General features: G+C 33.7%; 7 protein-coding genes across 11 annotated transcripts; 5 read left to right on the top strand and 2 right to left on the bottom strand.

Annotated features, from left to right (window-relative positions):
- Positions 1–9,631: 9,631 nt before the first annotated feature.
- On the top strand, positions 9,632–40,703 carry LOC132270636 (vacuolar protein sorting-associated protein 52 A). 2 transcript variants are annotated; one of them, XM_059771813.1, is made up of 22 exons: positions 9,632–9,760; positions 9,862–9,952; positions 10,091–10,222; positions 10,355–10,449; positions 12,839–12,896; positions 17,654–17,749; positions 18,519–18,620; positions 19,793–19,876; positions 23,678–23,758; positions 26,289–26,432; positions 27,836–27,927; positions 30,672–30,753; positions 33,314–33,496; positions 34,082–34,197; positions 34,329–34,387; positions 34,807–34,907; positions 37,303–37,353; positions 38,316–38,495; positions 38,589–38,723; positions 38,973–39,047; positions 40,034–40,091; positions 40,174–40,703. In XM_059771813.1, the coding sequence occupies exons 3-22, from the start codon at positions 10,196–10,198 to the stop codon at positions 40,476–40,478; spliced, it is 2,124 nt and encodes a 707-aa protein (XP_059627796.1). In that variant the 5' UTR covers positions 9,632–9,760; positions 9,862–9,952; positions 10,091–10,195; the 3' UTR covers positions 40,479–40,703. The 2 variants fall into 2 exon arrangements, with proteins under 2 accessions (XP_059627796.1, XP_059627797.1); XM_059771814.1 differs by lacking the exons at positions 9,632–9,760; positions 9,862–9,952; positions 10,091–10,222; ... (1 more) ...; positions 12,839–12,896; positions 17,654–17,749 and adding an exon at positions 17,778–17,827.
- A 25,386-nt stretch (positions 40,704–66,089) lies between these two features.
- LOC132270638 (BEL1-like homeodomain protein 1) lies at positions 66,090–70,252 on the top strand. 3 transcript variants are annotated; one of them, XM_059771815.1, is made up of 5 exons: positions 66,090–66,525; positions 66,747–67,775; positions 68,212–68,585; positions 68,836–68,896; positions 69,012–70,252. In XM_059771815.1, the coding sequence occupies exons 2-5, from the start codon at positions 66,855–66,857 to the stop codon at positions 69,867–69,869; spliced, it is 2,214 nt and encodes a 737-aa protein (XP_059627798.1). In that variant the 5' UTR covers positions 66,090–66,525; positions 66,747–66,854; the 3' UTR covers positions 69,870–70,252. The 3 variants fall into 3 exon arrangements, with proteins under 3 accessions (XP_059627798.1, XP_059627800.1, XP_059627799.1); XM_059771817.1 differs by having other exon boundaries at positions 66,090–66,402; XM_059771816.1 differs by having other exon boundaries at positions 66,090–66,311.
- Positions 70,253–72,588: 2,336 nt separating this feature from the next.
- LOC132270639 (uncharacterized protein At3g06530) lies at positions 72,589–107,427 on the bottom strand. Its single transcript, XM_059771819.1, has 39 exons — positions 107,005–107,427; positions 106,663–106,876; positions 106,412–106,507; positions 106,167–106,284; positions 105,914–106,087; positions 104,099–104,269; positions 102,325–102,380; positions 102,135–102,224; positions 101,881–102,044; positions 101,643–101,725; positions 101,378–101,506; positions 101,115–101,195; positions 97,965–98,133; positions 96,321–96,460; positions 96,099–96,191; positions 93,345–93,525; positions 91,674–91,774; positions 91,396–91,548; positions 91,095–91,251; positions 90,159–90,292; positions 89,886–89,967; positions 89,629–89,791; positions 88,041–88,116; positions 87,699–87,872; positions 87,523–87,591; positions 87,332–87,436; positions 85,472–85,561; positions 82,163–82,374; positions 81,785–81,992; positions 81,498–81,680; positions 81,142–81,237; positions 80,982–81,049; positions 80,558–80,909; positions 79,438–79,653; positions 78,276–78,959; positions 77,771–78,180; positions 75,472–75,730; positions 74,855–75,025; positions 72,589–73,439 (listed from the first exon to the last, which is right to left on the bottom strand). The coding sequence occupies exons 1-39, from the start codon at positions 107,162–107,164 to the stop codon at positions 73,209–73,211; spliced, it is 6,513 nt and encodes a 2,170-aa protein (XP_059627802.1). The 5' UTR covers positions 107,165–107,427; the 3' UTR covers positions 72,589–73,208.
- A 2,993-nt stretch (positions 107,428–110,420) lies between these two features.
- On the top strand, positions 110,421–116,604 carry LOC132270640 (uncharacterized). Its single transcript, XM_059771820.1, has 6 exons — positions 110,421–110,800; positions 111,958–112,446; positions 113,149–113,370; positions 113,457–113,529; positions 115,442–115,552; positions 116,073–116,604. The coding sequence occupies exons 1-6, from the start codon at positions 110,684–110,686 to the stop codon at positions 116,438–116,440; spliced, it is 1,380 nt and encodes a 459-aa protein (XP_059627803.1). The 5' UTR covers positions 110,421–110,683; the 3' UTR covers positions 116,441–116,604.
- A 5,947-nt stretch (positions 116,605–122,551) lies between these two features.
- Positions 122,552–130,836, top strand: LOC132270641 (lipid droplet phospholipase 1-like). 2 transcript variants are annotated; one of them, XM_059771821.1, is made up of 10 exons: positions 122,552–122,936; positions 123,918–123,985; positions 124,853–124,923; positions 125,060–125,302; positions 126,209–126,372; positions 126,471–126,526; positions 126,770–126,822; positions 126,906–127,026; positions 128,241–128,338; positions 130,366–130,836. In XM_059771821.1, the coding sequence occupies exons 1-10, from the start codon at positions 122,779–122,781 to the stop codon at positions 130,435–130,437; spliced, it is 1,104 nt and encodes a 367-aa protein (XP_059627804.1). In that variant the 5' UTR covers positions 122,552–122,778; the 3' UTR covers positions 130,438–130,836. The 2 variants fall into 2 exon arrangements, with proteins under 2 accessions (XP_059627804.1, XP_059627805.1); XM_059771822.1 differs by lacking the exon at positions 123,918–123,985 and having other exon boundaries at positions 122,786–122,936.
- Positions 130,837–132,093: 1,257 nt separating this feature from the next.
- LOC132270642 (ethylene-responsive transcription factor ERF107-like) lies at positions 132,094–133,243 on the bottom strand. Its single transcript, XM_059771823.1, has one exon. The coding sequence runs from the start codon at positions 133,103–133,105 to the stop codon at positions 132,407–132,409; it is 699 nt and encodes a 232-aa protein (XP_059627806.1). The 5' UTR covers positions 133,106–133,243; the 3' UTR covers positions 132,094–132,406.
- A 7,329-nt stretch (positions 133,244–140,572) lies between these two features.
- Positions 140,573–141,571, top strand: LOC132270643 (ethylene-responsive transcription factor 2-like). Its single transcript, XM_059771824.1, has one exon. The coding sequence runs from the start codon at positions 140,684–140,686 to the stop codon at positions 141,413–141,415; it is 732 nt and encodes a 243-aa protein (XP_059627807.1). The 5' UTR covers positions 140,573–140,683; the 3' UTR covers positions 141,416–141,571.
- Positions 141,572–144,179: the final 2,608 nt, after the last annotated feature.

Genomic DNA, 144,179 nt, shown 5'->3' on the forward strand with positions numbered 1-144,179 from the left:
AATTAATTAGCTTAATTAATTTTATTTTAAGTGCTTTAATCACTCAAATGGATATTTGATGTAATATATGTAAAGACCATGCTATGTCATTTAACATATATTAATTTGAAGTTATTTGGAATTGATTTGAAATCTAAGGAGTTTAATTATGTTGTTTGATTAAATCCTATTTACTTGTTTCATGGACTTAACTATGCCTTAGAAGTTGTTTCTATGTTTAAACCATGGTAATTGGACTTAGCATGATATAGGGTATCATTGTTTTGTAAAGCTTGTTTAAATATATCCTGCCTTGTTTAGAATATTACAATTGCTTACCTTGAAATCTTGTTACTAAATTGTAGCTCATTTAGTATTTGTGGCTTAGGATGGTAATTTGGTTCAATTGTTGTAAAATATTCTTGTTTTGTGTATAAACTGCATATTGATGACTTGACATGTCATATGTCATTTAGACTTGAATTCTAGGACATGGTTTGTGTGGTTTCACCCTACTTATGCTTGGTATATAGTTTCATGCATTGTGATTATATAAATGTCATGGACTTGATGATTTTTGGAGGCTTGTAAGGATATGAGATTTTTAATGGCTAGGGTTTGGCTCTAGTACGGAGAAAAAAGTCGTCTAAGTCATAAGTGCGCACTAGGTAGTTCCTTGTGGGTAGTAATTACCAGGAAAAACTTGTAAGGTCTTCGTGGCCGCATATCATAGTCTTTTTACTATTTGATTTCGTATTTAATTTCAAGTTGTTAATCATGGATTGGTAGGTCGGCCAAAATAGTAAAGGATGGCCCACAAAGATTTAATTTGCCAAAAGTCTTGAGCTTCATGTGGATTTGGTCTTGGTCTGATGAAGTGAGATTTTGTAAAGAAAAAGGACAATTGTGACGATGTTCTGCAAGTCCCACCAGGGAGTTGTTTGGCCAAATCTTTTGTACTTTTGATTTCTTCACGTGGGCTTGGTCTGATGGTGTTGGATGAGCTTGTATTTGTTTAATATAGAAAGTAAAGAAAGAGAAAAATAAGAAATGATAAAGATGGGGTGGCGGGGTCCATTGTGATGATTTATTTGACTTTTGCAATTTGATTTGATAATGGTATGGTGTGCTGTGTAAATTGTGTCGGTGTAATTTGCCTATTTATTGAGTGTTGTGTTTGCCTTAAAGTTAGAGAAATACAGAGAATTTTGAGGATAGGAAGAGAGACAGAGAGGGCCGAGTTTAAGGACAGAAAGAGAGAGAGAGCCGAGAGTTGCAGAAGAGGCTAGAGCTTGAGGCTTTGGTAATTCAGTGAGGAAATAATTCTTTTTCAATATAGGATTCTCTACACCTTGAATAGCATGAGGTGGTTTTGCTTCAATGGTTTTTATTAAATATTTTAGTTAAATGTATATGTATTTTGTTTATATACTCACATAAATATGTATCTTTTATGAAGCTGTTTTATTAAACCTCTATGAAATTCTTATTATGGTTTTTTCTACTAGGACTTTCTGTCTCAGCACCCTCCTGTTTCAGGTACCGAAGATGAACGGTGATTGCTAGATTCGGGCTTAGGTGGAAGAGTCTGCGTTGCATGATTTATTTTATTTTTATTTGGAGAATTTTTGTGTATATTTGAGGAAATTGATTTTGTATAAAAGAGGGCTTTTTATTTATTTATTTTTTTTGTTCCTAAGTATATTTTGATGTATTTGGATTTGTATAAAATGAGAATTTTGTGACAAAATGGTATCAGAGCATTTTGTTAGGATTTTCGGGTTGTGGCAAAATGGTATTAGAGCATTTTGTCAAGATTTTCGGGGTGTGACAAAATGGTATTAGAGCATTTTGTTAGGATTTTCGGGGCGTGACAGTTTCCTTTTTCTTGATTGTTTCCTTTTTGAACTTAGCTTCCTTCCAAGTCCTATGCACGAAATTTTCTATATTTTCAGAGGGATTAGGACATTTGAAACTTTATATAAACCTTGATAGTCATTTAGGTTTATTCATGACTTTAAGAAATATCAATTCTATATTTTGAGAAAACCTTTAAAGAGATATTTTTATACACGGCTTTTGCATAGAAAATTCAGATCCAATTGAGAGCCATCTTTAAGAGATATTTTTATTCAAAAAATCAATCTAATTTTTCTAATTTTATTTTTAAGAGCACACACATAAATATAAGAGTGATTTAGTAGTGTTGTTCTCTATTTCATCGAAATTAAAGCATAATTAAAGATTTAGAAATTCCGGAAAAGCAGAATTCATTCATTCTTCGTCAAATTCAAAACTATAAAAAAAGGGGTGAAGCGATCACACTTTGAAGAGGTCAGAGCATTCGCAGAGTGTTGTCTGATCTACCTGTAACTCTTCTACAGATATCGAGAGTAAGTATGAGGTCGAGAGCTGTTGGACAGGAGAGTCGCAAAACCAGTATTGTCAGCAATTGGTTTTTGGTAAAACGATAAGGTGTGAGACTGAGTCAAAGTTTGGTATACTTTGCTTCAAACATAGTGGATCGTTTATCTCAGGACTACAAAGTCCAACGAGGTTTTTCCTGTTACAATTGGTCTATTATACCAATTAGGGTTTCCTCGCTAAAAATTCTGGTGTCATCTCTCAAACTCTATTTACTTTAATTGCACTTTATTTTTGCTTTGTGATTTGATTTTAGTTTTATTTTAGTAAAATTAAAATAAGTAAAAATTGGATAAAAAAACAAGTTGAATCTATTCGCTATCCTCTCCAGATTATCTATCTATATTATTCCATAACCATTCCGCTACACACAAACTTTCAAAAAGTGGTATCAGAGTCATCCTCTGTACATTAAGTTGATCTTTGTATAAGTTTTTTTTTGAAAAATAAAATTATTTTTGTTTTCAAAAATTCATGATGGAAAATCGTATGAATAAGGGTGAATTGGATCTTCTTTTTGATAGTTTAAGTTCCGATCTTGTTTTTGATGGTTTAAGTTCTGATAAGAAACTTTCTCGTTTATTTAAATTATATGAAAGACTCCTTAAAAATAGAAAGAATAAAAATTTTAGTAAAAGAGATCCTTCTAAATTCAAAGATAAGAAAAATAAGAAAGATACTTCTAGTGTTTTTATTGCTCATGTTGATAATGATACTGCTAATAATTCTTTTTTTTTTTTTTGTGCCAGGAGATTATAACAAATTTAGGACATTGAGCAAGGCTAGTTCTTATAATTCGGATGATCTGAAAATTGATGGAAAACCAAGTGAAAGTAATACATTGAAAATCTTTGAGGCAATGTTAAAGGCTAGTCAGAAACAATCTGAGGAATTAGAGTTGATGAAAACAAATAATGATACCTTGAAGAAGGAGAATAAGCAAAAATAGAAATTGCTTGAGGAGAACAAAGTTGAAATTCAGAATCTTCAAGGTAAAGTAAAAATTCTCGAGAACGAGGTAAGTCAAGTTAATTCCACAAAAGAATCTCTTGTTTCTAAATTGGAATTTATTGAAATTGAATTGAAAAAGTCACAAGAGAAATTAATTAGATTTACTTCTAGGCAAATTAAACTTAATGAGATGCTTAATGTTGGTAAGAATGTGAATGACAAAACTGGCTTAGGTTTTAATGAGGCTTCATCTAGTAGTAAGGGTAAAACTATTTTTGTAAAACCTAATAACTTAAATATGCCTAAAAATAAATCTAAGATTGTCGATTCATCACATGCTAATATGTTTCTAAGATTGTTGATTCATCACATGCTAATATGTTTTATGTGCCTACTATTTTGCATTGCACTTATTGTGGTAGGAATGGATATAGCCAATATTATTGCTTTAGGAAGAGAAGATAATCTTTTTATGAATTTCATGCTTTTGGTTCTTATACTAAGAATAGGGTTCATGCTAGGAAACAAAATTTTGTGAATTAACCCAAAAATTCTCATATTAAATATTACTCAAACAAGAAAAAGGTTGAAATTGAAAAGTCTTTTCAAAAGTTAAATGTAAAGACTGTGTGGATAAAAAAAGAAGACTTGGTTAATTATGTGCCTATTGATACTATGTGACTTGTTCCTATTAGGTCTATTAGTGTATACCCCCCAACTACTTCCTAAAGAATTTTATTGTCAAGAACTATGCTTTGATGAATATCTTGTTTCCATTGGACCATATCTTATAGTTTAGGATTTAGGTTGTTTGTTTTCATGAGAAAGTGATAATTATATTTTTCTTGTCAATGCATGAGTGATAATTATTTCTCTTGAATTAACTATTTTGAATGCAAATTGGGGACACATGATTATTTGATGAAAAGATTATTTATGTGTAATCTATATGTTGAAAGACAATTTGGTTTGTTTATTTCTTTTTAGAGATGAGTCTCTTAAGTTTATATTTTTCATGTGCACTAGTTCAACTTTGAGAAATTTAATTGGAAATCATTGTGAAGTTAACTAGGTCATATTGTTCATAAAAGTTATAAAGGTTATTGTTTTTTTTTAAAAAAAAAAAAAAAAAAAATAGAGCATGTGTTTGAGAAAAAAATGAAAAATTTCAGTTTGAAAAGAAAAGAAAAAATCAAAAGAATGCTGAAAATCTTTACTAAGGAAAAAACTACCTATTGAGACTAGTTCGAAACCTCCTACTAAACTTTGAAGAGGACCTATTTGAGTACAAAGACATGAGGAGATGAGTCGAAATAGAGAATTGTTGTCTACTCTTTAGAGTGAAAACCGCCTTACTTAGAAAAATTTACTCAAAACAATATTTTCTTGATGCTTTTTGATCAATATGATTTAGATAGTTGGTGTTAGGCGCTGAATGTTATACATTTTAGCCCCTCTATTCGCATGTTTTATTCTCTTAATAATAGTTTATTTGAGATTTTACATTGTTTTATTATTTTTATTTATTTCAGGACTTTAATTGTAAAATTAGTCAAGACTAATAATTCTGAGCTTTAAAAGATGACTTTTCGTGGGACCAAGCAATGTTGAAGATTCAAGTCTAATTATACTTAGAAAATAGTCCAAAAGAAGTTACAAGTTGATGAGAATGGAAAGAAGAAGAAAAGGAAAAATCCTTCTTCAAAAAGGAAACTTTCGCCAAAGTTGGTAATTTGAACCCGTTTTGGTAATCTGGCTGTATCTCTCTCCTCGAGTGTCAAAACGGCTAAATTCTCACAAAAGTTGAAAGGAAATTCGAAGAGTTACAATTTTGTATTTCACGAGGATTCCCTAAAACAGTTGTTTACCTTGTCAAAATTGGCCTAGAAGTCCGTACGAATTTTGGAGTCCTTATTTGCCAGAATTTCTATGTCTTCCATATGAAAAAGGGAACTTTAGGGCTGATATTTTATTATTTAAAGGGGGTTCTCTACAACATGAATCATCATACAGAAGAGCTTGAGGCTGAGATCATAGAGGAGCAGTCAGAAGAAAGAAGAGATCAATCCATGGCGGTGAAGATGTCTTCCTCAACCATGAATAATTCCACTATAGTCATGCTTGGCTAAACGCTTTGCTAGGGTTGTGATGTAGCCCTAGCTTAACACACTAGTTTGATTGTATTTAATTATTAGAGAACAATTTTTATCATGCATGATTGTGGAATCTATAGGATTTTTAATCGACTTTTCAATAAGAATCGGTTTTAGAGTTTTAATTTAATTACAAATATTTTCTATCTTGTCTTAGATATTTTAATCTTGTGATTGAACGCAACTCATTCACTTCTTATAGTTGTGAATGAGATGATTACACAATGATTTTTATCTGAATATAATGTTAGAGATTTGATAGATTATGCCTAGAAAAGATAGACCATGCTACACCCTAGAGTAAAGTAGTTAGGTAGATGGTTTATACCAGTCGAAGATAGTCCATACTTAGCTTTAAATTATATTATTCTCTAGCTGAATTAATATGTACTTGTAGCCATGATTAATTCCATGTGCATGCTATATCATATATCTCCAATAAATTAATGCAATTAACTGATGGTGCGACTTTAGTGGTGAAATCATACCCCTAGTCTTCTATCTCTATTTTCTACATCACATTTAATCATTATTCTTTAGTTTATTTTATTTTCTATTTAGTTAATTTATAATTAATCATCACAATTCGATTATCCTACTTTCAAGTTAATTTTGGAATTTAAGAAATCTGTTGACAAGCTTATTTTACACAAGTCCCTTAGGTACGACACCCTTACAAGTAAACCCTATCTGCAAAGATTCGTGCATTTACGAGTGGTACATATAAATCTCACAACAGTTGGTCAACGAGATTTGATTGAAATTTGATGAGGTTGGATTGCACACACACACATATGAACTTGTTAGGCAAATTTATAAATCTTCATAAAAATTGCAAATTGAATTTCATGTTGTGATTGCATGCTTGAGAATTGGTTTGATTGAATAATTTGTGGTGTCTAAAAATTGTGTTTTAAAATTCTCTTAAATTCTTCAGAAATTTTTGGATCTCAAGTATGCTTGAAATTCATGGAAATTGTTATCTCATATTTTTTTGTTCAAATATCAAAAAAATGAAAAAAATTGAAAAATAAAAAAAAATCCAAAAAGATTTTCCTTTTAGTTTTTATTATGTTTGTTTTCGTTTGGATGGAGATATCATCTGTATGATTTTGAGCATAATTGATCTTATTTATCTTATGGATTGAACATTTGTTATATTGGATATTGTTCTTTGGTTTTATTGTAACTATATATCATCATGTTTTTTGTGCTTAATGACATTTCTTATGCATGAATGATAGTTTTGATCTTTCTTCTTGTTAATTCTCCCACATTATTTATTTTCCTTCTTTATTGAACTTTATTTGTCAATTTGTAACAAAAATGGGGAAAAGTGTGCATATTTGAGGGAGAGATATATATATTGATATTCACATATTGATATATGTTTATTGTTTATTTTTCTTGATTAAGTTTCACGAGTAGTTTTATTAAGCTAAATTGAAGATTACAGGTTGCTACAAGTGTTGAAGTTTTATGTGGTTCGAGAAGAGTTCCGTTTTATTTCTTTGACAATTATTGTAATTTGTTTTTTCTGCTTGAGTAGATTACATGTTGTTTTTAGGGTTTTGTCACAAAATTGTCAAAGGGGGAGATTGTGAAATATATATTTTTGGGAGATTGTGAAAAATATATATATTGTATATTGGCTAATTTCGTTGTCAAAATAAGTCCGATCGAGTTGTAATTTTTCGATTCACAATTTCATGCTTGAAGATTGGATGAGGATTTGAAGAAGATCAAGTGTTCATGGTTTACTACACTTCGAGATGATGAAAACAATGTTCTAGGAAGTTTTGAGAGATAGTGAGAACATTTAGGAAGGGTTTTGGAAGTTGGAAGTTTTTAAAGAAGATTTTACGTTCTGTCCATCTTAAACTGATTCAACGGGGCTGAACTGGTTCAACTTCAGTAGAATTCAAGATTGGTCATCTTGAACCGGTTCAAAAAGTCCTGGCAGCATCATAATTTCAGTTTCCTTTTTCCTGATTGTTTCCTTTTTGAACCCAACTTCCTTTCAAGTCCTATGCACAAATTTTTCTATATTTTCAAAGGGATTAGGACATTCTAAACTCTATATAAACTTGACAGTCATCTAAGTTTATTCATGGCTTTAAGGAACATCAATTATATATTTTGATAAAGCCTTTAGAGAGATATTTTTATACACGGCTTTTGCATAGAAAATTTAGATTCAATTGAGAGCCATCTTTGAGAGATATTTTTATTCTAGAAAATCAATCTGATTTTTCTGATTTTATTTTTTAGAGCACACACATAAATACAAGAGTGAATTAGTAGTGTTGTTCTTTATCTCATCGGAATTGAAGCATAATTGAAGATTCAGAAATTCCGGAAAAGCTGAATTCATTCGTTCTTCATCAAATTCAGATTAGAAGAAAAGGGGTGAAGCGATCACACTTTGAATGGGTCAGAGCATTCGTAGAGTGTTGTCTGATCTACCTGCAACTCTTGTACAGAGATCGAGAGTAAGCCTGAGGTTGAGACCTGTTGGACGGGGGAGTCGTAAAGTCATAGATTGTCAGCAATTGGTTTTTTGTAGAACGATAAAGTGTGAGACTTAGTCAAAGTTCGGTATACTTTGCTTCAAACATAGTGGATCATTTATCTCAGGACTGCAAAGTCCAACAAGGTTTTTCTGTTACAATTGGTCTATTCTATCAATTGGAGTTTCCTCGCTAAAAATTTGGTGTCATCTCTCAAATTTTATTTACTTTACTTGCACTTTATTTTTGCTCTGTGATTTGATTTTAGTTTTATTTCAGTAAAATTAAAATAAGTAAAAATTAAATAAAAGAGCAAGTTGAATCTATTCGCTATCCTCTCCAGATTATCTATCCATATTATTTTACAACCATTCCGCTGCGCACAAACTTTCAACATGCTCTCCTGTTAATATAACATCATGCATGATTAATATGCATATATGTATATATTGAAATCAAATGACAAGGCAATTGAACCTCTCAAAAAAAGAAAAAGAAAAAAAGAGAGAGATAAGCCGATTGAAAACAAATGTTATATATATATATGTAAAAGAAATAATTAGTTTTAGTGTGACAAGGTGTCAAAAATGTTCACTTACTCCCTATATGCACGAAATTGTATGTTCTAGTATTAATAGTAAAATTTGATTGAATCCTTAAAAAGGTAGTTTTTTTTTTTTTTTATTCAAATGTGAGAATTTAATGTTAAATAAAATTTTTTCACACTGTCTTATCCGTAACTAAACTAGTGATGGAGTAGAGTCCAGACACAATATTTTTCGAGTTGTGCTTAGACTTATTTATTTTCACTTTATAGAAAAATATTAATTAGATAGTTTAACAACACAACAATATTAATTTTACCTACCACTAAACAATATCTCCTCCATCCCATATCCACCTCTTAGAAAGGATAGCGAGATTTCATGTTTCTTACATACCCCACCAAAAAAAAAAAAAAAAATTTAATAAAAATGCTGAGCTTTGAAAACAATTTAATTTTTTTTCAAAATTTTAATAAAAATTATTCTGTTCAGTTTTCATGTACCCATCAAAATAAAAATTGGTGATAAAACTTTAAACATAACTTACCCCTAGAATTAAAACTTAATTCATTATTTTCATTAGTAAATTAATAATAAAAAGTTTATTTGGTACCATTTTGATAGTAAATTTAATAAAATATCTTATTTCATTAGTGATCCTATCTCTTTTAATCACTCTATTCATTCATTTTTAACATTTTTATTTGTGGTAGATGAAAAATGTTAAAGTGAATAATAAATTAAAAAAATTGATACTAAATTAACTTAACATCCTCATTAATAAACAAAAATATATCATCTTATAGTATAATTTTGCAAAAAAAAAAAAAAAAATTATTATTATTATTTTTTTTGGAAATGTAAAAAAAAATAGTGCTTGAATTTCTTGCCGCAATAGAAAAGAAAAAAATAAAAACTTACACTGACAAATCTCCCGTTAGGAATTTACCCAAAAAAAAAAAAAAGTGAAAAAAAAAAAAAAACCGTTGGAAGACGTGCAATCACAGTGACAGCGATGAATGGATGGTCTTAATGGGTAAGATATAGTCCGGGTGAGGATTAGGGTTAGGGTTTGGGTTTGGGTTATCACCGGGTTGGCGTCTTTCTGTGCCATATAGATCTTTCTTGTCGTAAAGAGCGCAGATCACGATCTCTTCTGGTCTTCTTCCTTCTCATAGATCCGACTCATCTCTCTCCGGTAAGTACTTTCTCTCTCTATATACATTACACACCGTCTCTTTTCCCCCACTTTCTCTGGTAACCAAAGATTAAAATCATTTCATGTTGAATTGCCCATAGAAAACCCAGCATTTTCTCTCTCAACCCCTAGAACCCAACTCCGATGTTGGCGACTGTTCCTTAGGTCTCGGAGCAGCCTCTCTCTTTCTCCGTAAGTGTTCTCTCTCATGTATACATATATAGCATCGATTCTTGCATAATTTAGAATCGAAAGTACTTTCACTGCTATTAAACAAAAGCGGTACCTTATAAAGAAATGTAACAGTTTTTTCCTTTAGCTTTCTTCAAGTGCGATTGGAGTATGGATCTTCTTCTTTTATTGAGTCACATATTCTAAATCCTAAAATATACAGCACAATTTTAGACTTGTTGATCACTGGATTGGTTGAACGAGATGGCTGAGGTCGCAACTAGCAAAGTGGTATGGATTCAACTTCTTTACTTCTTTACACACAACACCGTAGATGTTGAGACGGCTTTTGTTGTCTTAGTCTACTATATGTGCTCTCTCCCTATTCTATATAGATTCACACCGGTCTGTGTTTGTGTGCAGGGTCAATCTTATGATGAAACACTAGAGTCCCAGAAATCTATATTTGATATGGGAGCCTTCGTTGGGGATTTAACTGTTGAGGAGGATGCAACCAGGTATGGCTATTTTATTGACGCATTTATAAAATTCAAGGGTTGTTCTCCTTTCATCACCATAAGAACCAATTGAGGCTAGAACTAATTGGGCGCGCGTGTGTGAAGCAGCTATCGTGAGAGCTCTCGGGCGAGTTCAGGTCCTTAACTGTTGGATTGTGAGTGGCGATCCAATGGTTGATCGCGGGCTTATAGTGAGAATACTCATATATGTGTGTGTTTGTTAGTGTGTTTACTTATATTGTGGAAATCAATTACGCGAATAGTATGTCACATCCTAGTTAAGACTAAACGAAAACATGGATGTAACAAATCAAAGAATGTATATTGAATGAAGGCTGAGTAATCTGCACTGTGATATAGTGAGTACAACTTTGGCACATTGTATATTTTATGGTTTTTTTTTTTTTTAAAAATTTTTAATGGAAAGGGAAGTCGAATTCCGAAATATTTTAGGCACTAGATTGGCTCTTTTTTGTATTTACTACATGTTATTCTAGTGGGTTTACCATGAGATGAAGCAAGGTACATGCAGATATGGTTCTTCTTGTATCCCTTTAAGTAAATATATTCATTCAGAAAGTGCAGATTACCCACATCTTCCTACATTACCGATTTGTTGGAGAAAAAGGGTATTGCTTTGGTTGGTTGGCGCTCCCATTTTACCAGCGTGATTGCTGAATTATTTTTTTCTAGATCTTTTAGATCTCTATAGCCAATCAAGTGGCTTTGTTATTAAGAGGGATGATTTTTTGTAGGATCCTCTCTTTTGTCCTTTCTCAGGGCTTGTAGGAAGAGTGGATTAGCAGCTACATCCCATGCTTGTAGGAAGTATTTGCCATGTGTTTTAGATTAAGAAATTTAATTTTTAAATTGTTGATATGCTCAAGATGTGTCCGATGAGTGTTCAACATGGGCACAATGCCACAATGCTCAATTCTAAAAGTTCGTTTTTTTCGAAAACTGCCAATTCAAGTACCAGTGCTTAGTTTTTGTGTAAGCAGTTACCCACCTCTCCGACACTGCATTTTTGAGTTGCTGGTATACCCACCTCACAGGTTTTAATTTCATATGCTTTGCCCTTGTTCAACGTTTGTCTTATTGATAAATTATAAAAAAATATTATTGTGATATCCGATTAACTTGATAATTTTTTTAGAGAAATGTGAATAAATGGATAGGGCGCTTTCTCTTATCTGATTTATTTGATATCTGGCATGCATGACAATGATGATTATTAAAGCATCTAGAACATTAGTGGGCTTGGTGAAATATGACTTCTATGATGTAAGTTGATACTTACTCTTGGTTTTATTATAAAAGTGATTTTCAAATTTAAAAAAAAAGTAATACTTCTATGCGCACAAATGTCATTTTGTAACAACTCTTATTATATTAATTTATCAGATTGTATTAACAAAATTAGGGGCCTTTGCTTGGTGCACTAGTAATTTTTTGGGCTGTCAAGCAAGAAAATGCTTGTTTGAATCGAGTAGCCACTTTGTGGGACTTTCAATTAATGGGGACCACACTGGATAGTGACCCTTTTACTGAATCAACAGAGTTATTCATTCTCATTAGTTGACTATATCAGTCTGTGCTGTAAATCATCCTTTGTTGTGTTGGATTATCTTAAAATAAGGTGTATGAATCTAAACAATCTTTGGTAAGCACCATAATTCCCATGTCTTTTAAATGTGAGACGTAATAAATTTACGGGGCTCTTTGAACAGTTGATGTACCCTTAATCATGCAGTTGAACATTTTGGGAAATCAAGGAACATGTTTTGCGTGTATCTTGTATGTAGGTTTCAATGTATAAGGTACAGATTATGGTATGTCCTTTGAAAGATAGATTTTGTAACCATTTCCAAATTACGGAGTTCTCATAGCCACTTTGTACAGTATTTTTTGACTGTATTCACCTCATTCTAGAACGTTAGTTATGAAATTTGTTTCAAATAAAATGATTTCCCAAGAATATTACATAGCTTATTAAAAATCATTGAATCAAGTAATATTCTGTATGGAAGGAATTGAAGTTCTGCAATGTTGAAAGTATTGAAATTTATTAAATACCATTATTATCAGAAACTCTAAGGTTCCAGGGTTTGAAATTAGCAAATGATTAAACACATGCTGTTATATTTACTTGCTTTTATTTATTGATTGGTATAAAACATGTTCCTGTGCTTGAGTTTGCTTCTCATTTCATGAATATATGTTACTTGAGCAGTATAGCACGTTTTCTGTGCATTCTGTTCTTGTCACAGATAGATTTCTACTAGCATACCTAAATACTGTTTTGAACAACATATTGTGTCAAATTTGTAATTTTCTAATACCACGATGGCAGCCTGAGATGATATTTGTTGGTTGACTTTTTTTGTAGTGATGACATATCATTCGAAGGACTACAACAAGAGTTGGAAGAATGTAAAAGTGATGATGTGAGATTATTATTATTTTTGTTTGGATCTTCATGTGTTTGATGTATGTTTGTGTCAATAATACTTCTTCAAGTTGCACTGATCGTTTACTGTATGTTCCTTTGTTTTCCCCATTTATACTGCTCAGAATTTTTGTTGCTTATAGAAAATAAAAGTTATTTTTGCTAAACTGAAGCTCATGTATTTCAGTTGTAACAAGTTGCAGGACATCTATTCTTACATTTAAATCCCTTTGACAGTCAATGCTAGTGAAAATCTATATTATCTGGACTCATTTTCTTTACCCAAGGTATCTAAAACAACTGTACAAAATGGATGGGTGTGGGTCACACCTGTGACATGTCTGTTGTGCCCCCTGTCGGAAATGGGAGGAGGATAAGAAGAGAGGAAGTAATAAGAAAATATCAACATTTTTGTGAGATTCTTCATTTTTTTGAGATTTTTGTGGCAAACATTGTTAACCTTTTCCGTCTATTGCTTTAGTTTGGCTGTGGGAATCTATTTGTTTGGAAGTGTTGAAGATTTTTTTCCCTGTTGTGTTCATAAGCCTCCTAGATTTCTATAGTTCCAGAGGTCGAGATTTTGTTTTTAAACTCTATTTTGTGATATCCTAAATTTATCTGGATATTTAAGATTTCCATTTGTAGTTCCTCATGAACTGTAGAATTTTAGCACATCCTCCTCTCCTCTGTAATTATATTTTTGAACGAAATCACGAGTACCTAGTTCAGGACACTCAGAAACTATAGCAGAGTCCCTGTAACCTAATTTTAAATAATCAGAAGAATTTGATTCTTAGAAATGAACCCACATTCCACATGCATAATTGAGTCCATAAACATCAATGTGAAGCTTATTAAGTTTGCCATGATGGAAGTTATATCAGTCCTGGGATGGTATGATGGACAGCCTCTAGTTTGCTAGGTTTCTAGTTGGTGAAGCGGTAAAAAGTTCTCCTATAAATGGGAGTACATGTATTCGATTGTCAAGTTAGTCACTTTTTGCAAATAATGTCAAAAATAAAAAGAAAATGATTAGGTCAGCATCCCTTTGAATATTCTTGATTAATCAAAATTGCTCGCAATGAGTAATGACCTTTTGTAACCTTTACAATTTTTAATATGAGAATCCTTACATAGGGAAATCCAAGCTTCCTTGACTGAATTTAATTCAGCCCCAGTTCCAAAGTAAAGCTTACTTCCTTTTTACTCTCTGCTAGTTTCTTAGAGCCTCGGTAAATCTGCCTTTGACAACTGGTTGAATTGCCATTAAAGTACAATGAAATATAACATATACATCCATTATGACCAGCATGTAGTAATATATGTATATGCATGCCATAAATTTCATCCCCAAAAGCAATATATCAATATTTAGATACCTAATTAATCATATATACATAAACCTATATATATGTATACACGGACCCATGATACCAACACGCGCGCTCGCACACACACAACATACTTGTACATCTCGCAGTAATTCCAATCTGAACATATTAGAGTTTATACATAGATCAATGCACATATTCATACATGTTATACATAAACAAGAATTTCAACGAGTATAATTGATACCTTTATAAATATTGTTTACCTTTACCCGATGTTTCTATATCCATAAATTCACGTCGTATTCCTATATATGTTTAGTCTATATATGTTCTCAAACATGGTTTTTCCATAGTTCTATATATGCATACTTGTAATTTAAGGGCACAATAACCATGATAATCACAGCTAGTAAATTTTTTCAACGTACAAATATATATAGAAATAAGGTAAGATTTTATTTGCCTCTTTTTCAACTTCAGAGTTGCATAATTAGTCTTCTCACATTCTCCGTCCTTCAGCCGTCTCTTTCTCTTCCATATTATACTAAGTGTTGGAACTTAGTTTACTCTAGGAAGGTCATATATATTAGGTTATGGGTAGAGTCCTAGTTGAGTAATGATTTCAATTTGATAAGACATCTTATCAACATCAGCATCATCCTTGCCTTAAACACACACGAGTGGGGGTCATTCTCATGAATTCTCTGTCTCCACTCTTTTCTATTAAGTGCCATATCGATTACTATATTTAACTTTTTGAGGTCATTTTTAATAATCTCATCCCATGTTATTTTTGGTCAACCCCTCCTCTTACCTTCTACGATAACTAGCCTTCCTCGTTTGACTGGCGCGTCACTTGATATCCAATGTGTTTGTCCAAATCATATAAGTCTACTCTCCCTAGTCTTACATGATTAATTAATTTAGATATCAAAATTTAAAATTTTAAGATCATCTTATTACTTGCGTGAAAGGAATTGGTGAGATGGCTTTTAAGAATATCATTGGTGGAAGATATGATTATATATAGGTTGGCATCTGCATTAGACTTGCCTGGTCAATCCTAATGAATTTGGGAGGCATTGAGGATGATTGTTATTCTCCCTTTCTGTAGATCACAACTTCAAACTTTCCAGCACTAATCAAAATTTCCAGCACTTGTCGTTGACCCATTGCCAATTTTCCATTATGGTTGGATGGAAGCCCTGCCCAGATAATGAGCTGCTGCGTCTTATATTTGAAAAGAGCCACCAGTACTCATTTTTTCTTGAAAATTAGGGAGGTCGCTGATTCTTATATGCTATAGATGCATGGGTTATGTTCTTAGGTTTGGTTGTAAAGATAAAGGTTACATGTAGGATAATAAAAAACCTAAGACATTGTGTAGGGTGAAAACTGAGGCAACCTTAGGATAGTGGGAGTGTGGCATTGATGGAGTCTGGAGAATCCCTAGATCACAGTGCTCCTTCCCCTTTGATGTTGGTACAAAAGTTCATCCAAGTTGAAAATGATATTGGGTCATTCCTTGTATAAAGGAGTACAGGTGTGTAGAGGACAGATGGCGATAACCAATGTACATGTCGGATTGACCTGGCTAAATGTAGTGTTAGCTAGTCTTCGGTGAAATGGAATGCAAGATATTTGTCTGAAAGGACGACATTTGGCTCTCTCTTTCTAAGGCTCTTTAACTACAATACCTTGGCTATTGGTTGGTTTTATGTCAAACCACAAACCCTTAAAATCTTGGTGAGGACTGCTGCACAATCCTGAAATCACACCATGGTTGTGCATTGAGCTCGAGGAGCTCCTTGGCCATATGTTGACCCATATAGGTATAAAGATGTGTTAGGATGCATGCTTACTGGGGCAAATTTGTTAGGGTTGGCAATTCGTGTTGGCGTGTCGTGTTCGTGTCGACACGGACACGATTAGGGTTGACACGAACACGACACGATTATTAATCGTGTCTAAGACCCTTGACACGAACACGACACGATTATTATACGTGTAACACAATACTTCACGCATAACTTGTTTAATAAATGAGTCAAGACTTGACACGACACGAAAAGACGCATTTAAGTCATTTTTGATATGAATACGACATATTTATTCTACATGTTTTGCTAAATGGGTCATTTTTGACACGAACACGACACGTTTATTTGATACGTTTAGTTAATCGGGTTAATTGTGTTTACAGGGTCAAACACGAACACGACACGTTTAGTTAGCGGGTCAATCCGTGTCGACACGATTATGACACGAACACAATTAGCCCAAACCCAAACCCGCTTATCTCGTGTTGTGTTTGTGTCGTGTCAAATATTGCCACCCCTAAAATTTGTGGGTGCACCCACATGCCGGCTCAATAGATGGAGAACCAAGTCATCTAGAGGGGTGGTACATTGCAAGGTGATATATTGGTTGTCTTGACGATCCCGATTTTCTCGTTGATTGCACGAGCCTCTCGATGCCCAGTTGAGGAGATCTGGGAGAGATTTGAAGTGGGCTTCACATTCATTACTACGAGAGTCAGATAGTTCATCGACAAACCTACGAGTTCTCCCGGGGATATGTGCCTGGAAGAGGTGGCGCCAAAGCTGGATGTGGAAAGGTGGAGTGTGCCATGACAATGACTTTCTGGGGAATACATGGCAAGGTCACAAATTACATGGGAATACTAGTTCCTTTTGAATCTTCATAGATATTTTATCTCCTTCGGGAAGTCAATCATGTGAATTCCCTCCAAAATCTTATTACTTTGTTTATTTTTTTTCTACCATGCTTTTATTTCTTGATATCAAGTCATAGTCCTCCGTATCGGCTGATTCTCAGTGACTCGGCAAGTCATAATGGAGTTGACCGAGTTCGACCCTGATACTCTTTGATATATCATTGGGAATCGGAATTGCGCAAGATCCGGGTGAGTCCCTAGGGAGTCGACTGAGTCAGCACATCTGATGGTGTTGCAAGGTTGAGAAAATTTCATGACTACAGAAACTGATTCCATTATATTTGGCCTGATTTGTTTCCGAGTTCATTACACCGCATCCGTGTCTGTGTCCCTGGTTGCATCTGCTTCTTCAAACCACATATCAAATTCAGTTGATATGATAAAGATTATAATTCTATAACAGGGTATTTTTGTGAGGGAGTAGGAGGGAAGTACTATATTTGGTTCCAATCTTTTTAAGCATGATGTTCTGAGTTCTACACATATTAATATGCTGCTCTCAAACATCTATAATTTTTAGAGAAAGTAATTGGCACGTTGCTTTTACTAGTCACAATATTTTCTAATATTGACACAGTTTTTGTTTGTTTATTATTTTGTTCTGATTTCATTTGCTATTAACCTTCCTGCTGGTCAACACCTTAAACGGACTTTGGTTGCCTCCTTTATCTGTTCGTGTAACAGGTAGTTGCAAACATACTGTCAAAGGGTACAAAATTACGGGAGTACACAAAAGGTGTTGAAAACAATTTGCGGCAAGTTGAATTGGATTCGATTCAGGTTGGTGATTAGATCCTGCAATATTTTCTTGCAGAGATTCAAGCTCCAAAGGGAGTTCTTGACCAGTTGGAAAAAAATGTTAGCTTTCCATACTTTCTACGATTTATATTCTGAATTCTTTTTACTTCTAAACATTCTCGTAGGCTCCATTTAAACTGAAGAAAACTTTCAACTGAATCCAAGGAATGTGTCTCCTCCCTCTTTCCTTATGGTAGATAATTCACACTACCATGTTATTTACAGTACAATACAGATGATAATTTATTGACAACAAATTCTATAATCCTGATTGAATGTGGATACCTATTTCCGTCGTAAAATTCGGTTTCCGAATATAAGTTTCTTATCTGCCTTTTCTATTCATCATCTACGGTAATATTTCAATTACATAATGTGCAAACATTTATGAATATAATGAACCCTTCTATCAACAATATCAAGGACTCACCTTCTCAGGATGATCTTTTCTGCTAAAAGATTGAAACCTTAATTTTTGGAAATGTTTATCATCTCAATTTTATTTTGGCTTTTTGGTATGTTTGTCATCCTTTCTCATATGAAGCATCTTGTTGTTCAATATACATAAAATTTATTATTTTGTATTTATGCGGAGTTCTTTTTTTGGATAAGTATTTTTGTGGAGATTTCATTTTGACAGTCTCTTGAACGCAAATGTATGGGGTAGAATCTCTTCAATATCTTTTCCTTGTTTTTACTTTTAAAAACTATATTTTTACACCTTAGTATCACTCTTTTGTTCTAACAACAGGATTACATAAAAGAAAGTGATAATCTAGTCTCGCTTCATGATCAAATTCGCGATTGTGACAGCATCCTGTCACAAATGGAAACCCTACTCAGTGGATTTCAGGTATCTTATATATCTTATAGTTCTACAGTAGCTGCTTTTCTTCTTGTTCGTACTACTGGTTGAACTGCATATATTCAAAGAAAAATTAACATGATTCCTCTTTATTGCCAATATGTTGTGGATAAGTTCTAGTGGTCCAAAATTTTTTTTCCTCTCAGCGAGGCTTTGATGCTTTTTATTAAATTAGAGCGGAACTTATTTTCTGATTCATCTCTATTGTTTTCTTTCCTCCTCACCTGGTCCCCTTAGGCACATCCGTGATTATTAAGTCTTTGGAATCATTTATCATTTATCAGTCTTATATAAACTGTGTACATTTCAATGTCTCCTGGCAAGTCTAAACAATATCTGTAATGTTGCTTTGCTAGAAAACCTTGATGTGAATTGTCCTTATTGCATTTGTAGTTCATGAATATGAATTCTTTTTGACAGATAAGTAAGGCTCTTATCCTGTACTTAACTGTTTAAAATTATTGAAAATTTATGAAAATTTATCTTGCAACAAATGTCACTAATTGCTTATTCACTCTTCGAGCTGCAAATTTGCAACATTTTAATACTTTGTTTCTGCCAGCAGAGCAAAGCCGCCCATTCTGTCACAGAATTCATCTTGATAACCTTTCCCTCATAAGATTTTAATTACCATCATGCAAAGTAACAAAATTCTCCAAAATTTTAAAATCTCTGAACTTGCCCTTGATTATCACACCTACAGAATCTGAATAATGTTCAACTGCTCCATTATTGCTAACTCTTTTTATACAAAGGAAATAAAATACCAAGAAGAAACAAGCTGTTGGAAATATCAAATGATTTGTTTATATGCTCAGTGTCCTGTATCATCAGGGACCAATTATACCTGCATGAGCTGGAATTTTAATATCTAGCGGATGGAGTAGCATTGTATTTTCATTTTGTGGTTTGAAGTCCTAAATCTAGATATATGTCATATGATATTGTGTTTCTTTGTTTAATCGGCTGGGCATACTTGATTAATTCTTACAGAATGAGAATGGCTTATTCTTCGGTTTTTCTGTAGCTGTCTCTCTCTCTCTCTCTCTCTCTCTCTCTCTCTCTCTATCTATCTATCTCCTCTTCTGCTCATGTTTAGTCTTTCATCTATAAGTCTCGTGTCATCAAAGTTATTAATATTCCAGAATCATTTTTGCTAGGCTGAGATTGGCTCCATAAGTTCGGACATAAAAATTCTTCAGGAGAAATCTATGGATATGGGCCTGAAGCTGAAAAATCGCAAGGTACCATTGTTAGTGATGCTCTTATATTGTTCTGGTTGTATTTTCCCCTTATATATATAATTTATTTTTGTAAAAAATAACGTTAAACAACAATATAATTTGTGCTTCGTGAAGGGCTGCTATCTTCAAGAATTGGCAACGGTTTGCCTTCTCATGTATCCTGGTGGTAGGGTCTTGTCCTTTTTTTTTGGTAGGGTCTTGTCCTACTGTTTATTGATTTGCCTTTCATAATAGAATTGTAATTTCCTATCATAAAAGAAGTAGCAGTAGTTTGTGGCTTCAGGTGATGAAGCGTGCTGAGTATTCAACAACTGGTTACTCTCGGATTGCATATGAGATATTATGTCATTGATTTAGGGTTTTGATGCTAATTAGTAGGAAATTTAGTGCAAGCATGAAATATTACAATTTGTTGATTCCATACAAGGAAATTCTAAATTTTAATTGATTTATTTATTTCGAGTCAAAACTGTCTGATTTTTCAGTCAATCCAAAGGGCGGAGTGCTTGTGTTTGTTGGGAAGTCTCTGGATAGTGTGTGCTTCTGCGCGTGTGTTAGATTATTGAGATATTCCCATCTTTTACAGGCTAGATAGGTTTCTGATCTCAAAGAATTGGGAGAATATATTACCAGATGTTCCTAAATCTTCGGCCTTGGTTAAAATGTTCTCTGATCATATTCGAGGGCTTAGAAAGGGGAAGGGGCCTTTTGGATGTGAGAATATGTGGCTCAAGGAAGAGGGGATTGGAGAGCGTGCCAGATGCTGGTGGGAGGAGTATAGGGTGATGGGATCCCTGAGTCATATTTTAGCTCGTAAGTTGAAGTGTTGTAACTTGTAAGGAATATTTGAAGATATGGAATAAGGAAAAAATTAGCAATATGTGTAAGGAACATTTGAAGATATGGACTAAGGATAGTACTCATGTAAATGATTAGTTGGATGCAGAAGTCCTGGGCACTCTTGTTGAAGGAGGAGGGTAAGAACATCAAATTCTTCCACTGTTTGGCTAATCTGGGTCAATGTGTTAACTTTATGGAGAGGATTGTGGTTGATGGGGTAGAGTTGAGTATAAAGGAGGATATTAAAAATGGCTTTGTTAAGTTCAATGAGCTGCTGTATTCATAGAATTATCGGTGGCAGTCAAGGCTTGATGTATTGACTTTTAACACATTTGAGGAGGGGGATAGGGAGTGGTTTAAGAGACCATTTACTGAATAGATGTTGGGAGCTTTGAAGAGCTGCAATAGGGATAAGAATCTTTGTCCTGATGGAATGATATTGGCTTCATTTCTGGAGTGAATTGGATGATATGGCTACTATTTAATCATTTTCATGAGCATAAGGAGTTTGAGAGGAGCCTAAACGCCTTGTTCTTGCATCGATCCTTAAGAAGTGAGGTGTTAAGGACTTGAAAGACTATTGGCAAATTAGCTTGATTGGTGGCTTGTATAAGCTTATATAAAAAATTTAGGCTCTAGAATTTAAAATGGTGAAAGGACGGTTATCTTGAAGTCTTAAAAGACTCTTATGTGGTCCTATAATTCTTGATGAAGCTAGTGGTGAATGAGTGATTGGATTTGAGATTGAAGAGTAGTGAGTTGCGGGTAGTTTTCAATCTCGAAATAAAATTGGTCTATATGTATTTCTATTGGGGCTTTCTTTTGCATATGGTAAAGAGGATAAATTTTGGACACAGGTGGTGACAGTGGATTTAGTTTTTGCATTTCTACAGTTAAGTTGTCCATTCTTACTAATGATGCTCCAGCAGTAGAGCTTAACAGTTCAAGGGAACTTAGTTTAGGGGATTCTCTTTTCCCTTTTTATGTCGGTGAGTTCATGATGAAATCTTCAATCGTATGCTGGGTAGGACAGTGAAGGAAGGTTTTTGCTAAGGAGTCTTAACTATCTAAGATAGGGGCAGCAAGGGGAAAAAATTTGGTAGCTTTGAATCTTGTATTTGCGGATGACACGATTTTCTTCAGCTGGTGGAGGAAGATCAACCGAAGAACCTAAAAATGTGGTGTTCTGTTCTTTCAGGCATTGTCTGAATTGAAAGTGAATTTGGATAGGGGGAGTTGATCCCTACAGGAAAGTGGACAATGTAGACAGTTTGCACCTATATTGGGTTTAGGCCATGAACTTCTCTGGCCACCTACCTGGGCCTACCATTGGAAGTGCCCCATGGTACCATGTGTATTTGGGACGAGGTGGTGGAGTGGGCTGATAAGAAGATGACCAAGAGGTTAATGGGGTGGAAGCGACAATACTTGTCAAAAGATGGAAGACTTGCCCTTTTAATAACAATTATTCTAGTATGCCCACAAATTATGTCCTTATTCTCCATTCCAGCCTTTGTTTTGAATGAAATTTTGGAAAATAGTCTCCATCTGTATTATTTTGAGAAAAAACATGTATTTAGCCATTAAAACTTTTTAGGACATTGTGTGAAGCTGGTCTAATATTTTTTAAAACAATTTTGATCAATTTTAGTCCAACTAAGCTTAGGGGTGTGATAGATTTTTAGTTGACCATCATTTTGAAACTCAATGCCATAACCATCCGATCTTCTTGATCCTGAACCAGTCTAAAGCCGCAACATTCATGATATCAAATCAGATGATAAATCAAGACCACTGACCGACCCAGTCAGAATTAAATTAATCAATAAAAAAATTAATCAATTAAGACCCGTGTTTTGTTGATGAAAATTACCAATCAACTACTCATTTTTTGCCCCTTTACCGCTACAAAATCAATAATGTATCTCCCTAATTGTTTCCTGTTATCATTTGATTCAAGTAAAAAAAAACATTTGTTTTCATTGTGCAAATATATATGATATCTGATTTTTATTTATTTTTATTTAAGTATAAATCTATTTAGGGCAGCTGAATCGGATTTATTTTGGGCCGATTCCTCTAAAACAAGAATCATTTATTGGGGAACACCTGTTGCAACCTTAAACCAATCTTTTGTAGTTCAATAGAGGACAGTTAATATATTAATATATATATGCTTGGAGCCCATTCCTTGAAAACTTGTTGGCTCTTTCATGTGTTATTACTGAATATTATTGTTTGCACTATTACAAAATTTTTATTATCGTCCAGTTTGATTTTGTACATAGCAAATATATATATATATATATATATATATTGGTTCGTTTACAGTCAATAACGAAGTGAAGTGGATCTTATCTTTAACAATCTTATAAAGCTGCAAAGCTATTTCTTGTGTGCCTTATTTATGCAGAATATAATCAGATTTTGGGTATGTGAAAACGGAGGAGTTTTTTGTTTTTTTTCCCAGTCATATTTTCTCTTTCGATTGTAAATTGACTCATCATAAAAAATATATATAATTTTCCTTTCTAAATTTTTTATAAGAATCAGTTTTTTACTGCTTATTCCTTTTTTGCTCGTGGGGAAAGATTGTTGGGAGACATTGCTAAATGATTGGAGTTACTGAAATTCAGTTGCTAGGAACTGGTCAAACAACTACTGCACTAAAGCAATTTTTTTTTCTTTACCTTGGGGTGATTAATGGGATGTAAATCTAAATTGTTATTATTTACTTGTCCTCTAATATGGGGTTTAAGTTCATTTGCTTACTCTTAGAAGAAATGGGACATACAATACACATTTCAAACGATGAACATAATGCTTCAACCAAGCAATAAATTGTCATATCTGCTAATCAATAACCTTCTTTTCACTGCTTTATTGTTTAATTTCCTTTTTTCCTTATTTAATAGCTTTTTATGCCATAATTTGTAAGAGTTGGTTTATGTTCTTTTACAGGTAGCAGAATCAAAATTGGCAAAGTTTGTTGAAGATATTATTGTCCCTCCAAGGATGATTGACATAATTGTTGATGGAGAGGTATTGTTGTTTTTTTGGTATTCATTTAATTTTTTCTTTAAAGCACGAACTTCAACCTGCTCACGTCTACTCTCTTTTGCACTTCTTGGCATCCATCTCCTCTGTTTTCTTTGTTTTGAAAATGACATACTTGTTTGACTAACAACTTAAACATGGTTAGTAGTTAATTTACTTTCGTTCCTAATGCATTTGAACTGAGGGATGGAAACCCCAAGATCCCTATTTTTGTGCTTTGTTCATTTTCTTGTGAACTTAACTCATTGAAAAGCTTTACAGATTTTTTAAAGAGGTTCCAAGATTTTGCAAATCCTTTTTACCTCAAAATAGACATCCATTATCATAATGTTCACTTCAATCCGTAATCTTAAACTCCAAGTTTCAAATGCCCCTCTAGGATACATGTTTACGAGCAGTGATTAAGAATTCTTAGAAAAAGGGTTATTATTGTCAACTGTGGGCCTCCTTGACTAAGGGTGCGGGGAGGGACGGACTGGTTACAGACAAAACTTTTGGTATAATGGATGCAAAGTAGCCATTCTCACAATTCAAACCCATGTTCTCACGCTTGACAGCCTAAGCATTTTGCTGGTGCACTAGGCAATGGCCTTTTTTGAATAATAGGACTTAAGAATGTAAAGCACAGTAATTCAGCCTTTTACCTATTTGTACCAAGCAATGGCTTTTTTAGACTAATTTTTACTGCCTGAGTATTATTGTGCTTAATTCATAATGTTCTATATCTATTCAGACTAAGAGGACATAAAATATAAGCCACGGATGCCCTCTCCAACAAATTATTCATGTTCAGTCGCGGAATAAAATAACAGTGTCTTTAGTGGTTGCTCATTTTGGAAGCTGGGCCGGTTGAGAACTGGAGGCATTTTTAGAGACTCAATAGGGAGCATGATTCTTGAGGTCTTCAGGTCGTTCAGCATTTATTCGCCATAATATGGACTATGGAGATTCTAACTCTCTTGCAAGGTCTTAGGATGGCTTTTCATGTGGGGTTTCATCATTGTTTGTGGATGGATATTATGTTGTGGTTAGATGGATTAGAGGGCGGGCCCATGGAATGTTGGCACTATAACTATTTGATGAGAGAGATCATTGATCTATTCACGAATTTAGAAAGGTGATGATCAGTGTTATTAAAGGCCCAAGGCGCTAGAGGTCCTTTGGAGCCAAGGCGTGAGGCGCACGGCGAGGCGCGCGCCTGAGTGAAGTGAGGCGCATAATTGAAAATTTAAGCTACCATAATAGCATTCATATCTCATAAGTCATATCAATATTCTAAAAATTAATATCAAATATAAAAAAGTAAATCCATCAACTATACAAGCATCCAACCATAAAACAGAGCACAAATATGTTTTCTTGAAAGGCAAAGCAAAATGTGTTTTTGATTGGCAAAACAAAGCACAAAAAGAAATAAATATGTAAACCAAAAAAAAAAAAAAAGACACTGAGAGAAGAGAACTAGACGTAGAGAGAGATGTAAACAAAGATAAGAAGAGGGGAGATCTAGAGGAGAAGAGAGAAAGAAGAAGAAGAAGAAAGAAATAATTGACGTGGTTTCGTCGTTCATCTCTGCAACTAGGGTTTCGTCTTCGTCTCACAATCTCATTTTATCGTTGTTCGGTTAACACTTTGACTCTTGGGCTTTCTTATTTTTTTATTCTTTTGTACAAAATTCCTTCTATCGTATGCTTGGGCTTTCTTTTTGTTTATTAAGTTGCCAAAAGTATCCTTTTTGGCTTAAGAAATAGAACAATTGTATTTTTTTAAACAAATATCAGTGAGGCGCGCCTCACAAACAGGACGAGGCACGCGCCTAGTAAATATCAGTGAGCCTGGGATGACAACAGGCGCTAAACTTGAGCCTCGAGCCTAGGTGCGAGCCTGGGCGCGCCTTTAACAACACTGAGGTGATCATATATATTCCAATTTTTGCAAATAGCTAAGATGATGATACATTGGATAAGTACGGATTTCCTGGATGGCGTCAAGTGGGGTTCATTCTTGATCCCTTATTGATGTTTTGTGGGTTGGAGTGGATGTTGGCATCTGTTTGTGTTTCTTCAGGTGCCTTGTGTTGGGCTTTTGTTTCTCAAGCTAGAAGGTTTGTTAACCTTCCCATGTACTCTTTTTCCAGTCTTTAATTAATTCTGTTTCGCCTTCCTCATCAATGATGATGACGATGATTGATGAATATTAAAGTTTTATTCGCAAAATTTGTTTCTCATTAATATTTAAACCATAGGGTGTCAAAGTAATTGTAATGTATTTCTTTGTTGAGTATATTTATGTAACAGTATAGTTCATTTAATTTAGGCAAAAAAAAAGTATATTTGCATTGTTTCCATTCATGGAACCTATGTTCTTGCACATATCACTTATTATATTGGATTTGATACACCTTGCATAAAAAAATCATTTTGAGAATCATTCAAGCATCACTTGTGTACTATTCTGTTCACTTCTGCTATTGTTTTGTTGTTGCTAACCTACTTATAGTAGAGTTTATCTTCAGGTTAATGATGAATATATGAGAACTCTTGAGATTCTGAGTAAGAAGCTGAAGTTTGTTGAAGTGGATCCTATGGTTAAAACTTCAAAAGCTCTAAAAGATGTTCAGCCTGAGCTAGAAAGACTTCGTCAGAAAGCTGTCTCAAAGGTAAGGTTTGTTTTATATTTTTCTCACTTTTTTTTTTTTGGGCTAATATATGGTCTCTCTTTCTGATCTGTTTTAGTGGACCTTAATACCCTTCTTAAAATTGTTTGCATGGTGTTCCTGTTGATTGTATTGCCACTTTATAATTTGGACTGAATGTGTCCTATCTATGAAGGATCCTCACCTTTCTTTTTGTGTTTACTCGCTCTGGTAAATTTTGTTGTAGAAAAAAAAAGAAAAAGTAAGTTGCAGGCAATGAAGCAGGGGATCTTATTAACAGTATGTATATGTCTCTCATCATGTTGGACATGCCTAGAATTGTGTCAGACATAGCAGATACATATCTGACTTTTTAAAAGAAAAATTTAGCATTGCCATGTCAAGCATTCAATAGACAACTTTTAATGTAGAAAAACATTGGTATTGTAAAAGAAGATACAATAAGGGAGTGTGCACCTACAATTTTTAATTGTTCTCAAATTATAGAGTAGTCTCTATAATTAAGCTTAAATTTATTATTCTAGGTACCTTTTTCATTATGGCCTATTCATAAAATTGTGTGCACCTTGTGTTGTGTGTGGGTCCTTCTTTATTTACTTTTTAATAAAGCTTCGTTACTTTTTGAGTGGTATAAAAAAGGAAGTACAGTGTGAAGTATGGAATGCTAGCCAAGTGTCCAACTCATCGACCTAGTGGCTCCATAACAACAATTTTCTCTATCGGGATTATGTAATACGATTCAGATATATATGAAGTATGTAACAAGTTGACATGTGTCATCAAAATGCTTCTCAGCCTGCTAGTTGTTAGGGCTTAAGCTAAGGCCACACTTGCAGTGTGGGCCACAGTAAAGTGCTTTATTTATCTCGTAATATTGCTAATAGTACACTGATGATCAACTTTATTTGAGGAATTTCTTCAATGTGGTCTGTATCTTACATTCTGATACCAACTATCATGTTTGAGATTCATTTCATGAGCAGACTCAGGGTCTGCTTGGTTTAGTTTTCTAAGAATAGTTTATTGTTTTCAATGGAAAAATAGGAAGCACTTCGAATTGATTGTCTGTCTTATAAAAACTGTTTGAAATCTTTTGTTGAATAAAAGTCCAATTTTAGGTAGTTCCCTGGGGTTCTTGAGTATCCTCCGAGAACTGAAACAAATAATCCTATGATTGTCTTGGTTATTATTTTAGAAACTGAATTTGCGATTGGTGATGTTCTCAATATTATATTAGTCTTGGATAATCTTCTATGATTAATCTTATAATGATAATCTGTTGTTAATTCCTTAAACTCCAGTTTTATTGGAGATGTTGTCGATTGACAAGTACGGAGTAATTCTTTATAATTCTGTCGTCTTCTTATTTTTTTTTATTTTTTTCTCTTTTTTTCTTCTTCCTTTAGGTGTTTGAGTTCATTGTTCAGAAGCTCTATGCACTTAGAAAACCCAAAACAAATATCCAGATCCTTCAACAGAGTGTTCTTCTAAAATACAAGTGAGTTGGTGTCTATTTGATTTTTTTTTATGGTACTTATATTATTATGTGGTCTGGTATTTAATTTTCTACAACTAAATCTATTTCTTTTTGTTATAATTGGCCTCATTATGATAGCTAGTTTTTTTGGTTGATTGAATTGCTTCTGTTTAATTATTAGTTTACTTATGTTCCAAAACATCATTTATATCTGATCTCAGCATGTTGTTGTTTAGGATATGAAACATTTTTGTTAAGAGTTGTTGAATTAATTATAAGTCAATAATTCAGTTGTTTACGTGAATTACGTTAACTACCTTTTTTTCTGTAGTTTTTGTTGTTTGCTTCTTTTAACCTGTTGAGGATTGAAGATAACCTAATTTATGTTTTTTTCAATTTATTGTTTCTAGTTCACAGTAGGTAATCAATTCTGAAATAATATTCAAATTCTTCTCATCTTGGGAAGATTATTATGTTCTTTCTTATTTCCTGTACAAAAAAATTTTATACTTTCATGAAAAAATGATAATTTTTATTTTTTATTTTTTATAGTTAATAGGCATGTGTATTACGATCTACTACTCAGGTGTCTCTGATACATTCTGCTGGTTCATTATTTTGTGCTAACCTAATGTCATTTAGCTTGTATGGTTTCTTTGAAATCGTGCTCTTGATAGGAGTTTCTTTGAAGTTTGATAGGAGTTCCTTAAAGGGGAGAAAATCTTTTAGAAATATGTTGTTTGACAAGTAAGATTGTATTATAAAGCGTTCAAACGAGGAACACAACCCACAAAAGCTATACAAGGGCCAAATGGGGCCCCTAAACACTTAATATAATCCAAGAAATCCACTATCTCCCTCATTGATTTGAACTTCCTCCCAATGACCCAACAAAAAAGAGAATAAATAGAGATTTTCAACGCCCCAATAGCAGTCTCCTCGCCATCAAAAGATCTCCCATTCCGTTCCTTCCTCAACAACCACCAAATACATGGGGGCGCCACCTCCAAATGTGATGGGCTTGGGTAACCCACTGAACAACCTCTCCAAGCACCCAACAAAAAAGAGAATAAATAGAGAATTTCAACGACCCAATAGGAGTCTCCTCGCCATCAAAAGATCTCCCATTCCGTTCCTTCCTCTACAACCACCAAATACAAAGGGGCGCCACCCTCCAAATGTCATAGGCTTGGGTAACCCACTGTACAACCTCTCCAAGCCTCTATCATGCCTCTAGAGGACCGAGGCATAACCCATTGGACCCCAAACAACCTCAAAATCATACCACAACTATCCCGGGCCATTGAACAATGCAGTGTCAGAACCCTTTCCAGGACAGCTGTCCAAACAAAAAAGGCCTCCTTAAGGGGGGCCTTAGTGTGCCAAACAGCCTTCCACGGGGAAGCAGGCCCCTCAGCATCCGACAAGCTCCTATAGAAAGAGCGAACATCAAACCTCCCCTGAGAGGAGGGCACCCACGCTAAATAGTCAGCCGTGCCAATATCCACCTCCTGGCGATAAAGCAGCTCCAAAAAACCAACGGCATCCTCCATCTTCCAATCCTAAAAATGTCTCGAAAAACGCATATCCCAATTCATCCTTCCGCTATCAAGTGGATAACAGTCAGCGATTAAAGCATGTCTATCCAGAGCAATCTAGAAGAGCGAGGGGAAAGTGCACGCCAACGAACGGTCACTGTACTACCAACATGTGAAGATTTTAAGGATGGGGCTGTGTCCACTTAAATGGTCTCCTTTATTTTATTATTGACGTTGTTATGAATATTGTTTTTTTTGTTTTTATTTTATATTGTATTTTGAATTGAAGTGTAGAACTGAGTCAATGGTAATAGGATAGGTTAGGGACAAGGTGGCCCCAATGTGATACTACCAAGTACAGATTGATCTTGTGTCCAACAGGCTTGGATTTTTTATTCCCATCCCAAGCCGGCCCTGCACCTTGTCATACACATTCCCAGTTCTAATAATTTTGAGTGCTCACAGTCACATTTAGTTATATATATATATATATATATATAGAAATTTATTACACACTTGAATAAAAATCTTAGCTTATGCAATTTGTTAAACCCAAACCTGCCTCGGATAAAGGGCCAAGTGATTTATTTTGATAGGAAGTGAGCTTCCTTCTCAGTTCTCACAATGAAGATGATGATGTTAGTGATTGACAATAAAAACCTAATTGTGGGTCCAAAGTTTGAGGCAGCAACCTAGCACCATTAATCTCTCTCTCTCTCTCTCCCTCACACACACACACACACACACACACAAAATGACCTGGTCTTCAGGTTCGGCATCAGGTTCATGAAGTCCAAAGACTAGCTTGTTTATTTTATAATTATCTTGTTCATAGTAAAGCAGATACAAGATTGAAGTTTTTGACATATTCAATTTTCATTTAAATAAATAATAATAATTATTTTTTTGCTAGTTTTTTTTTCCCACAACAAATCCTAGGTGGCTGGGTGTTAATTAATGGCCCTATATCCACTACTATCATGGATTTCTATGAATGGAGCTACTAATTCGTGTTAGATATATTGATGGGATATCAGCAAAATTAATAAAATTTTGTTAAACAAAAAATCTTTCTAATTTTGTCACTGAAGAAGGTATAATTTTATGCTCTAAAAAATATACCTCAAAATTTTTCATTGTTCACTCTTCCTTAAAATAATATAGTTTACCCTCGTTATATTTGGACCAATCACGTTTCAAGTGCATAGATATTTTTTGAACATGCAGGTACATTATATCCTTTCTGAAGGAACATGGAAAGGAGATATATACTGAGGTTCGTGCAGCATACATTGACACAATGAACAAGGTAATGCTTTAGAATTTCTCAAAGATATGAACTAAGATTTCAACATACTTAAATATTCAACTATGATATTTATATCTGTGCTGCTTCTTCCTGTTAAATTAAATAACGAGTGATATAATCTGTAATGGTTGCATCTTTGGGCCTTATGGCTTTTTAGTCTCTCTTCTCATGGATGAATCTGCTTTGCTTATACTATTTAGATCCTTGTCGAAGTTTACATATCTGCAGAACCTTATTTTTTATTTTCCTTCCCCCTCCTCTTCCTCTCTCTGAATAAGCAACCAGATCCTTTTGTCCAACAATTAGCAAACTGCAGAAGCTGGAATAAGCTCTTAACTTTTTTCCTTGTGAAAAGGTAAAGACCGAGGTATACTTGTTTAACTTTTTTCCTTGTGAAAAGGTAAAGACCCAGGTATACTTGTTTAAAGTGGGCTGAAAGCTTTGTTCTTGCCTTAATATCAAGCTGATGGTGTGCAAAAAAGTGAAATACTATATCTTGATTGCTTTTGAACCGTGCACTGATCAGCAAATGATCTGCTGTTTTCCTGGATTTTCACTATAAAAGTAGTCTCAAGACTTTTTTGAAAGGTTGTTCTCTTTGTTAAGGTTCTCAAGCATATACGCAAAATTATATTTTTGCCTTTGATGATAGTGGTGTCTACCCATGTAGGTTTGCTATCTTTTGCATTTGTGTCAAAAATTCCTGAAAAACCATTGCATTTTTATTATAAATTTGATGTTGTAGTTTGATAACACGATAGATGTACAACTAGGAAGACAACCAAGAAAATAAACTGTTGTCCTCCCAGTTTAATAACCTGAGACAACACAACCAACAAGTACAATCAAAAGTGTCCGGTCAATTTCAACCAACAATTAAAAAGTTCTAGAATAGATTAAAATTCATGCATGCATTTGGCACAAAAAGAGGGATCTTTTTAGAAAAAAGTTGATGTAATGGCTTCCATGAACCTCCTGAAACATAGATATCATCACTGGGACTGAAGATTTAAGGAATACTCCACCAAAGCACCTGTGAATATCACAAAGAATTGTGCTAAAGCAGTAGTGTGAGTTCTTTGCATGGATAGGGTGGCAAATTTCTATGTTCGAATTCCTCCTCTCGCACCAAGAGGTGGCCCCAACCCATCCCTACATGAATGCGACTCTTTACTCTTGTGGAAAAGAAATGACATTTATTTATTTATTATTTCTGTTTTCTTTTATTTGTTTATTTATTATTTTCCGTATACTCCTTTATCGAAGTTGAAGAATTGGGGGAGCTAAGAAGTAAGATGCTGGCCTCCCAACACAAGGAGGAAGTTCTTTTTGTTAATGTTGGATAGCCTAGAATAAACTTTCTGTATTTCGAATAGCTTCTGCCTAAACTATCCATATTTATTGGAATGAATGCTGAATTCACTTCTCATAATTCATCATGAAACCTGCATCTAACTTTCTAAATTTCTGAAATGGACTTCACTTAGAACTTTCTATATATCCTTGAGTAACCTTCTTCCAACTTTCCATATTTCAGAAATGACATCTTTTTTTATTCTTTCGTAAATATTTGAGAATTTTATAAGACGCAGGAATTTTTATGATTATTACAGGCCCACTAAATGGAAGAATACCTAATGTAATAAAGTATTGTTAACAACCATCTACTCCAAAAGCTTAAGCTGTTAGAGAGGGTGTAACTTAAATATATAAATCCTTCAACATGCCCCCTCACGTGTGGCCTTCTTTTGGTCCAACACGTGTTTTTCAATTTTTTGATTAGGGTGACGGTGAGGTTTGAGCTTGAGACCTTTGGCCTGATACCATGTTAAGATTGAGGATGTACTTGTAGGAAACATAGGAAGAGAAGTTATGTAAAAGGTAGAGAGCATGTGTTAGTGTTTTCCATACCTCTCACCCTATTTATATATTAGGAAGGCTGAAAAAAGGAATTTAAGGATTGTATTTACATCAAACCTTTTCTTCTAGATTTTGAACATTTATAAGCAGAGTAATTTGAGGTGAAGGTAGACCTTGTGACAGTATATAATTGTTTTCATAATCTAAACTTTATTATATATTAAAATTATATAAGTTTAAAAAATTGTCTTTTCTTATCCCCCTAACCCCCCAAATCCAAAACCTTAAAAAAGGCATGAGAACCCCTCCCCACCCCAAAACATAGAAGAAAAAAAATAACCTAAGGGAAATTTTATGGATCTGGCATTGACAACATATACTGCAATTGTGTGTATCTTGACCTAGTGAACTGATTGCCAGCTTGGTTGGCTGAGAGTGCGGAAGTATTTGGCTTTTAAGTGTTGAAAACTTTTGATGCTTTATGCATAAGCATTACAGGTAATCTTTTCGCCTTGCGTTATGCATATGACTCTATGAGTGACCTAGGTGTTTATTTGCATTAGTTTTCTGAAAAATGCTTGTACAATTAAGAGCTAATATGGTTTAACATTTCATTTGGTTGGATCTTTGTCATAAAAAACTATATGGCAAGGAGTTTAGTCTTTTATAAGTATTAAAATTCTACTTTTTTAACATGCAGGTTCTAAGTGCACATTTCCGTGCTTATATTCAAGCGTTGGAGAAATTGCAATTGGATATAGCAACATCTAATGATTTGATTGGTGTTGAGACCAGAAGCACTAGTCTTTTCTCAAGAGGAAGAGAACCTTTGAAGAACCGGTCTGCTGTTTTTGCTCTGGGAGAGAGAAATAAAATTCTAAAGGTATTATGTTTACTATGTAATGTATCGGACATTAACCTGTCCTGATTTTCCTTTTGTTTTCTCTCCGGACATTCTATTCATACAGTTTACAACATGTCAAGTCCTTTTATCTTGTAGGATTGCTATATACTTATAAAATCTGGTATGTACACACACAGACACACACACACACACACGCACACACACACACACACACATATGAATATGTAAATGCGTGCATGTGTAAAACTAACGACATATACCTCACAATATCTTACATGAATTTGATAAGAGGTGTATTGCTATTGGTTGTCATGTGATTCTTGTACTCTTATAACACTTTGGAGTTATGTTTTTAATCCTTATAGATTAGTCTTTGTAGAGTTACCATTTACCATCTTTGAATTGTGCTTTGATATGGTATTATGAAAGAACTGCTGAGCACATTGTTTATGCATAACAGAAAATAAAGAGTTTCTCCCATATTATGCTTTGTGCAACTACATTTGTACCCGGAAAACTTTTATTTTTTTATTTTTTATTATCTCATGATCTTATATTCTTTCTTAGTAAATTGTTTCATGATTTGAATTTTTCTTGTTTCAGGAAATTGAGGAGCCTGCATTGATTCCACATATAGCAGAAGCTAGCTCCCGCAAATATCCTTATGAAGTCCTATTCAGGAGCTTGCACAAACTGCTTATGGATACTGCTGCTTCCGAGTACCCTATTCTTTTCTCTCTCCCTCAATATTGTATTTAAATGCCTATGAATTTTGAATCCACACTACAAGAATGCTCTCTAATATTCTAAAAAACTGCATAATGACATTCTGTTTTCTCATCATATATAGGTATCTTTTCTGCGACAATTTCTTTGGGGAAGAATCTATATTTTATGAAATATTTGCAGGTATTCATGATGCGTATGTCTGGTAGTTAAGTATAAAATAATCCTTAAGAATGCAATAGTTTAAAATCAAAATTGAAATAACTGTTTCTGTCAAATTTAATATGGCTGGCTTCCGCGAAACAATTCTTAATTGCTTACTGGATCCAGATTGTCACCAGAATTATCTTAAATGCATTCGTTTAAGCAAGCAACCATTGTCAAATACTGAGGTTTTTAACCATCTTTATAGTTTTTGAGGTTTCAAGTCCATTGTTAATGACAATAGTATTGTCTCATGCCTTAGTTGAAACCTGGAAAAATAAATACTACTGGTTCGAGCAAGCATCACATTGGATATTATTTTCATATTCATTGTTCTTAAGAGATATTTGTATCCATGATGATGAGTTAATGTATGCTTTGCACTTTGGTATTATCAGGTCCATTTGTGGTAATCGATGAACATTTCAATTCAATTCTTCCAAATTGTTATGATGCAATAGGAGTAATGCTTATGATCCGCATCATACACCAGCACCAGGTAATATTCCCTGCTTCCTTTGTTGTGGTGTTGTTTTGTTTGAGCTTGCTGAATATGTATATTTTAATCCTTATTGGACCTTGTGTCAAGAGTCCTTGATGTATATGTGCGTGCGTGTGTTTATTTCTGTGCGCGTGCGGTATATATGCATGCGTGTGTTTATTTCTGTGTGCGTACCTGCGCACTCACACACGTGTACTGCTATATTTAATGCACTCCCACAATGCTCACTGTGTATCAGCCATAGAAGATTGACTGGAGAGCTACACACTGTGAAAGAATGACGAGTGGAGAAAATATCAATTCGACATGATGTGAAAAAATGACGTGTGGAGAAAATATCAGTTGACATAATGACTTAATACGTTATGCCAATCATGGCAGTGCATAGATACATAGTAAACATTTTGTTCTTTGCTAGGACTTAGTGTCTTTGAGAGAGCAATTTCCGTAAAAACAAGTGTATATAAAGGTCTAGTCTTTTTGTTTGTCGATGTTTTAGTTAGGTCAAGTTGGTCTGCTGTTTATTGTTGTCTTGATTGAAGATTGTATGACAGGACTAAGTGGTAAATTGGATAAATTGAGTAAATTGGCAATCTTTCACCTAGATTATATATTTGGCTTAGATCTTTCCATAAAACAAGTGTTCTCTATGCTTTTATATCTAAAAGTATTTTTTTGAACCAGGACACTTGTGACTGGTCCCAGAGCTTTTTTAAACCAATCCTAAACAATCTGTTGTAAAAATTCAAGGGATCTCGTAGGTCATGCAACTGGTTGCACTTCTCAAAAAAAATTGAAATCGATTTTGTTTTGTTATAGGACTGATTCTACTTGCACAATTTCAGAAACTAATAAGTTTTCAAGTTTAAAAACACTTCTAAATTGTGATTGAATTGGGTTCAATATTCATGAGATATAGGTTCTTATGCATACTTGCAATCATATTGAGATATTTAGAACTTTTTTACTCAATTTTTTTAATTTGAGAATTGGAAGAGCCCTTGGGTGTGCATTCTTTCATACTTTTTTACACAGTTTTTAACTTGAGCGTTGGGATAGCACTTGGATCTATGTGTGCATTCATTTATCATTTTTAGTATATGATTGAAAATTCTTCTGAAATTTTTTAAAGAATGGTGAGTGGCAATCTACCTTCCCATTGTGGTCTGGAGACTTTGACTTTGAGAAAACTGGTGATGCCTTGCTGCTCTGAAGGTGTTTGTAGAAGTGCAAGGGTCTTCTGACAATCATTTGGAGAAAGGCAGATCTTGTGCAGATGAATTCGTTGACTGGCAGCTACCAATCTCGTAATGAGAAGAATTAGACATAACCGCTTAAGACTGGGTGGGAGATAAGTCAACCTAGGTAATTTTTTGGGGCAAAAGTTTAGAACCTAGAGTTGTATTCTTTATAGTGGATTTGTTAGTGTTGGGACGGTGTCCTTGTGGTTTTTTTCTTGGTTTTTTGGTCGTCTTTATTTGCTTTACTGTGATATTTTGCTTTGATTGATTGTGAATGATTCACTGGTTCATTGAATGAATAAAAAGACTGGTTAATTAGTTAACCACAATAGCGCAAATTTATAACTGATGATAAGAGACTGTTCATCGTCTTCTCTAGGTCTTCTACCATATCAGCTTATCCACTTGGTTTTCCGCGTGCGCAAATCTCATTCTTCAATGCCAGTATGCTCTCTCCAGTCCATTGTCCTAACCACTTCTGCATGCACATTTTGTGATTTAACCTGTAGGTTAATTTTGTTACACGAGAGTAATTTGTAATCTTGAATTTCTCATTAGCCCCTCCTCTCCTCCCGACTCAGACCGGAGGGTGAGGTTTAATTGTCTGATGCATCACATCGTAGTTGTTTGAGCATTCTGGCTACTTCAGTGAACCCTTTCCCTAATACATCACCACCACTCTTTTAGGTGTTTCAGCCCAGTCTACCCCAAAGTTTTTCGCTTTGTTACATTGTCATTAGGCTGCAAGGTGCAGTGGTTATGCTATCACACATGTAGCAGATTGCTGTCATATGTGAGGAAACAAATTCCATTTTTCAGCTGGCCTCTAAAGCCTGCCAAATGGCTGCCTTCGTACAGAAATTTACATTCTCATGCTTTATGCTTGACAACCTGAGCTTTTGTCATTCCTATAAAACGTATTTTTGCTGCTTATTTCTCTGGCTATTTGAAATGGAATGTGGAAATTAATTACGTGTCTGACCCTCTAATTGCTGCGATTTCTTCTGTCAAATGGTGAATAAGTAAAATGCTTTGTCCAGAGGCACATAGATTTTGTCATTATTCTGATACTTTATGCTTGTTTATGGTTATAAATTTAATTAAAATTTACGGTGTACGACATGCTGTGACTGATAACCTTTCCTTCTCAGCTTATTATGTCTCGGCGGCGGATTCCATGCCTGGATTCATATTTAGACAAGGTTTGTATCTTTCTATGTAGGTGCATGTCCTCATGATTCCAGGAGAACAATTTAAAATCAATAAACAATTTCTGCAACTTTTTAATTGTCAAAAAGTATAAAAAATGGAAATAAAAATTAACAGTATCTTTCTGTGTCTAAATTGTTATTTGCGGAAGCATCCTGGCCAATTGACTTGGGATCAGATGGGGTAGGAGTTACAAGAATGGCAACATGCCTAATATTAACTGTAGCTAATAAAACACGAGAAGTTAAATGTCAACTAGGTTCATTTTTTGAATTATTTGTCATTACTTGCCTCTTTAATTTCAACTTTATAGCAATGACAAAATTTTATTTCTTTAGATCCAAGTGCAGAAGTGTTTTCAAATTATACATATCACATATGCAACATACAGTGATAAAGGGCAAAAAAAAGAAAGACGAAACTCACCTAAAAGTTGTTAGATAGAATCGGATTAAGTGAAGTTCCATCTATAACTAGTCATTTGATATTTGTTCTCTACTTAGTCTACATTTTGGGTAAGCACTGAGATCATGTAGACATGGTTGATATTCATAATTAAATAACTTGATCCAGACGAGTTTTAAAGCTCATGCTGATATCATTCTTTGCGTGTGGGCAACATAAGTTTGTTTTAGCAGAAGCGCAAACAATACTTGTGCTTCCATTTACTTTCAACTGCACATGTTGAAAACATGCACATAGGTTCACTAATTGTTATAGCTGACATAATCATATAAATAGTGAAAAATGTACCGTATGAATGTTGGAATTTTGTCAGATGTGTCACTGAGAATAAAAATGTTCTCTGGAATACAGTAATGAAGCTTCTTGTGTAGCACTCCAGATATTTGTGCGTGCACTGATGTACTACCATTTCCCTGTATCTTTCTTTGTCTCAACATTGAAATGATTGCAATGGAGATCAATTTAAATATTCTCTAATGAATCTGAGCAGGTCAACATCTCTCTTTGGCCTCGTTTCAAGATGGTGTTTGACATGCACCTCAATAGCCTGCGCAATGCAAATGTGAAGACGTTGTGGGAAGATGATGTTCATCCACACTATGTCATGAGGCGCTATTCTGAGTTTACAGCATCACTTATTCACCTTAATGTTGAATATGGAGATTGTCAGGTTTGACGTTTGAAGGTTCAAGTTTTTAATTATTCCCTTGTTGAATTGTTATCGAAAAAGTTGCTTAAATATGCCACCTTTTGACTTCTGTAGCTTGAGTTGAACTTGGAAAGACTGAGAATGGCTGTTGACGACTTGCTTGTCAAGCTTGCAAAAACATTCCCGAAACCAAAACTGCAGACTGTGTTTTTAATTAACAACTATGATATGACAATTGCTGTGTTGAAGGTAAGGATAAGTGTCTTAGTTCATTTCTTTGATAAACAAGATCTGCCTTGATCTAAAGGTGGAAATTAACTTTTGATTTGTCCAATACACTAAATGGCTTCACCGCTGCGAAGATAATGTTGAAAAAAGTTTCTGCAGGACAGATATGATTTCATTTTAGACGAAAGTAAACTTATTTACTTCAGATGCTCAGAAATGTTCAACTATCCATAGGAGTTATTATAGCCATTGTTTACATGTGGTTTCCAGGAAGCTGGTCCAGAAGGTGGAAAGATTCAACTACACTTTGAAGAACTGCTGAAGAACAACACAGCAATATTTGTGGTAAGTAACAACCACTAAACCAGTGGTTTTAAAGGCTTTTTTGAATACCAAATACTTACTGCTGAAGTCGTATAATGACAATTGCGGTGATCCAATGGACACGGATCCTCTCCAATATTTTTCATCTCCAAGCCTGAATCTGATGGTTACAAAAACACCACATTTTTGTTTAGGTTTAGTTGTTTATGAAACCAAACATTGTGGGTTGTTACACACAAATGACGATTTGACATGTTATTGATCGTTGGATGGAGGCTTGAAGATACTTGGAGAGAAAAGGATTGGAGTGAAACCAAATCCATCATCCAAATAGGTCAACCAACACCAGTTGGGTGGGGTGTTGGGGAGGGGGGTGGGTTAACGCCATCATTCCACCCCCTCCGACAGCCCCAACCCAAAAAAGGAAGGAAGGAAGGAAAAAAAAAATTCAATAAAATAGTACCAGTAGTAGTAGTAGTAGTAGTAGTATTTACACTAATAGTAACCAATGCTTACCGAAGAATGGTCGAGTTTTGACCTAATATGTTAACTGTCCTTGTATCATGTGTAAGGTTTAACCTTTAAAGCCACTAGTTCCATCTCATATGCAAATGTAATTAACATCACCAATTGTTTCAGTAAATTCTACTACTTGAATAATTGGTACTAAGCGAGAAGTTTTTTGAAATGATAGCAGCAATAACTCAGATATTTTGTATCAATTCTAATGCGGCTCAAAATCACAAAACAGTCAAATGCCTATAGTGAACTAATCTTTTTAAAAAAATAATCCCAAGCCCCTCAGTTGAAAAGAAAAAAAATCTTCATTTCATTTGTATAAAGTAGTGACTCCAGATGCCCACTAAGACAATTTGTGTTGGAGATGTTTTGGCGGTTGAAACTTCTTGTTGGGTGTTTATTGTAAGTTGGAATTATCTGTTCTTGAATTCCAGTTATCATTGACGGTTTGGATATATTATTCCCTAAGTTTGTTCATTTCCTTGCAGGAAGAACTACTGCTTGAACATTTTAGTGATCTCATCAAGTTTGTAAAGACGAGAGCTTGTAAGTATCTTGGCAAACATTTTCACATCTCAATTTTACGTAACTCTTTACTCTCTAGTATTAATTTGTAAGTTGTTATCAGCGGAGGACCCAAGCTCTGGCTCTGAGAGACCAATAACTGTGTCTGAAGTGGAGCCACTTGTAAAGGACTTTGCGAGCAGATGGAAAGCCGCAATAGAGATGATGCACAATGATGTCATTACTTCTTTCAGCAACTTCCTGTGTGGAATGGAGATCTTAAGAGCTGCATTGACTCAACTGCTGCTTTATTATACCAGACTCTCAGATTGCATAAAGAGGATTGTTGGTGGGTCTGCACTAAACAAAGATCTTGTTTCAATATCTTCAATAATGTATGAAATCAGGAAATACTCGAGGACTTTTTAGATCATTGATTTGTGACACTTGTATCTTTGAAGATTACTCACAGTTTGTTTCTTGAAGAAGGTTCTTAATATGGAAAAAGCACAGGAATCAAGTTTTATTTGTTATGCATTCTAAAAGGGGGGGAATTTTGATGAGCGATTATCCGATAAATTTGAGATTTTTTTTGGTGTGTGTGGATGCTTAAATTTGTATGCAATAAAATGGTATCGTAGTCTTGCAGATGCCCTCCGTTGTTTCTTTTTGGTTTATAAGAACTTCATTGCATGGTTACTTGTAATCGACTTGCAAATATGCAATAAAATGTAATTTTGGAATGTTATCATTGCATAAGCTGGCTGAAATTGATTAGGAACTGAGTGAAATGAAAAGTAAATGACTACCAAAGTTCGATTACAAATTTGTCAAAATCTTTTGAATCAGAACAAAATTGGCCAGAAAAGAGAGGATTCAATCATCGTGATACACAAATTAACGCTAAAATCCTTGTACACATCATCTCAATTCATATGGATCATTTCTCCGTAACCATATTATTTCAGATTTTAGATGTCCCGGGCGCTGGCCGCCTCGCCTCGTATGATGTTTTGTAGGTGGGATTGTGTTTCGGCTTTAAAAACAGTGATCAATTTGGATGCTAAAGGATAGATGATAGCCCATTTTCGCTGCATTCTTAAGGCAATTGTAGCTCTTATCTAAGTCACGCGGTGGATGATGATGATGATGATGATGATGATATGGATAATCTCCACGACAAGTCATTCTAAAACCTCCACACTTGTATAGAATTGCATAATATTCTCTAAAGTTGTATAATAAAACTAGCCTTGCAAATATGTTACATATATATTTTTTGGAATATTTTAGATAGACAACATGTGTATAGATACCTATAAATAGGATGAGAACTCATTTTCTGCTCACACCAAACAACCAAATAGAGGGTAAGCAGTCTCTACTTCACTACAACACCCACACAAATGACTTGAATTTAGGGAAAACATTGGTATGATTGAATCAAAACACAGCTCACTAGAATTAGAACGAAATTGGTTGAAGGTCTGTATTTTTTAATGGATTCCTGTTTTGTTCAGTCCCCAGATTTCATGATCGCTTGAAGCTTTCCGATTGAAATGTGTTTCTCCTATTTTATTTTATTTTATTTTTTTTAGAATCGGACCCTGCCAACGTAACATTAATGAACTATTGCAATAATAGATGGATATGAAGAATTATAATGATATTAACCTATACTTGTAGTATATGAATTATGGACTAAGTATAGAGTAGGTAAAGGTTAATTAATTTTTTTAAAAAAAACAAAGGTAAAGGTTAATTAATTTTTTTAAAAAAAACAAAAAACAAATGTTGTACTTCTTAATTTTTTATACTTACATGTGATTTTTTTTGGGATTAAATGTTACATGTTATTTGACTAGAAAGAGGCTAATAGAAAGGATATTATAGGATTTAATCAACATTATCATCCACGATAAGTTATGAACTAAGTATAAAAGCAAAATAATTTATATAAAGATGGAATAAAATTTACTTATTTAATAAGTTGCTAAATAAGAAGGTTTAAGAAGTAGTGGCAAAAGGATGAATATCAAAATTTAAGGAAACATTGGTCTGAATGTTAATAATTTTACAATACGTTTCATAATTTTTTTTTATTGTATGGTTCCTTTTTGGTGTCCATAAAATTATCTTGCTTATCAATAAATAAATAACTACGCAAAAATGGGTGAATTTTGCACACACTGTCCTATTATACACTACTAACTGTAATTAGCTGAAGAATACAATGTTTCAAAAATTAATCTTTATGGTTATTTAAACGTACATATCACTCTTTTTCTTCTATTTCTTTTATTTGTTGCATGCTAGTTTCTTTGCTCAATATACGGGTCTCGAAGTTGGGCCTGGGCCTGTAGAAACAGTCTCAAACATCTTATAATTGGCAAATCTTATTGTTGTTTGCGCCGTAAGAAAAATCTCATCCCAGCATGGTACCAAGTTCCAACACCTCCAACACTTAATTGCTTCCAAATCCAACCAAACTTAGGTATAGTTAGAACTGAATAATAATTTATGCAATAGAATTCAAGGGCCGAGTGTTTTATAACCCTTGGATGAATTGAGGTGGGTTTCACTTCCATGCATCCAAGGGTCGAGAGATACTTCGACCAGAATTAGCTGATACTGACACTTACCTTCTTCCAAATCCAACCAAAACTAGGTGTGATACACGAAAATCGTGTGTGATTAATAAAAATATAAAGCAACCTGCAGTACCTAATCAAAATGATTAACAAAAGTATAAAGAAGACGTAGTCCACCATAGGAACAAAAAAAAAGGGGCATATATTTTAATGCTAAAGTGAATCATTAACTAACTATATGGTTCCCATTCACACAACAATTTATCAATTCATAATGAAAGTTGACATTATAAAAGTGATCCTTGAGGTCTAAGATATAGAGGACTAGACTAACAAAGCCCAATTTCAGTGAGCCACATCAATGGCTTATCATAGATAGTGGGGTTACTTTAATTTACTAAAACTTTAAATTTTTTGATTATTATTTGGGGATTAATATAATTAATCACACACCCATTTCACTTTAGTAAGTGAGAGAGCTTTATGATTATCCTAATCGCACCGATAAGTCACTTTGTCATTGGTGTTGATCTTGATTTGCATCGAAAACCATCCCAAAGCTGCCACTGAGACACGTGACAACTTATTTTTTGCATTTTAAAAATAAAATGCTATGACCTTTTTTTTTTTTTTTTTTGTTAATGTTGCAAGAAGCATAATCAAAGAGAGAGAGAGAGAGAGACATAGATTGATTACATGATCTTGAAAGAGAAAGATTACATCTTTTCCAACTTCACACACACACTTACTTGGTTGGGATTTCTAATCTGTCTATACTTTGTGAAGCATGTTTAACCCCTAACCCTAGGCACCAAGCCTCACTTGAATCTCTTAGTGTAATAATTTAATATGAGAGAGTGGATTATAATATTTTTTTTGTCACAACTTTCATGTTACAAAGGAATTCAATGTCACATCCATTTTTTTTCCATATTGACATGTAGTGGCAACTTCTAGTCTCATTGATATATCTTAACACCTTGTCACTTCGAAGTTTAACATCCTTAATTAAGGGATAATTTTACTTCTCTCCCTTGAGGTTAGGCGTAATTACAGGTAATACTCCTTATATTTCAAAAATTATACTAACCTCTCTCTAAACTGATCAGCATTTTATTCCGGCCATTGACCATGTTAAATGACTAAAACACCCTGTAATATTTTATTAATATATATCACATAAATAATATTTTATAAACATTGTGCAACACCGAAGGCAAATCGTGAGGCAGAGAGAGAGAGACAAGAGATGGAAAAGGAAAGTAACATTACTTTGTTGCAGAGGCTGCGATAATTTCACCAAAGGCAATCAAAGGCTACGATACCCAATCTAGGGTTAGATTGCCGTTTGAAGGCCAAAATATAGGGATCTGAGGCTGATCAAGAGCAGTTGGCGGCGAAGGTGACAAAGGCTTGTCGGCACGAATGTAAGAGGAGGAGGAAGAAGCGGAGGAGAAGAAATCGTCATCTAAAGGGGGCTTCAGAGGTGATGAAGATGAATTGAGAAGAGCATTATCATCAGCAACTATGCACGATATAGCAGCTTTAATTGTGGAATTGGTGTTTGGAGAATCTGATTCATCGCAAATGATTTAGGGTTAGGATTCTTTGCTTTTCTGATTTATTCGTCGTTCTGAAACTCATCGATTTGATGAAGGAAACCGGAGCCAGAACTGAAGCACGCATGAATTGAGGTTAAACCGAGAATAATTGAAACTCACTCACAATTTGGGTTTATAGTTGGGCGCTGAAGATGGGGAAGATTTCCCAAGTAGTCGATGCTGAGGATGGGGAAGGCAGTGAGGCATGCCGGACGGCAGAGAGGAATTCTAAGTAGCCATGAGGGAGCCAACGAAGGGTAGAAGACGTGGTGGGCCCAGAGGATGAAGCCACCGTTGCTAGGGTGGGCGGTGACGATCTTGGCAGTGATCTCGCCAGTGATCATATATATATATATATGTGTGTGTGTGTGTGTACTGATACTACACAGTATTTGTTTTTTTTTTCCCCTGGGTATATAAGTTATTTTAATACAAAAGTAAGGGTTAAAATGTCTTTGCAAATAAAGTAAGGGCAAAAGGGTTAAAATGACTTTGCAAATAAAGTAAGGGCAAATGTGGTATTACAGGGTTAAAAATAGTTGATGGCATCAAAATCATCATTGACCGGCGTTGACTTTCATCGGAGGGGGCTAAGTGTTACGACGGAGCAAACCTTGAAGGAGGACGGTGTAATTTTTGAAGTGTAAGGGGTACCGCCTATAATTACGCCTAACCCCAGGGGAGGTAAGTGAAATTATCCCGCTTAACTAATATATATATATATATATCAAAATCTTATGATCTCATCTTTGTGTTCCTTCTCCATCGAATTTGTCCCGTGAATTGAATAGAATCATTTTTTGAAAATGTTTAGGGTGTGTTTGGTATGGTTGATTTGGAGGGATAAGGAGACAAAAGAAAAGAAAGAATAGTGTGAGCGTGTGTTTGGGTGGGTTAAGTGGAGAGAAAAGAGAGGATAGGGAGAGATAGGGAGGGATAGCTATCCCTCCCTATCCCTTATATGCTTTCTCTCCTAATTTGAGAAGATAGAGAGAGAAAGGATAGTGGAGTAATTTATAAATTATTAATACCAAAAATACCCTCTACAAATCAACATACAGAAAAGTAATTTCATTTATGTCCCAATATGCTTAGTGGAATGCAAGGATGTATGGCAATGCTAAAAGTTATTAAAAATTTTAGGATGGGAAGGGATTGAGTCGAATAGGTATAACATATATAACAATAATAATTTTTTCACATGCTCATAAAAATGGTTGAAGATTGTTGTTACTTTCAACCATGTTGAATGGTTCATCTTAGCCTTATGATACTTTTTCTTTTTTTCTTTTGTTTTTACCCATGGCATTGAACTATAAAAAAGAAACAAGATTTTGGAAATGAGTAATGTATGAAGTGATTATTTAAGGGTAGGACAGTAATTTGGTCACTATCTTTCTTTTCTTTTCTCTCCTCTTTCTTATCCAAACAAGAATAACTATTATTTCATTTCTTTTCTTCCCTATTTATCCAAACACGAATAGAAATTATTACTATCATTTTATTTCATTTCTCTTCTAATTAATACAATCGTTTCATTTCATTTCTCTCCTATTTATCCCCAGGGGAGATAAGTGAAATTATCCCGCTTAACTAATATATATATATATATATATATATATATATATCAAAATCTTATGATCTCATCTTTGTGTTCCTTCTCCATCGAATTTGTCCCCTGAATTGAATAGAATCATTTTTCGATAGTGTTTAATGATGTTAAATGCTTTCAGTGTAGTTTCAGTCCTCTATTTTCGGAGAACTTGTCACCACTTAAAATTTTATCATGGTAAAAGTGTAGTATTATTAATCAAAGAATATAATACGTGTAAGACTCAACATGTCAACTCGCAATAAAAAATAATAATAATAATAATAAATAAATAAATCCAATGAAATTCGATGAACGATTGTAAGTATATTGATTGGCTGAGTGGTAAAATGGGAACCACCAAACTTGTAGGTTTGTACCTTTGATTTACAACCAAAAAAGCAAAGTGGTGCACCTTCACCCAGTTGACGTCCAAATTAAGAGGCTGTACGGGTTCATGCATTTCTTGGTATTCCATTACATTATTATTCATTCCTTAAAAGTCAAAAGCCAAAATTGTTGTTACTCTTCATTCTATAAAGAACACAACCTTTTTAATCTCCTTAGTTAATTAATTATTCTGTGATATATGATAAGAACAAATCAAATTAAAAACAAGATGCCATTAGTTCCCTCTATCCATTATTTAATTTTTAATTACGGTTTGGGCAGAATATCCTTATTAAAACGGTATATAGCATACTTGAAAGCCATTCCATGACTCACTAAAAAAAAATTATTTGAAAAATTTGTTGGTGGCAAGAATTTGATGATTCTGGAGTCTGGAATAGATATTATTTTGATCACTTTTTTGATATTTGGCCTGGTGCTAACGACACTTTTATATATTTTTTTTTGACAAGCATATTGACCAAATTTTATTAAATGATAATTTTGTTCCTCCCTTGTATAAAATACAATATAATATATTATTATAAAATAAGAACATTATTGAATTTTCACATTCAAAGTCACTTTTCAACTAAGTCATATAAAGCGGGAGTAAGAGCGAGAGAGAATTCGAGAGCGGGAATGAGAAAGCGGTAAAACTATGTCACAAATAGTGGGAATATGAGTGAAATTGTTTGCAGAGCGAGAGTAAATTCAAGAGCGGAAATGCAAAAACAGCAAAATTAAGTCACTAATAATAGGAATATAAGGGAAAACGCGCGCGGAGCATAAGAGCGGCACTCATTAACAAGGATTGTGTGACTTAATTTTTTGACAATTAGCGAACGAATTTAAAGAAGATCAAAGTAATAAATACTAGTATAATTTGTCTAAACTTCATAAAAGATCTGATAATAGAACTAACTATTCAAATCTTATCCTTATAATTAGTCAGGAATTTATTAATATATATTAGATACCAAGTTACTTTCAAGACAACAACAAAAAAGAAATATGAATAATAATAATGAGATGTTTCACTAAGTTGATGCTAATACATTTTTTGTAGCTCCTACAAGTGCATGTTTGTTTTGCAATTAAATTCACATTCAAAGCATACTCACCACCTTCAAGAAAATTCGAAAAATAGATTGAAATTGAGTAATTTCCATACCAATTGAAAAAAATAAAATAAATTGAAAAGCATAAGAATAACTTTAATAAAGGTAAATGGTAGGACAAGCAGAATGTCCAGATTGTGGTTTGCACAAATAAACAAGGACTGGTGTTCCTTAAATTCAGAAATTGAAAATTGTTTACAGACATAGGTCTTCGATTTATCAGAATTTCAGATTTGATATTTGTGGGGGATAGTTCCAATTTTAAACATTGGAACCATTCTTAGAATTGACTACACGTACTGGAAGTTGGTGATGTAGAGAGTTGTGGAGTGGAACTAAGTAATGCAAATCTTGTAACCATGACAATGTAGTAAAGACATTGTGTTCATGTGTGAGAGAGACTTTACATAATATATATATATATATATATATCAAGGATTCCCTGATTGAAGAATTGCATGTGTTAAAGATTTTATGTACTCCAGTTGGGAGAAAAGGAGGGGAAAACAGGTCTGTCGAGGAAAAAAAAAATGTTGGGGTGTTGTTGAACACGTCATCAAATTTTATAAAGGTCAAAATAATAAACATTGAACAGTATACCTATTGTCCCCTCTTCAAATTCTACTAATTCACCTGCCATTACTTTATCAAGACCATGAATACGAGCAATGCCATTGCCTACTTGAAGTACAGTACCGGAATTTACAATCTTTACTTCTCTATTATATTGCTCAATACGTTCATGGATAATATTACTAATTTCGTCGGCTCAAATGGTTACCATGAGTATTTCTTAATTCTTTTTTGAAAGCAAAAAAAAATAATGCCTATAATAGAAGGTTGTCTAAATCTCAAAAGAAGTCAGTGTAATTTACTTCAAAAAATTGCCTTCAAAAATGACAAAAATAAAATTCATTTTCATATGGGTAGATTCATTTTCTCATCAAGTTCAAATTTTGTTCTTTTTTTTTTGGGTAATTTAAATATTTAAAATTGGTTTAATCTTCTGAGATCAAAGAATTGTTTATTACCCCAGTGTATATATATATATATATATATATATATTTCAGAAACGGAATAGTTTCAACATAGTCCTTTGGTAAACTTGCAATCACCTATAAATCACATATTATTTAAGTCCATATGTTTATTTGAGGGCGCACACAACACTACATTAGCAACTCTCTTCATCCAAAATAAAAAATATCAGACAAATATAATTTTATTAAGCTATTTTGTTGAAGGATTTAAATATTAAAATTAATTATATTCTCTTTAACGGTTTAAACTTTTAGAGTAAATGATTGTTAATATTGTATTAGGATAAGTCCTCTCACAATTGCCCTGGTCTACAATTGAAAAACATGCGCGGTCTACTTTTGGTCCAACACGTGTTTTAATTTTAGATTAGGTGATTGTGATATAGGACTTATCTTGATATAATATTAAAATTAATTATATTCTCTTTAACCGTTTAAACTTTTATAGTAAATGATTGTTAATATTATATTATGATAAGTTCTCTCACAATCGTCTGGTCTAAAATTGAAAAACATGTTCGATCAAGAGAAGACTGTTTAAACTTTTAAAGTAGATAGTTGCAAATATTATATCAGGATAAGTCCTCTCACAATCACCTGATCTAAAATTAAAATACGTGTTGGACCAAAAAAAGATTGCGCATCTATGTAAACATGTTGAATGATTTAAATATTGAACACAAAATAAAAAAATTAAAAAAAAAGAAGAAGAAGAATGATGCACACCGCATGCCACCAAAACCAAACAGATGGGAGAGTGGCACCTTTATATATATATATATATATATATATATATATATATATTTGCATGTGAATTGAGAGATGGGAAAGAAAAAAATTAAGCTCCGTTTGTTTGAACGTAAAATATTTTTTAGAAAATAATTTTTTATTTTTTAGTGTTTGGTTGTCGTAAAATATTTATGAAAAAAAAAATTACTAAAATTTAATAAAAATAACTTATCCATCCATTTTCGACAAATTATTTTACATATCTCGCCCGATGAACTTGACCTCAATTTTGACGTTGACCTTTGCCAAACAACGACAAAATAAAAATAAAAAATTATTTTATCTTAAACAAAAAAAAAAATTTTTTAGAAAGGATGTTTTAATGGAACTGATTTGTCACCTCATTAGTTGCAAATTTAGTGATAAGACCCTTGGCACGTAAATCCCATGATCATATCAGTATGATATATGAGCCACAAACATGACATTAAAACTAGTATATCTTCAACCACTTTTGTTGGATTTCATTTATTTTGTAGTTTATTGAAAGAAATTATTTGAACCGACTTTATTTTTGCCATTCAAGCGTCATTACTGGAAGAAAAATAAGTTTATCTTGAAATAATAATCATTGTAATATAGAATGAATGAAGGACAAATATTCAAAGAAATATGAATTTACAAAGCTATCCTTGAAGCCATGTGAGATATTCTCAAGATATTGGACAAATTTAGTCGGCCATATTATTAGAAGTTTTTTAATCGACTTTTCTCAACTAAGTTCTCTAATTGCTTGCACTGTAAACTTTAGATTTTAGAGTAACAAATTTGGTAGTAGATTATTGAGTGTTTTAAAATATCCGATACCACTATTATCAATATTTGTAAATTGAAATTGTCATGTCAAATATACAAACTTCTACACTGTTCCGTGAAATGATTTTTTTTTGACATAAACACTACATGTCTAATTTGTGGAGTCAATTGAAAAATATACCACCATCATCCACAATATATATATATATATATATATAAATTGGAATTGTCATTTCGAAAATACAAACTTGTACACTATTTTGTGAAATGAAATTTTAGTTCAAACATATGCACAACATGTCTACAGCACTCTCATTTGAGTTGAAATGTTCTTGTATGAAAATATAAGGCTAAAAAACTACATAGGTTAGAGAACTAACAAATGACTAAATTATATTAATCCAGTTCATTTTCAATGTGAGATCACGAGTTAGAGTTCACCAATGACTTATTTGACATATTTTTGTTGTTAGATCGGAGAAAAATAAAAATAAGTTCAGTTTGATTTATAATTTTGAAAACAGTTATCAAGAACTCAGAAAACTCAAAATTATTTTCAAAGTACTATAAAAAGTAGAAACTAAATTTAAGTTTTTACATAGTTTCTGATTTTCAATTATTTGAAAATAAAATTACAAACAAAGCAGACATTATGTTTTCTACGTTTTTGCAATAATGTGTTTACTTCAAAAAATAAAAGTTCTAAATCAAAAAGTGTGAAAAAGAGCTCATGACTCGTGCTTTTTATAACTTTTCATTGCATTACGCTTCTTTTAAAATGATAGTATGAGATATAACTGTTTAGTTGATTTACTGAAAAATTATTAGGCCCCTCACCTTCAAGTTTATTTATTACATAATTTAAAACTATCTAATAATTTCTCCCATTTATTTAATATGAAATTAAAACAGAAATGGATTTAGACATTAATTTTACTCTTCAATTATCTCCAAGCTACACATAATGGGTAATTATATTTCATAATTATAATAGTTGGATAATTGTATTCAGGAAAAAAAAAAAAAAAAAAAAAAAAATCATTTCTTAAAACCATTAGTTAAGGAGAGATTATTAAATTGTCCTAAACTATAAATTATACGTGTTCATATTTCTTTACAACTAGGTCTAAAATCTTCTATTCATTTCTTTCGAAAATAAATGTCTAATTTGAAAACTGTGACTCACAAACTCACAGTTCTCAAAATGAACATCTATTTTTATGAATCACAGTATCTAAAGTAGATATCTATTTTAGGAGGAGGGAGTATTAGGGGTGCACACGGTTCAATTTGAATAAGTTTAAAAAAAATTTGAAACCAAATTACCTAACGGTTCCAAAAAATTTAGAACAAAACCGAACCATTTGATCAAAGGAACTAAACCAAACCAAACGATGAGAAACCGGATTGGTTCAGTTTGGTTCAGTTCCACGGTTCTTTTTTTTTCCTCTCTTTTTTTTTCCCTGCTACAGAAGTATTCATATTTTAAAATTCAAATGTACAAACAAACCAAGTTAGCCAACGTATATTCAGAACTGTTACTATATTCAGGACTTTTAATTCATTCTTCTCTATCACTTTTGGAATTAAAATGAAAAAATTCATAATTGCTAATAACCTAATATATTTAGATTTACTAATTCAACAACAAATAATTATACCCATAATTTAGAAAAGTAACAAAATTCATCTTTCTGTAAATAAGAAAATAAGAATCATCTAATAAATTGATAACACATGAGAGAATTAAGAGTAGATTGTAAAATTAGTAGTTGTTACAAATTTACAAGTGATTTGAATTGTAAAATTATATTATATATATAATTTAATATATATATAACTAAACGATTCAGTTCGATCTAATTCGATTGATCTCAAGCCGCGACCAATTATATCTTTATAGTTTCGCAAATTTAAAACCGTGTCAGAATCAAATTAAACCAAATTATCTTGACCGGTTCATTTGAATATTTGATTTGCTGAATTTTTGTGCACTTCTAGATAGTGTAATAAATTATCTCACTCACATCCATAATTCCATGACGCGTGTGTTCTTTGAAATGGACGCGCTCGAATATATCCAAAAGAGCAAAAAAAAAAAAAGGAAATACGAAAACAAATCTGATTGGCTAAATCTTTGACTTGTCCACGTGTAGGGCCTACACTGCATTGATATACACGCCATAAAGCCAAAAAAGAAGCCCTTGATTGATTAGGGTGGTGGGTCCCATAAGGCTGCCGAGGAGACGGAATCCCATGTGGTGGGCCACAATAAAGAAAATGCGCTTTCAAGTCGACACGTGTTTGGTGGTCCCACAGTACTGTGGACCCCACCTGATCCAGACCAAGTCTCCTTAGGTTGGATGGCACGCGTGGCTCGACACAGTGGTTCGATGAGGCCCACCCATCTCTGCCTAACTCTAAAGAATTGGTGCTCTCTGTTACGTGGCTTTTTCTGCACCTTTTGTCCAACCAATCCAAGATGAGGAGTGAAGAAACTACCACCCACGTGATTACAAAAGTTGACTTTCTATAATGCCATTACAATTAGGAAAAATTACTCCGATTAAATGTATTTAATTTATATATCAAAACATTTGGTGTATATTTCACACAAAAAATACTTATGTAGGTAATATTTGTAAGTCTTACAATATAATAATCTACAGCAAATGCACTGAAGTCTGAATATGAATATAAATTATTTACATATGTTTCAGTTATAAAATAAACTTACAAATTACAATCAGTTAGGCTGCTTCGGATAATCAGAAGCTTTTTTATTTTTTATTTTATTTTTTTTAAGTATAACTAATCCATACATAAACAAATAAAAATATAAAAGAAGAAGAATAAGTTTTTAACTGTGGACCCAAGTATTGATGAAGGATGATGATTGTGTTACGTAGATTGACAATAAAAGTAAATTTTTATGATAATACTGATTATTATTAATGTTGATACATAAAAAATTAAAAAAGAGATTATATTTTTATTGATATATTTTTATTTTGTATTGAAGAACAAGATTATTTGATAAAAGGTATCAAGGTTCTTTCTTACCAACTTAAGATTAAGAAATCAACTTATTTTGCATTTGGTTTACATAAATGGAATGGAATATAATATCCATTTCAACTATTTTTTTTTTTTGCTTGTTATGTAATTTAAGATAGGAATGAGCATTCTATTGAAAAAAAAATACATTCCTGGAAATGAAAATCTATTCCACAACTAAACTCATAGAATAACCAATTTTTTTTTTTTTAATTCAATGGTCATTCCATTCCCAAGCAATTTTTTTTAAAAAAATCAAATTCCAAAAAACTTTCCAAGTCCAAAAACTATTATCTTCCACCATTACCACCATCTTCCACCACAATCACTGCCATCTTTCACCACCACCACCAACTTTGTCATCGCCACCATTGTTGCCATCTTCAACCACCACATCGTTAGCGCCTCTACCAACGGCCATTGCCGCCACCACCACCCCCGACCTCCATTACTGCCACTACCACCGTTACTTTCTACCACTACTACCATCTTCAACGACCATCACCGTCACCACTACCATCTTCGACGACCATCATCGTCACCATTACCGCCATTACTTTCGCTACCACCGCCGCCACCACCACCGCCGCCACCACCACCACCACCACCTATATTACTACTGCCTTCCACCACTACCACCACCGCCACTGTTGATGTCTTCCACTGTCGCCAACTTCCACCACCATTGCTTACATTACTGTCACCTTTCACCACTACCATAGCATTGCCACTGCCTTCACCTTTCACCATCATCACCTACACCATTGACACCTTCCATCACTACTTCCACCACCACCACTGCCACTACCGCTGTCTTCCACCAACATCACTGCCCGCCTTTTGCCACCCCTACCTTTGCTGCCTTCCAAGACCGCCACCTATATCACTATCACTTTCTACCTCCACCACCATCGTCACTATCATCTACCACTGCCGTCATTTCTTTTTAAAAAATTTTATTTTATTAATTTAATTTATTTGTCACTAAGAGAGATATTTTAGAGAATTCAATTTAAAATTAATTCAATTCTAAATTTTAAATTGGTCCAACCAACACTAGAATAGTTATTATCATTACATTCCTAATGTAATCAAATTAATAATAAAATGAGAATGACTATTCTATTCCATTCTTATTCCATTTCTACTTATATTCCATTTCATTACTTTCTTGCCTATCGAAAACATCATTAAAACATTCTTTTCATGCTACTTCCTTAAACTTAGTTTGAAAGAGTCACCAAAATTATTGACAATTTTAAAATAATCATTAATATCAGTCTGAACAAGGATTTTTTATTTCTAAACTAAAATTAATCTCTCATATTGATATTTGTCACGTATTCCATCCGGAGTGATTAGTCTCAGCAAAGGTGAAGACACTCCCTTTTTTGTTTAAAAAGTGTTTAAAAATATATATATATAGAAAGAAAAAAAAAAGTATGGTTTATCATAACTTATACCAATAATAAATTTATTACTTATGTAAGGATATTAGTTTAGTATGCAAGTAAAAGTACATTGCTTATAAAATTTTCTTTTAACTTATTACTTACCAAGGTTTAAGTTCAGTCTTTATTTTTGCCAAATAACCCTTTATGATATCACATTTTTGCACATAACACCCTTACATTAAGGGTGCATTTGCAAGAGGGAGGTTCTTTGCAACAAGAGGGTGGGCAGACACGCTGCTTGAGGCTTTCAACATTGCAAAGGTTCTTTGTTCGGTGAGACTATTTTCTTGTTTTAAATCTATAATCTTTACATCACAATAAAGTAAATTTAGAAATGTCAGTGTTCGTCGATAATGCATAATGAAATAATACTAATCGTCGATAATGCATAATGAAGTAACACTATTCCATAACGACAAATAGTTAGTGCCCGGGACGTATATAAAAAAATAAATAAAGAATTGTATTTTAATTTTTCTCATCAAGCTGACCAAAGCGGATTAAAGTTAATTTCAATTTTACATTAATTGGGCGCAATGGGTAAAAGACAAGTTTAGGTGGGATGGTGGTGACAATATTATGCCTTGAAAAGGGGATAGGAATAATTGGACATCTACATTTATTGGTTGTGTGGGCTAAGTGCATAGGGCTTTTTATATGTGGACATTGGGGGGCCCCAGTACCTGTGATCAACCAAAAGAAAGTTCGATTACGTGTTTGGAAGGGTTTTTGTGATGAGAAAATGACACACATATACAGACACAAACATCCACATTTTGTAGCTAATGAATGGCCAAGCTATGGATAGCCTCATGGTTTGGTGGTGTCACCACTGCTCCCTCGTCATTGATACTTGTGGGATCAAATTAGACCAAGCTTTTTTATCCAAGTTGATTAGGACTGCAAATGAATTAAATCGAGCTCGGCTAGTTTAACTATATTTAGATTCATAATCATTTATTTGTGCTTCGGTGGAAGCATGATGAGCTTAAAAACCTAATCCTGCGCTTAACTTGTTACATCTTGAAAAAGTCCGAATCTGACTTGACTCAGATTGTATATTAACTCAGATTGTATATTAATAAAATGAGTCGGACTTAATCTCATGTTCACGTTCAGATTTAGTTTACCTCCTTTAGTACATAATATTTGTAATAACAAATTGTAGATACATATAAGTCTTTATATTTTTAATTTTATACTCCTCACAAAGATATAACATACTAAAAATATACTGTATGTTGAAAGAGTCTACGTTCATAAACATCTCAAAATTTGTACAAATTTATTGCTTACTAGTTTCGGAATCAATTTATTTATTAAACAAACTTAAAAATTGATCTTGAACTTGAACTTGACTCATGTGCTTATCACATGAGTTCAAGTAGTCAAACTCAAAGCAAATCAATTTTGAAATGTTGATGGACAGTTAAAGTTAGGTTCATTGGCAACAATGATGTTGATTAGCCAAACGTTACCCTATGTATTTAACAATTTGATTCCTACACCAAAAACATGATGGCATGAAATGAAGTGGTGGGGCTTCAAAGTGCCCCCGAAAATGATGCAACGTGAAACTTTGAAAATGCGAACTGCAATTTTTTTAAGCCCGTGACCAACTCTTGAATGCTTTGATGATCTAATAATGTTTAACCCCATGATTTTTTTAATAGTAATTTTTTTTAGTTTTCCATAAGAAATGCGAAGGGGAAGAGAAATGGAAGACCTGTAACAATAAAAGGGAATTGAAATGTGATTTTTTAAAAATTTTTTTTTTTATAATCGGGGTATCCGTAATTTTGTCCCGACTAATTCACAGGACCTGTACAAGACGACCCACTACACGAATCGGATAAAACAAATTATGTCCGTGGTCGTGGTCCCAAAGAATTGCTCGCACGTAAGAAAAATTGAACTTGAAACCTAAAACTTAATGAGGCTTCAGGACCCAAATCTTTTTCACTAAACCAACTCCTTAGGGTTGAAATATAATTATTTGATTAAAGTGAATTACTGTAACGGGTTCAGTGGATACGCCAAGGTGGTATGATCCATCCGATTATACCTAGTAAGATTTGAATACTTATGATATTATGTCACGCACGACTAACACCACTCAATAACTATGCTATTTCGATGGACACAAACTCTCTAATAATTAGCATATTAGCTATTGACAATGACATTTATGAAACACTTTAATACAGAGTTTTATTTCAGAAAGTAAGAAAAATGGATTTTAAATAAAAAAAATTCCATTCATAGAGAGTTTGAATCAATATCATTTATATTAATAATATATGAAGGAAATTTTCTTTGGATGATGGGTCCCATTACTTCATGTCTCTTTTGGAGCCGCCCAAATAGTAAAACTCATCTATTAAAAATGAAAAGAAAAAGACTTCATTTAAAGCTTTTCTCTTAAAAATCAGTTTGTACCAATTAAAAAGAATAAAAAAGAGCAGTAATTCGACATCCTAAAGTTAGAAGCGCTCTCTCTCTCTCTCTCTCACACACACACATAGTGTAAGTGTGAGCATTTGTTGGGATATTCGTGTGATGCATCATATTGAGGATAAGAGACGTGCAAAAGCAAGCGATGCGATTAATAGCGCATTAGTTATGGGCCTCTAGATGTTCTTGAATAATTGACTTTAAGGCATTTTGTGGACCACTTAAACCATAATTACTTTGACCATATGCAAAAAAGCAAGCCTCCTGACATTGGATGGATCTGCAGCAGCCCATGGTAACCACAGTTGTTTGTGGGGCACCCTTTTTGCCCTAAATCCTCTTATCTAAAGTTATGTAAATAACTACCATTATTCTTGCCCCAATATTTTACCTATCCACTTATGGCTGTGAGATATATATATATATATATATATATATATATTTTTTTTTTTTTTTTTTTGGGAAGGTTGTAAAAATATATGTTTTATAATTGGTTAATTTTGCTATCAAAATAAATTCGATCGAGTTGTAATTTTTCAGTTAAAAAAAATTTAAGATTGAATGTTGGATGCGGATACGAAGAAGTTCAAGTGTTCATATTTTAATACAATACTTTAAGAAGTTTTTATGGAGAAAATACATTCTGCCCAACTTGAACTGGTTTTAGAATTCAGCGAACATGTTCAACATCTAAGGATTTGTGGAGTATTCAAGACTTGCCATCTTGGAACGGTTCAAAGAATGTTGAACCAGTTCAAGAATCAAAAGGATTCTTCGAAAGATGCATTGGCCATCCTGAATTGGTTCAAATAATCCTGAATTGGTTCAAAACTTCTGATCAGTTTGGTAACTTCAGTTTCCTGATCTGTTTTGATTTCTTTTTGGTCCAGACTCCCTTCTAAAACCTATCTACGAATTTTACTTGTTTTACAAGTATTTTTAGGTCTTACAAACTTCTATAAAATGTCTCTTTCGTTAATTATTGAGGTATGGCTTTGAGGAACAAAAATTCATTATTTTAAGGAAGCCTTTAAAGAGATATTTTTTAGAAAATCAAATATGATTTTTATGATTTTATTTTTGAGAGCACACACATATATTCATGAGTGATTTAGTTGTGTTGTTCTCTATCTCATCGAAATTAGAGCTTAATTGAAGATTTAGAGATTCCAAAAGAGTAAATTAATTTCTTCTACATTGAAATTTAGATCTTGAAGAACAGGGGTGAAGTGATAACATTTTGAAAGGGTCAAAGCATTCGAGAAGTGTTATTTGATCTACCAACATTCCTTTTACAGAGATCAAGAGTAAGCCTAAGGTCAAAAGCTGTTGGACGGGACGTCGCAAAACCAAAAGATTATCAGCGATTGGTGTTTGGTAGAATGATAGGGTACGTGTGAGCCTGAGTCAAAATCCATTGTACTTTGTTTCAAACGTATAGTGGATCGGTTTACTTTAAACTGCACAGTCCACAAACTTTTTTCCACAACAATTGGTCTATTCTACCAATTAGGTTTTCCTCGCTAAAAATCTTAGTACAATCTCTCTAACTCTACTTGCTTTACTTTTCAGTATTTATTTTTGTGATTGTGGATATTTAATTAATCATATTACTTAGGTAATTTAATCAATCACAAAAATTGAGCAAATTGACCTATTAATCTTATCTAGGTTATTTAAGGAGTTAATCACAATTAAATCAACTAATAACTTCCGCACCCAAAGAACACTAGGGTTTTTGTTCAAGCCCAGTCATAATCGGATCAAGGCGTTCGAGTTTACAGTACATTCTAAAAAACTTCTTATTTATTAGGCCATCCGTGAGTACCTTACTATTGTAATTTTAGACATTTCATTTTTTACATCCTTTTACGTTATATTGTAATTAGCATAATGATGTCACCATACTATTATTTTCTTGGTAATAACTTTACCTTGTACTACAATATTTAATAAAAGGATTAAAAAAAAAAAATGCCAAAAGTATACTAAACACCCCTCAACTATTGAATTATTTCAAAATATACCCCTCAACTATTAATTATTGCAATTAAGCCCTCTAACTTTTAAAAGCATTCACATTATTGTACCCTTGAGACTGATAACCGTTAGGTTTGACCATTAAATAAAATGGGTGCACTGCTGGGGACAAAAAAATGCATTTTTAGTGACCTAAATACTCTTCATAAATGAAGAATATTAAAAAAAAAAAAAAAAAATTTGTTTCAAGAGTGTAACAAGCAAGTCATTTTTCTTCTTATGAAGAGTATTTAGGTCATTTAAAAAGTTTTTTTTACCTCAGCATAGGTCTACATGTCATACATAATGGTCGAACTTGATAGCCGTCCACCTGAAGGGTGCAATGTGAGCATTTTGTTGAAGGGTTTAATTATACAATAATTAATAATGGGGGGGGGGGGGGGGGGGGGGGGGGGTGCAATTTATAATAAGTCAATAATTGAATGGTGTAGTGTACTTTTACCAAAAAAATAAACTAGAAAGAGGGGTTTGTATGAACCATAAAGAAACTTAAAATAGTTGCAATATTGAATTATATACCTAGAGGATAGCTAGTCTAATAATCATAAAAATTTTGGGATAACATTTGGATATAGCACACAAACGCCATAGTTGATGCCGATAGGTAAAAGTAATTAACAAGGACACACGAGGCTTGAAAAGTGGAAAGAAAAAAATAAAAATAAAAATTATTGTGCCCATCATGGCATCCAAACTTGGAAGTACCAAATTATAGTTGGTCAGAATACAAACTTGAATTTCACTTTTATCCATCAACCTCCCTTAATCTCCTATTTAATATATGACTAACAGATTCCTTGTATTAATATTCTAATATGACATTTGTTTAAAGTAATGATGACTATTATGGTGATGACAATGACAATAATTCAAACTGATACCTCACTTGTCATCGCCATTATTGAGTTTGTAGCTCTGTACACCGACTTGTTTTCATTATTTAATTATAGAATTTTGTTTGTTTAGTGACAAATGATACACATTTATGTGTACACGCATATTGATTTATCCATGTCGAGTTCAGAGCAGTCGGTGTTTGTGTTAATTTATCAGAGGATACGGAATTATCATGCATGCTCCATATTTAATATCATCACAATCCATTCAAGAATTATGTGATTACAAAAATTATTATATATATATATATATATATATATATATATATATACACACACACACTCACTTGAAAGAGGCAGGTAAATAATGTATATGTAAATAAGTAATAAATTTTTCTTACTTCTTTTGAGGTTTGTCAATATCATACGTAGATGTTTTTTTTGATTTCATAAATCTTTTCTAGTGCTATCCAATTTAGTAATAACAATGTATTATTTTATCATTTTACCTATAAAATGTTTAGTGCCATTTAAGTATTAGAAGTACAAAACTTACCTTCTTTTATTTTCGGATTGCTGACATCAACTGATTCTGATATCAAAATATGCGAGCAACAGAAAATGGAAGAAGGTAAGTGAATGGACAAAACTGACATTCTTCCATTTTCTTTAATTCTTCCTAGCCTCCATGTTATCATGCTGAGATCAAAGCTACATGTAGTTTGAAAAAGAAATAAATGAATCATGGTCAGTCATCTATCAGATTCCTAATGTGTGTGTGTGTGTGTGGTGTGTACTACTGTTCTGACTTGTTGATTATGTAATAACTCTTTGAAGGCTTAAAAGTCTTTTTCTAGTGAAAAGGTCGTGAAGTGGCTGGTGAAGAAATATATTCTATGCTAGAAAGAACTGACAAGACCAAGATGGAAGAAGAGTCAGTGTACAAATGGGCAATGATAACTGAAGCCCTAAGATTGCTTTGTAACTGACACATCAAGAGGTCACGAGAGTGTACTTTTTATTTACAGGGGAAATTGAACTTGTGTGGACTAAAAGTATCAAATTTTGACTGACAAAGATTTCATAAATTTACTTTTTTTAATACACCCTCACAACTGTCTCTTGGAACTTCTTAATTTGAAAACGAAAGAGATGTCATCAATATTTTTATTAAGCTGTTCACAGGAGTTCAAAAGTTTACTGCCTACATAAGCAGATTTAATAAATAAATAAATAAATTATAGACATGAAAAATATCACATTTCACTCTATAAGTTATCATTTCCAAATTTGAAACAATATGATTATTTCAACCACATACTAAAAGGGAATTTAGATACCGTAATTGGCGTATTTTGGTGATTAAAATAAAGCCAGAATTGAGTTATAATTTTTTATTAGATAAAGTACAGAAAATCTCCCGGAATGTGTAGCCTTTTTCAGTAAACCTTCCTCGTCTAATTTTTTATCAAAAAATTCCCCTCGACTTGTACTCATTTCCAATAAATTTTCCGTGTCTAATTTTTTATCAAAGAATCCCCCTCAACTATCTAAATGGGTAAAAGAATTGATATTTGGACAAAAATGTCCTTTTATTTAAATCTTATTATCTCCGTCCCAAAAATAGTGTCATGTTTCGAAAACCGTATCAATTTAATTTGTGAGAATCACGGTTCTCTAAAAGTGATACTTTTTTATGGGACGGAGGGAATAATTTTTTCGAACTTCAAAATTTCATATCTCACAAACCGTACATCCAAATATTGCAAATAATATATGTACGGAAAGCTTATAAAATAAGGATTCCAGAAATGTAAGATTTATTAATAAAACTTCATAACCAGATAGAAATAGACAATCTAAAAGCCTACTGCAACAATCTTCTTCTATTTTATTTTTTATAAAATACTCGGGTTATTTGCAAGATAATTTTCAAAATTATTCATTTTCATATGGAGCATAACATATATATAAAAAAATAACCCCAATAGATATCGAATATTTATTATTATTATTTTTTAAATGGCGAGTCTATAAAAGAACAAAAATATTTTGATGTAAAATATGATATCTCATGAAATCGATATCTGTTGGGCTAAATTTTTTATATATTCGGCTCCATATGTAAATGAATAATTCTGAAAAAAATTTAGCAAATATCTCGAATATTTTATTTTTAAAAAATAAAATAAGATTATTGGAGTAGATTTTTAAATTTCCTCTTTTTCTCTAGTTATGAAGGTTTGTTGTGCAAATCTTATATTTATGGAATCCTTATTTGATAAGCTTTTCATGCATATATTATTTACAATTTTTAAATGTACGGTTTGTGAGATATGAATTTTTGAAATTCGGGAGAATTAAGATTTAAATAAAAGGACATTTTGGTTCAAATATCAACTATTTTACTCCCTTAAGATAGTTGATGGGGGTTCTTTGATAAAAAATTAGATAAGGAATTTATTACAAAAAGGTTACAAGTCGAGGGGGGTTCTTTGGTAAAAAAATAGACAAGGGGGATTTACTGGAAAATGTTACAAGCCGAGGGGAGTTTTCTGTACTTTACCCTTTTTTTTATTTATGCTTTATTCCTGTTCAACTATGAATAACATTTAGTCAATGTAAGTGAGTGAGGACCATATATAGTGTGGTTGAAGATAGATAGAGATTTTAGGGTTTCTAGAGATTCCAAACGGTTCAATTTCATATTGGAACCGATTAAAATTTTGCAATAAAATAGCTCAGGATATTTCCAACCGGTTGAATCTCTAAACTCAACCGATTGGATTCCCCGCATTAAAACTGCACTCGGGAAAAGTTCAATCGGTTGAACTTATCTTGGACAGGAAAAGAAATGTGTTTTTGCCAACTTTAATTACATTTAAGTCTGATTTAGAGGAATGTTTTAGTATGAAATTAAAATGGTTTTCTAACCTTAATCGGTCTCTTTAATCTTTTATATAAACTATTATTCACACACAATTAATCACGACTTTTTCAATAGAAGATATTAAAACCCTAAAAAAAAAAAGCATTTGTGTGAGAGAATATATATTATTTTTTTTTTTTTTGAAAGCACACAGTGATACATTTGAGTGATTTAAGTTGTTGTTCAATGGTTAATCAAAGTTTGCATGATTGAGGATCATATTGCTATTGGTAATAAAAAATAATTTGTCTTTCTACTTTAAAAGTTTAGAGTTGAAGAAAATAATAAAGAGATCACACTTTGAAGGGATCAAAGTGTTCAGAGAGTGCTTGTTGATCTACTAGCTATCCTTCTATAGGAATTAAGGGAGCAAGTCTGAATTCAAGTGTTGTTGGATGGTAAAGTCGCGAAGCTGAAGAAGTTCAGTGATTGGTTCTTGGTAGAGTGAAGAGGTGTGAAATTGAGTCGAAAACCATTGTATATACTTTGGTTCATCTATAGTGGATATTTTCGCTCGAGACCGCTTGACATTCTCCTAAATTTTTTCGATGTCTGGATGATTTTCTCCAACTAGGTTTCCTCGTTAAAAACCCGATGTCTCCCTATCTCTATTTTTTACATTACTTGCACTTTAAGTTATTATTTTGTGGGTGATTTAATTTACTTTTATTTTAGTAAATTTAATTTAAGTAAAAATTGGATAAACATATTCACCCTTTTTAGGTTGTTTATCCATATTATATTCCACAACCATTCTACATTGTGCAACTCACACTATCTGATTTAGTATAATCAAATATAATACCACTTTTTCTTTTCTTTTCTTTTCTTTTCTTAATTTGCAAGAAACTTATGCACTTATTTGTCCTTACACGGACTCGATCAGAACTTTCATCTTCTATTTTGAAGGGCAAAGGAGGTATCATCAGGCTACACAACCTTAGTTTTCTCATTCATTGTGATTACATTGCCTATTTGTTATTTTTATTCTATGCATTAAGACAAAATTAGTTTTTACATTTTAGTGAGATGTTTGAGAGTGAAAATTTCTTAAATAATGATTTAGTGTTTGAAAGTCAAACAACACTCTGTAAAGGATGTGACTAAACAATAATGCCATTATTATTTTAAATTTATCTGACTGTCAAACTCTCTGTCATTATTTAGAAAATTTTGAACTTTTTTGTTTTGTTTGGTTGGAGGAATAAAAAAATAGATATAATGGATAGGGACAAGAGAAATGAAACATCCAATCCCTCCTTACTTTCTCTCTCTTTCCCTCTCTCTTGTCCTCCCTACTCATTTCTTCCTTCTTTACTTTTTCCCTCTTTTCCCTGCCTCTTATCCATCCCTGTTCATTCTTTTTTTTCTCCCAAACATAACATTAGAGTTTCAAGATTTACATGTTTGGAAAAACTTATGGATGACCCCACAATTTTTATTTTTTTCAAACTTTCTATGGTTTGCTGTGAGAGCAGTGTTATGTTTGCCATGTGAGCAGTACTAGGGGGACACCTATAAGGCTACAGTAGACACCTACAAAACCTATCCCACCAAAAAAAGCCAAGTGATAAATGTCAGGGTACGACGCAATTAATGATTCTAGTAATGCATGAACCTAGCTAAAAGGAATAATCTTTCTAATTATTATGGCATTAAACACGGGACATCCCAAACAAGAATTGTGGTAATTATCCAACTTACAGCATATATATATATATATATATGAGCAACAATCGAGTGAAGTAGTGACCTTCCCTCTCTCGTGCAGATTCTTGATCTTATATGTACCAAAAGAAAAGTATAAAAACGAAACAGTCTAAAACCACTCATTTGTTTGCTGTACAAAGTGTGAAAATTTCTTTGATCTCTTCATTTGTTAATACACATATGATTTTTTTTTTTGCCATACAAAAAAATTATATATATATTATTATTATTTTTAAATAAAAGACTAAATTTTTTTTTAGTAGAATCCATTTCACTGTGGGGTAAGCTTCTCAAACTCCAAAGCGATCACTGTAGCAAAAGTGAACCTCCTCTTGCCAGATGTATATAAAGTAAAACTTCTTTTTATATGCATATGTGTGACAGTCTTGTACGAAGAATTAAGTACATATGTGTGACAGTACCACACTAGAAAACCTAGTTAGGTTTGTATGGGAGGAGAGAAAAGCACTAGGCCACATCACGAGTTTGTGGCTCCAACAACTCAGTAATACAAAAGTTACAAATTCATACTTTAGAGCTAAAATCAACATTAGCAATACACTAATTTATTTTTAAGATGAACTGCACTAAACTCTCTCTTGACCATATATAGCGATTTGGAATAATTTAAATTTTTTTTTTTTTTTTTTTTTTTTATCAAAAAATTCCCTCTAAGTAGTAAGCTAGGGTGTTACTTTACTAAAATACTTTTACCTAGTCAAGAAGGATTTATGCAATTCACACGATATTTTTAACAAGTCAAAAAATAACACCTTTAGAGTATCTCTAATGTCCTCTCAAAGGGCCTATGAAAGTCAAAATATAACAGGTAGAAGTAAATAATACACTCTAATAGACTCTCAAAAGACGTCTCATATTTTGAGATTATCAAAAGTACTATCATGTATAGCAGCTCTCAAAAATTATTGAGAGGTCTCTTTTTTCTCATACAGTGAGTTTCTCAAAATATAGCAAGTGAATGAAAATAATACACGTCAAATAGTATTTTGAATGAAATGCACCATTGGAGTAAAATTGGTAAAATATAATATTTTGACACTGCAGTGCCTCTCAAAATATAATTTTGATATAAAAAAATAACATTTTACATTGAAGATGGTCTAAATTGGAGGAGATATTTTGGGGAAAAAAATAAATTAAAAGGATTCAAATATTGTCTACAAAACGCTACAAATTAAGGAAATTCTTAATCTCGTTTTATTATCACTTCATTCATACACCATCATCCGTTTTATTTTATTTTCTAATTTTTGAATTCAACTGCAAAAATTACCAAATAAATATAAAACAAATAAATACCATATATTAAACTAAAGAGATATTTGAATTGTGGAAAGCAAGGGCCATCACTCACCCTCTTTTTCAATTATCATAAGCTTTGGTGGAAGTAGACGTTTCCTCGTTTTTCAACTTTATGCTTATCCTGACCCACTTTGTAGGGTTCTAACATCTCTCTCTCCATGTATATATATATACATACACACACATACATACATATATCATATGTGACTATGAAGTTTTCAAATTTTTTACCTATTGCATGTACATACACAAAGCAGTGATAGAAAGATAAAACAATAGGAGGAGGCTGTACTGTGTACGAAATCAAAACAATACTATTATACTCTCAATTATTACTCACTAGCTCTACAATTCTTTTATCTTTTCTTCTATTTCCATATCCAAGTAAAATAAACCACAAAATGTCATAAGGGCATCTTTATTGGAATGAGACTCTTTAGGTGTAAACCCCACCTCTCTTTTTCTCCATTTCCTTTTAGAGTATGAGTGAGTTTGCAGAAATTGAGTCTGACAAGAGAGCAACTTACAGGACTCATTCAGCTACCATGTTTATATAGACAGTTAGACAAACATGGGATCAGTAAGTAGTGTGCATATACTCTCCACTCCTCCTATACCCCATAGCTGCTACCTCATCTATGTTACTCATTTTTATTGGATTTATGCTACAAGTTAATCCCTTCCCTCTCTCTCTCTCTTCATCATCTTTCACAGCTTTACATCTCTTTCCTTTTTCTTCTGTTTTTTCAATTTTTAATTGATGGGTTTTGATCTTTGATGGGTTTTCTTTCACTGTAAGTATACCTATATATATATATATATATATATACCGTCTTCTTCTTCTTCTTCTTCTGTAAAAGCTCTATATCTAGCTTATAAATATATATTTGTTCAAATTTTATGATATGGATGATGTATAGTTTTGAGTTTATGGTGAATGTGTTGTTTTTAAAATGTTTGCTATCTTTAGGGTATTTCATGGATTAATCATTAGTTTCTTGCTTTCTTACTGCAGGGATTTCTCGGGATCGAATTGGGAATAAATTTGGCATGATCTTGTGGTACACATCGAATTAGGTTAATTTTGAAGGCTAATTATAGTTGCAGTTTGGTTTGGAGATCTATGGCAAGTACTTACTTTCATGGGAGCTCTGAAATCCAAGCTGATACTCTGCAAACACTTTATCTCATGAACCTTAACTACGTAGGCTACTCTGACACACAACATCAACATCAACAACAACAACAACAACCACCACCACCCGGAAACATGCTTTTCTTGAACTCCGCCGCCACCGGTGCATCTCACGCGCCGCCTTCCCACAACCAACACTTCTTCGGGGTGCCTCTTCCCTCCGCCACCACTACAGCCGTTGGATCCGCCAGTTCAGACGATCTGAACCGACAGTCGGTACATTCCCAGCACGAAATTCCGGTCCTGCATGGTGTTGTCCCTCGTTTCCACTACAATTTGTGGAGCTCCGGCGATCAAACTGCCGCCGGAAGCCACCCACATCCACATATTCAGGCTAGCAACAGCACCGCTGCCACGGCCGATGTTGCGTCGCAGATGGGGTTTCGAAGGCCGGTGGTGTCACCGACACAACAACAAGGGTTGTCGTTGAGCCTTTCGCCCCAAAGGCCCGCTTATAAGTCATTCCCCGATGAGCGTGACGTTCCAATACAGGCTCCAGTGACGGTCATATCACCGACAAGCGGTAACGATATCCGGGGATCGGGTGGTTCGTCGTCGTCGGTATCAAATGGAATTAATGGTATGCAAAGTGTGATGTTGGGTTCCAAGTACTTGAAGGCTGCACAACAGCTTCTAGACGAAGTTGCGAATGTTGGGAAGGGAATTAAGGAGGACTCATCAGATGAAATTAAAAATAAGGCGAAAATGGGCAGAGAGTCGATGGCGGCGGTGGCCGGAGAGAGTTCGAGTGGAGGAGAGAGTAGCATGAAACGTGTGGTTGAGCTCACCACAGCACAAAGACAGGAGCTTCAGATGAAAAAGGCCAAACTTGTTAGCATGCTTGATGAGGTACACAATTTCATTGTTTTCTTTCTTTATAATTATTAATCAAAGATTCAAAATATGATCATTTGGTCGTATTTAATTCTAATCATTATAAGCAAAAACCAATAAAATAAATGGGTTGATTTTTAAGATTTGTTGTGGTTTTCAAGCAAAACTTCTGTCAACTAGAATTGGGTACGGTTTACATTGATTTGAGTTGCCGACAATGTTATTCAGACTTAATAGTCAAGCAGAGAATCCTAACAGCGGGATTTCTCTTATATTTCTTACTTCTTTTAGAGTTTGTAGTTGCAATTTGGGAAGAAAAAGTTGTAATTGCTTACAGAGAACATGATTTATATATCAAAGTAATAAATTTAATTCAATTAATTAACCGTGGAAAAATATGTTTATTTGATTTTTTTTTTTTTAATTCTTGATGTGTCTTAAATATTTGAAGGTGGAGCAAAGATACAGGCAGTACCACCAGCAAATGCAAATTGTGGTGGCTTCATTTGAGCAGGCTGCAGGATTTGGGTCGGCGAAATCATACACTGCCCTTGCTTTACAAACCATATCGAAGCAATTCCGGTGTTTGAAAGATGCAATTTCTGGACAAATCAAAGCCACAAGCAAGAGCCTAGGGGAAGAAGATTGCTTAGGAGGGAAAGTTGAGGGCTCAAGGCTGAAGTTTGTGGATCATCAGCTCCGGCAACAACGGGCGCTACAACAGTTGGGAATGATCCAGCACAATGCCTGGAGACCCCAGAGAGGATTGCCTGAGAGAGCTGTTTCAGTTCTTCGTGCTTGGCTTTTCGAACACTTCCTTCACCCGTAAGTGCTTTCTCTGTTCCTAAATCAGTCATCTTAGACCTAATAGTATAATCGAGGAGTCTAGCCGTGAGATTTTTATCCATTGGATAATGCTTCTTATATATGCATCTAATGAATAAGAAATGCTCAACTAGACTCTTCGGTTAGACTATTAAGTCTGAATAGTATTGTCCTTTTAACAATTTCTACACCGGGGTGTTTTATAGAGTAGTACTTTATGTGAAATTAAATTAACTATTTTGGCTTGCAGATACCCTAAGGATTCAGACAAACACTTGCTTGCCAAACAAACAGGGCTTACTAGGAGCCAGGTATATGTCAATTAGAGATTTTATAAATTGTTGGCTTCACACTTGGATTTCTCTCTCTCTTTTTCTTTGCTACAAAAACCCAAGAAAATAGAAGATTTATCATATGAAATTGCAGGTGTCTAACTGGTTCATAAACGCTCGAGTTCGGCTTTGGAAGCCAATGGTTGAGGAAATGTACTTGGAGGAAACAAAGGATCAAGAACAAAATGGTTCCGAGGACAACACAAGAAAAATTGGAAGCAACAAGGAATCAGGATCAAAATCCACCGGTCCACAAGAGACTAACACAGCTCGAATGGATCAAATTAGTTCTTTCCAATCCAAACAAGAAAAATCAATCAACCAAAATGCGTCTCCCAATGAAGTTTCCAACTCAACTGTTTCAACATCTCCATTTAGAGGGTCCTTTCAGTCTCAGGCAGGCTTCAGTCTCATCGGGTCATCAGACATCGAAAACGTCGTTCAAAGAAGCCCAAAGAAGCCAAGAAGTTACGAGATGCAGAATTCTCCAAGTAGTATTCTCTCCATGGACATGGACATGAAACCCGGGGAGTCGAGTAAAGCAATGAATGAGAAGTTTGGAAGCAGAGAGAAACAAACCAAGAACAGCTACCACCCCTTTATGGCGGGCACAACAAGTACTGATGGGAATGGATTTGGTGCCTACTCCATTGGAGAATTCGAAAGGTTTAATCCGGAGCAACTGGGGACGAGATTTCATGGGAATGGCGTATCTCTCACTCTTGGCCTTCCCCATTGCGAAAACCTCTCTCTGTCAGGATCCCAACAAGACTACATCCCCAGCCAACACATTCATCAGCTGGGAAGTAGACTCGAAATGGGAGGTGTCGACGCGCATTATAATGGGATTAGCACTCCACAACCATCTCATTCCAGCATTGGTTATGAGGACATGAACATACAGAACAGGAAGAGGTTTGCTGCTCAATTGTTGCCAGATTTTGTGGCGTGATCGATGATGGATTTACAAAAATACCCCCACTTCACCTCCTATATATATAGCTCTTCAAAAGTTGCAGGTAAACCATGTTATATAGAATGAAGACTAGGAGGCCATGGATGAGATATGAATGTGGAGAGAAGAATAGTTAGGTATTGGTACTTTATGTTCACTTAGTATAATTACCTCCTTTTTTATGCTTAGTTTAAAGATACAGAAGAAAAGTTAGCACAGGTTTATACTTGCAGAGAACATGTGCCATTACATATGTAGCTTAAGGATTGAGTGTTTTTTAAGGGTTGAGCATTGTATATAATGTCAATATAAGCTCATCAGATTTCATGCATAATGCAAATCAGTTTTATATATACAAAACCCTATATTTTGTTACTTTATTTTCTGTAGATGTGCATGTTATATGTGTGTGTTTGTAGTCGTTTGGAAGGTGGGAAATTATTAAACACAGACGATACACTGTTGCATGGGTTCTGTTGGTTGACATTAATGTAGAGAATCAATTACTGCAGTGAATGAAAAGGTTTCTTAAATTTTTAAATAAATGAAGGTTGAGCAATGCTATAATGTGGGAACTTCCACCATAAGCTCAACACTGTTGGGCCGTTATCCATCCAACTGGGCAAGCCCATATTATGTTTTGTTTGGGACCATCCAGTATGGTCGAGTTCGTCCAGGCCACATCCATATACCTGGACTCTGTTTATCGGGGAAGACTGAGCCCAGGCTCAGCCCAAGACGGTTGCGTGCGTCGGCCGGGTTCAGGCAATATTATTGTACGTGAAATGAATAAAAGTTTTAATCCTAGTCTTTAGTATCCCTTCTTAACCTAATCAAAATACATGACATTGCAATGAATAATGTCAGATGAGAAGTTTTTATTTATTTATTTTTTATTTTGGCCACAAACTCACTCACATTTATTTATTTTTCTTAAAAAGACTTGTACCACCGATTTTTTATTATAATGTTATTAAGGGAGTGTTGGTGTTTTTGAGATAATTAGTTTCACCGTACATGCATTTTTCATGTATGTAACTCATCATGCATGTAACACTAGTGACACGGATACAAAATGTGCTTACCTAAAAAATTTTTTTTACAGGAAAACAAAATTTGCTATATGTAAAGAAGTATATGTATATGTATATGTATATATATATATATATATATATATATATATATATGTGTGCACCCGCTTGTGTGCACATGTTATATAAGTGCATTACCGTATATGCAGGAACTGCAACTTATAAGGTGAAGATGTAGAGTAACTATAGTTCAATTCTCCTTTGAGGATACCATTTTTTTTTTTTTTTTTTTTTTTTTTTTTCAAAAAACACACTCATACTTTTATTCACATACAATTTTTGCCCGCTCCTGCCTCGAACCCCTTCCCTCTTCTCCTGTCCTCTTTGAAGATACTTTGATATAGATTTTTTATGAATTTAACTTAGAAGCTAGACTCAAATTGATTTATTTTTTAAAAATTAAATTGGCACGTGACATTGAGGTTTGTCACTCATCAGAGGGATTAGTGGGTGGAGATACCCCTCCATTCGTATAAGTTAGAAACTTTGTATTTTAGACCAGGTTGCAATTCAGTCGAGTTGAGGCTCAACCCAATTTTATGAAATCATCAATTCTAACTTCTCAAATTCTAAATTCACAATTCATCTTTGAATTTTCAAACACGTGTTTGTAATTTGGCTTGAAAATTTGAGATACAAAGTCAAAGTTAAATTATCTTTATGGCCAATCTTCCGTTGAAAATTTAGAGTATATTTTAGTTAGTTTCAAATTAGATTATGTTTTTTTTTCTTAGTTGGTATTTATGCTCATACCTCAACCACCTTTGAAAAGTAAGAGCTTGATACTTAAGCACATTTTTTAAAAATTAAAAATTAATTCTTAAAAAATTAATTCTCCAAAATATTGACATGCAATAAATTAAAATTTATATAAAGGCAGTTAAAAAGAACAAGCTGGTCATAATTTAAATAAGATATATATATACATATATATAGATTTATTTTTATATTTAAAATTAAAAAATATGTAAAAAAATAATATTAAATTTTGAATTGGTATTGAATTACACTTCAATCAAAGCCAAACCCTAATAAAAAATTTGGTTTGACATTTTTTAACCAAAACCCAACAAAATGGTTGCCAAAGCCCGAAAAAAATCAGGTTAGGCTCGACTTTGCCACCCAAATTGCACCCGGCTTTCTTCAATTTTCAGTTAATATTATTAAAACTAGAGCAATGGTAATATCCGAGATACGAAAACTATGGGAAATAAATTTGAAGAAAAATGCTCAAACATATTCTGTTAGAAATATCATTTCCTTCAAAAAAAAAAAAAAAAATCAAAAACATCATGACTTGCTTTGGAGCGAAGTAGAGTAATATATATTTACTTGCAATGCAAATTTATTTTACTTTTCTACTAATAGAGGACCATTTTTGTTATTAGTGGGCACCTAAGCTACCAGAAGAATGGTAAAACATATATAACATAGGTCGTGAGGTTGGGCTACTTGTACATATCCAATCTTCTGCAACCTCTGTTCTGAAACTATGAGCAGGAATAATGGAATAATATACCGCAACAGTTCACTGATTCAATATTTATAAATATGTTAGAAGCAAAACATATTTTACAAATCTACAGATCCATGAAAGTGCCACCATGATTAAATTAAATGCATCATAGCAAATTGGGAAACTCAACCCAACAGTTCTATTTTCCTCATGGAACATTGTCAAAATGGCCGATTACATAATTCCCTATCATTCCAAACTTTAGAATCATGTAACTTCTCACTTACCCTAAAATTACAAAAACAAAAACCCCCCTTTTAGAATCATCTAAACAGAACCTTAACGGAGGCTTTGCATCATTAACAGGAGCCCGTCAAAGAAAAATAGTTGCACAAGACAGCATATATGTACAAAAGATGTACTATCGTAAAACAAAATAAATGGAAAAGGTGTACGGTTGTATTTCAGTCTCATCATTACGTTATTGCCGTTTCTCCAATAGTAGCTGTTTCTCCAATAGTACAACTTGTCACAGCTTGCATATTGGCAAGAAAGCAACAAAGCCAAAAACTGGGGGCAACTGTCTCACCAGCTGTAAAGCCAGTCTACCACGCAGAGGCAAGAATGAAAGCAGCAGCTCTAGGGACGAACTTGAAACTGTTGAACTTCAACCAGGTTTTGGAACCATGCGTTCCATAATCCCATCGCCATCATCAGGATAGAGAGTCCGGAGACCATCCATTGTCAATGGGTTCAGGTAATAGACAAACTTCTGGTCAGTTAGTAACATTAGAGATACTGCCGGAGGCTTTCACCACTCATGGATTCCAATTCCTTTAGAATCTCTTGTGCAAGAGATTTCACAGGTAGCTCCACATCCTCGAGCAATTCGGCAAGAAAGGGGATGGTCTCAGCCAAGAATACAAGATATTCTTCTCTCAGATTCTCTATGAGGTACTTGACAACTCTCAGGCCCAAAATACGGGATCGTGCCCTTTCACTACGAGTTTGCATAAGCACCTGCAAGAATTTAAAATTCACAAAGGAACCCAGAATCAATAATATATCAAAAACTGCATTCCCAGTGGGTGGGGAGAGAGAGCCATTTATTTGCACCTAATCCCACTCTGATCCTCCAAACCAAAACAATATCCACAAAGAAAGGGACAAAAGGATCTAGTTTGTTGACAACAATTACTCATTGCTCCCCTGCGCCAAAACAACATTCAGCAAATTTTTCAAGAGAATCCCATTAAATTTTATACATCTTGGTCCAGTAATAATCCCATTAAATTCTATAGACCTTATGATGAAGAACCGGGCCTGGCCCAAGAGCTTCAAGTCCATACGACCCACAACTATTATCGGAGACGTGGGAAAGAAAGATAGAATTAGGGTTTTTGACTTTTATTATTATTAGTTGATTTTAGGATTTCTATTTATGGTAATAGTTTGATTAGGGTTTTTCTTCGATGCCTATATAATCTTGGTTCAGACATTGTGAAAGACAGCTTTTGATGATTATTATTGATATTGAATTTTGAGATTATCATGATTTCTTCTCCATCTTAATTCCTCCTCTCTTGTGAATTCTTCTTCTCTTCCCTCTATTCTTCTTCCCTTTCTCTCCCAATCTCTTTCTTATTCTACTTGAATTCTGATTTCGAATCACTCCTATCCGCTGCTGCATCACCTTATTCCAGAAACAATAATATAAGAGGCTCTGAAGGTGACAAATTTGGCGAATCTAACAAAGCCAAGTTTCGGCACGGCAGAGCAGAATGTGGGATGGAGAATGTGTCCCTGCCCATTCACCAAACCCGTCAAGTCTACCACAAATTCTACGAGCAGAAAATTGACTATTGGACCAAGTCCAACCTCCATTACCCACTTAGTGCAAATGTTGATTTGGTTTTTAAGCATTATAAATGTTGAAAAAGATGAAAGTGGTAATGATACCTTGAAATTTAGTGGTAACAACATGATCTAGATATTTCAGGCAATGAAAGTGAGAATAAATTCTATGCTGACAAAGATGAAAGCCTGAATTATTTGACAGGAAAAAGAATAAGCACCCATCTTAAAACCAAGAAAGGATTCTCAGCGCTCTCACCTCTCATTCTATGCTTTTATAAACTAGGGTAGAGTAATCCCAGGGACACTAATCAACCACTTGGATCACTCTTAATTCTTCAACATTCAAGAATCATACAGGCATAAGGTCTCTACATGATAATTAATATGAAGATGATGGAGTACGATCAACTCTACATGATGCTTAGAGAAAGGGGTCCATATTTTGGCCATAGCATCTATTGCCAAGAATCAAGACCGAACACAAAGTACAGGAACAATTCATCATTTGAAGCCTCAGATGACAAAATATATAGCTAAGAACAATTGCAGAATGAAAGTGTGAGAGACTCTTCGTTTACCTCATGGTTCAGGGGCTTCCAAAGAAGGTCAGTGCCAGCTGTAACAGCCATCTGACCAATACAAGCAACCAATAAATCATCAACTTCTTTCACAGATGGTATGCTTGAATACTCTTCTAGAGAAGCTGGAGGTTCTATTGTGAGCTGTGAAACAATTGGTTTTAACAGGACCTACAACAAAGCAATTAAAAGTTAAAGAATCACCAACCAAGGTATGTGCCCAAGGAAATCAGAGTATTTGTTATTCAAGATGATGGAGCAAGGGCTGAATAACATCAAAATAATCCCAAGTCACAGTCACATAGCTAATCAGGGTTCTCTTTGAAAAAAAGTTCATGACAATAATTTTAGCACCAAAATCGCAACATGACAATGTATCACATGGAGTAACAATGAAATTAGTAACTTCAATCCTCAAGGAAATTTTCGGACAGGAAACTGTAGCAAGGTTAAATTACTATATCCAATTTATCAATAATCTTGTTCATCAAAAATTTTAACTTTCTGAAACAAATACAAAAACAGACTAGGAGGTAATCTTAAACTAAGGAATAAATAAGTATGGCAACCATGTAGCATAACAAAACAAATATTTTGAAAATCAATTGTTCTATAACCTGAAAATTTGATGAATCGAGAAACTTCAGGCTCCCAGTATCATAAAGAAAGCATTTCTGCAAGGACGATAAAACTAATGCCCGGAGATTCCACATTCCAAGTGATAATGTAGTATTTCCATCTTTTGTGTTAGTGATTTCGTCCTGAAGCTTAGCCTTCTTCTTCTTTCGTGTCAGACCAATTGTTGCATCTTCAGTGACCGTAAGATGTCGCCTACAGCTATCGAGCAAGTACTTGAAGTACGGAACAAACAACGAACTGCACCAAGAATATAATGGCATCACGAACCAAAAACTCCCAAATTAAGAAAAAAAATATTCAAAGTACAAGAACTGACGGGAAAAAAGAAAATAAAGATAAATATTTATTAACTACAAGATTACTTCGGTCGTAGAAGTTCAGTCTAGAATTTTAAAACTCAACGCAACTTGGCCATCAAACAGAGTTAGCCTTGTATCAAAGTAAGATTGAGATTTGCCACTGACTCAACACGATCCAACCACAACGGCCGTGAATCAGTTGTGACCAACCGCAAGACATCTTTTCAACCACCCAGGTATATAAACTTCCAAACTGCCTTAGACACATCAAACAACTTAAATTTACAAATCTAAAAGCAAAGCACACAGAATTTGGGTGTAGATATTTAATAAAAGCTTTCTGATTTTGCGAATAATTTGTATGACTGTATTTTTTTTGTTTCTTTTTCTGATTTTCACCTAGATCTATCATGAAAACATTGTTTTATTCTAGATCAATCATACTAGTTCATGTATTTTGTTACAAATGTCTCAATCAACCGACTTTTCTAATGTTTCCTTTTTTCAAAGGGCAGGCAAAAGTTCTTTACACTCATACAGCACGCTTAGGATTCTCCAGGGCCTCCAAGTCTTAGGTGTGTATATATATATATATATATTTAAACATGATCTGAAGTTTGACTTTCAGAGTTCTTTTATTTTTAGAATTTTTATTTATTTTTCCTAAAGTTTACTTAAATATTTGAGCTTTTGTTTTAATTATATTAAAAGTATTTACATAAGTATATTATGAAAGTACAAATATACAAGAATTATACATAAATATGTTATATTACACATATTTCAGTCTGCATTGAGCTGTTTTCATATAAAGAGAAAAAAATAATAATAATAAAAATAGAGAGTAAATAACAAAGTGATTTAAAAATAGAAATCTCTAAAAATTTGACCCTGAAAAAAATTTGAAAACTTATTCAGAAATGAATAAATACATGAGTCTACGTAGATTGTATTTCATAATAATAGATAAAAATTCAATTAAACGAGAAGAAAAGTTGCGCATATATTCTACTTATTCTATCAATACAAATATTACTAAACTTTTACTGCTAACACCACCACCCAGAAATTTAAATCATAGGCTATCACTCACCAAATTATCTTAAAATATTCAATAAAATCCATAAAGAACTATTAGAAACCCATTTTTACTGGATTATGGAGTTATCAAATTTTAAGACTGTGATGGAAATAAACTTAAATAACCTCTGTTAGAACTAGCATCCGTGACACCACAACAGCGACCAAATCGGCCGCTGAGACGGCATTTCAATTTCTTAGTTCAGCGTGTAAACACACCTTTTTTTTTTTTTATCCCATGATACGATGATGATAACTCTCATAAATCAGAGCCATACCACCCTCAATCCTCTTGTGAAGTAATCTCATGCCATGAAATCCGTTTTGCCATCAGGCAAGAATTAACTGTCCTGAGAACAATCTTTGTGATTCTTGGCATACTATGTGTAAGCCAAGAAAGACAAACCTTCAATAATAAATGGGTAAAAATAAAAAAACCTAAAATAACAAAAAACTGAGTTTACCACAGATAAAAGACTAAAGAGTGGGAAATTGGGAAAGATGTGTAGGTAAAATAAAAAGAGAACACAATAAAAATACAAAAAGTAGCAGTAAGATTGTGTTTTTAAGATATAAGTAGCGAGTATCCTTTAGACCAAGTATGTTATTTAGCGAGATGAATCATGACCACGCATGTACCACGAGGTCCAAGTCTAACTTGAATTAATAATTCCACCGACTCCAATCATATACTAACTTCTACTAAGCAATTTATGTACACTAAATCACTAACAAGCGAACCCCATTCTAACAACTTGCAGCGCAAGTAGCTGCAAATCAAAATTTCAATTTCATGTACCACATTGATCCAGGTACAAGTGAGCAACTAATCAGGTCGCCTCAAGACAAGAAAAGCTAAAAGGAGCAGATGAAATATGAAAAGGAAATTTTTTCTCACCGATGGCTTTCAGCAAGTTTATTTACAAAGCCATAGAATGATATGGCCCTATCAACATTTGTGATCCCCGTAGATTCATTATCCTGCAAATTTGTCTCCGCCCATTCAATACTCCTAATGAAGAGAGGCTTGAACATTGTCTCCGTAAGTTTCATAGTCAGCATAATCATTGCACTGATGACATGTTTTTCAACAACATTAATATTTATTATTGAGACTGGGTGTTGACGACGAAGATCAAGCGCTAGTAAGCACAAGTCAAAAATCTTTGCATGGCAAGCACCAACAGATGATCTATCCATTGTACCAACCAAGCTTCCTAGCATTTCAAAAGCAATTGATAAGCTTGAATCTCCAGAAAAAATAGCTTCTGGATATATCCTTAGCAGAGGTGGAAATAATAGCCGAACCTACCAAACAAAATCAGGAGTCAGTAGAAAGATAAGGTAGACACTAAGGAAATATAACCAAGGGTTAACCACCAGTGTTTGATAAGTGAACTTACAGGGATTTTCTCAGTGACAAGTTTCCTTATTATGTCAGCTTTCATTCTCAACTTTAGATCAGATCCCAATGCATAAACAGGATGCAACACCAAAAGTTTTAAAATATCTCCAAGATATGGGTTTAAAAAACCACCAAGCTTGTCAACAACTGCCTCCAAGGTGACAAGAATTGACATAAAGAGAGATTCCAAAGAATCTGATAGTGTAACAGTAGTATTGTCATCACTCAATTTAGTTTTTGAAGCTTGGCATGTGGAGGCATCGTGAGACCTCCATAGTACATTCTCCATGATAGAAGGTAGCTCAAGCAGTGCCCTTGGTCCAAGCACATTGATTAAAGCACCAGTTGTCCGAAGGCAACTGGACGAAACAGACAAATTGTCTGCACGGATGTTTTTAGTGACAGATGCAAGGCACACGCTAAAGATAGAATGGTTAGAAGGAAACTTGTTGGCTAAACCTTCTAATGTTGAAATAGCTGCAAGTTTCAAGGAAGTATTTGCATAATCAGAAGGATCGTCGATTAACTTTACAATTTCCAGACACATTTTATCCAAGGACTCGAGAGCACTGTCATCCAGATGAAACCAAGAACGACTTGGAATTAAATTCAATCCCCTTCCCTCACGCTTCAGTTTCACTTTGCCAGAATCCTTCAATGTTTCACATAGAAGCCCAAGCGCCTGCTCACAGTGAACGTGTACGTTAATATATTTAAAGATGAATGTGTACATCTAGGAGTTAAATAGCAAGGCTACAACAATAAGAAGAGCAAAGATAAATGGAACCATGAATCCACCAGGTAGATTGTGATGTTCCAAGAAAACGTTAGAAACAATATTCAGAATGTGCTGCAGGATGCGAAACACATACACTAGGTGGAAGCATATGTTTGGAATTGACTGAAAATTCTCAACTTCATTTATTTATTTTATTTACTATCTGCTACATTTTCAAACAATCCAAAGGAACTGACAGAAGGGATTGTTACACTAACTTCTAGACCAGGGAACCCTCATGAAAATCCTGTAATTCAGATAATTGCTCTATCCAACTAAGATGTGTGTCACAGTCCCATAAGGTACTATTACTTTATATTCAGCTTACATTCCCTTTAGTACAAAAACAATAAATGACAATGACAAGTGCTGCACTTCTTACCTTCCTTCTCACATTTCTATCTGCATGGGCCAGCAATTCAATAATGCCTTTGAAGTATGCCATTGGAACCAGGGCTTTTGTAATAGATTTTAAAACAGTATGCATACGCTCCTTTAGTTCTTTCCTGATTCCAGCAGGAACAGGTATTTGCTTTCTTTTTGAGTCAACCAGATGTAAATGAGAAACAACCTGCTCCATAAGTGCTCCAAGTGTTCTCTGCAGAGGTAATTAAATTGTCGTGAAGATATGTCCAAGTCAAGAATTACTAATGAGGTATTGAAAGTACAGCATAACAGACTCAGAATTGTATCATGTATTACTGACCTAGATTCTATTTTAATCCTCTCTTGGAGTATAATGTCAGCTCCCCCCCCCCCCAAAAAAAAAAAAAAAAAAAAAATTTGAAACTTGCAAACGGGCATTTTATTGCCTACTTAAGTTTATTTTACAGTAGGTTTAAAACTAGCAAAATTAAGTGCTCATACGCCCAGACTAGAATTTTACACGCTTCAATTTGAAGAGGTAATTCCCATACATTTCTCATGAACATACTTTTTGAGAAGCAAAAAAAGGGGGTGGGTTGGGGTTTATAGCTTGTGCAAAATCACTGCAAAATCATATAATATCTATGCCTTTCTCAGAAAAAAATTAAGAAAACAATAACACCTCCTTCTGTTCAAGTTACAAGACGTTAAATACATGTAACCCCAAGGGCAAAACCATTCCACAACAAACAAGAATTGACACAGTAATAAACCGAATATGCAGGCCTTCCTGCTTCAGAGCAAGGTATATTCATTTTTCTAGTACATATGAATCTTATTAATTTGCATCAAGCGCATAATAAAACAGAAGTTCCTACACTTGCCACATAAAATCCAGCTAGAAATAACACATCTCTAGGCATCAACAAACTAATAAAAGAATCAAAGAAACAAAATGTTCTTTATTTCGAGGTCGAGGCATTAACATCTTGCATATGTTATATGTTGTAACATGAGACAGACAGACAAAGCACAAATGTAGTGGTGATGGGTATCAAAATGCTACATTGCCAGCTACGTAAGGCCTACCATTCATCAAGGAACTGAACAAAATCAAAAGAATAATTACTGTATACCTGAATGTTATCTGAATCTTCCCCAGAAACAAGCTTGAATTCAAGTTCAGGATCTTGCAATTTGTCTGCAATGAATTGCATTGCAATAAGCAGTTCCATACACATTTCTTCACCCCAAGAACCCATTTTTACATGTTGAAGCAGCATAACAAGAGAAGGAAGCCATATCATGCATGAGTACTGCTCACATACTTGCACCGCAAATGCGTACTCCCAGTCTGTATGAGTAATAGAAGTAAAACCATCCATCGAGTGCACACTATTGCTGGGAAAAGATGATCTTTTTCTTGATGCAAATGAACGGAAAAGGAGTTCAAGCAATGAACCCAAGCTACTACGTTCTCCTAAAGTCCTGTAAGGCAAGCGTGTCAACTTTAAGCAGAACCTAAATATTCAAAGGAAGAATCAAATTTAACAAACATACCTCAAGAGATGCACAATAATTGACAGCCTTCTGTGCTCACCAACTTCAGGCAATACATTTATAAATATCTGAAGGGAAAAATCAACAGTCAGCACTCAAGTATACCAAAACTTGCTAAAGGTAAGCAGAGTAGAAAATATGGCTGAGATTACAAAAATACCTGAAGCAATTTTTCAGAGCTTTCGGACTTAGATAGCCAACATGGAACAATTGCAGATATAAGATCTTCAAATACACGTTGTGAATGGCTGTCATACTAGACAAAAGAATAAATTAACCAAAGTGTTCATGCACATACACTAAATATCTAAAATTGCACTTCAAGAATTGACTGGTTTGACATTCAAAAGTTGCATCAGATTTCAAGTACAATCGTACTTTGATCCTGAAGATCAAATCTGGCATACAAGATGACTGGTTTGACCCTCAATATTTTACTAAAAAAAAATAATAATAATAAAGTGCTTTCATAAAATAAGGCAACTTACACAAGGCCAATAAAAAATATCAACAAACCTGTGCCACAGCAGATGCCCCAATAACTGAGAGAATGTCTAGTATGTGGTCCCAAACTTTGTCTGGAATGACCTTTGCAGTAGTAGATAACAATGAAAATACATGATTGCGGGTGATTCCATCCTTTGTAGCACGGGCACATTCGACTAACAGTTTCAAATCAATGTTATTAACTGTCTCATCCTGCCATGAAACTAGTGTCACTCGAGATTAAGAAAAAGAGACGAAAGAAGATCACATTTGAGTCACCAGGAGATATCATAGGATTCAATAAATAGGATGCAAACCTTTACTGGAGTAACAGTTAAGAATGAAGCACAAATATCTTCAAGAATCAATAATAGTGTCTGTTGAATATAACATGTGCTGGAAATACTTTGAGAGAGACCAGAAGAAGCTGCTATATATTTCTCATCCTGGTCAGTAGCTTTGTGGGACCCAGTATCTATAAAGATTTTGCGGACAAGCTTAAATAAAGGCCCTATAAGAGAAGTTCTGAGAAACGAAGGATGGGATATAATTAGTCCAACTATATAAGCAGTTCTGAAGATGAACAAATTGAGAAAAAGTAAAAAAAGAGAAGGGGGTGGGGGGAAAGACATGGGTCATTACAATAAACAAGCATTCCAGATAATCAAAATATAGGTATAATAATTATAGAAGACCTGTCCTCTACGTCTTTCTTCAGAAGCAAAATATCAAGGAGAGAGCTAAGGAATGTAAGTGCATTTTCGCCTTTGCAATTGAAACCATGCTTTAGTTCGCAATTCTGATCTGTTATTGATTTCTTTTTCTTCTTCCCAAATGCTGAACCAATCATGCGATCTTCCTGCTCAAAAAAGAAATCAAGCATCCGACCAACAATGGAGCTGGTAACCTGCAAAATTAGAGCAAAGCCATAATAATTAGAGAGACGCCGATGGGTTATTCACACACTGCTCAACTGAAGCAAAATAAAACAATGTTTGAATAAAGCAAGTTTCAAATAAAGAAATACAAAATTAGAAATAGGTGGAGCCATACAAAAGCTAGCAACCTTCTCAACATACATAAAAAGAAACATCTGACGAAGTTACCAAGTCTCTAAATGGAATATATAACGGTAACAAGTCTTTTCTTTAGTGATTCTCGAGTCAAGACAACATAAAGATTTAGAGAATGGCAAGTGAATACAAAACTTTTATCACTAGCTAGTATTTATAAACAAAAGATCTCATTTTACAAACAATTTTACTGGATGGGTAATGTGCGTCAGACAGAGTAGATGTTGCATGGACTCAGTGCGTGTATTGCGTCAAGGTATACACAACAAGGGGACAAATCTAAACAATATTTTTTAACTTTTTTTAATTATTATTTTAAAGAGAGAAATTGTGCTTTCGTTTAACATACATTCAATGTGCTTTGGTGTAACATACATACAACACGGCCATACTATGATTTCCAAGCATTCATTTAACAAAATGTACATAATAATAAAGTTTAATGTATAATCACATGGTACTCGAATTATAAACATATTGGTTACAGGCATCAATCATTCTTAGCTGTCGTATGTCCAACAAGGATATTTCAAAAAGTTAGAAATGTCATTAACATAGATATGGCAGTCACTAGGCTTCAAATTCATCTAAAAACAACAAAAATATAAAGGTGACTACTAAAATGGCTGCTGTTTTAATGATGGTACTTTCAGTTTGGGGGTTATGGGAAGAGTAGACTGGTACGACCTCACCTTCATATTTTTTTTATATGAGAATGTTATTCTCCATCTAAAACTTGAATTCTCAAGCTTGTTAGCCAAAGGCTAGAACCATTTGACCTCTTATTTTTTGTTTTCTGTAACACCCAAATCCTTGATGAGGTGAAATTCACTCACAGATCTCTCGTATGACTGCATAAGAACTTTACACCAATAGGCTATTTGGCTACTAAAATATTGTTAAAATCTCACACATATTTGGACGAAGAGAACTTTAATACCCCTTCCACTTCAGGGTCCTTATCTAAGGGATTGTCAGGATCAGTACTTTATGATGATGATGTTACATAGCAGAATAGCATGATAATAGAAATCATACATTATGCCTCTTTAATCATTCACAACAGGCATAATAGAATATTAAACTGTTTCTTGCCATACCCAATCGATTTACAACCAAACCAAGTTCCACCCCATTAGCCCTCTTAGTATTCTGTCAGGTCCAGTGGGTTGGTCCAGGCCTTGACTCAACGGTAAAGACTGCCCCATTGTGACCTAGAGGTCGCGGATTCCAACAAAAATCAAGCCTTTTCCCAACTACTCGGGGTAGACTACATGAATCCTATGTTTCCATTCTGCACTATTTAAGCCATAGCCTCGGTCAATCCACATGCTATCATATCCTTCCTTACTCTACCCACGTTAATTTTGGTCTTCCTCTTCTCCCAGTATTACTCTCAATGTCAACCCTGATGAGCAGCAGAAGCACACGAATACAAAGATCCCATGAAACCCAACAAAGCAATCACATACAAACACAAGATATACATGGTTCAGCCAAAACCGGCCTACGTCCATGGATGAGAAGAGATTCCACTATGATTCGTAGAGATATTACAACAATAGAGTATCAACACCTCGTACACGTCTTTTCACCATGTACCACTCCACGAGCCTATCTCCTCGCTAACAATGTCATCGGTGTTTTTCCTACTCGTATTACCTCTACCCATCAACTCCCTCGACTACATCACTCTCAATCTCATAAGTCTCAATCCAAAACCTAAGTTATCTATTTATAGAGTTACAAACTCACTTCCTTGTTGGACAAGGATTACTTGTTTAATCCCAAAAGAGAGATTCTTTTTGGGACAAAAGGAGTAAGAAATTTCCTTACTGAATACAACTCTAAAAGAGAAACCTAATTAGAATACGAATTTGAGACACAATTTCCAACAAACCCTTCCCAACCCTCCAATGGCAAGAGCTTCATGCAGTAGTGTAGCGTTATATGTTCGCCCTAGCTTTTGTTTACAGAACATCGTTCGGCCTTTGCCGTTCCAACAGCTCACTACTACACACAGTATATCCCCTATAGTTTTCCAAGTTGCAAGATGCAACATATGGATTGTGAGCCATCCACCTTTCACCTAGAAAGCAAAGCAGTCCCCAAGAGGGTGTCGTGACGGTATTGGACACGTTCCCGACATGAACGAATGGGACATGGTGGACATGTGCCTAACAAGGCTATGGAGCGTCAAGGAGTTTGAATTATTATTATTCTTTTTAGTGGGACACTGCAGGGAGCCAGAGACATGTTTGGGACACTTTTTTTTTATTTTTTATTTTTTTATATATTTGTCATATAGTCATGTTCGTATCATGTCATACCCGTGTCCATATCCATGCTTCATAGCCTCACTTATAAGCACCACCGGCAAAACAAAGTTCATTAGGGGAATGCCCACAGCAAATCCTTGATGAACTTAAAAATACTCATTCAGAATATTATGTTTCCATTATAGAAGAGATGATTGGAACAACCCATACAAGAATTTTGAAAAGAAAGTCCAGCACAAACAGATAATATGATAACTTAGTTCAAAGAAAAATTAACTCAGATTTACAGCTCGCAAGAATTTATCATAAAATAACTCAAGTTATCTGATCTGACAGGATCAAATGATTGTCTACGTTAATAACTTCTGGTAGAACTCATTCAAAGCTACACCCGTTGTTTAAAAATGAACTGTTCGTAGTATGAGTAACCGCTTGGCATTAAAAGTAGATGAACAGAGTACAGATTTGCCAAGGTGGAACTAATTCATACAAACTTCCATGACCAGACTGAGCTTGCCACGATAAAACAATCTAATGCTCACATAAAGGACAGAGTAAAGAAATTGTCCAAGTTATTTGAGTAAAATAAAAAGTAACCAAAACAATAAGTTCAAACAATAACAAGATCAATCTAAGAGAGATAGGAACAAACATGTAAACGCAGCAACGCCTCTTTTGTAGCACTTTGTACATCACCATTAGCATTCCGAAACAGAAACACAAGATTTTGAAATAGAAGATCCTGTCAAAATGAGAAATTAAATGAAAATCCACTTCATAAATTGGGAACCAGCTTGTAGTTTCATTTAAATAACAAAAGGTAATAGGGTGCTGGGAACTGAAGAGAAAAATCAATAGAATCCTTCAATCTATGAATTCAATCAAGAATGTTGTCAGCTGAAATGGTGCCTCATAATATAATTTACATTAAAAAGAAAAAAGTAGCTATAACATGATAGTAGAAAATAAAGAATGAAAACCCCATAAATGTCAATGGTATTTATCAATCCTTTTGATATGTAATGCACACATCCATACTAATTGGGAGCTGAACCCTGAAACTCCCTACTGGAAAAGCAGGACATTACAATTAAGCCAACAGCTAGTGATATACAATAATATTAAGATCACATCATAGATGGCAACTAGAACCCATATGATTTCTCAACATGGAGTGATTTCATGAGAGAAAAATCATATGGCCATTATTTTAATATTTTTCTGTAGTGAAAATAAAAGGTTAGTTACTCCAACTTGATTACTGTTAACGACATTTCTAGATGATAAAGCACTGCCTAAGTTGAGTAACCTTGATAGTCCATTTCAGCTTTTTAAACATTTGAACCTGAAAATTTGAAAATAAACACAATGTGTATACCAAATTTGACATATATGATTCTATGTCAAATGAGAACTAAATTCGGTTAGAAGAAACCTATATGCCAAAACTGTGTGTTTAATGTGCCACGAATTGAAGATTAGGGTAGAGAATCTAGAGATGCTTTAATAAGCTAATTGGATTGGACCTTCAAAACTATAAAATATTTATTTCTCCCTTGACCTCCAAGTTTGACTAGTGAGAAATGTTCAGAGTGTATTAATCCATTTATGTGATAGATTAACAAAAAGGTTTATGCATAGCTAAGGTAATAAAATATAGTCTTACTAATCTTCACTCGCACATGGACTTCAAATTCCATGTGCCAAAACCTAATATTTTTTTTCTCGAATCGAAAAGATTTATATCTATATATATATATATATATATATATATAGAGAGAGAGAGAGAGAGAGACCATTAGCAAGTATCGTTTCTGCTTATGCGGTATGGAGGAGTGGACGGGTAAAGCACTAATTCTTATTGCATATAAGGTGGCTATTCACGTGCAGATCCATCCACATTCTTATGCTTCACAGAATGAGCTTTTACTATTCTTACCAAGTCAGCCTGCTATGTTAATTTCATGAATCCAAAAATATATTTGTGTGCATCTACTTATTTTGCTAAGCATTAAAAGGAATTATATTCAATAAAAACAAATTAATAATAAATTTCTTTATTTCGATCACATGTTCAACACTGGACAACATGTGAATAAATAATCTTTTACATTTGGATAAAAATTAGAACGAAAAAAGAATATTGCAAAGAAAAATCAAATTAAAGATTTATATGACTTACAAAAGCTTGACCATGAAAAAACAAAAATAATACAATAGCTGTAGAAAGGTTTAAATAAAGGACTGGACATGAGAGTAGAAGATGACAAAGGAGTCATCAGAAAGTTTGTTCATACATACCTACATATATTCAATTTTTCTGAACCAACCAACCAACCCCCCCCCCCCCCCCCCCCCCGCGGGCGCACGCGCAAAAAAAAAAAAAAAAACACACACACACACACACTATACCCTAGCTCCATCCATCAGTTACCTACTAAAATTTAGGCTGCAGAACTAATCATTGATAAATAAAATCTGGGCAAGTTTCTGGTAAATGGATAAAAGTTACCTGTGTCTCAGTCTTCAAACCTCCATAAAGGGAATTGCTGAGAGTTCTTAGCACAGTTATACAAGGCTGTACAGCGGCAGGCTCTTCAGAGGACATACCATCTAACTGGAAAAACAGCATGCTTATTCAAATATCAATAAATAAATAAACAAACGCCAAATAAAAAAGAGAAGTTTCAGATATCAACTTACCTGCAAGGCCTTCAATAAATGATCATCAAAAGCATGTCCATTGAATGATGATGACTGCACAGCACAGCTCTAGTACACATGGGAGATGGAATTCTCAATACAATTTAAAGAAGCACAAGACAGTAAACGTATTTAAGGCAATAATATATATATATATAAAGAATACTTCAATTTACCTCCAGTAAAAGGCATAGGATTTCAATGTCAGTCTTTGACAATTTATGGCAGGATTTATCAACCCCAATAAGATATTGACAGCGTTTTGTCAATAGGTCAGACAGCAAACACTCAACATCTTTAACACGGAAAATTCTATTCCCTACTCCTTTGAGCAAAAATAGAATTCTTAGCTGCCAAAAACCTCAATCTCATTACTCCTTTCTCCAAAACAATTACGATGCTGACATACATTACAGAAATAAAGAAAATACTTTGCAAATAATTAATCTCCAAAACCAGGCTCATCTATACATAACTTGCAAGCGATGAACAAGAAAACTGATTAATGGAGCATTTACCTTTGCATAATTAGAAAGTTTTAGTGCAGAGACTAGAATATAATCCAGTATTTCATCTTTTGTATATTGATCAAACCTGAAAAGCCATGCAAAATAGAATACTTTTTAGCTCAATAATATGCATAAAAATTAGATATTAGTAAATTCTAAAATTACTGTGGGACATTAATGTTTGAAAAACCAGACAAGCATGCATTGATTGGACGAGATGGAATCAAAGCAGCCACAAAGCCTCCATAACCATAAGTGCAATGGCCCACTACACCACAGGGTATGATATTGTCCGCTTTGGCCCGAGCCCGTACGGTTTTGTTCTTGGGTTTTATCCCAAAAGGCCTCACACCATTTGGAGATTACCAATCCTACATATATAGCACTTCCCTTTCTGTACCCAGGTGATATGAGATTGACGATTGTGCACCCATAGCTTGCCAACATGGTAGCTGTAACAGGCAGGTGCTTACCCATTTACCTAATAGCTCAAGTTGTTGGGTAGTGCTGCATACCTACCCATTTATACCCAATCGCTTTCCCATCCGGATCCATTGTGGGACAAATAGCCCCTTGTAACATTCTCCCCCACCTGAACTCGCAACGCCCTCGTTGTGGTCGGGCCACCTTGCCTACCTGGGGTGGCTCACCCGGACGCTTTCCGGACTGAGCATTTGGCGTGACATTGGATCAAGGATTGGGTTTGACTCTGATACCAACTATAACAGGTGGGCGCTTGCCCATTTACTCAAAAGCTCAAGTTGTTGGGTAGTGCTACATACTCACCCATTTATACCCAATCACTTTCTCATCCGGATCCGATGTGGTACAAATGGCCACTTGTAACAATAGCCTACTAGTGCCTCGCACCTGCCCATAAGGTCTCCACAATCCACCACGTCCCTAAGAGGCCCGACGTCCTCATTGGCACACTTCCATCTAGGTCAAACTCTGATACCGTTTGTAATGGTCCACTCCACATGGTATGATATTGTCCACTTTAGGCTCGAGCCCGCACAGTTTTGTTCTTCGATTTTACCCCAAACGGCTTCATACCATTTGGAGATTACCAATCCTACATATATAGCACTTTCGCTTTCCACACCTAGGCGATGTGGGATCGTGCACCCGTAGCATGCCAGTACCCCGCACCCGCCCACAAAGTCGCCACATTAAGAGCTCGCAACAAGGTACATAAACTAAACTCGGGCATATTAGAAATGACCCGTCAGATTATCTAAGAATCTCATCTCACTGTATTCCACTCTCTTAATGAAACTTGTTTTTTGATAGAAATTAATATGATGAACAATAATTCTACACCTTTTCCTTTCTTTCTTTATTTTTTTCCTCTCTGGGGGATGGTGGAGAGAACACAGATTTCAATGTTACAAACCGTTATAATAATCAAGTCGGAAAGACACGTAACAGAAAATATTGCATAGCTAGAAAAGAGGGAAGCATCCCATTTTATACCACAAACATCCGTGACATATAATGCACTATAGTCTTGGTGAAGGAAGTGAAGATGACAAAATGATGATCATGATCATGCACGTGATTATAATGAAAACTAGCAATAAAATAAGAAGAAAACCTCTGTACGATAGTCTCTGGAACTAAAATGGAATGATACGAGGAGCTGAGCAAAGATGTTAAAAATGAGGAAAGACCATTTCTGTCTGATAGAATAAGCCTTTTTTGCTGAACAATTAAGCCCAAAATTTCCCCAAGAAAATGACTCCATATCGCATTGCTTCCTGCCAAATTTCTAGATTAGAGAATGCCAACAATTAAGGCAACTCAGAAAGAATAGATAGCACTGAAAGAGTTGTTCTAACAGAAGGGTGCTACCATTTTTCCATCTAGGAACATTAACACGAGGCCACAGTGTGCAGAGTCCTTCAATGCAGTTCATGGCAGCAGTCCTTATATCCTGAAGAAATAAGACAATAAGTACTAATTCATAGTAATTTAACTAAAGGAAAATAGATTCGCGGCAAAAAGATGAATGTACTATATTAGCTTTCATAGCCAAAGGGGACATGAAATAATGTACTTCTTTAATGTAAAATTCTTACTAAGACTTCAAATAGCACAAGTGGAGTCAAGAATAAGTTCAGAAACCTGGTCATCGCTAGACAGAGGAACAAGAATTGAAGGGAATTCGACAAGCAGTTTGAAAAATAGGCTCTCCTCAGACTGAGAACAAAGAAACGCAAAGCAATAAAGACTCTCAACTTGGACTGTAACAGAAACACCTGCAAAATGGAAAGCATCAAACATTGAGACACCAAAATGCATAATATTGAAACCAACATGAAAGGTGCCGGCTAAGTAAGAAGCATATGCAAGAAACACAAAGATGTTTGACAACCCTATTTAGCACTTAATTCTGAATACATTCAGCACTTATTTAATTAAGTGCATTCGATAATGCAATAAGGATACAGCTTAAACGAACAAGTGTTCTTAATATAGGGTAAAAAAAAAGTGATAAAAGACATCACTTTTCACTGACCACTTAAAATTCAAAAAAGTACTATAAAAAAATCTTTATTTATAATTAGCACTTAAAATTCAGCTCATAAAATTATCAGTACTTAATTTCAATTTTATCAGCACCTAAATGTTTTCTAAACAAAGTTGAATTTGGTTCAGCGAATATATATGTTCAGATATCCATACCCCGGGCTATTATCATTCCAACTTTTGTACAGGAACAACTTTCAAGACCATGATCTGAATCAATATCTATTCCAATTTAAAACCAAAATCTGATGGGAATCAGATTAGGGTGGACAAAAGTTCATCTTTCAGCAATTTTAAGGCACTCCAAACTTCAAAACAATTATTGACATCCTCCTGATTCCCTATTTGCACACCTTTATCCCAGACTTCTAGTGCATTCAAACAAAGAATATATAATGTATAGCTCATCCTGTCCTTACATCCAATCAAACCAAAGCAGCCAAGTGTAATAAACAACTAAACACATGAAAATTAACATATAAGGTTTGCAAACAAAATAGATGGAGAAAAAAGAAAAAGCCAAAATCAAACCTTCTTCAGTAAAAAACTTGGACAAAAACTGGACAAGAGAGGTCTTGCACGTCCCTACAAGACAATGAAGATGCTTTTTGAAAACATGCTTGGACTGAGATGCTGCAAAGAACATGAACAGATCGTGAAGTGTACATGCCCACTTCCCATTGTGACCCTGCAACAAGTATAAGTTCACATTCAGCATTGACAATTATAACTAAATTCAGCCACCAAGAAATAAAGAAGAGATAAGTGAGACAATAAAACAGGTATTGCTGACAAATGATGTAGATAAAATAAAGAAACACGCATCACGAACCAACGAATCATCTGGAGACGCTGCTGAAACAAATGCCTCAAGTAATCTCCAAAATAAGCAAATCAGAATATCAGCATTCAATTCTTTGCAATTGGTACCGACCAGCTGATTTAAAAAAGTTTTGCAATCCCTATCCAGCACTCTTGTGTTGGCCTGTAATTACATAGCAGAGTCCAATATTAAGGGAAAAATTTGAAGTCAACAACCAAAGTAAGGAACTATAAATCAAGTATTATAGTACTACAATAATAAATAAACTAAGATAATTATTCCTATACCTCTTCCAACGATGCACCAATACCCTCAGACTTCAAAACTTTCCACTCCATTTTCAGAACTGGAAAGCAGGCTTCATATAACGCGTAGAACCGACCACTGTCTGTCGTGCAAAAAATAAAAAAATAAAAGGTAAAATATGGGAAATTTTTTAATCCATTCAAAAGGCAAAAAGGCGAAGGCAATGCCAGTAATTATACAAAACAACATCACAAAAGGATACTCTAACGCATCAACAAAAGAAAAATGTCTTTTGCAAAGGTAGTAGCATGAACAACCCAAGTAAATTGCTTAAAACATTTAGTATAAAGAACATGAGCTTATATCCACATCCATCAACATTCATCATGAAAACAACTAAAGGAAATTGGCTCGTTTCTGCAGACACCACTCATGCACCATAGAATAGATGCTTCAGGGCAATTTCCCAACAAAAAATGAAATGCTTGGGTGACCACCTGTAACATCTGCAAAAATATTGTGGCATATCCAAGACTGCAACACCACATGCCACAGTCCCTCAAAATGCATATTCTTAGTGATCTCTCTTAACAAGCCCCAGACTAAAAAATCCAGTTTTTCTTCACACAAGCAAATTATTCATTACAGTCCAAGCCTGCCTCAATTAAGCATATCTCAACAATGTCATGCATTTGGTAACCAACATAGAACATAACATTTCAACCACTCATTTAAGCAGGCAGACTGAGATTGTATAAAAAGGCTAATACATAATCCACAAGGATGATTAGAAAAGTCAAAGGTGCAAGTTGAATTTCAACCTCCAAGGCACAGAATAATTAACATTAACACTAACTTGCCACAAACAAACTCAATCACCAACCTGTGCGATATCCTTCAAAATAGAGATAAGATTATATATTGCATTTTTTTTAATATCCCACAATAAAACATAATGATTCCTAGTTTTGTCCTTCAAAATTTCTCAAACAGCAATCCCTGAAGACATGGTCTCTCCAACCTCATGCGACAACATGGCAGCGCACATATTTTTCCATGTCTACATAGTTCCTATTTTATATGCATATATTGCAACAAAGATTCCAGAATCATTTAATATATGTGTGTGTGGGACCATGACTTCTTAAGTTCTCCAAAAGTCTACAGTTAAGTAAGGCCACCAACCACAACTGGTCCCCACAAAGTAAAACTTCTTCAAGGATCATTTACTGATCAATTGGCCATTAAATAACTACAGTGAAGGTAGAATAAGCAATGGAAGCAGAGAAGCACCACCAACAGGCATGAAATTGGTTTTCTCTCCCCCAAAATCTAATCGAACTAAAATCCATTTTATTGGTTTCGATTTTAATTTTAAAATGGACAGAATATGGATCTCCTTGTACTTGGATCTCAATATGTTTAGGGATAAAACGGATCGGGTTAACCTGAGGATCACTACAAACCAAGCCCACTTTATACATGGATTAAATGGATTATGCCCATAGGATCCGAGTCAAATTTGAATTCAGATATAGATCCTGACATTAAAATATGGGACAGGATTCCAAATTTAAAAATAAAAATAAAAATAAAAATAAAATCTCGTCATTTCATGCCCTACAAGCAGATAATTAAATAAATTGATAAACATGAGGACACTGCAGGCAAAACAGCAGTACAGATTAAGAAATGAAGATGGAGCAGTCTACCAATCTTGGGCGCCATGAAAGACTGCAACAAGACCAAGAAGAATAATGTCTTTGACAGCTCCAGAAATTCACAGCATTCAACAAGCCAAGGCATGTATTCTTCAGGGCACATCAAGAATGTTTCTGCCAACCGACTAATTGTGTCCATATTTATTGAAGTAATGTGTCCATGTTCCCATTTCTGCATAATTTCCAACAATTTCAAAATTAATTTGTAGAAGAATGAACAAAATTTAAATAAACATGATCAATGATTTCATTATTATTAGAAACAAATTAATAACTATTAAATCAGAAATGCAAGGAGCAAGCAAGAAAATCCCAAAGTTATCCAGCACCAACAAATTATACATACCTCTACAAAATGATTATTCATTTCTGAAATCTCATAGGTGACCAATAAAGCAAAAATTTATAGGCAGATTTTTCTTTTATCGCGGGTGACTTAGTCATATCCTACTGATATGTGAACAATTTTGTGGCCATCTGAGGCAAATCAAGCATTTGGCGCATATCCATGCAGTGTTGGAAAAAAAAAAAAAAAAAAAGGTTTTTACTTGAAACCATTGATCTTATTTTTATTCTTCAGAATTAAAAGAAGCTAAAACAAGGCCTTCATTTACTTATAGTTAGAGAAGGTTTAGGCTATACAAGTGTCAGAGACCAGGTTTAGAAAATCGTGGCATGGGAGCTAACACTAAATGCTTATAATACTAAACACCCTAACTTATTGTTATAGTTATGCATGAAGAGAAAGACCACCTACTAGTACTGGTTCCCATTAATCAAAGGTGCTGATAGGGCCTAGCTAAGTACCAACTTCTGCTGCCCCAAACTCAAATACATGTTTGTGAAATAATAATCAAGAAATAAAACAAGAGGTAAAGATTTGGTTATACGATATAAAATAATAGAACAATTATTAGCCTGGTGCTCAAAAAGGAAAGTACATGAATCCTCATTATGACACCACCTCAGGAGTATCAAAGACTTCCATCCTATTTTTATTTTTTTTATTAGCATGCAGCATGTTAGAAGTTCTACACCAACCCTAAAAAATACACGGGTGTCAAATGTTGATACAGACACAAGGAATCCTACACCAAGCCTAAACATCAAAAAAGTAAACATGGCCAGTTACACATATAGATGACTTTTTGTATTAAATAATCATGTTTTATTATAATGATCCTTACCTTCTCTACTCTAGGAACATTTAAGATTTGTCGAGTATCAAAGACTTTCATTCTATTTTTATTTTTTTATTAGCATGCAGCATGTTAGAAGTTCTACACCAACCCTAAAAAATACACGGGTGTCAAATGTTGATACAGACACGAGGAATCCTACACCAAGCCTAAACATCAAAAAAGGAAACACGGCCAGTTATACATATAAATGACTTTTAGTATCAAATAATCATGTTTTATTATAATGATCCTTACCTTCTCTACTAGGAACATGTAAGATTTGTCCATATGTGCATGTTATTTGATGGAAAAGATTCGCAATAAGTGTCAAAGGTGAGAGGTTTTATGAAGCTTTTATATTTAAAAAGACAGTTTGTCGAACATAATACAATATTGGGTTGAATTACAAATTACAACAAAAAGAATAGGACAAGCTAAGACCTCCACTCACAGGAGAATGTAGCTGACAAAGCCCAAAGAAGAAGTAGAAGAAAGGGACAGGAAATAGTTGGGAGAGCTCTTGTAGGGCTCACATGGACAATATGACTGACAAGCCGAGAGAAATAGAAGAGGAGTGGAGGTAGTCATGGTCAATGAGGAGACAGCTGGGTACTCCCATTTTCGCTCCCTCTCACTTGGGAGTGATCTTGTAGGTCTCAAACGGATGGTGTGGCTGACAATCCCAAAATAGTAGAATAAAGAGAAGCGGAGGTGGTCACAGCAGGTGAGGATACACGTAGAGAAAAAGAACTGGTAATCACTGTCAATGAGTGACATAGCTATGTCCTCCATAGTAAATAAATAAATAAATAAAATCCTCTTCCTCCTCTCTCCTCTTCTGTTGCGCCAAAGTGTAGGTTTCATTTTTTTTTTTGGGAAAAGGCTGCGCCAAGAACATGCCAACATACATGTCCACAACAACAGATCGCCCTCCTATTGTACTATTTTTACCTCCACCTAAGTAAACTCTGGCTAGCTTCAGAGACACCACTAGGAAAAAGAAGTTTATGAAATTATAAATTCAAAGTGACAGCCTAAACATGGTTGACAAGTTCCAAACTTGCTAGGAATACTGTTTCTCACTGATAAAATAGAGGGCTCGAATCCCAATTATATAAAAAAGCCCATCAAAATCCAACTCATAGGATGTCATGATATTATAGACTGAATTTAATTTAAATAAGACTTGGCTCTCAAAGGAAGAAGCAATTAACTGATCTAATAACAAGAAGACAAGATACTGAAGAATATAAGCAAACCATAATGACCAATGTTACTTCTGGAATGAGACGTTCTAACAGAAGACACAACATTAGAAATCTGAAACCCAACAAGATCAGCAAGAGAAAAAATCAATGACATCAACATCCAGAACAAAATCATTTGGACTTCTGATTATTTACACCTTCGACACCTCTCAAAAACCCCGGGGAGACCTCACAGGGCCATAAATTTCCGACCCAATCACGCATTACTGTAACTGCATCTCATACCCCTATGCACATAAATTACATGGAAAGATCAAGATTACTGCTGCATTAAGAAGCTCTACAATAATTATCACCTCCTTTAGGCCAGAGGCAATGACAAGATTCCTGTAGAAAGGCCACTTTACTTCCTTGGCCAGATACAATGCCTTCAAATTCAACTTCAAAGTCTGCATTTGGTATAAAAAAAATGAATGGACATGCTAACAATAAACACTGAAAGAGTGAATTGATGTATCCCTATATTCTAGATAGAAAAAAATAAAATAAAAAAATCGCAAGTTGAGAACAAAGGAAACCTTTGGTCGAATCAAGAGTATGGGAAACATCAATGTAGAAAGTTTCTGCACAAATTCATCCTGATTTTGGAAGTCTGAAATTGCAAGATCCAAGCACGACACTGCAACATCAGCAGCAAGAGATGTGCTAGCTGGACTACCTGCAATGCAAGTGCAGATTGAAAGAGAGCTCCATATAAACCCACTATTTCCTAACTTTTAAGAGTATCCTGATAAAGAAAGTTAAAACCCTTATTTTTTACGATGCCAACCCAATGAAGCAGCATTCCTGATTATTTTCCCTCATTATAAGAAGACTTAATCTGATGCTAGCCAACTGTTGTGTTAAATTTCTCTAATTAAGCAACTAATATTTTATTCTAAAGTCTGAACTTCCAATTCTTCCATTATTTTATCTAGAAAATTTAAAGTAAGATTGCATGCAGGTTACGCATTACTTTAATGTTATGGAATTAATAAGCAAAGAATTAAGGGCTAATTATTGATGTGATGATAAACGCTGAGGCCACCAAGCATGAGAATGTAGGTCCAAATTTGAAAACAACCACTTTAAGTGAATGAAATCAGGGATTATGCCGTACCAAACTCATCGCACCCAACATCCAGGTTGGCTGAACCTGTGCAACTACAAATGAAGTTGCCTTCAAAGAAATTTTGCAGAAGTGGCCAGTTCGGCATAAGATCTTATTATAGAATGCCATGCAGGCTCTTTGGAAAACAATTGGCAAAGTGAATGCGCCTTCAAAGGTGTCTTACATCTATTTTATTTTTTTGGCCAACCGGCGGCATTGGAATTGACTTTTTTTTTTTTATTTTTTTTTATCAGGTTGTATTAAAAAGGCGTTCAAAAGGGGAACGCATCCCTCAGAAGCTACACGAGGCCAAGAAGGGCCTCTTAACACTCCGAGAGTCCAAAAAATCAACCATCTCCACCATGTAATTACAATTGGAGGGAAAATGCTATACAATTGGAGCTGTATTTTCAAAAAACAATATCAATCGTCTTCTTCATTGAAGTTGTCATGTCTGGTGAATGTTATTATCCCACAACTACTGATTGAGAAAAGCCCCAATCTATAGTTGTTTGGCCAACCGGTGGCTTTGGAATTGATTTTTAGGACAGATAACCTTAGGCTTTGGAATTTACATAGTTATCTATCTTCTTCTAATACCACCACCTATTCATTCAATTAGTGAATTCTTTGCAACTTGTACTTAGCATAGTCATGAAAGCCAAACAGAAATAAGTGATTGAAAGACCCTTCAGATAAATTGATAATTTTAACCAACTGAAAAAATGATCATGGTTCAACTGCAATGCATGGCAAGTGGCAGATTTACTAGCAAGCAGAAATGACACCGAAAGTAGCTATCAGCCGTAATGCAGTCATCACATCAGTTTAAAGGACATCTGAATTGGAAATTTGATTATTGATGTACCAATGAGTACAACATAAGCCTTAAGAGTATGAAAATTTATTCTACTTTTTTTTTCCTAACTTCGTTTTCTACAATGAAGATGGCATTTATTCACAATGAACCATATAATATCAACATGAATTTAGAACATAATCGTGAAGTGCAATATAGAAATGTAAAGAAAAACAGTTAAGAAGAGGAATGAAAGCATTATAATCAACTCACTCAACATTAAAATGCCTAAGCATCGTTGAAGCACATTCTGAAGTGCGTCAAGTAGACATCCAGGACTTAAAATTTCAGACAAACTACCCACAGTCAGAGCTGCTTGAACCACACTTAGATCATCATCGCGAAACCGGCGTAATATTGCATCTCGAATAGTTTCTACCCTCTGGAAGAGAGGAAACAACATCAAAAATCAAGGATACAAATACCTTAAGATGGTCAGGTCAACGTAAATCAAGTAAATTCTGAATTTTAAAATTAACAATCTGAAAACCAGCACTGATCTTGGAACCCTTGTTTCGATAAAAGATCACAAAGAAGTACAAATAAATGGGGATATTATGAGTAAAACAGAACAAAGGAAGATTTGCCTGTATGTGACATGCTTGGCCTACTATTCACTGAAACTGAAGTTCTCCCCTTAATCAACCTCTAACTAAGGAAAGCCATTACAAAAATCTATCTACATACCTTTATGCCCATGCAGCAAGGCAGTTAAAAATGTGTAAAAGATCACGGAACAAACATAAATGTAAGAACATATCTACTTAATTAGGGTAATAGTTAAGAGTTTCGGTGCTGAATTATTTTAGACTAAAAGTTTAACTAGAAAGCGCCTACGAGGATGCACCCATGTAAAGATTAGGTATCTAGAAAAAAACTATAATCTATCCAAAAATCACTAGACAATAATAAATCAAAGAAGAGCATCCTGTAATCCAAGAAAAAAGAAAGCTCAACATCCTACACTAATTGATAAAAGAAGAGAGGAGATAGGGGAAGGGGGAGGTTACATGCAAGTGTAGCACGAATCCCATAAAAGTCCCATTAATCCTTCTCTAGCTCCGTGTTCAAGCAGAGTAGCATTAGTGACACCTATGGTATGCACAACTAATGAATCTGTAGTAATGGGTAATGGAAGATCCACATAAGAAATAGTTCAAACAATATTGGACAAGAGTAACGCTAGTCAAACAAACACAAAGTAGGCCGGACTAAACAATGCAAATGAAAATTGACCAACAGACCTCATGTGGGTCCCACAAGATGTCAATTCATCAATATCCATTGGCCAGTTTGCTTTCGCGTTGATAAGCCAGCTAAGTTTTTCACTTAGAAAATAATTTTCCAATGAACAGTGATCTACAGCATAATTGCTCATCGGGTAGAAAATGAAGCAACAGGTCAATAAGATTTGGGTTCTCAATACCAATGAGTTGTAGGTGGGATTGATAACCATTGATTTATGAAGATATCAGCATCTATGCTAAGCCAAATCTAAGTGGTGATCTGTCACCAATGACTGGTACTTAGCAACTGAAATTTGAGAAATGGACACAAGCAAGCAGTAACAAGCCAAAGATAATTACACCAGTAAGCTAGAATTTCAAGAACAAAAAATATGGGTTTAAACAATACAAAACGGCACGGCCATTGATTTCACACAGGAAATGGCTCTCTAGAAGTGAATATGGCAGGAGAATTTTCATGGCAATAAAGTGACTGGAAAACAAAATTGAATCAAGTTGGCACATCCAGTAAATTGCCAGTGGAAGATCTTAAGTCAATGATTAGTGCAATTAAAAGGCATCAGACACAGATATTGGTACTTGAAAACAGAACTTTGATGATGATTTTGGGACCAAACAAAACAGTGTAACTTAACATCCTTATTATAGCATAAGACTAGAGAACAGAACCCCAAAAATTAAGTGATGCAAAACAAATCTTTAACAGAATTTTGATTTATTACTTGCCACTAAGAGCTCCAGGTGTGGAAAGGGATTAGGTGATAACCCTTCATGAGCAGGACATCCAATTTATTTTCCCGGTTTTCATTAATTTTGTTGCTGAGTAACATTTGCATATTCATCTCTGGCCAATTGGGGATAGTAACTTGTAAAATTTAACAGACAGAGTTTCCACTCAGAGCATTTAATTCTGTAGAAATTGACAGCGTATGGCACCAATACACAAGCTGGCTATATCTTGCAGTTGAATGGACTCTAATGCTATGTTTGGTTGGAAGGAAGGATTAAGGAAGGATGGAAGACAGGAGACGTAGAAGAAGCACCCCATGTTTGGCTGGAAGGAAGGGAAGAGAGGGAGGAAGCAAGGAAAGATGAAGCATCCCTCCTATCCCATGTTTTTTTATCCGTCCAAAATCGGGCGGAAGAGAGGAGGTAAAGAAAAAAAACTACCCTACAAATATGTAAAACAAATTTGAACCTTCAATTATTTACAAAATCACTTGTTAAACTCTACTCTACATAACGAGGGTATATTGTTAAAAAATATATAGAAAAACTTTCCTTCCTTCCAACCAAACAAAAATAGGTGTCGCCCCACCCTTCCATTCAACCAAACAAAAAGTGAGGGAGACACCTTCCCTTCCCTAGGGGTGCCTCTACCATCCCTACCCCTCCCTTGCATCCATTTTTCCATCCCTCCAACCAAACGGAGTATAAAACATCATTTTATGCATAATTACTCATAATCAATGCTTCCTCTTTGTTTTCTCATCTCACCAGAGATGGTCTTGTAAGCAGGCATCATTCCAGCACTCTATGACCGTTACTGTATGTCTAAATGAAATTGTTGTAAAAGAACTCCAGCATCCTAGTATCAGTTGAAAGAGGTGGATTACCCTTGCTGCTTCTGCACGCATGAAGTCTCTAGCCAAAGTTCATCCAGCTGGTGAGTTGTTACAATTTCTATCTAGGCATGCATCATCTTCGGAGTTCAGGCTCTTGTTTTTGGCAATGTATTCTCTCTTCAGGTTATTAAGATTTGAGTGGTGTTCAATAAGTGTTTTTTGCTATATGAGTCTTGGATTACGTCTTGAAAGGTTTAGGATTTCTAAACCGTCCACATTGCTACTGTTGTATTCTGTTGTAAATGCTATGGGCATGTGCATGTATATGTATATCTAAGGTTCTTTCTTTAAGAGATAGCACCAAAAAATTGTCCTCAAGTAGATGAGGAACGGGTTTATAGCAACCAAAAAGGAACAGACAATTTTCAAGGAAAAAAAGAAAGACAAACAAACAAATGAGTGAGGAATGAAACATTTCCTTTTTATAAGTAGAAGCATTAACCATTAAATAATCAACTGAACACAGTGAAGCGAACTGCTGAAGTTGTCACCTGTGAATGAGCAGTCTTGGTCTTCTCTTTCAGAATACCATATGCATCCAAACCAACAAGTGTAGTGCGTCGAACCTCGGCCTGGGCCACATATTAAAATTATAAAATAAAAAAAATTAAAAAAAAACATAATAAGCCTAAAACATGGTAAGCGTGGTATACGACAAGAAGTAAGAATAAATTTGATCAACAAAAAGTAGTTGTTTGTGTGTGTCTATTTATGTGACGAGATCGAATCCATCAGTGAGCCAACAGACAAATACCTTCGGATGTTCCAGCGCAAACCAAATTTTTGAATAAGGGATCTCATGTGACAAATTCGAATTCCCATCTAACATCCTGGACAGGATCTCATATACCAAACCCCCTTCCTTGGATTCAAGTTTAGGATCCTAAAAGGAAGGAACACAAGATGATTGAGAACATACTACTAAATTTGGAAGTAAGAGAAGGGATAGTGAGAGCAATAGAGAGAAACAAACAGACACACACAGATAGAGAGAGCAAGAGAGAAATTAGCCCACAAACCTCCAGGAAACTGTGAATTGCCCCACGTAATTCAGATGGATATTTCTTATTTATAGAAACCAAAATTTGTGTGGCCCAGCTTCCTATTAATAGTATTAGCATCATTCAGTAGAGAAAAAAATTATAGATTGATAAAACAAGGGTCAAAAACCAAAGATAACAGTAAAAAAGAAATATCAGACAAGACAGCCTCCATATCTGTAAAAGCCAAAAAAGCAAATGGTAAAATTTCCAACACCTGAACTGACTAAACTTGATTCAGATGATAATGGGTCGTTCTTTCTCTGAGATAGCTTCATGCAAGAATGAAGGAGCTTAGAGACTACACGATGAATGAAGCCCCTCAAAGGAACTGTCTCTATAATTGATATCAGAGTAGGAAGGCATGTATCGTCAGAAATACTGCAAACATATACAAAAATAAATTTAACAATAGGAGGAGTTAAAATAATAAGACCCTAAAATGGAACTAAAAAGAACAATGTTACAAACCTATACTCAAGAAGGGATTCCAAAAACACCACCAAGAATTTGTCAATATTGAACTCCTTGGTCAGTCCAGTAAGAGCCCCCGAAAGGTCCCTTCAACATAGAATTGAAATATAGAGTATAAGAAAACCTATTCAAAATAATATTGGAAGTAAATTTCACAAACACAAACTGCAAGTGTGCAAAGGACTACCTAATTTGCTTAAGGATATCCACAGCCTTCATGGGAAGTATTTCAACAGATTGCAACTAGCAAGATTCAATCCGAACAAAAGTGAGAGTGAAAATAACAAAATAAATCAAAGGCTAAAGGAGGGAAAAACTGATAGACAACAATAGAGTCCAAATATTCAAAACCCTTGCTACAATTTCCTTAACAACTATTTTATGATAATACACCAAAAACACTGCATTAAAATGGAGCACCTAAGTAGTATCGCATACATGGTCAAAATTAAAAACATTTATTTTTTGTAGGTAAAATTAGTGTTGAAGGATATAAACATTAAAGTTGCACACATGGTATCAGAACCAAAGGTCTCGGGTTCAAACCTCACCATCACCCTAATTGAAAATTGAAAAACACGTGTTGGACCAAAAAAGAAGGCCACGCGTGAGGGGCGTGTTGAAGGGATAAAAATATTAAAGTTGCACCCTCTCCAACAGCTTAAGGTTTTGGAGTAGATGGTAGTTAACAATTAGAATACGAGTTTTCCAATTTAAGGATACATTTAGAAAGTAATAGATTTGAATTTGCAAAGATCTGAGAGGTTTCACTAGCTAATACCAATATAATACAATTACAGCTCTTTAAAAAAAAATGGTATCTTCAAGCTAGGGTCATTTTTTAAAGCAACAAGCTAAAGAAGAACAGATACTTATATACATAGCAACCACTTTTTTTTTTTTTTCCTTTTTTTTTTTTTGCATGGAAACTCTTTAGGAAAATTGAAAATTAAAAAAATTAAAAAAAAAAAAAAAAAAGATTCAAGGTGGAAGTGTCAACATTGCAAGGAGAAGGGAATTCTAAGGTTAGTTATTATAAAAGTGTGAATGGGGAATTCCTAAATTCCCCATTGAAGGCGGCTTGTCATTCTAAAATGCAACTCAAGTCAGCTCTTTAGGTAGACAACGGTGTTAGTGAAAATTATGATATGATAAAATTTCATCCCTACCCGGTGTTGGGTGTAAAACAACTGAAAAGACTGTTAAATAAGTGACGGTGCTTCTAAAAGAGAGAAACGTGTGATTATTTGAGGGGATGAAGACACTGAACCGTAGAAGAACTTTCTCGACTCACCCAATGTATTTATCATTTTTGAGCCATTCCTAGGCTTATTAGTATTTTTCAAGTTTTCTCATCTTTATTCACTTCACTTTGCATACATCTCATGCACATTGATTTTTGCTGCTCATTGCCTTTAGTGGATAATTTTACCATTCAATATGTATATATATGACAAATGACAAACATTAACAAGTTCCACAAACGGTAATGCTACAGGAAATAGAAGACAAAAATTAACATCGGCTGAGAAAGCTTCCATATAAATCACCCAAACAATTTATAAAATGCTTTGTTGAGATGATAGTATTTGGCTTGCATGACATGCACAAACATAACAAGTGATCCAACAAAGGTTTTAACGGCACACAGATTCCTAAAGAAGATTAAGTTGCATAAGAGTAATAATTATTGCGTCAAACATAAGCTTCAAAATATAGGTTACAAAGAAATTTAGCCTAAGATCAAGTGAATTATTTTATATGCATATTGAAGGGTGTATAATTGGAAAGCAGGAAAAAGGCATGATTTATACAACACCATCAAGTTTAAAAAAGAAAGTTGAGAAACATTATCTGATGACTAAGGGAAAATAGTGTGTGTGTATATATATATATAGAGAGAGAGAGAGAGGGAGAGAGAGATTATTAAATAAATTGATACTTAAAGAACATGGAAATACCTGAACAAGGTTGACCAAGGCCATAAATACCATATGAAAACATTGCAAGTCAGTCGATTCTTTCGCATCGTCTCGAGCTACTTCGGCAATTGACTGAATAAAGCTTTTGATAAGTTTAGAAGACAACGTCGCCTTATTCGCTAGTAAACCAACAATCATCAAAACACCAGCCTGTACACACACAGAGAAGATTCCAGTCAACAATCAATTCAAAGGCAAGTATAATATGCCTCTTTTCTTGCATTTGACAATATCGAACAAAAAGAATTATCTTCCCCTCCAATTCAAAGTCATTGTACCTCAATTCTAGCTAGTGTATGGTGTCTTCACAGACTTATATTAGTTCCACAATATTTGTATTGTTGGAAATGGATTATGTAATAGGCTAATAGCTAAAGCTCAAATGTTACAGTTACCACCAAAAATGCACCATCCACTCTTTTTATTAGTATTGTTAAAAGCCCCCTAAAATTTGCTTCGTTTCTACTTCTGTTGTAGGATCAAATTGACAAGTACACATGACTTATTCAAGTATCAACTTTATCAATCAATTTTACAACGCTATACATGGGCTAAAAACTCTACTTCCCTTGCAAAATAAAATATAATGATTTAGAATTCAGAAAAACCTTCAATGTGGCTCAGCAGGCCACACGTGTTTTTAGTATGATCAGTGTTATCAAAGGCCCAAGGCGCACTACGGTGTTAGAGGTCTTTTCGAGCCTAGGCACAAGGCAAGGCGCGCGCCCAAAAAATTAAATTGCCATTAAAGAAAGTTGTCAAAGGCACACAACAGGCGCAAGTGTTGTGCCTATATGAGCCTAGAGTCTAGGTGTGAGCCAAGGCATGCCTTTGGCAACACCAAGTATGATGACCTTTTCTTCAAGTAATTATAGAGTCACTACTAAAGATTTGGAAAGTGGATCATTCATTTCTAGAATACATCACAACACACCGCTTGACCAATTTAGTTTGGCACCTTATACTGCTTTTTTATATGGGAAAACTTGTTTCACTCTAATGAAATTTTGTGGGTAATTTTGTGCTCTACGGAAGTATTCGCGAGTACTTTCTTGAAGGGATTGTGTATAAAGACATGAATTCCGAGATCAAACCTTGGACAAATATCCCCAGCCACAGTTAGTAGGAGATTCAAAAAGAGAGACATCCCATGACTCTGCGCCCCTGAGTTAAGAAAAATGAAAAGTGTGTCCAATTATTTGCTGAGGCTCTCTCTCCTCTTTTCAGATGAGTAGCTACTTTTCATCTTGATTGGAATAATAATAATAATAATAATAATAAACAATTTCCAAAAGACTGTCACTAAAGGATTTGCCTGAGCAATAGATCTAGCCTACCAATATTCAAGGAACAACCATGTAACGTGTTACATTTATTGTGATGTTGGAAAATTAAGAAAACAGAATTTACTAGGGAAAATTACAGTGACCGCCGTTCTAGTTGAGCAAAAAAAATACAATGACCATCCCTATGCTTTTAAATTTATATCGACTTTCTCTATTAGACCTTGACGTTAAATGGCATTAAAGGAAGATGTAAGTTTACTATTTAACTTCATAAACATCCAGTCTTTACACTCGTTCTAAGGGCAACTTGGAAAAGTTGGTGTTTTAAGTTTTCCATTTGCTAACATAAACAAAAATTATATTGACCAGAGCTGGCCGTTAATGGAAGGGGAAACATGTCACCAAATCATAAACCTCGAGAGGGCAGTGAAAATATCAAAGGAAGAAAAACAAAATACAAATAGGAGCAACCAAACTCTCTGTTGTCCGGTAAGTTTTCAAACCTCACCTTGTGATCCAAACCTCTCTTGGCACCAGGATGCAGTCCAGAAGCAATATATGGAAGTATTCTTTTCACAACATCACTGTTAACAGTTGTAAGAGAACCCAAAACCTCAACAACAACTGCTGTGCAGAAGTTGATCACAGCCCTCGAAGGCTTAAACTTTTTTGTAGGCAATGCCTAGAGAAAACACTCAAGTGTAAGCATCTACAGAAAAACGTTAATTAATAGACTAATCAGATGTGGAACAAGAACTTACATAGTTGCATAAAACCTCCAAAATCCCCAAATCACAGATGCATTGTTGTACTATAACCTTCCTAGGTGGAGGTGCACCAGATAATTTAACACCGTCAAGAAATTTCCACTTATTATTTCTAAGCACAAGCACAAACACACGGTTGCCAACAAATAAAAATTAAAAATTAGTAGTCAGAATGCACAACCCTCGCTGAATCAATATACTGATACAAACAACTTACACAAAGAAACACTTGTTCTTACCCTATGTCAAGTAACTGCACAATTTGAACAAAAATATGGGTGTCATGGTAAGGCAAAACACATAGAATTAGTTCCTCCATATTGTACACATGGATCCTATAACAGCACAAATAAAAATTAGATGAGCCAATAGAATTACAAGAATATACATACACAAATGTACCAACATGCATATTTCACATATTTAAATATTTAGATATGTCTGTAAGAGATGGGCAATTAGACAAAAAATAGTAAAAACTGATGTTTACTTGTATCTACGTATCAAGTACTCAAGCGTCTTCAGTGCAGAAGGCACTTGAAAATGCCCCGATAATAATCGCAAGTATGAACTGATTGACACATTAATTCGGTTATTTTCCTCTATGCCCATCAACTCTCTATCCAGTTCTCTGCTCTTGTGACTAAACAAATCGTCCTTATAATTTCTATATCTTCCGTCCATCCCTATAAGAACCTCCAACCCTGAAAACCAAAACCACAAGGAACAAAAAAGAAAAGTGTAACAAAAATTGTACTCGGATTGCAAAACCATGATTTTCTATCCTTTTCTTGGGAGCCAAACGGGTAGAATGTTGTGAGATTGAGTGTACCTGAAAGTGCGTCATGGAGAATAGCGTCAATTTCGATATCGGCGGCTTGTTTAGGGTCGTATAGGATTGAAGGACGAGTGAAGGGTCGCTTGAGTGGCTCCGAATCCGCTTGTATTACAGACTTGATTGCCTGCAACTGCGAGGCTATTGAGGTCGCCATTGCAGTCTCTCGGATGGGTGAAGACTGAAGAGAGATTCTGTGGAGAGAAGTAAATTGCCCGTTAAAGCCCTAAACCTCCAAGGCGACGAACGTGCAGGTGTGTGAAGGCTGAAGGGAGCTTTTGTGGAGGGAGAGAGAAATTTGTCCGTTAAAACCCTAAACCTCCAAGGCGACGAACGGAGTGTATTGGCTGCCACACTGAATGAAATAGCAGCGCCATTTTGTTTGGAAGGAACCGCTTTTTTTTAACGACTAGGGTTTTGCGTTGAACCGACTTCAGGGTTTCTATTACTTAAATCCAAAAATAAATGAATAAACAAAATAAATAGTAATAGTTTTTTTTTTCTTTTAAATTAGTTTTTAAGATTGTGTTGTGTGAGTAAGAAATTGTGAGATTTAAAGATACTTTATGGTTTGTAACTTTTAAAATTGTTGAAATTATTTCTTCTAATTTGTCATAATTAAAAAATAATAAATAAATAAATAACAGAAAATAAAATTTATCTTTTACAAATTTAATCATTTTATGATTTATGTCCAAAATATGATTAAAATGAATCAAGTTCAATTTCAATTTCTAAATTCCTTTATTCCAAATGGTCAGTGTTCAGAAATAACGTATTTCCTATTAAATATTTTCATTGCAAATGCAACTTAAAATGAATTTGGATGAAAATTTGGTCCTTTATTTGTAAGTCATATAAAATGTAAATAAATTACCTATATAAATAGAAAAAATGTATAGATGACAATAAACTTCTGTTGAAAAAAAAAAAAAACACACCGTGAAGCCATTGATGATGATTGTTGCCTTTGTGAATAAATCCACTTCTCCATTTTTAAAGAAAATAACCAAAGGTGATGCAGTTTTAAAAAGAATGGCTAAAAAAAATCTTTTTTTTTTTTTTTTTTTATCTTTACAATTGGTTCAGTATATGTATCATTGTTTATTCATTCCAAATGTAAAAATCTCAAAGCATCTTCATCCGGACAAGTCGAAATTTCTACTCCAGCTTCCTGCACCTCCGGTTTATTTTTCAATGCTTATTGTTCTGAGAAACAAAACTCAAAAAACTCTCAATTGGAATTAAAAATGTTGAGGTGAATTAAAGTGATAGACAAAATAGTTGCTAATCAATACATGAAGGATAAATAAGTATCAACACCTTTTTTAATGATAAAATAAGTAAGAGGCTCTTAATAGTATCACCTACCATATAGACTCATGAATAAATAAATAAATTTGTCACATTTATTTGCTTGAGAAATTTTAATTAGTTATAATATATGATCTTAGGTCATTTAATAATTATTTTGTGAAATATAAGAGACTCGTAATAAATTTTAAAAAATTAAATATAATAAAATAATTGCTATGTAATGAACTAAAAGTGGCAAACATTATCTAAACTGGAAGCTATTTTGTTGTTTCAGCTTATGAACTCATTATTGACTCTTTTCATATCATTAACATTGAAATAAAATAACTTATTTTCAATTAATTGGATTTTTTTGTTTGAATTAATTGGATTTTTTTTTTTAAAGTCAATTGATTGTAACATGTTTAGTTTTTTTTTTTTTTTTTTTTTTCTTCAAAGTAAGAAATGTTAAAAGTTGGATTAATAGATATAGAGAGTCAAAACCTGGCACTCTAAAATTTATCCAAGGCATCCTTATTTTAAAAGTATAATGCATTTAAAAAATGATATTTTATATTTAAAAATTGGGTGCAACGTAATATTGTTTTTAAAGCAATGATTGCACATTTTAAAAATAAATAATTGGACTCATTAAATATGGATTTTGCCAACTCATTGCAACCTTAGAATTTGTTTTTTTTTGGCGCTAAACAACCAGGAGCCATAGCTACTAGTATTTGTTCTGGCAAAGTTCGTAATTCAAATAACAATATGTATATAATTACTAAAAAAAAATTAATTTAAACATAAGGTTCTTACATTCACATTTTAGAGACTGAGAATTAAAAAAAGACAAACCAAAAAGCTATTATTCACGCTCTAAAATACTCAGTAATACTTTGACGGTCCTTTTATATATGACTTCTGTATATTCATATATAAAATGGCAAAAATAACCCGAGCTATCCAATTACTTTCTCGATTCTCTTTGGATTCCAAATAATATATATATATATATATATATATATATATATATACATATATAACGTATCGAATATGAAAAGGAAGAGATCAATTAGAAGTTAAACTTCAATAATTGTTGAAAATTTTGGAGCTTCAACCAAATATATATATAAGTATATATTGTATGTAATTGTGGTACATTATATAACATATATACACAATTTCATATATTATACGAAACAGATTAATTAGAAGTCAAACTCAATAATTCTAGAAAACTTTGGAGCTTCAACGTTCAGTTTCAATAGTAATAGAAGACTAATCCAAAGTTAAAAAAACAAAAGACGATAAATCCCAAAATTTTAATAGTTTTGCTGTTACCTTTTTTAATTATTATTATTTTTAAAAAATCCAATTATGCTTTTGTTCATATAAACTCAATAAGCATATAGTCATTGTCGCAAAATTGCAATAGAAAATCCACTCTTGCTCTCTATGACAACTCAACGCTTGTTCTTCTAGTTGAAAACATAATTTTAAAATTTTTACTAGTATTTGCCTAGATCGAACTTTATTTGTTTAATTTTATTTTCGTTTTTTTTTATTTATTTATGTAATATTGTAGAGAAGGAATTAGAAGTCAGGTGAATTTGAAGTTCAAAAAAGATGAGCAATTCGGAGATTTTTTAAACATTTTTTGGTATTAATACTAATAATATACATGGTCTTTGATGGCTCTATTGGTGTAAAAAAGGAAGCATTTAGATATTGTAAAAAGTCCATAATATAAGGAGAAGAAGACATTGTTGGAGGTAGTAAAAGGTTATTTTTGTCATTTTATTTATACATGTATAAGAGTGGAGCTTGAGGATGATTTTGGAGCACTAATAACAGCTTTAAAAAAAAAATAAAAAAAAAAAAAACTAATTTATTTATTTATTTATCTATTACTACATTATATAGGGCATGTGGATTATGACATACCTTAAGAAGCGTGGGCAACCAAAAAATAATAATAATAATAAAAGGTTAGACTGGGGTCAACAGGTCCCAGGCGGCAAACCGCGATTGACATTTGTTTCTTTCTATGTTTGCTTGAACTTTACTCGCTGCTTGGAGTGTTTTTTCTTTTTACTCTTTCCTTTTCATTTTTTCACCATCTTCAATGTTAGTTCAAAATTTAAACATTCGCTTTTTACTGAACAGTTCATATTCACCACAGATCCAAGAATGTCTGTCTCATTCCTCAAATTATCTGCAGATCTTGGATCAGCTGATTCAACCTAGGTCTTACATGCCCTAACATCGCAAATGTATACACGTAAGTCCAGTTTTGATGGCTGTTCACCGTCTTGATTCAATGGCGTTTTCCACAAGCTCACGTCTTGTTTCTTGACACTTAAATTTTGGGTCTGTGATGGAGTTTACCGAAGCTAATAAACAGACTGGTCCTTGTTGTTTCTCGCCGAATGCTCGATTTCTTGCCGTCGCCGTCGATTATCGCCTCGTGATTCGGGATGTTCTGTCACTCAAGGTGCTCATTCGGTTTCTTTAGCTCTTCAAATCTAATTTTGATTTGCATTTTATTTGGTGCACGGTGTAAGCTTGATATAGAAAAAAACTGAGAGGTAGAGAAATAAAGCTTTGTATTCAATTTCCTAACAATCAATGTTACACATACACGAACACACTAATGGAGAAGAACACTTTGTAAAATAAAGATTTTCTGAGTTGTAATGTGCAAGAGATTGGTTGCTGCCCAATTGTCTCGATGAAAATTTGTAATTGACTAGGAAGCATTATGATAAATCTGGGATGTGACCAAGCAAACGAACAGATTCTTGGTCTTTTTAAATGCTGAAGTCATTATAACACCTGCACAATAGAATTCTACAAAATTTGAGTTTTACTTGGAACTATAATTAAAAACCTGGGATGTAACTAAGCGGAAGACCAGATGGTCGGTCTTTTAAGGTTTAAAGTCGTCGTAGTGTGGTGGTGCTGGTTTGGATTTTGAAATTTGGAACATTTGCACATTAGGTTTCCACATAGCCTAGAAACCCTAACTCACCCGACCTAGTTTTGGAGAGCTTGTTGAACACAATCATTCAAACAACTTGCAATGCAAGCAGAAGTAAACTACCAATTAGTATCACCGAACAACTTTGAGAAGCTGCTAATGGAACTAAATATCACCCAATAGAGTAATCACTGTATCAAAACAGGTCCACACATGCCACCAACCTATCTGGACATCAGATGTATGCTTTTGTTTTTCAGTTTTCAGAACAAGTTGTGAACTTCCCTTGGCTGTCAGCTTAAAAAATTGAGGTGTTCAAGTATAAAATAGTTCTCCTAAATAATTCATATACTAATAAAGCCACTTAATCATATTAGATCCACTTTAGGATCTACTTTCTCACTCACTGACTCAGATGAAGCAAAATTTCAACAAGCAAAGGTCCTAGGGAAGACAAGTGATATTTATGTAGAATTCTATAATTTATGGAGAGACTCTTAAATACTTAGAAGATCTGGACAATACCATCCCTACACAGTTCCGACCATCAGTTTGCCAGGTGCTTTATGTTCATTGATACCATGTATCAACTTCCCTCTAGCCATAGTATTATCACAGGTGCAAATTTCATCACTCTAGATACTGAACTTCTGTTTTAATATTTTGTACAGGTTTTGCAACTGTTCTCATGCTTGGATAAGATAAGCTATATTGAATGGGCTCTAGATTCTGAATACATACTTTGTGGTCTTTACAAGAGACCAATGATACAGGCCTGGTCATTGACACAGCCTGAATGGACTTGCAAGATAGATGAAGGTACTGCTGGTATTGCTTATGCTAGGTGGAGCCCTGACAGTCGCCACATACTTACCACGTCAGACTTTCAATTGCGGTTAACAGTTTGGTCATTGCTGAACACAGCATGTATACATGTGCAATGGCCAAAACATGGTTCCAAGGGTGTCTCATTCACTCAAGATGGAAAATTTGCTGCAATCTGCACGAGGCGTGATTGCAAGGACTATATTAACCTCATCTCTTGTCACACATGGGAGATAATGGGTGTTTTTGCCGTTGACACATTGGATTTGGCTGACGTTGCATGGTCACCAGATGATAGTGCCATAGTGATTTGGGATTCACCTCTTGAGTATAAGGTATTCATTTTCATGCTTCTCATCACTTGATATTAACCATTCCAGCATCAATTTATATCCTTTCCTTTCTTCACACAATAGGGTTTGATTATTCTCCAGTGAGGTTGGTTGGAATAGCTATGCCGTAGTATATAGAAATTTCAGCCTAGTCTTTGGTTCAGTGTTTTGTGTCTTGGCACATCAAATTTGTTTAGCTAGTGAAACTGGTTGTATATAGTCCCAGTGTTACGCCAGTTTTGACGTATAATTCAATAAGTATGCATATCAGAGATATCCATTCTGTCTTTATTTAAAAACCTGTCATTTATTTGTTTGGCTATGGAGTGGTGGTCATTTATTCTGTGACCAAAGGTGAGATTTCTTAGAAAATTATAGGGACTGAACAATTTTATTGCCTAAATGTAGAATAATAAGGCCAAGCTTGTATGAAGTTGAATGGTTACACTCATTTGATGGAGGGTCATTGACATTATGCCCCTGCATTTACCCCTCATAAACCAAAGAAGAACTTGGTGAATGCTATCCATCTCTGATAGACCATTTTTTTCATATCTTCCTAGATCCCATGCTGCATCCTTGTGCCATCCGAACACCACCTTGTTTCTATTTTTTGGTAAATTACGCATATCAATGCTGTATTTTAGCATGCTCTTAGTCGCAAAAATTATTGTCTGATACACAATGTTATATCTTTTTTTGAAGGTTCTGATTTACTCTCCAGATGGGAGGTGTCTATTCAAGTATCAAGCATATGAAAGTGGACTGGGTGTCAAAAGTGTTTCATGGTCTCCTTGTGGCCAGTTTCTAGCGGTGGGGAGTTATGACCAGATGTTGCGAGTTTTGAATCCCTTGACTTGGAAATTATTTGCTGAATTCACGCACCTATCTACTGTTCGCTCTCCTTGTTGTGCTGCCGTATTCAAGGTACTTGACTTTGTATATGTTAAGCGAACTGAATGATCTTTATATCTTGTTGAAACTATTTTTACATAAAGTTTATTGAATTTCAGGAGGTTGACGAGCCATTGCAACTTGACATGTCTGAATTGTCTCTAAGTAATGATTTTATACAAGGCAGTTCTGGTAAGCATTATAGTTTTTCAATTTTCATGTTATCGATAGTTACATATTCTGTCTGTTTTCAATATATAGAATTTCATATTTTCTGCTTGAGGATTCCAATTTTGTATGCTTGAACTAATCATTTTTCCGTTTTCCTCTTCTTAATGGGGTTTACTCATATGATTTTGCTTTTCATGTTTGTTACATTGCTTTAATCTCATTAACCGACTTTTCAGTCCCTGAGGGAAACCTTCTATTTTGTACATTGGCTTGTTAGCAGATACTTATTGGAAAAATGAGTTGGGGCTTTCAGCAAACTACTTTGTTTTTTGGCACACAGCACTCCCGAACAAAGTAGAATAAAACTTAAATTTCTTAATTTAATGGCTGTACATCCTGCAGTTATGACATCAGTTCAAACTATCAACTATAAACCCATAGGCTCAAGAAGCTACTCATTGAGGCATGTCTTGTTGCATCTTTAGACATGCTATTGCAATTTTTATCTAAAGATACGCTATTGCATTTTTGATCATGCTTACTGGTATCAAACAGTTGTATTTCTGAAGTATTGGATCAGTACTCAAGGCTTTGATTATATTAGAGTGCACATATGAAGTACACCTAGCGGGGGGGTGAGTAAGTCTTATGGGATATTCATTTTCTACTGACTGACTTTTTGAATTACTGTTGATCCTTATTTAAAATTCAATTAATTAGTTGATTATGAGTCTCAATTGCAATCACAAAAACACGTAAAGCAATAAATAAAATAAAGCAGAGTCACAATATTTTCTACATGGCAAAACACTAGAATTGGAAAAACTACAGGACTTTGTCCATACAAATAAAAAACCATTATGAGAAAATTGTTACAACTAAGTTACTAGATTCCACCCTAGAATCATCTAGTCAGTAGTCCCTTCTGTCTCAGACTTATGCAAGATCAGCCCTGATCCTTCAGCCGCTAATCAGACCCGCTCCTCACACAATCTGCTTGACTTTAGATCTCCACAACTAGCAACGTATGTTCAACTTGTTCTTTGCAAACCACCGATTGATGCTCAGATAATTTTAATTATGCTCCTTAATTTGATTTTTTCAACCACATGTAACATGGTAGTCTATGAAGAATCCTTGATTGATTGTCAAAGTTTCATCTCTCTAAAAATATAAATTGAATCTAAAAGCATTGTGAGTGATGCTGTAGACTGACTATAATTTCATATTATTGGACCTATGTAGTATGGTATGTAAAATCTTTTTAGACTTCTGATTTGAGAGAGTTCCCATAAATGTGAAATCTCATTTGACCCACCAATCAATCGAGGGTTACTGGAGATCCCTTGTTCATTTGACCTATCGATTGATGGATTTTGTTTTTTAATAAAATTTAGTTTCAAAAAACTTTGATTTTGCCCTATGTATGTGTTTGAGTGTAGAGAGATTTGTGCCGTATTCTTCACTTGAATTCCATCTCTGTCAACTTCCGTGGTTGTAAGTGAACATCTCATAACACTTCGACACACAACCCTAGTTTTGGGTGATTTATTCGTCATAGATGTAAAAATTCAAAAAGATGTAGATTTTTTGGTTGGAACTTTTTCTAAGTACTAATTACATATTTGCATTACCTTCTAGCTATATCTGAAGTACTTTCAAGTTGAGGTCAATGGATGATAATTCCTTTTAAGAGTTGGTTGAATTTCTTTGAACTTGGTTTAATTGTTTCGTTGCCTAAATTGTGCATGATATTTTTTTCTTATTTGGTTTAATTGTTGTCAGTTAAGTAGAACTAATGTTGCCTGAGTATTTGGAAGTTTGTTGGTATACCATCAAGCATCATTTGACTTGGAGAATAATTTCTTACCATTCAATAAGCAGGTTCGAATCTTTTAATTGCTTAATTTGGTCCTCTTTTTTTCCCAACCAGAAAATTCTCCTGAAGGACAAATCCAAGTTAGGTATGACGTCATGGAAGTGCCTATTACGTTGCCTTTCCAGAAGCCTCCTGCAGACAAACCAAACCCTAAACAAGGAATTGGTACAACTCTGCTTGCCCTTCATTTGTATTGTTTTCTTTCTGATACAAGGTGTATAGATTGTTCATACTTTGCATCAAGGAAGAGAAATACAGGAGAAGATGTTATAAACAGACAACACAACCATCTGATATATATTTTATATATATATATATATATTTGGTCAACATAAAAATGTCAGAAAAATATATGAAGTTGATAATGGTTTTGCAGACACCTTTTCTGTTTACTTTATAGTTTTAGTTTTAGTTTTTTTATCAAGTCAAGACATATCCTGGGAAGCAATTTCAAATCTTTTAGGATCTAAGATAATTTTTTAAATAGAAATGTAGCTGCAGTTCAATTGAATTCAGGTTGGTTTGTTAATACCTTGGAAGTGACCTTTACACTGAAAATATATTTTGATTTATAAATTATTATTTGTAAATAAATTCTCAGATTTTCAGGAAACCAATGAATGTTCCAGTGGGTTATCTCACTAACCAAATAGAACTGAATTCTCCAAATTAACCCTAATTTCAGGTCTCATGTCATGGAGCAATGACAGTCAGTATATATGTACTCGCAACGATAGCATGCCAACCGTTCTCTGGGTATGGGACATACATCATCTTGAAGTTGCTGCCATCTTAGTGCAGAAAGATCCTATCCGGGCAGCAGCTTGGGACCCTACGTGTACACGCTTAGTTTTCTGCACTGGGAGCTCACACTTGTACATGTGGACTCCTTCAGGTGCCTACTGTGTGAGTGTTCCATTACCACAGTTTACCATTACAGATATGAAATGGAATTCAGACGGTAGCTGTCTTCTCCTCAAAGATAAGGAGTCATTCTGTTGTGCCGCTATGCCCATACTGGCAGAATCTAGCGATTATAGCTCGGATGATTGAGGTGTGTAAATTAATTCCAGGATACTTAGTTTGCTAGGATGGAACTTTGTTTTGGAAATCTTTTGATCAACTGCAAAGTGACTCCCCCACTCCTCTCTCCCGTGTGTTTTGAGCTGTAGTATGTATTTTTTGCTGAGAATCTAGTGATAGTTATAGTTTTAGCATCCCTTGCCAATAGATTAACCAGTTATGTAGCTTTTGTATGATCTAGACAAGTCATGTCTTCACACTCGTTGCTCTCTAACTTTTTATACTAAGCAATGACACCTGCATATTAAAGATAGAACTGTAAAACCTTGAATGATCTTCTTCATACACAGGTTGTTGTTGACCCACCTGGAGGTGGATTTGGCAATTTACCAAAGAGAATATGTGATGTAATGGCTATAACTTGTGCAAAATGTGGACAATATAGACTAATACTTAATCTACTCACTCAGGCTTTGTTTATTTACGAATTTGGTAGAGAGAGAAGAGTGCAAAAGAATTAATTTTTCTTATATACATGAGCACAGTAAGGTAGAATTTTTAATTTTAGCATCAGTTCCTTTTTATTTGCATCTACCTTTAATTTTTAATATCTAACATTAGAAGAAAATGAGAGCTCGTTATTTTTTTCTTTGTTACTAATTTCAAAAATCAAAGGGAGATTCAAGGTATATTTTACCCAAGTTGTTTTGCCAATAGCATTGCAATTTTAGGGACCCAGACATGCGGAAACATGTGTTTTGTTTTTTTGTGGCCTGATCTTAATCTTATCCCTAAAGTTTCATTATTCGAGGGAATTTACAATTTAGTGTTTGGATGCTTTGAAAGTGTGTGATATGTTGTGGACAAGTGACCAGCAATAGCTTTCAAGTGGTTGGAAACCTGTAAATGACTGATGTCTAGCAGCCATGATAAACTTTTGGGTCCAAAATCAACAAACGTGATTCTCTCTTTTTCAGACAGCTCTATGTGCCCTACTTTTGAAGCTTGTCACCCAACCCCGTATGTATGTGTAAAGAGAGATGGATATACAGTACAACTGGCTCCATCTTTTTTTTTTTTTTATTGAAAAGAAACACACTTGCACATTAATTTTTTTTAGGGTAAATTGCAAAAAAACCTCCTTAAACTATGTTTGAATTTGTAAATAATCCCCTTGAACTATATTTTGTGCATAAAACCCCCTAAACTATCTCATTTTGTTGCAACATACCCCAAAGACTATGTTATATTTCATTAAATGACCATAATGCCCCTTTATATTGAATTCCATTTAATATATTTTTCTTATTTAAATAAATTATGAAAAAATTTATACTAATTTGATGAGAATTTTTCATTAAATTTGCATAAATTTACCTTTAACTTGTTTAATTAATTATTTAAATAAAAAAAATTTAGTAGAAATTTTTTTAAAGTTAATTAATTTTTAAATTTTTATTGAATATATTACATGAAAAGAAGGTTTTTTTTTCAAAAGTATTTTTTAAATTTTTCATTAATAAATTGTATGAAAAAGATGATTTTTTTTAACCATAAAAATGTTTAAATTGGTTATGATACATTTTATTATAAATAATGAGTTAATCAATTTAGAAAATGGTAATTACAAATCTATTTATATTTTTTTTCCATTTTTATGATAAATTGATACTAAAAATAAAATTAAGGTAAATAGTATAATTAATATTTACATAAAAGAAAAGATAATCAAACTAATTTAATAAGAAGTGAAAATTTTAATGAGAAAGGGTAAAATAGTCTTTTGTAATAGATTTGTCCTTAATTGCAACAAATCAGTAATTCAATGGGTGATTTTTAGTTCAGGACCTCAGGTGGGTTATTTGCAAATGGGCAATAATTTAAAAGGTTTTTTTTACACTTAACCCTTTTTTTATTTGGTGATTTAAATCCTTAACCTTCTTGTTTGAAAAGTGAAGAAGTACTATTAACTTACAATACCTCGTATGGTTCCATCTTAAAATTAAGGTGGTCATTCACGTTAAAAACAAATTGTTGCATTGAAAATTTATGATGTAGTTGCTCTTTTTATAACTTTATCAAAGATTATTTAATCAGTTGGCATGAAGACCACATCTTTTTCGTTTTTTGATTTATCAAATTCAAAGTAGCAGATGGAAGGTTCAACTGGAAATCCAACTTCTTTCAAGTTTTAACTAAAAATAAGAACTCTAAAAGGGGTGTTCTTCTAACTCTCTTGGGAAACTTGTAAATAAAAGTTCAAATTTTATATGGGATAATCATGATTAATCACATGTGTAAGTGATTATAGTTATACCATATTGTAAATTACTTACACGCATAATTATGCTACACTCGAGGGTGATCATGGCAGAGCAATTTAAAATTTTAAATGGCAATTGCATGTGCCGCATTATTCTAAATATCTTGTCAGTGTAAAAGGAAAATGATATTATTGACGACTTTACAAAGATAAAATATGATGGTGTTATTTTAAACTTTAACTCAAATAGACATCATTATTATTCTTGTTTATTTTAAAATACATCCTTTTTTTTTTTTTCTTCTTATTTTTCAGTTTTTCGTGGTCCTTATCTTTTTAGTTTTTTATTTATGATTGTATCATTTTTTTTTCCTTTTCATTTTCACATCAAGTTTTCTGATACTCAAATATAAAAATTTGATTTATACAAAATCTATAACAAAAATTATAATATATATATTTTTTAATTTTTCAATACTTTGCAATTTTTTTTAAAAAATTTCTCTCCTTATTTTTGTTTCTGATAATGAGATAGATCATTAGTTTTTTATTTATTATTATAGTAAATTTTTTATAAAATTTCTCTCCTTATTTTTTTCTTTTGGGAGTCAGATACCCTGTATTGAAATTTTAATTGTAAACAAAGATATTAAATTAAGATAAAATCTAAAAAAAAGATAATCACTTTCTAAATAGTTAATTACGTATTTCAAGAGTTCGTACATAGATTCAATGTGATAATTTGATATACATTCTGATTAAAATTTTAATGGACAATAAAAATACTAGATTAAAATAAAATTTAAAAAAACAAACAACTACTTTTTAAATAATTAGTTACTTTGTATTTTAATATGAGTCCCATTTATTTGACACGTAAATAATCATACAGACTCAATAAAATAATAAATTTTTATTTATCGGACTTAAATAACAGGACTCAATGGAAAAACAAAAATCAATCACACCTCATTTGTTAAATTTATTCTAGTTTCCAGAAACATTTTTAACTAACAGTCAAAATCCAAAAGTCTATGCTATGCCAGAAGCCGTGCTCTCAATCATTGTCATTATCACAAAACCACGTGTAAGGCCATCAAATTTTCCATCTTAAAGTCTTTTGTCACAACCCGAACCATAGGTGAAACATCACGTCAATGAAATTAGCAATAATGCTACTATTACCTGCTGATGCATATAAATCTTCGTACAATCCGTTCTTTCTGTTCACACGTGTACAGCGTCAAATAAAACTCGCGGGTGATTGTGTATGTATATATAATCCGTTCTTCTGTGTATAATATGTTATATGTCACGTAAAATTCGTGTTCCTTTGTTAAATTGAATTGGACAATCCGTAAAATGTGTGAATGTTTGTACATTATGCAAAGTCATATACTTGTAATGTTTGATTAGATGTATGTGTAATGTTTGTAAACAGTTAAATGTCACACACACTTGTACCTTACATGTGAGACAACACTCGTGTTGTACTAAATTTTTTATTTAAATATCTCACACAAAATTTTTGTCTAAGGTTTTTGTTGATTTTTTTTTTTTTTTGCCCCAGACTTATAAAGATGAGTAAATAAAACAATCTAACAATTTAAATTTCAAAATAAATTGCCATCAAGTTTGTAAATTTTTTAAAACAATAACGTATATTATAATTTATTGAATGGTTAGTTTTATATTTCAAAATTGGTTTCATGATCACAGCCATACTTTGGATATTTAATAGCTGAATTTTTGTAAATTTTTTAAAACTAGTAAAAGACACTTGGTCAAAACTTAAAAGTTAATTTATAATAAAAAAATTCTTTTATAAATAACTAATTAGCAATTTGTCTTAAATAGTTGATATTTAATATTTATAAAGTCATTATAAATATATATTTATAAGAGTTCAGTTTTATTATTTATTTTATTAATAAATTTTATAAACAAAAATCAAGTACAATTAATAATAAAATAATTGTGATCCAAAACTGAAATAAATAATAATCAATCGAAATAATGTACCTTTTATACATAAAAAATTAGCTGTGATCCAAAACTAAACTAAATAATAATCAAACAGAAATAATATAGCTTTTATATGTAAAAAATAAACTAAACAATAATTAAGCATAAATAAAATAGCTTTTATATGGGTGGACAAAATTAATTGTACTTGTAGAATATAAACTAAATTTATTAAGTTGCTAATAAATTAAAATTTTAAAGAAAAGAATCAATTTACTGAATTTTTTTAATTTATGTCAAGTTTCTAATCAATTATTAAAAAAATTGAAAACAGAGAAAATGATTTGAAAAAAATCATAACAAATAAAATGTAACATACTAATTTTTTATTTATTTGTTTTAAATCCCAACTTTGTATGGAATAAACCTAATTAAAAATCCTAACTTTGCACGTATAATTTTTTATTCTTCTCTCTTGTGATTCTTCTTTCTCTTTATTTTTCTTCAGCTACAAACCCTATAAGTAAAACAATAGCAACTCTATAAGCAAAACTTGGAAAATGATTCGAAAATAAGATCAATTAAAAATTTCAAGTTACGTAACAATATAAAATACTTTCGTGATACTTCTGAAAAAATAAATCACAATGCAAACTAAATTTCCAATATCAACCGGACATTAAACAAAGAATAAAAAACAAAATACTTTCATGGTGCTTCCGATAAAATAAAAATAAAAACAAAAGAAGAAAAACATAATCCTAATGAACTTACCAATGAGGAGGCAACCGCCTTCAGATAGAAAAATATGAACACCAATTACGAAGAGAAAAAGAGCAGATGTAGTAGAGGTAAAATATAGAATAAAAAATAAATAAAATACTTTTATAATACTTTTGAAAAAAAAAATCACAATGCAAATTAAATTTACAAGATCAAGCATTGTTGTCACCAACCAAACATAAAACATACAATAAAAATTAAAATAATTTCATGATGCTTCTAAAAAAAATAAAACATCAATTACAAAGAGAAAATTGACATGTATAGTAAAAAAAAACCAATTTCTTAGAAGAATTTTTACCAAACATGTATTATTTTATAATCTACAATACCTGTATTATCATTTCTATATACAATTAAAATTATTAAGTTTTAATCTATATATTTTTTTTTGAAACACATTTTTACATATAATGTTATATTTAATTGGTAACTTGTTTTAGTTTTGAAAAATTTGGAGTATAATATGATTTATTTTAATTGGTAACTTATTTTATTTTATTTTATTTTTTAAAATTTGTTTGTTAATACTATAATCTAGTTTACATTAAGGTAAAGATTAATTTTCAATTTAACAATTACCTATTTTATTTTAATTGATAACTAGTTTTATTATTTGGTAAATTATTTTATTAAATAATTACCTATTTTATTTTAATTGGCAACTTGTTTTAATTGTTTTAGCCTTGAATTTTGAGTATACCGACTTTATTTTAATTGGTATCTTGTTTTAGTTTTAAAGAGTTTTTAGTGTAATTTGTAATTTTTAATTGATAACTTATTTTATTATTATTATTTTTTAATGATGATTTGAAATTCTTGACACCCCTTTTACTTATAATAATAATATAAATATGAGAAAATTCAATTAAATTATTTAATATATATTTTTTAATTAAGTGGTTAGCTCTACTCATGAGAGATTCACTTAAAAATATTTAGTCTATATTTCATTAAAAAGTTCACTCTAGAGTTTCACTGAACTAGTTGTCACGGACTTGGCGTTCAAACCCCTTAAATGTACAAATTTTCAAACTTATTTATTTATTATTTTTTGACAGAAACTTATTTATTTATTGGCAGAAACTTATTTATTGAATTACTCGTATTTGACTACATAATAAATAACTAAAACGGATAGAGTATTAGCCACTATAATTTACTCCCTTTTTTCTGAATTGGTACACCTTCATTCTCGGCTCTCTCAATCCGTCACAAGCGATTCTCAGAATCGTTTTTGGTTCCTAAAATTCTCTCTCTACTCTTCTATTTTTGGAGAACAGACGATCGATACAATCTTTCATTGCTCGATTGCTTCGTTTGTAATTCTTTTTCAATTCTCAGTTGTTGCGTGCCAATGCAGAGCGAACTACGGTTGATGGAAAACGCTAAAATGGAGAACGGCGTGTGTTCTTCGGAATCGGTTAATGGAGGTGAAGATGTGTGGAGCTGTGAAGAATCTAATGCTTCTTCAGCTGATCATCTAGTTGTCATGGTCCATGGAATACTTGGAAGGTAATATATATATATATATATATATATATATATATATATGTTATTTTATTGTGAAATTCTTTTTATGAATCTTTGATTTGATGAATTTTGCTATAATTTTTTGAATTGGATAAGTTGAATTTATGAATGCCAATTGATGAACTTTTATATTTACATAACCTTTTTGTTTTATATTTCTCAGAACTTACAGTGGAGTTCGGGCCAAATTAAATGATTTAGCTTTAGCTTATCCTTACAGGGTGTAATTTCATTTTATTTTCTTTAAATTGCATTGATATCTTAGAAAGTGTGTCATGTTGGGAAGTTTAGGACATTTGTTCTAATGTTTTCATTTTTAGGGATAAATACTTGGTATTTTGGGTTTTATTGATATTGTAGAGTGTACCATCATGGGAACTTTATTTATTACTCGTTTATTGATGAATTTTTGCTTCCTATGAATTACAAATATTTCAGAAAGTGACAAATTTTATCTTCCTGACCATACATTCAGGAGCTTCCGAGCTTGTTCAATGCTCTAAGGATGTGTTTGTGTGTTCTTTGCAATGGTTCCAATATCATGAATGGAGAGTATAAAGAAAACAATTCTAATTTACTGATAGGCACAGATTTTTTTTTTGCTAGTTGATAGTCACACACACCCAAATCGTCTTTCATTAGTAGAAATAGTGTTTTCTTGAAATTACAGTTTTGAGTCTTGGTTTTGAGTTTATATTGTGATAAAATTTTCACGATATAAGAAAAAAAATAAAATAAAAGGGTGGCGCGCAACTAACTTTTTGGCTAAAGCATAAAAATTTGCTATGGTAATTTTCCTTGTCATGAGCTTCAAAGGAAATATATAGGCATTTGAATATCTTCCTGCAAGACATAATGTTTTCAGGGACTGAAATGCTTCTGCTGTATTTGTTTTCCTCCATTTCTATTGGAAATATTCTTCCTGTCGTATATTTTTTTAATTGCACGGTACCATTGTTGCAGTGACACAGATTGGAAGTTTGGAGCTGAGCAATTTGTCAAAATGCTCCCTGATAAAGTAATTGTTCATCGTAAGAAGCATCTCTTTGTGCAAGATGTTTTCACAATGTGGTCTTCCCTATTACGATTGTTCTTTCTTTTTCTCTTATTTCCGTCTTTGCATTATTTGATTGCTTATTCGAAGCATTTGATTACAGGATTATTTATTGTTCTTTGTCCTAGTTTATATTTTCTATTAGGCCACTGCATTGTACTGATTTCCATGTTCTACTTTTTTTTTTTGTGTGTAATTTTCACTTTTTTTTTTTTTTTTATCTTAACTTGGATCAAATTATTCCACTATATTTTGATTGTTATCTTTAAACTGTTGATTCTTTGCAAAGGCAGCATCATTTTAGATGTGAGAGTATTAAGAGTAATTAATTTCTGTCATTTAACCTGGAAGAGGAAAATAGTGTTAATTTTTTTCAGTAAAATTGTGTGAAGGCATGTTGTCAAATCATCCCTGCTGAATCATGTGCAAAAACCAACCATCTCTCTCCCTCTCTCTCTCTCTCTTCCTGGTGTGAATCAAGTCTGCCATAGTGAAGGTCATGCATGCATTGTAATAGTGCCTGCACTATCATATCATCCTAAAGTTAAATAACTTCTATGATCACTGTTGTAATTATTTCTTAATCTTCCCTAACAAAAAGGGGTGCTTTCAATTTAATTGATTTTTTTTAACATAGAAATTTATTTATTTGATCAAATCTTCAAAGGCTTTTCCTCTCATATGTCCTTCAGCAATCTTTATATCCTGAAATGTTTTAATACAAGTGGTCAATTTGAAAATATTTCTAATTTGATGCTACTAGTTGAAAAGGATGCAAGCATCTCGATTGGGATGAATGATTTTTTTGCATCATCTCACTCATGTTCGTTGACTTGTATTGCAGGTAGTGAGCGAAATGTTGCTAAGCGGACATTAGATGGTGTGGATGTAATGGGTGAGCGATTGGCGGAGGAGGTTGTTTTCTCCTTTTTGCTATTCATTTTGCATCATGGTTCAACCTTATCTCTTGACATTGAGTTATAAATATGCTTGAATTTTCTGAACAAGATGCATCTATTTGCAATTTGGAATTAACATAATATGACGACAGGTCCTTGAAGTTATTAAACGGAAGCCAAGTGTACGTAAGATTTCTTTTGTTGCACATTCTGTTGGAGGATTAGTGGCAAGATATGCCATTGGGAGATTGTGCAGACCTCCTAGAATGGAAAATCCAAAGGATTTATTGGTTAATGCCTGTGAAGAGGAATCAAAAGGAACAATTGGTGGTTTGGAAGCAATGAACTTCATTACTGTTGCTACACCTCATCTTGGTTCGAGGGGTAATAAGCAGGTATTTCCTTTTATTCCTTCCACACCCATCAAGAATTTCAAATTATATTGAAGATTGAACTTCTCGTATCTTATAAATTGATGAAGTTGATAATGTGAAATATTAATAACTGTTTGTGATTTAGGAAAAGAAAGGTACTGTTCTCATTGCAGGACGGTGTATTTAGTTAGTCGTGGTTGGGAAGTAGATGATATCATTATCAGGTCAGATTAAAATTTGTTGACTTTCTGTTGGCTGATAAGGTGATCAGGATGTCTAGGGAGTTGGATCACAGGATGCATGTGATCTGCCTGATATTTATTGTTAATGAATTAATGGAGAACATTTTAGAATTACAATGTATTAGTATTTAGTGTCATATTTGGCGATTTCAGTGTCAAAAAACTTTTAATAGAGTTGTAATTTTCTATTCGGTTGCGTCCCATGAGTTTGATGAAGATCAAAGAAGATTCGTAGACATTTTGTAACCACTCAACGATTTATGTGGTTGTGGTAGTTGATTAAAAATAAAATTGAAGCATTTTTGCAAAGGAGATCTATCCATCCCTCCTTCCAAGTTTGTGTTTAATAACTGAGGATTTTATTATTATTATTATTTTTAATCTGGCAAAACACAACCCATCACACAACCAAGGAAACAAATTTGCAGAAGCTACATCAAGCATCCAAGAAGGAAAAGAACAGGAAAAGTCAAAGCAAATGCGTCCTTCCAGAGCCTTCTTCCCCACCAAATGAGCCACCCCATTTGCACCACGCAAGACCCATGAACACATATACTGACATGAAATGATCTCTTTTCCTTTACCAGAAGTGATTCCTCTTATACGGATAGGGTACTTTTTTATTTTGATTGGCATGCACCATGTTACATTGAGTTGTATTAGTTAGTCTTAGGTTCATTTGCAGGTACCATTTCTTTTTGGCTTAAATGCCTTAGAGAAAGCTGCTGGTCTAGTTATTCATTGGATATTTAGGAGAACAGGCCGGCACCTTTTTCTTACTGATGAAGATGAAGGAAAACCTCCATTGCTCAGACGCATGGTGGAAGATCACAGTGAATACTATTTCATGTATGTCACTAAGCCCATAGATCCTGGGTTTCTTTAGATATTTTCATTAGTATATCTAATATCTAGTTGCTAATACAATCCCCAACTCATTGGTGCAGGTCTGCATTACGATCATTTAAGCGCCGAGTGTTATATTCAAATGTAGGCTATGACCGTATCCAATTTACATTGTTGCTGCAGTTCTTGTTTTATATTTTTTTCCATCCTCTCTCTCCCTCTATACATGTGTGTGTATCTATCTATATGTCTATCTGTTCCCTCACCATTTCTTGGACTGTGCTTTAGAAACACAGATCCAAAGCCAACTAAGCACAAGGAGAACTGGTGCAGCTGTTATTTTATCTAAACTTATGACAATTAAAATATAACTTGTTTTCCATTATAAATCACTCTTTAGATATCGTGGGCTGGAGGACATCATCAATAAGACGCAATAATGAACTGCCAAAGGTACTATCTTCAGCTTGCATAATGTGGCTGTGCTTTAAGTCTGGTTGCAATTTAATGATCAAAAAATATATATATTTTTTTAGTGGGAAGATTCTCTAAATGAAAAATATCCGCATATTGTATATCAAGAGCACTGCAAGGCGTATGATCCTGAGCAGCATGAGCCAATTTTATTGGAAAATGATGATTCAGACCAGCTAGAAGGTTAGCAACTTTAATTTATGCTTCAGAAGAATAACTGTGCTGGTAACCTAAGTTTGTTTTTGCTTGTTATTACTGCCATTAGGGGATTGCTAATGCCTGGGTCCTCTATTGCCTCATCAACAAACAGAGCAACTTACATTTGAACCAGCCGTCCAACATTGAATGCCTCATTACTTAGTTTAAAAGTTCTGAAAATTAATTTTCGGCCGATAACTACTCTTGTGCATGCTAAACCATTTTTATGGTGCCATATGATAATTTCCCAACAGGTAACACTGCCCACCGTGACAGGGTCAGCTTCAGAGAAGGATGCTTTCTATCCCAACCCTTACCTGTTTTGAGTGGGGGGAGAGGTTCTGTAATAGAATACATGATCTGGATTATGCAACATCCGGAAAACCATTTAACTTGTGAAAAAATGTTAGAATCTGGGGGTTTTCTTGTCCCCTTTGAAAATAAAAGAAAAGGCGGAGAGGTTCTGTAATAGAATATGTTATCTGAATTATGCAACAGCCAAAAAACCATTTAACTTCTGAGATTATGTTAGAATCTGGGGGATTTCTTGTTCCCTTTGACAATAGAAGAAAAGGCTAGCTTCATACGTATGGCGAAGGAATTCTTGGGTCCTGGTATTCCCCATATGTTTACATTTGGCATCACCTTTTTCATGTTCAGATAGTTCCATATAACATGATCCAGTGTAAAATGTCAAAATTTGCAAATATATATATTCTAAGACAGATTTATGACTGCACTCTATTTTTCAATTTAATGAAATTAAATGCCACAATAACTCCTAATTTTCAGTGCAATATGAAGGATGAAAAATTGACATTTTGTTTATCATGTAGGCCAAGAACTTCACATATTCTATTTCACGGTACCTGAATTTTTTGGGTGGTTTTTTTATTATAAAATCTGCTATGTTTGATCCTAAATTATTACTATGGAAAACGAGGGAGAAAAGAGTAACCATCTCTCAGGTGTTACTAATGTGTTTCAGGATGGTCAAAATTAGGGTATTTGTTGTCACCAAATCGTCAGCTCAAGCTTTTATTCCCTCTGCTAATGGATCCTTATCGACTGTTTTTGATGAGATCAACTTGGATAATTACCATACAAACTTGAAATTATAATTAAATACTGCTTTATTTTTTCCTTCTCTTTATGGGTTTCTCATTGTTAAGAAATTGTTGTTTGGACTTGTAATTCAGAGGAACTGGTGACTGGCCTATCTCGTGTCTCATGGGAAAAAATAGATGTTAGCTTTCACAGTAGCATACTGAAGTTTGCTGCTCACAGTGTTATTCAGGTAGCTCTCTCTCTCTGCCTCTGTACTAGAAAACACACACACACATGCATATATATATATATATATATATATATATATATATATATATATATATCTGTTTGCATACCATGCCTGTTATCTTGCTGTTCATGTTCCTGGAAACAAAGTTTATGTATATATTTAAAAGGTTCCTTTGTTGTAGTTGTAGCGGAAATCATTTTTAGCAGAATATAATGCAGTGAAGAATTTTCATTAATTGGTCATCTTCTCAAGTCATGTCTCGCTTTCACTGATTTGATGTAATTTTCTCTCAAATTTTTGTGAGAATATATTTACCATTGTTTTCCTTCGTGTGAGAATGCATTGGTTCTGCAATGATTGCACCACAGGTGTATCTCTACCTGGATTTTGGTTGCTTCTTTTGTATATGTGTAATTTCTCTTTCACTAGAGGGATCCCCTGTGGACACTGCACCCTCCCTGATCAACCTCTCTAATAGCTATCTCTCACTGCCCCTCCAGAAGGGAATTTTCCATTTGTTGCTGTTTGTAGTTGGTCCTATTACGAATTTGCCGAGTAAATGTTTTCCATAGAAACAAAGTATACGATGTAAGACAATCAAATTAAGAAGAGTAAGCTGTTAAAGAAATAGGCCCATCAATGTATATCAAACTTTCACGTTCTTTACCAAGTTAGACAACCGTTCAGTCCAAAAGTTCAAGCTGTTAAGGAATGGGTCTAATAGTATATATCAAGCTTTCACACCCCTCGCACATGTGGCACACGTGGGGAGACAGACAGACAGTAAGGATAGAGTATATATAGGCAGAGAGAAGGGGGCTTTGGTATAATGTTAAACAACTATTTTCCAAAATCCTAAGCTAACAAATGCATTCAAGTTTCTTCATTTGCATATGTTTTTCATTCGCTGTTTATTCGCACTTTATTCAGTTTGTCTGGCTGACTTTTCACATGCTACGTGTAGTTTGCATGTAAAGGATGCAAAGAGCTTTATGTATATTGTTAGGGTAATTCCTAAACAGCTTAATGTTTTGGGTAATTGGTTGTCTAATAGGTTTGCCTACTTCTTTTTTGGGTCAAATGGTAGGCAAAGAAAATTGCATGGTTTACTTATTGGTTGTTATGGAAACTGAAATCCTTGGCTTCTGGCAATTTTCCCTGTTTAACAATCAAGTCAATTTGGAGTTTAATACTGCTTTTAGAAAATTGTAATTATATAGTATTTTTTTTAAATCTAATCAACTCTATGCTTGTTTGAGCATATTGAATCTTATTTATTTATTTTAATGAAATTGCTGCATGATCTGTGTTTTTAACATTTGGGAATTTTTGCTGGTACATAGATAATTTAAAAGAAATACTCCGTAGATGTTAGTGAGCAAATCACATGAATACATGATCTTGCAAATATTTAGATATTTTTGGGAATATGAAACCTCCTTCAAAGTTCATTATGTATTTTGAGACTCCCACGTGTTTTTAAACCAATATTGATATCTTGGAATAGCTAGCAAGATGGATGCCATTGTATGTAACGTGTATTGATGTTGATTAGCAATATTATTAGATTGTTGCATATTATGTGATGAAAAGGACCTGCACTACCTGCATATTTTCTCTGAAAAGCAGCATCCCAGAATTAGAAGAAATGAAAATGGAAAAGACAAAACACCAAGCTGCTGATTCCATTTGTCATCTAATAACAACAAAGCATTAATTTTTTGCTCCCAACAGAATGCATTATGAGTTCCTAAAACTGTTTCACAATTGTCCTTGATACCAAACAATGCTTAAACTTATTCTTCCATGATTTTAGCATGAAGGCATTTTTTTTTTAGAAAGTCATTAATACAAAAGTTTATCTCCCATATTTGGTTCAGAAATAAACACCTGCTTTTTGGCAGTATTCTGCATGTAGCTTTCATACAGCATGTTGATATTCTCTATATATATATTTTTTGTCCTTTTACATTTTCGTTTTTTAATTGGATAGAGGAGATCTGAACTCCAGCTTAACATCTTTATAGGTCAAATACAGCTACATGCATTCAGATGGTGCAGATGTTATACAACATATGATTGATCATTTTATTGTTTAGAATCTTATCAACTTTGGATGGTGATTGGTGCCACATCGCGTGCCGGGACCTTAATCTTCATTTTGTGGAGCATTAAATTGTAGGAGTTAGGTGCAGTTTGAAAGCTGACAGGTCTGTCAATGTTGCTTAATGCCTTGAAATCCTATAGTTAAAAAACAACTATAGGAATATTATTTATTCATTAGATGTTGTAATGTAAATGAGCACACACTATCTATCAATACATGTAATGCATTCTAATATGCCCTTATGCTTAGCAGCACCAAATTGGTTTTTTGGATTTGGGATTGGAGAAAATTTAGTTCAAATTTTGTATTGAATTTTTTCCAATTTCAAATTCAATGTGCTGATTCGGTATTTTCTTCCGTAATATTTCAGTTGCTTGTAGAAGGAAAACGTTACCGTGAAAAAAATCCAAAATTCCCTATTGTTGTATAAAATAGATCAAGTGTTGTTTTCCTATTGAAATGCTGTATGGTGTTTGACTAGGAAAGCAGAGCAGTTTAGAAGTTACCGTTAGCAATTTGTAGCAAACCTAATGAGCCACACGCATCTTGCCTGTATATGCATGATCATTCATGGTATATACTGAGAGAATTGGCACCATATATGGTGAATGACCAGAAATTCTTAAGACACATGGGGATTATATATGTATACATGTAAGCACTTATATGTATATGTATATGTATGAGAGAGAATCCGATGATTTGTGGTTTCCTCATCAACTTGCCTCATATTTCTTTCAGTAGCAGCTGTAGCTTACTATGAAATGTTGTACGTAGAGTTGAAGATATTGAGATGATGTTTTTAGCAAGTGGGTTCAATTAAGGTCCCCCATGCAACTGGAGAAACATGTCTCCTGTCTCTTTTGGGGATCGACATCTATGTGTGTATGATGGCCAGATACAACCTTTTACAATGTTCCTGTGACAGTGTGGGCCACAAATTTATTCGTGGCAGCTCAATGAGGTGGGACCATGCTTCTAACTACAACTATATATATCTTTGCAAGTCTGCTGAGCTGTAACATTATATTATGTTTATCTTATCTGCTCCGTGCTGTATATCATTTGTTTATTTATTTATTTTTGTCTAAAAAAGTTGGAACAATTTTATGCACTCACAATACAATATTGTCAGCCACAAAAATGAAAATTAATTAATATATAGTTTGTTTATTTATTTATTTTTGGTACAATTTTATGCACACTCACAATACAATATTGTCAGCCACAAAAATAAAAATTAATTATTATATAGTTTGTTTATTTATTTATTTTTGTCTAAAAAAGTTGGAACAATTTTATGCACACTCACAATACAATATTGTCAGCCACAAAAATAAAAATTAATTAATATATAGTTAAAGATGTTACATAGGTAGGAGATGCAAAGATTCGAAACTGAATATTCTAATTTAAGTTCGAAACTGAATACTCTAATTTAGGTATGATTAGATAACAATCAAGTCTATGACGCTATCATTGTGTTGAAAGCTATCAAACAAGTTTGCATGTAAAATATCGTGAGGGGCCATTTGCTCAATTTGGATGACTTGGATTTTGTATAAATTCAACCACACTAACACAGGTGACATTGGGTGATTGCCTATGCCCATTTTATTTATTTATTTTATTTTAAAAGTTAGATTCATTAATAAAAGCAATTAAGCAACTTCATTGAACTCAAAAGTCACAATATTGTTTTTATGTACAATACAACAGGCTTGATAATATATATATACCGAAAACATTTTTTCCCGGTACAAATAAATATCGAAAACTTTACACACTAATAAATATTCACCCTAAATATTTCGGATTATACTTCCCTTAATTTGGGCCCCTGGTAGTAGTGCAAGCAATAGTATCCATATTTAACTGCCAATCATTTAACACCTGCCTAGATCAAAGATAGCGGCGACGGTGTAGGTGACGTTAAGTACGCCGTCACCATCACCCACGATTCAGGTTACTCCGATGTCTACTCTCCGCTTCTTCCGGCCAGTGTTCACCGGTGGGTCAGACTCCCCGGCGTCCAGCGGAAAGTTCAGTATCGCTTTGCTTCCCCTCATCTTGAACGCCGCACAGTCGTACGCTCTCGCTGCATCAACATCTGTGTCGAACGTCCCTAGCCAGACCCGAGAGCCCTTCCGGTTCGGATCTCGGATCTCCGCCGCAAATTTCCCCCACGGCCGCCTCCGAACTCCTCTGTACTGCCTCATCATCGGTGCGGCCGATTCCGACGATACCCGGCTCGACCCGTCGTATTGCGAATCGGGTTTACCCTGTTCCGGCGGAGACGTCTGTAACAGCGAGAATTTGCGGACATCGAAGTTCGTGCTTTGATCCGAAATGAAAGGTTCGGGTTTCGGCGTAGTTAAGTCGATGGTTCGGGGCGTCGTTTCGGTTTCCGTGAAATCTGATGTTGCCATCTCGTTGTCTGAATTGTATGATCCAGTGTGTTTCGGGTCAGAAACGTTGGAGTTGGAATCGGACTCGGAGGGCGAAGGGCCCGATTTTTCGGAGGAGTTAACGGGTTTGAAGTAGGAGGAGGAGGTGCAAAGAGGGAGGCTGTTGATGAATGATTCTGTGGAGTTGAAGTCTCCTAGAAGGTGTCGGCGTATGAGTTCTAAAGCTGAGGACTCATCTGGTGTCGTCATCATTTATATATATATATATATATATATATATATTATAGAGAGAGAAAGAGGGAGAGGAGAGAGTTGAAATGGGAGTAGTGTGGATGCGCACGGAATTGAGTTTGGGGACTATACTAGTTAGTATATATATACTCGTATATATGTGTGTGTATGTATGTATGTATGTATGAAAATATGTATACATATGATATGAGTTTTGTAGCTGGAACAAAGGAGCAGACTCGCACACTCTCACCTTATCCTTTTGTCATTAATAGGGTCGCATTGCAAATTCTTAGATTAACATAATTGACACCGTGAGTTTAGTGTTGAAGCTATGTTAGTTGTGTTTGGAGATTCCATATATCTTTGCCAGGTAAGATCACTTTCAGTGGCTTTTGTCCTACTTGACTTTTAAACAATCTATCCTTCCAATTTATGGTTGCAATAATCTTAACAATAATAGTTCATGTCAATAACCATATAATTGTGTTGCACATGTCCACTGACTTGTCTATCTTTTTTTTTTCTTTCTTTTTTTGGAAGGTAAAAACATTGTTGTCTAATAATGTACAAAGTCAATAGCGGATTCTATTACATTATGCTCACCTAGTTGAGTGGGGCACTCAAATTTTGATGTTATCTTGTGGTTAAAGATTGTTTGAAAGGTTAGGGCCATGGATAATTAGACGTTCCCAGAAATCGGGAGTTATCTTGAATCTCACCCAAAAAAAAAAAAAAAAAAAAAAAAAAAAAATGTAGAGAAATTTAATTTTATATTAATAAAGTGAATAAATATTTCAGTTATCTTGGTTCATGTTTTTATAATAAATAAAACTTTATAACTGTAAAAGAAACTAATAGCAAAGAATAAATTAATTACTAAATATAAAAATAAAATAAAATATAATAAAGCAGTGTACATCACTAAACAGTTTAAACTCCTTCAGTGTAAGAAGAAATAAATGGTAGTGGATAAGATCATTAAACAAAATGCCAAACCGTGTGCTAACAGAGCCACAATAACAGCTAACAGAAAATGAGACACCAGGCCTTTGCGTTTTAATGAAACGAATGAATAAACGGTCGACATGCAATGCAAGTTGTGTGTGACGTGTGCGGAAAATGCGTGGGACCCAAGATGGTTAAATGACAGACATTTTTGCTGCAACTTGTTCAATTTCAACATCGTATGCATTCAACCAAACAAGCAACTCAATTATGATGTAAGCATGCTGATTCTACTACGTAGTAATTCAATTAACCATCTCTCATGGTATTAACATTGTACCCGTGTTGTGTGGTTTTTTTTTTTTTTTTTTGGGGTTTGACTTTAAAATAGTATTATTACGTGTATCCGTCCTATAATATATATATCATTTATATTAATAGTGTGATTCGAAAATAAAACCTTAAAATTAAATTTTTTAAATTTTTGCAAACACCGTCGTGTCCCTATAATCCATTATTAGGTGTTGTTTGGTGTGATGATTAAAAATGTTTATAAAGATGGATCAGAGGCACAGAACTTTTTGGGTACAAATAACATTAGTAGAAAATAGGACTTTCTCCAATACTGTCCTTTCACCTTGGGCGATTATCCCTTTTGCAATAAACATGTTTCTTAATGATTGAATTGGAATTTAAAAGGCTAAAAAATTATAGACATCAATATTTTTTTTCATTGACCATTAACGAAAAAGGGGTATGTATTATTTACACATGAAATCTCAAAGGAGATAAATGTAATTTGACAAATAATGAGGAGGTCAGCGTTCTTTTTCCTTTCTATTTTCTCTCTACAAGTTTTAAAACCTTGATCTATGATTTGAGAGTTCAGACCCAACTTCACTAAGACAAAGATAGACCAATAATTAGTGTAATGTTGATACTGGCATAATAAAGAGTAATACTAAAATTTAATATATATATATATATATATTTAAGATGCGTATCACAAAAAATTGCGCATCATATAATAACATCTTATACATTTTGATAGAACAAAAGAATATTTCAAAAATTATGATATTGTTGAGTTTCTTTTAATTTTCATATACTTCATCCATACATTTCAATTCTACCTATTGAATTTCACTTTAAAATTTAAGTGTATTGATCAAGTAGTCCATTTTTAAATCATGTAAAAATTTGTGAGACCCCTAATGTGATAGACCTCCTTTAATTCATATGGTTTTCAAAGTTTAATACAAGGCACTTTCACAATTTGTAACTGGAATATTCTAAAATTCCATCAATAATAAATCACCAAAATAACAAACCAAGAAAGAGACGGTAGTATTATGGCTTGGGATATTTTGAGAGAGTTCAAATTCATATCTCAAGTGTGTGTGTGTGTGAGAGAGAGAGAGAGAGAGAGATCCAGAGAGAGAGAGAGTGAGGGAAAGGAGGGAGTGTGGTAATTATTAGGAGAAATTATTATATAATAACCAACAATAATTAGTTGATACTTGATACATAAATTAATTTGTTAATTTTATTTATTTATTTTTTTTACTCGTTCATTATTTTTTTAGATCATGTGATAATTTTTCTTAATTGGGGGATGATGGGTGCCCACAAAATGATGGTGTATGATCCGTGAAATTTTGTACTCTCTGGATATGGGGATATGGACATGGCCCATGGTCCTTATCCTCCACCAAAGCTCCAGCAAGGGCACTTCCATCAGCAATTAATTTCATATTTTTATCTTCTACATATAATAAAAGAAAAAGAAAAAGAAAAAGAAATAAAGAACACACATCTTATTATACAAACTCAATATTAAAAATTATATAATAAAAATCCTATCGATAATGATGTTATTTGTATTCTTGTATTACAAAACTTAAAATTGAACACACACGTCTCATTTATGAAAAAAGAAAAAAAAATGTCAACTTAAAATTGAACACACACGTGTTATTTATTTATTTTTTTTCTTAGTTAGTACTCACACACACATGCCTCCACTAAGGTTCGAATTCCTGACCTTTCTTTGAGAAATAAGAACTTGGTACCGTTAGGTCATTGGTCTGTTGATAAAAAAATAAAAAAAAATAAAAAAAAAATTTGAACACACACAAACAAATATGAAAAAAGAAAAAAAATATGAACACACACAAAAAAAAAAAAAAAAAAAATGAACGCATATGAAAAAAGAAGAAAGAAAATACCAAAAATATATATATATATACGTGTTTGTGTGTTCATATGAACACACACAAAAAAAAAAAAAAAAAAAAAAAAAAAAAAATAGGAACACAAAATATGTTTGTGTGTTCATATGACAAACACAAAATATGAACACAAACAAATATGAAAAAAGAAAACAAATATGAACACACAAAAAATATGAACACACAAACAAAAATGAAAAAAAATATGAACACATACAAACAAACACAAACAAACAAACAAAAATGAACACACATGAAAAAAGAAAAAAAAAATATGAACACAAAAAAATATATATATATGTTTGTGTGAACACACAAAAAAAATATATATATGAACAAATATATATATATATATATATATGAACACAAACAAATATGAAAAAAATAAAAAAAAATGTTATTTGTATTGAACACTCACAAACAAATATGTTATTTGTATTTTCTAACTTAGGGCTGCTATCCTATTATTCCTATATAGGGCGTTGCCTACCTGGGTAATCTAACTTTTTATTGATTTTGAATTTTTTCAAGCAAAATTCAATATATATTCTTACAAAAAATGACAAAAAAATTAGGTGGTTGAAGGTTGAAACAGAAACTTAGCTTTCTACAAATTGAAAATAAATAAAGACGTACCAACCTGTATAAATGGACTTTGAGGCAACTGTAAGTAGCAACTTGCAAATGTCACACTCATCAACTTGTCTCTTAATTGCATGCCTTTCCATGCTGATGGCTTCTCATTAATTTTTCTAAATTTTAATTTTGCTGCCTTTTCTTTTCATTAGGGGATGAATCAGACCACCTAACTTTTTATGTACCTGGATTTTGATTTTGCTTCAGAACTAATCTGTTAGGACTAATTTTATCTGCAGATATTTAATTAATTTATTATATCTGTAGATATTTAATTAAATTTTTCACTATTTGGATTAGATCGATGATGATAATGATGGAGTTAATATCTCAAGATTTTTCAATACTTGGAGCAGTGTGTGGACGGATTTGTAATTTAGATATGTTTTTTTGGGCATTGAAAAGTATGCAAGTGATTGTAATTTAGATATTTTTTTTGGGCATTGAAAAGTATGTAAGTGATTGTAATTTAGATATGTTTTTTTGGGCATTGAAAAGTATGAAAGTGAAATTTCAGTCAAATTGGCTTTCAAAATGGACAGTCACTTCATAGAAGGATAAGCTTCTTAATTTAACAATCATATTTGAATGATTAGGCTTAATAACTTACACGGATGTTGGTTAGTGTCGTGATTAAACTATGAATGGTAATAGTAGTCATTTTGTGCGGATAATGTCGAAAGATAGGTCAATTTCTCCATTAATAAGGGGTAAGTAGTGTCGGAAGATAGGTCATATTCTCGATTAGCAAGGAGCAAGTAGTGTCTGGAAGCTAGTCCTGTCGGAATACTATAGCACATGAAGAAAATTTATAAGAGAGAATTATTGTAAATGATTTTACTTGTATTATATGCATTTAATTAAGCATGTGTTTCACAATTATAATAATTACACTACATGTTGTATAATTTGAACACTATTTATTCGAAAAATATAAGCAACTAGAGAGTGTGTGACTTGAATTTTTTTTACTAAATCTACCGACGATGTTGGTTGACAATTGTGTCCCTTTTCTCACTAAAATTGAAATTTATCGAAGGCTTTTGGTCAGTTTTTATAAATTATAGAGGGGCTCTGATGTAGAAATCTATTGCCTCGTCGACAAAGTGGCTTTAATTGATTGCAGAGAAGCTATATCTATTATGCGTATATCTATCTATCGATATATATATATATATATATATATATATATATATATAGATATAGATATTTAAAATATCCAAGTGGAGTGCGTGTATATAAGCCAAGAACTTGAGTCATAATATTTCTGCAGAATGAGATTGAGAAAACTTCAAAGCTCGTGTTTGAAAATTTGCTGCGCTTTGAATAGATATTGCCTTTTGCCTCAATATAGTGTCGTTTGTTATGTTGATAATGTAAAATTAATAATTTTTTTGGTAAATGGTGCAAAGTTAATATTTCTGTAAAATTAAACACAAAATAGTGCAGTTTGTTATGTTGATGATGTAAAATTAATAAATTTTTGGTAAATGATGTATAATTAATATTTGTGTAAAATTAAACAAAAAATCATATTCTTTTCACATATTTGTAATGCATTAATTAAGCATAATTAAAAGAGCGGTGCTACATGCGATTCAGTCGCCCACGTGTTAGCAACTTATTTTTATTTTTTTGACAACCATGTTGACCTAATTTTACAAAATGTCAATTTTACATGTTGACCTGTTGATTGCTGACCATATATATATTTATATATTTGACAGATATGTTGATCTAATTTTATGAAATGACAATTTTGGCCCACCTTGTATAAAATGCAATATAATATATTACTACTATTATAATATAAGGGTATTATTAATTTTTCACACTCAAAATCACTTTTTGACCTTGTGGAAGTAGTTTGAAGGAAGTCAAAACAATAAACATTGAATGATCTACTCGTGTGTAATTTGCCCAAATTTCAAAAGAGGTCAGTATAATTTAACTTTTAAAATATCATTTTTCAAAGTATTTGATTGCTCAATATTTATGCACTAAAAAAAGAAGGAATTAAAAAAGAGGCTTTTAGCTAGATCGATTTTCTTAAAATTAAGTTTAAAGATATAAAATTGAAATGGAAGGAAATTAGTTTAAATTTTATATTCAAATTTAAACTATTTATTATTATTATTACGTCATGGATTTAGTACTGTAAACACAATACAATAGTCTTTGTGGAGGAAACCAATATAATAATGCAACTCACATTGGCCTCCACCAAGTCACCACTATCCGTGCTCTAACCCCCCTTTCAAGCAAAACACACAGACACACAGTACACAGAGTGTGCTGTGTGAGCACATCGGTTGATGCCCCTTGCTAGTTGCTAAGCACTACTAGGTAGCAAAGCTTCTCTTTGATTAGAAAAATGGATAGATATGGAGGGATGCTTGAAACGGACGGCAAAGCATCATCATCATTAATCCAGCTCCGACATTATTATAATAATATCACCACAAAAGGATGCTTCTCACCGAAACTGCTTTTGTGTATGCTTTGTCATTCCAATTATAATACTCGTAGGGTTGTTGTCATTTGTGCATCTTCCAATTGAAACGTTTTTTTTTATTATTTCTTTTAAATATAAGAAGGAAAAAAAAAACTCCAACACAAACCTCAATTTAATAATTATGATGCACAAAGATGGCTGTCATATGTGCAATTTTCAATGGAAACGTTTTTAATTATTTTCATTTAAAAATCCAAAACAAATCGAAATTTAATTATGTTATGATGCACAAAGACAAATGTAAAATTTTATAATCGTATATCTAGAGTGATTAAATGCAAACATAGTGCGTAATTAATATCATATTTCGGTTCATATCACACATTACGAAAATATTTCACGTTATTAGTTATTAAGAAAAAAATACATTAAATCGTCATGGGAAAATAAATAAATAAATATATATATATATATTCTCTTTATATATTAATAAAATATTATTACCTTCGTTCCTTCTAAAATTAATTAAAAAATTCAATATTATTCTCCTCATATGAGCTTTAAAATAAAAGTCCAACCAAACAGACTCAAGCTTAACATACCTTAAATCCCTAATATTAATCCCATTGACCATTCCTAAATACACCATTGTCTAAATAGTCCCACGACAATATCATTTTCCGCTCTTCTCTCACGATGTTGCCCCATCGGCAACAAAAATTATTGCATAAATGAATAAAATGAGTCAATGGCTTTGACGTAAATTGAAGCAAGCAGTTTACTTTCAAGCAACAACCCTTCTTTCCTTTAAAATTTGAAATCTATTGATTTTAATCTCGTAATATAGTTAAAAAGTATTTTTATTTTTGCACTTATCTCCATCTTCGATCATGATTTAGCTCAATTCTTAATTATTTATTATTATTAGTAGGATAACATTCTTGTGTTATTTATTAATTAATTAATAATATAGGACTCATGTGAGTGTGCGTCTCGTGGGCATTGCGCATTAATAAAGTAAAAAAAATGATATTTTTGCGAGTTACTTTTTTGGGCACGTGATGGAAATACAGGTCTCCTGCTTGCCCACTTGCCCTCATGAACTTTCAAGGAAACCCCTTAACACTATTATTACCAAACAATAACAAAATTACAATACTGACCCAAAGTGCATGAATCTATTCACACCTATTTACTATAAAAACCCCTCCAATTCCTTCTCACCTGAAACAATTAATTCCTCTTAACTCTCTCTCATCACTTCTTCAAACTTCTCACTCCAAAATTTCGAAAACCCCATTTCTTCAAGTCCCAATTTATTACACTACCATGTACCAGTACCAACATGGCAGTTTTCCGGCGACAAATTTCGGGGAATTGCCGGTGTATCACCGGAGCTCGAGCTTCAGTAGTCTCATCCAATGCTTGTCAACAGATACTTGGGGAGACTTACCGTTAAAAGTCGACGACTCGGAAGACATGGTTATATACGGCCTTTTACGTGACGCCGTCAGTGATGGATGGACGCCGTTTAATTTAATGGCGACGGGCGTTAAGCCTGAGCCGGAAGATGAGTCCGCGGAGCTGCCTACGACTCCGAGTACGGCTACGCCTACGCCTGAATTGGAGGCTCCCGTGGTGGCGCCGCCCAAGAGGAGGAATTTCAGGGGGGTGAGGCAAAGGCCGTGGGGGAAGTTCGCGGCGGAGATAAGGGACCCGGCGAAGAACGGCGCTAGGGTTTGGCTCGGGACGTACGAGACGGCGGAGGAAGCCGCGCTGGCTTATGATAAAGCGGCTTTTAGGATGCGTGGCTCGCGTGCTTTGCTGAATTTTCCACACCGAGTCGGCTCGAACGAGCCTGATCCGGTTAGAGTCACGGCTAAACGGAGGTTAGCAGAGCCGACTTCGTCGCCGTCTTCGGACAGTGGCTCGCAGAAGCGGATAAAGAATGGAGAAGTGGATGAACAAGCCGAATTTGAAATGAAGGACGAATCGAGTGTGTTTCAAATTGGCTGTCAAATAAGAGAATTGCCAGTTGGCGAGCAATTACTGGTTAGCTAGTAGGATGATAGTTTGTGTTCGACTGTATTGTAAAAAAGGGCTTGCTTTATGTGAAGGGTGTTGTTTGGTAACTATGAAATGAAACAATACCATAATGTGATATGTTAATTGTGAAAACGGCCACTAATTATTCAAAGGATAATGTTTAATTACTAATTGGTGACTGGTGATTAGCTTAGTCTAATAATAAAATAATATATCATATTTGATAATAAAATAATTTATACCTAAAAACATTATATATGTTTATTTAATGATTAATCCGAAAAAGCATACAAACCTCCTATTTGCTTTCTCACGTGGTTAAGGGGGGGGGTGTTTGGTTGTCAATTTTGTGATTGGGGAGGGAGAGTGAAAATGCTGGGGACAATGAAGTAATTCCAACTTAGTATTAAAAAAGAATGTGGATTATAATCATATTCAGGTTTGATCAATGATGCATCATCAATATTTTAATATTGAAATATAAGAGTAAAAAAATCAGACAATATGTGTGTGTGTGTTGGGGTAGAGGGGGGGGGGAATCACATAAACTCTTATACTATCTTTTTTGTTTAAAAAAATCCCACTAAAATTTAACACTCTCTTAAATGACAAAACTCATCATTTTACTTCTAAACTCGTAATTGTGAAATGATAAATTTAACTTTATTATTTAATATTAAATTAAAACTTAAAAATTATTTTTAAAATGACAAATTTACCCTTTCATTATTAACAAAGTGGCGCCGTTTGTACTAGCAGTTTCCTTATATATATAGATTTGTAACATTAATTTTTATTGGCTCCACCTTTAGATAAAGAGCCAATAAAATATTTTTGGAAAGTCCTATAGTTATATAAAATTTAAAACAAAAAATACTAAAAAAAGAAGCTTCATTGCTTCTTCTCCGATTTGAAGATCAACCTAGAAGATCCTGGAGATTCTGATTCATATCTGGCCTGATCTTGTTTTCCATACAATCAACCATATCTCATATATATATATATATATATTGGCAATTATGTCCTAATGGGTCATCATATAAACTCTCCAAAATCATCCACAACCCCTCATTCCAAGTCTCCTATTGTTCGTTCTCTGTTGGGTCGTGTTTGGTTGATTCATTATTATTTTCAATGGGCTATGTTGCCAGTGATGCACAGTTCCATGTTCTAGCAGTTGATGATAGCTTGATAGACAGAAAATTGATTGAGACTGACGGTGTCGGCGGCTTTAGTCTTGGTGGCCAGTTTCGCCGCCCGCACCATGAATCAATAAGCAGAAGAGGAGTGAGAGAGTGGGAGGAGAGTGAGCCAGCTGTTCCAGAGAGAGAATAGGAAGAATAAGATGGGTATTTTTGTAATTTCATAATAATAAATATTAATTTTTAATTTAAAATTAAATTATAAAATTAATTTTATCTAATGAACTGATCGGTCATAGGCGTGTGGTAACTTGATAATATTTCTTTAGTTTAGGGAACTTTTAAATTTTAGTGAATTTTTTTTGAACGAAAATGAGATAGTACAGTGGGTATGTGATATTTTTTTCCATATATATATATATATATATATATATATATATAAATTTAAAAATAAACATTATGTCACGCGGTGATAAAACGGTGATGAGGGGATTCCTATTCACCGCTCCATATTCATGTATTGTCTAACCGAATGATGAGCTGAAATCCATTCGAACCACATACTTACAAGGGAAGAGTTCGATTTTGGGGCTCTTAATAATTTTTCTTCGGAAATGTATATATTTATATATTTGACTTTACTTCAACGTGGACTTAAAACTACCTAATGATTCTCATCCTTTCACCCACTATAAACTTTAATGGCGCCTATTGCATCTTGGATGAAATCATCTAGGTATAGGTTTGTTTTTGACTGGAAGTAAAAATAGTGTTTATACTTTATAGTGTGCTTAATATTATTTCAAAACTTATTTAGTTATGTAAATTTGTTGCAAAATTTTTTAAAGCAAAAATATAAAAACATATTTGATAAAAAATGTTGCAAATTTAAAAAATTTAATAGCTAGTTAAAAATTTGCTACCATACAAAAGTAAACAAAAATATTATTTTTATGTTTCATTTAAATTATATTGTATATAATTCTATATCTACTTATGGTAAGTAGATAGGTGAAGATGGTTACGGTAAATCTTAGAATTATATATAATAGAATTTAACACTTCTGATCTTGGCTTTAATATTGGAAGCGCTTCGGTAGAATTGGTACTATTCAAATAATAACAAATGTTGTTAAATATGCTTTATATTTTTACTTCGCTTCAATACACAACTAAAAAAAAAAAAAACACACACACGAAGTAAAAACATTAGTGGAACAGAATATGCATATTCTCCTATTCATCAATCAATCATGTTCACTGAACATTTGAAAACGAGTAAAAAACGTACTCAAATTAACTTAATGTCCAATTGTAACGGGTAGATGTTTTTCTATTTATTCAAAAACTTAAATTGTTGGGTAATGCTGCATACTCATCCATTTATATTCGATCATTTTCCCATTCAGATCTGATGTGGGACAAATGAGTGTTGTTACATTCTCTCTCACCCAAACTCGCAATGCCCCTCGTTATAACTCGGGTCACCCTGTCTATCGGGGCTAAAAAACCAAGATGCCCTTTGTGTCAGGCTCTTGGCGTGATACCGAATCAATGATTGGATATAATTTTAATACTAATCGTAACGGATGGACATTTAATTATTTATTTAAAACTCAAAATGTTTGTTAGTGTTG

The sequence above is a fragment of the Cornus florida genome, unplaced genomic scaffold (genome assembly GCF_030987335.1).
Source record: "Cornus florida cultivar Cherokee Brave unplaced genomic scaffold, ASM3098733v1 CherokeeBrave_3.0.0_Hap2_Chr08, whole genome shotgun sequence".
Taxonomy (NCBI): domain Eukaryota; kingdom Viridiplantae; phylum Streptophyta; class Magnoliopsida; order Cornales; family Cornaceae; genus Cornus; species Cornus florida.

What these genes read in the sequence shown, in the direction of transcription:
- LOC132270636 (XM_059771813.1), top strand. Translation starts at nt 10,196, where the DNA reads ATGGCTGAGGTCGCAACTAGCAAAGTG. An exon ending in ACATAATTGTTGATGGAGAG is followed by an intron (nt 23,759 to 26,288) that starts GTATTGTTGTTT and finishes GTTTATCTTCAG; the next exon opens with GTTAATGATGAATATATGAG. An exon ending in AGTGTTCTTCTAAAATACAA is followed by an intron (nt 27,928 to 30,671) that starts GTGAGTTGGTGT and finishes TTGAACATGCAG; the next exon opens with GTACATTATATCCTTTCTGA.
- LOC132270638 (XM_059771815.1), top strand. Translation starts at nt 66,855, where the DNA reads ATGGCAAGTACTTACTTTCATGGGAGCTCTGAAATCCAAGCTGATACT. An exon ending in TTGTTAGCATGCTTGATGAG is followed by an intron (nt 67,776 to 68,211) that starts GTACACAATTTC and finishes AAATATTTGAAG; the next exon opens with GTGGAGCAAAGATACAGGCA. An exon ending in CAGGGCTTACTAGGAGCCAG is followed by an intron (nt 68,897 to 69,011) that starts GTATATGTCAAT and finishes ATGAAATTGCAG; the next exon opens with GTGTCTAACTGGTTCATAAA.
- LOC132270639 (XM_059771819.1), bottom strand. Translation starts at nt 107,164, where the DNA reads ATGGCGACCTCAATAGCCTCGCAGTTGCAGGCAATCAAGTCTGTAATA. An exon ending in TTGCCTCTGGCCTAAAGGAG is followed by an intron (nt 93,526 to 96,098) that starts GTGATAATTATT and finishes GAAATTATGCAG; the next exon opens with AAATGGGAACATGGACACAT. An exon ending in GCTCTGAAAAATTGCTTCAG is followed by an intron (nt 81,050 to 81,141) that starts GTATTTTTGTAA and finishes TTTTCCCTTCAG; the next exon opens with ATATTTATAAATGTATTGCC.
- LOC132270640 (XM_059771820.1), top strand. Translation starts at nt 110,684, where the DNA reads ATGGAGTTTACCGAAGCTAATAAACAGACTGGTCCTTGTTGTTTCTCG. An exon ending in GGGATGTTCTGTCACTCAAG is followed by an intron (nt 110,801 to 111,957) that starts GTGCTCATTCGG and finishes TATTTTGTACAG; the next exon opens with GTTTTGCAACTGTTCTCATG. An exon ending in AAACCCTAAACAAGGAATTG is followed by an intron (nt 115,553 to 116,072) that starts GTACAACTCTGC and finishes CCCTAATTTCAG; the next exon opens with GTCTCATGTCATGGAGCAAT.
- LOC132270641 (XM_059771821.1), top strand. Translation starts at nt 122,779, where the DNA reads ATGCAGAGCGAACTACGGTTGATGGAAAACGCTAAAATGGAGAACGGC. An exon ending in CACAGTGAATACTATTTCAT is followed by an intron (nt 126,373 to 126,470) that starts GTATGTCACTAA and finishes TCATTGGTGCAG; the next exon opens with GTCTGCATTACGATCATTTA. An exon ending in CTGCTCACAGTGTTATTCAG is followed by an intron (nt 128,339 to 130,365) that starts GTAGCTCTCTCT and finishes ACATCTTTATAG; the next exon opens with GTCAAATACAGCTACATGCA.
- LOC132270642 (XM_059771823.1), bottom strand. Translation starts at nt 133,105, where the DNA reads ATGATGACGACACCAGATGAGTCCTCAGCTTTAGAACTCATACGCCGA.
- LOC132270643 (XM_059771824.1), top strand. Translation starts at nt 140,684, where the DNA reads ATGTACCAGTACCAACATGGCAGTTTTCCGGCGACAAATTTCGGGGAA.